The 130352-nt window shown below is 35.4% G+C and overlaps 9 protein-coding genes and 1 pseudogene across 17 annotated transcripts; 6 read left to right on the plus strand and 4 right to left on the minus strand.

Moving 5' to 3' along the window:
• The window catches only part of LOC127240930 (putative late blight resistance protein homolog R1B-16), a 2709-nt pseudogene extending 1743 nt beyond the window's left edge, over window positions 1–966 (plus strand).
• Window positions 967–3624: 2658 nt separating this feature from the next.
• Window positions 3625–7189, minus strand: LOC127241010 (replication protein A 70 kDa DNA-binding subunit B). Its single transcript, XM_051259883.1, has 12 exons — window positions 6978–7189; window positions 6564–6710; window positions 6249–6464; window positions 5809–5986; window positions 5451–5721; window positions 5255–5357; window positions 5058–5182; window positions 4891–4969; window positions 4662–4806; window positions 4390–4550; window positions 4172–4292; window positions 3625–4073 (listed from the first exon to the last, which is right to left on the minus strand). Exons 1-12 carry the CDS (start codon window positions 7103–7105, stop codon window positions 3870–3872), a joined length of 1878 nt encoding a protein of 625 aa, XP_051115840.1. The 5' UTR covers window positions 7106–7189; the 3' UTR covers window positions 3625–3869.
• A 1291-nt stretch (window positions 7190–8480) lies between these two features.
• LOC127241117 (60S ribosomal protein L44-like) lies at window positions 8481–11184 on the minus strand. The gene is made up of 4 exons (XM_051260020.1): window positions 11064–11184; window positions 10317–10496; window positions 8946–9020; window positions 8481–8838 (listed from the first exon to the last, which is right to left on the minus strand). The coding sequence occupies exons 1-4, from the start codon at window positions 11178–11180 to the stop codon at window positions 8779–8781; spliced, it is 432 nt and encodes a 143-aa protein (XP_051115977.1). The 5' UTR covers window positions 11181–11184; the 3' UTR covers window positions 8481–8778.
• A 2359-nt stretch (window positions 11185–13543) lies between these two features.
• On the plus strand, window positions 13544–16199 carry LOC127241107 (exocyst complex component EXO70E2-like). The gene is made up of 2 exons (XM_051260007.1): window positions 13544–13844; window positions 14177–16199. Exon 2 carries the CDS (start codon window positions 14197–14199, stop codon window positions 16018–16020), a length of 1824 nt encoding a protein of 607 aa, XP_051115964.1. The 5' UTR covers window positions 13544–13844; window positions 14177–14196; the 3' UTR covers window positions 16021–16199.
• Window positions 16200–19642: 3443 nt separating this feature from the next.
• LOC127240866 (uncharacterized) lies at window positions 19643–34604 on the minus strand. Of its 7 annotated transcripts, none has more exons than XR_007836402.1 (10): window positions 34406–34604; window positions 32413–33388; window positions 30581–30775; window positions 27361–28096; window positions 24936–27270; window positions 24529–24709; window positions 23522–23603; window positions 21195–21618; window positions 21017–21100; window positions 19643–20139 (listed from the first exon to the last, which is right to left on the minus strand). XR_007836402.1 is itself a non-coding variant. In XM_051259714.1 (6 exons), the coding sequence occupies exons 2-6, from the start codon at window positions 33305–33307 to the stop codon at window positions 24680–24682; spliced, it is 4191 nt and encodes a 1396-aa protein (XP_051115671.1). In that variant the 5' UTR covers window positions 33308–33388; window positions 34406–34604; the 3' UTR covers window positions 24419–24679. The 7 variants fall into 7 exon arrangements, 1 of the variants encoding a protein (XP_051115671.1); XR_007836398.1 differs by having other exon boundaries at window positions 19646–20139; window positions 21178–21618; XR_007836400.1 differs by lacking the exon at window positions 19643–20139 and adding an exon at window positions 23163–23321 and having other exon boundaries at window positions 20714–21100; window positions 21178–21618.
• Window positions 34605–35951: 1347 nt separating this feature from the next.
• LOC127241091 (pentatricopeptide repeat-containing protein PNM1, mitochondrial) lies at window positions 35952–37930 on the plus strand. Its single transcript, XM_051259979.1, has one exon. The coding sequence runs from the start codon at window positions 36027–36029 to the stop codon at window positions 37659–37661; it is 1635 nt and encodes a 544-aa protein (XP_051115936.1). The 5' UTR covers window positions 35952–36026; the 3' UTR covers window positions 37662–37930.
• A 3193-nt stretch (window positions 37931–41123) lies between these two features.
• LOC127241118 (putative late blight resistance protein homolog R1B-17) lies at window positions 41124–45439 on the plus strand. Of its 3 annotated transcripts, none has more exons than XM_051260022.1 (3): window positions 41124–44018; window positions 44344–44395; window positions 45155–45439. In XM_051260022.1, the coding sequence occupies exons 1-2, from the start codon at window positions 41314–41316 to the stop codon at window positions 44363–44365; spliced, it is 2727 nt and encodes a 908-aa protein (XP_051115979.1). In that variant the 5' UTR covers window positions 41124–41313; the 3' UTR covers window positions 44366–44395; window positions 45155–45439. The 3 variants fall into 3 exon arrangements, with proteins under 3 accessions (XP_051115979.1, XP_051115980.1, XP_051115978.1); XM_051260023.1 differs by having other exon boundaries at window positions 45254–45439; XM_051260021.1 differs by lacking the exon at window positions 45155–45439 and having other exon boundaries at window positions 44344–44591.
• A 3937-nt stretch (window positions 45440–49376) lies between these two features.
• LOC127241103 (UDP-arabinopyranose mutase 3) lies at window positions 49377–52723 on the plus strand. The gene is made up of 4 exons (XM_051260000.1): window positions 49377–49810; window positions 50683–50933; window positions 51024–51192; window positions 52162–52723. The coding sequence occupies exons 1-4, from the start codon at window positions 49490–49492 to the stop codon at window positions 52504–52506; spliced, it is 1086 nt and encodes a 361-aa protein (XP_051115957.1). The 5' UTR covers window positions 49377–49489; the 3' UTR covers window positions 52507–52723.
• Window positions 52724–54792: 2069 nt separating this feature from the next.
• Window positions 54793–75422, minus strand: LOC127241080 (uncharacterized). Its single transcript, XM_051259970.1, has 27 exons — window positions 75154–75422; window positions 73293–74030; window positions 73010–73121; window positions 72815–72912; window positions 64911–65066; window positions 64511–64579; window positions 64243–64365; window positions 64017–64166; window positions 63761–63892; window positions 63599–63678; window positions 63371–63465; window positions 63191–63258; window positions 62821–62922; window positions 62646–62719; window positions 61886–61993; window positions 61690–61765; window positions 59879–60015; window positions 59542–59701; window positions 59247–59426; window positions 58375–58491; window positions 57587–57742; window positions 56793–56960; window positions 56556–56668; window positions 56263–56386; window positions 55424–55519; window positions 55282–55344; window positions 54793–55196 (listed from the first exon to the last, which is right to left on the minus strand). Exons 1-27 carry the CDS (start codon window positions 75316–75318, stop codon window positions 55149–55151), a joined length of 3708 nt encoding a protein of 1235 aa, XP_051115927.1. The 5' UTR covers window positions 75319–75422; the 3' UTR covers window positions 54793–55148.
• A 20150-nt stretch (window positions 75423–95572) lies between these two features.
• On the plus strand, window positions 95573–96199 carry LOC127240997 (nuclear transcription factor Y subunit B-8-like). Its single transcript, XM_051259873.1, has one exon. The coding sequence runs from the start codon at window positions 95573–95575 to the stop codon at window positions 96197–96199; it is 627 nt and encodes a 208-aa protein (XP_051115830.1).
• The last annotated feature ends 34153 nt before the right edge of the window (window positions 96200–130352 follow it).

Genomic DNA, 130352 nt, shown 5'->3' on the forward strand with positions numbered 1-130352 from the left:
AGAGTCTTATGCTACCAAAGAAAATTTCTTTGGAACCTACAAACTATAGTCATAAGTGGACGGGGTACAACATTTACTCTACCATCTATGTTTTGGACGATGACCCAACTTAGGCATATAAATATTAGTGGGAATATTGTTTTACCTGAGCCACCTCCAAAATCCCAATCTTGTTGTACTTTGGAAAACTTACAAAGTCTATTCCATGTGAAAGATTTTAGGTGTAGTGAAGAGATTTACAATAGGATTCCAAATGTAAAGAAACTTAAAATAGTCTATTTTTCACAAGATGTGGAGGAGGGGTCATACTATAGCCTTAGCAATCTTGTCCATTTGTGTAGGCTTGAGTCACTTGATCTTTCTGGAACGATGGTTTCCATTAAAGACATTTCTTTCCCACATTCTCTGAGAAAGTTGAAAATAGATAACTCTAATATTCGGTGGAGTGAGATAGTGAGCATTGGTTCATTACCCAATTTGGAAATTCTTGTAATTGGAGAGGATGGTGTTCAAGGGCTTGAGTGGAATGTAACTGAAGGGGAATTTGTTCGACTGAAAAGATTGGATGTTATTTATGTTAATTTGAAGTATTGGAAAACAGAGGAAGGTAGCTTTCCAAGCCTTGAGGAACTCAAGCTTTGGGGTATCGAATTAGAAGAATTACCTGACCCTCTCGACTTTGCTGACATTCCCAAGCTTAGATTGATCTACCTTATGGACTGTGGTGAGTCGATTGAAAGTTGGGCAAAGCAGATTAAAGAAGAACGTGAGGAATTAGGATACGGATCCATTCAATTAAGCTTTGATTGATACTAGTGTCGTTGCATTCAATTATAATTTCATTATTATTATCATGTAAGAATAGTTGGCAGGTTTGTTAATTTGATATTGGAATGATGATTGTACTTTTTCAATTTTAATCATGTATGTATGGTATTTATTCTAAATATTTTTGTTTTACTTTTACTGCACCCTTTACAACATATAGAAGAATTAAGAAAAATAAAAATAGAATCCGACCTAATGTGTGGGGATTGAACAATATATATAAGTACAACTACTTAAATGAATCGATATAGAAGGAACAATATATTGGGAGCCAAAAATAAAAGAAAGAATCAACTAGGAAAAAAATTGATGAATTATATTAGAATTTTTATTTGAATAATAATTTAGATGTAATTTTTATGGAATTAGAATATACATATTTTCAAAGAAATTTATAAAAATTAAATAATAAATAAATAAACTAATTGTAGAAGGTCAATTTTCAGGTATCTCTCATCGTCTACAAAGGAGGGGAATAAAAATTACGAATAAAAAATAGTATATTTTTAAAATTTCTAGTATTAGACTCCACAGACAAAAGTATATTAACTGTGTGTTTAGTACAGAGAATAGAATTGATTATTTTTTTTGATAAAATAGATAATTATGTTTAGAAAATATAAAAATACATATATTTTTTGAAAAAAACTAAATCGATCACTAAAAATGATAAATTGGATATGAAAAATATTATTGTATTTTTTAGTTATATTTTTAATTATTAATTTAGATCCGATATTTTATGCTATTTGAATAATATAAAAATCATAAAAATTAAATACTAGTATAGAAAATAATAAAATAAACACAAATTAAATCATAAAAAATCAATCAAAAAGATAAAAATAAATGAATACAACATACACTTTCTGAATTTCCCCGTGTGCAAGAGATAAATGAAACTAGATAATGACATCTGAATTCTATATTTCAACCAAACAAAAAAAAGATAATATTTTAATTTTTTATTCTCATTTCTATGTACTAGGACTCCTACTAACTTAATAAATAATGTTATACACTCTCACGTTTTAAAATTTATAATCTATAATTTTTAATTTTTAAAATTTTAATTAAACTATTTAGTTATTTTAACCTTAATCTATAATTATTATTATTATATTATAATTATTTTTACTAATATATTTTTTAATTTCTTACTAAACATAACTTAGACAATTTACATGGGACGAGATAGTATTTTTATTACTGTTTTCTTAAACTCGATCTTATGTTTTTCAAAATATATATATATAGATATTTTTGAAGCTTTTTTTTTTTGAATATGTCTTTATCTATTATATTTTTTAAAAAATAAATTATTGAATTGTATTATTATAAAGATGTTGAATTATCGAAGTATTATTTAGAAAAGATGAATTTTTTAAAAAGTAAATATAATATTTTGTGACATAAATAATACTACTCCCTCTGTTTCGGAACTAAGTATATATTTGTTTTTTGCACGTAGTTTTAGAAATATTAGTATTATATTGGGATATAGTAGAAATAAAGTAGAAGACTAAATATAAAGGTAATTGCATTGGTCTAATATATTTGTAAATTGATACTTTGTTATGAACAGATTAAAATGGAAAAATGGATATGAGAACGAAAGAGTATAATTTTATGAATTATTGTTATGATTGAATAGTAAATAATATAATTTTTTGGATAATAATATTTTCTCTATCCACTCAAAATCTTTTATTCTCTATAAATATTATTAAAAAAATACATATATTAACATACCATATATAATATATACATTTCATTCACTTACCAAAAAGTCAACAATTTTTTTTAAAAAAAATAATTTTGTATTATTAATACAATATGTTATATCCAATTTACGAAAATAATAATAATAATAATAATAATAAAAGGAAAAAAAAAGAAAAAATTGTGAGGATAGCAACCATACACACCCTTGCCAAGTTGCCATCCCTAATTTCTATTATAATTATACTAGGCAATTATAACAATAATTTCACGCCCACAACTATTAAATATATTTAAACTTTAATAACCTATTCATAATTTGTTTCTATTTTTCTTTTTTTTAAAATATGATTATACATTTTAAATTTTAACTGAAACTATTAACTGGAAAATCATCGGAAAATACTATAAAAAAAGAGTAAAGAGAAGAAGAGAGAACTCTTCTTGTTGGTTTATCAAATGGAGGGGTGGAAAGGGCTTTTTAATGGCATTTCCAATGGCTTACCTGCATGTATATACTTAACCACACTATTAATAACCACCGTACTATTTATATGCATTTCAATTCATCGAATAATTAATTTTGAAAATTATGAATTTAATTTAAAATTAAATTCGATCGATTAATTGATTAACCGATTTTTCAACACTGAGAGGCTGAAATAATCATATCACAGTTCGGAGCAACGGGAATGGCTCTCTCGGATTTCTGAGTGTCCGGCAATGAACATATGTAGCTTTGACTCACGCGAGGTTGTTTGTTGTCGTCAATGTTGTCTCAAATTGTTCGATCGATCACAGGACTAATGTTGTATATGTTTCTGCAGATACAGTCTCTGGCTTTTGGACAACGAGGCGAATCTATGAAACAGCCGTTCGATTTGGGAAAACTAGCTGCGGTTACTAAAAGTCGAGGATGCTATTACAATGCGTGCGAGGATAAAAACTTGTCCCCGGCAATCAGGAATGCCTTGATCGAGCTTGGACAGCTGCGATCTTCGCTTAATACAGATAGTGTACTCTTCAAAGCTTCTGTATGAAAAGTACATTGTCTCAATTCTAAGGATGGCAAAATAATATCGCGCTTGATCGATTGACACATCGTTGTAGTGTAAAAACATTCCATGTAGCGAAAGGTACATATATAATCGAACAAATTATCTACAAACGTTGTCGAAAGGTGCATTCGGTAATAACACAATGCTTTGATGTAGGATCGCAAATGTAACTTTTGAGAGAAATTACCGAGAGATCACCAAAAGATACGGAAAAATTGTGGTTCAAAAGCATAACAAGGATGGATTAAAAACTCTACCTATTTAATGAGACACAATCTTGATTTTGTTGGAAATTTGTTCGAGCAAATACTTAGATTCAGCTGCATAATCTACTGCTGCAACACTTCTAACAGTTATCCTCTGCCTCTTCTCGTTATTGTATTCGTGCGGCGTAACGCTTACCCGCAAAAGCTGAGCTCTCCACATCGCTTCTTTCAGCTTCATTTGGTAAGAACTCTCGCCGTCCTGCGAGTAAAAAAAGAAGTTTGTGAGCATTGATGGCCATCGACGAAAATGACCAAAAAATGAAACTCGTATTAGATTGTTTGTATATTGGATATGACCTGAGATCTTAGCTCGTTGAGCTCGTCTGCTGTGCATCCGATGATCTTCTCGGCTTGTTCGTTGAAGACAGAGAAGTACGCCTCGCCAGTTGCATCCGAGACTTTAACAACCATTATGTACCTGTAAATGGAGGAATTGAAAAACCAATTTGGTTAGCTTTATTTGTTTAATTTGATGTATATATATAAAGTCGGGGATTGTATGGAAATTTACAGACCTGAGGTTGCAATCTTGCTCGTTCTTCTGGCACCCTTCGCACCAATAGCCGGCATCAACAGCTTCAGTCACCTTCTTGTTGCAGGTCTTGCAGGCTCGGTACCACATCGCTTGATCGGATTTAATGTAGCTAACATACGCCTTGATGTTGAAAAACACCGGCTGAAAATGCAAAAAAAAGCGTCGTCGTAGAAAACAATCAAAGTGAGCCATCCAAAGTAAAAATGCGCCCGCAATTTCCACATTCGAGTCGATAAATATAACAGATTATACCTTGTCTTCTCCCAAAGATGGATTGCTGGTGATATCAGCTAGATTGACTCTGTCGGAGTACATAGATCGAGCTCCACCATTTGTCGAAGGGCTTAATCCGGAGCCAACAGCGTCCAAGGAAATGTTCTTACCTTCGGAGTCGTACCTGTGGTTCGATTATAACAGTAAGGATTTAATGACTGCAGAAATGGCACAGGAATGATTTATGTTCTGGGGAAATTGTTCTTACCAAGCTCTTAACTTCTTCGCCTCTTGTATGTCCGGGTTGACGGCAACAACGCTTTTACTAATCGTGGATAACGACACACCTGAATCGAGCATGTGCAAATCATTCAGCTGCCATCAATGGAAAAATCTGATCTCATTTCTTGTGGAGTAACACTTTAATTTCCTCACCTTGAAAGTCACCGACTTTAAGTGATTTGATCGCAACCACAGGGGATTTATCTGCAATGTCGAGCAGTTCTTGGCCTACGCCTGCGGCGAGGTCGTTCCACAGGGAAACCACAACAGTTTTCTTCCTGAAAATCGACAATAGCAAAAGGGTTGTTACAATGCAAACAACATAAATGATGAAAAATTTGTGAACGTACGTCTCATCAGTAATGGTAATGTCGCGCTTTGGGATAGTCTCGTTGTCGCTTTTCCTTCTAATGCTCATTGTAGGAGACACGGTCACAACTACGCCGACAACATCTGTAATAGCAAAGCATAAACATTGGCTTCGGAAAACAATACATCGACACTAGTTAAGAACATTTTTAATATACATAACGACGAATTTCTTACCAACAAGCTCCCTTCGGTTGACGAAAGGACCAAGTTCATCAATCGGGACAAACTTGAACTTCGTTTGTGGAATAAAAGTCGCCTCATTGCTGGCTTCCTCAACTTCAGAATTCTCATTTAACGTCATTTCGTAGTCATTCTGCACCGTTTTAAACTGCTTGTTCGCCACTTTCAGAGTCCCCTTCGATATGTAATAGACCTTTCCAGTCTGAAACTTGTCAAAGAATTTCCTCGCAGCCTCGTTGAACATTGTAGCCTGAATTTGTGTGCCCTAAACAACATTGCCGAAACAAAGTAATCAGAACATAAGATGTTAAAATGCTAGCAGCGTCTCACAAGAAATTAGATTTTCACTCACTTCTTCGTCCGTCAACTCTACATTGAACACACAGCCTTCACCTCTAGCATTCCTGTAAGTCCTCATATTACCTTTCCCTGTCACCCGAACCTTTATCGTCCAGTTTCCAAGGTAAGGGTTTAAAGAAACCAGTGGCTGAATCCTCCGAGTCATTGCCATTCGAGCAGCAGGAGCCAAACTATAATCAAACATACGCAAGAACCAACAAATCCCATAAATCAACATGTTCTAATGATCCAAATCCACTAATGTACACAAGATCAAGAACAATTCATATTTCTTATATGACCACAATTTTATCCTCCTCCTAGAATGGATCTTTTGGTTGTTTTTTTTTTTTAAGTTTTTACAAACTCTTTCACATGTTGATACTCAAAATTTTCGCAAGTCGCCATTATCAAGACTAGAATGAAGAAAAAGGTTAGAGTATAGAAGATTACTTTCTTTGTTGCTCATGAACTATTTGTGCAGCAGATTTGGCAACAAACTCTTGCTTTGGCTTCAGCACAATCGCTGGAACGCTCTTTAAATCTCCATCAATATCGATTTCCTGCTTTGGCTTCAATTCATCCCTAATTTCCTCAGGTTTCACCTCAGCTTTGTACTCTGCCTCCAATGGCGGACACACAGCCTCACACTTTGACACAATCAGGAACCTGTAACAAATCAGGTGCGTTTCGATCATTTCAATATATATATATATATGTGTATATATGTATGTATGCAACAAATTTATGTGCAATTCAAGAGCTTACTTCTCATTCTTCGTTGGTATATCGTTGAGAGTATAATCGAGAATACGAATGAGCCCCAAATTCTGAATGGCGCCGGAGATCACTTCAGATGACAAGGCAGATTGCAACAGAGCCTTCACCTTCATCTTCCCGTCGTTAGCCACGAACCTGAAAAAAAAAATTCCAAAAACTAATAACGAATCTGGAAAATCCAGAGCAAAATTGCCTCCAGCTAACGAAATCGATTTACACTAAAAATCATCCAAAAATTTCATCAATCGTTTCAGATCCAACGAATAAACGAATCTTAGCAACAATCGCTCTCAAGCCACCAGTAACAAACACAAACACAAACACAAATGCAGAACCAAAATCAAAGTCTCGTAAACCGAATCTTATATCAATAAGAAATAATCTAATCGAACCATAACTTACATGTATTTGGAGCCGGCGAGCTTGAGATCGAGGACTTGCACGACGATATCCGGCAGACCAGAAGAAGAGCCGGGGCATGGATTTGCAAAAATAGCGGAAATCGCATCTTCGGTAACTGCTCCGGCCATTTGTGGAAGCGAAAACACAAAACCTGGATCCAGAAACTGCAGAGAGATTGATGAAGGCACTTGAATGGGTGAATCGGGAGCTCGTTGTGTACTTCAAGAATGGCTGGGGAAGATTGATTCCGCGGTAAATATTGGAACTGCTTGCAGAATTTACGCGGGAATTTTCAGTTCGATTTTCAAGATAAATGTTTGGCGCCGGGGCTTTTTTTTTTTTTTTCTAGTGGCGCCAAATATTTTCATAATTACATATCGACCCCTTAGGTTAAGAAAATTGTAAGCTACAAGTTTTTTGGGTTTCGTTAAGTGCATCGAGTCAATTTATATTTTTTACGTTACGGTTGTAAATTGATTAAATAAATTTATTTGATTTGAAATTTTATTATTTAATATAGGCGTTGGATTCACTTTGAATATATATTAAATACAAATATTTGCTTTTAATACTTAATTTAATATCTGTAAATATATAGTAATAAAATATATTTATATATATATGGTAATTTAAAATATAGTGTATACTTATATTTTTCCAAATAATTAGATCCATGTATTTTTTTTTATCAACTTATCTTAATATTATTTTGAAGATTTTTAATACAAATTTCCGAAACTAATCAAATATAACAAAAACAATTTAGATTTTGAATATGAATGACAATGATTCGAGTGCGAGTCATGTATCAAATTTTATGTATTTTATTAAAAATATTATAATTAAATAATATTAAAGAAAACAAACTTAAAAATATATATATAATTATATTTTTAAAATTATTATTTTTTCTTATATATAAATGAAATATTATTGATATATTAATCAAGTATGGGTCCGGTACATGACTCATATATATGATTTGATATTCAAATAATTGATCCGACCTTAAATATATAATTCAGTCTCGACTTGTCTCTAATTTTGAATTGAAAATCTAATAATATTGTTAAAATTATAAATATTTAATCGAATATTTGAAAATTATTTTCATTCAAATAATTTTTTTAACACATCATTGTAGTAAGCTTCTTTTTTTTTTAAATACTACATTCATTATTTGTCCGTTCAAAAACAATAGTTTCATTTTTCATAAATAACCATTTCAACATAAAACTATTTCTACTTTTTCATTATTATTATACAATTACCTCTTTATTATATTAAGTAGGTAATACAATTACTAAATTAGAAAATTATAACTTTATTTTTGAACAGACATGAATGAAAAATAATAACATTTTCTTTAACCAAATTTTTCCAAATGGAGTCAGTATTTTTTCAAAAAAATTACACTTTTTTTTTTCACAAAATATCCCATTAATCATTATTTTAATATCAAACTCAAACTAATTTTTCTCAAACTCAACGAAAGAAACAGTCTTAACAAGTAAGAAATTTCAAGTAGGTCGGGTCATATAACAGCTCTAGCAAGTCGCCATAAATTTACTCAAAATTGCAACTACTATATCAGGCTCGGGTTCAGCGCAACCGAAAACAGCCCGATCGACTGCTTGAACTCACAGCTGACGACAAAATGAAGCAAAACTAAATAAAATTGAAGTCGATAATCATCTAAATATTGAGCTAAAACAGCAAAGGAAACAGAAGGTTCAGATAAATCCCAACAATAACAATAACAGTAGTAGGAGCGCTTCCAATTCCAAAACACGACACAGATTTAGAAAAGGGAAGTTCCTTTGCCCTTCTTGTCGCCACCGATCTCAAAATGCTTGCACCTCTGCAAACCAATAGTAAAACAGCCATTTTGATCCATGTAGTCGAGACGGGATGAGTTGAATTGATTTTGCAATGTAAAAGGGGAAAAAGGGATGACGAAACACCAACCTTGATTGGGTGCTGCGAAACATGCTTGCAAGCCTGGCATTGCAGCCTTAGCACGATCTTCTTTGTGGTCTTGGCCTAGATGTTGAAATAGAGCTTTATAGAATTTATGTAAAACAAGTGACTAGAAGTCTAGATTGTTAACATGTAGAAAATTTTTATGTAATAATAAAATAGGATAAAAATAATAACAAACACATATAGGGGTATGCTGCTGTAGAAAAACGATGATCGGGTTTGGGTCCAAACAAGAACACTATAAAGCAAGTAAAAAACTTTAGTGAAAGGACAAAATAGGATCTCCAACTTAAACCATCATTTTAAACACCTAAAATTTATACAATACAATATGTGCAACCATTATTTTCTACTGTCTCCGTCCGTCAAATTTATACCTACTTTATAGTTAAGTGTGTCGGTCAAATTTGAGCTTGTAACATAAATAGCAACCATTTTTCTATCCATTTAAATTTCAACCCTACTTTAACCACATAATAACAATTTCATCACTCTCTTTACATCAGAAGTTATCAATTAAAAACATTCCCTATTGAATTTCCCAGAGTACCCCTAGACAATTTTTACTTTTACATTAATGGTGTGTTTGCTTGGATGATTTGTTTTCTTTTCTTCTATTCACAAACATTTTCCGCTTAAAAATATCAAATCAAATACTAATTTTTTATTTTTTATATTACATTAAAAATGAAATTTTCATTCCAAACATCACATCAATTCATAGTTATATCACATCAAAAAATAACTATTTAAATTCAAAATTTTACTATTCAAATCAAAACACCCCTAAAGAAAAACACCCTAAATTACTATCACTTCTTAGTCTCCATGGCTGGCCAAACAAATTACATTTTTGCCAAACAAAAGGAGTGCTAGGAATTTATATCCAGAAACACCAAAAACATCCAAAAATACAATTAAACAAACCACAATACCTTCACTTTCTCACGTATATATAAATAATTCAAGAAGTAATCAATAATAGCTCCATTGAACTCAGCCACTTATAAACTAATCCAGACTTTAGAAGAACCTATACACTCTAAAACAAATCATTGCTTATGCATCTAGTCGGTCTTTAATACACATTATTTTAAAACAAATATGTTGATAGATATTACTTAAATCAACCAAAAATCAAACAAGCATACACACTATTTCATTCCCACAATACACTCAGGTAAAGCAAGCAAGACCGGTATTTTACCTTCTTGTGAAACACAGGTATTTTAAATCAAATGTGTTTTAAGGATATTATTGTTACTACTTAAATCAACCAAACACACACACACATAGTATTTCATATTTTCATTGCAACAATACATTCATATAACGCAAACAAGACTGGTGTTTTACCTTCTTGTGAAACACGGGTTTGGTCTGGCCACCATATCCCGACTGCTTGCGATCATAACGACGCTTCCCCTGGGCAGCCAAGCTGTCCTTTCCCTTCTTATATTGGGTGACTTTGTGTAAGGTGTGCTTTTTGCACTCCTTAGATTTGCAGTATGTCTTCTTTGTCTTCGGAACGTTCACCTACAAATATTAAAGCAGTATAAATATATCAAAATCAATCATCACAAAATTGGGAATTATCACACACATCATTCATCTCAACAAATATTTAATATTCCTTTATCAGTATCATCAATAAGCAAACTAATGCATTAACTATTCCAAAAGTTCGAAAAACATTAACGGCTTATAAATTAAACACTCCAATCGGCAAATCATCATATCCAGTAAACCTGATTCATCATCATCCACTCGAGCATAAAAATTCCTAAATTCAAGATGAGCTCCAATCGCTCATAAAAGCTGATAAATCAACAACTTCGGTCAATGAACGCGTTTGAAAGCGATTTTCCTTATCCTCCGAAAATCATCGCTACCACGACACATTCATGCCAACATTCTCCAACACTTGTATAACCAATTTATCGGAAGCCGGCATACAAACACTAATCAGTCCAACTAAATTCCACCGATCCGATTCATTAATCCAGTCCAGATGAATAAACACATAATCTACCAATTCATACAGAATAAACGCACAAAAATGAGCAAATACTGAATTCGAATGCAAATCAAACGAGCCATTACCATGGTCGACGGCGGATAGGAGCACTTGATCTGCGATTCTGAGTTTTCCTTCCAAAACCCTAATTTGCGACGCTGTGCAGATTTATAGGATAAATATTGCTTAATGGGCCTCCACATTTGTTTAAGCCCAACCCTAATTTGCCCTATATTTGTTTTCTATTAATTTTTTATTTAGATAAGAATTTTAATAGTATAATATATAAAATAAAATAATATTAATCCAAAAATAAATATACACGTGTAAAATGACCAACACTATTAATAATATTATTTAGGATTGATGTATTTGTGTATATATTTTCCTTGTCTCTAATAATACGTCGCAATTACTATATATACGAAAATCTAAAAAGAGAATAATTAAAAATAATTAATTATAATATAATAAAAATAAATTAAAATTAAGATAATTTATTAATATAATAAAAATTTAAATATATAAATTATAAAATTTAAAATATAATTAAAATACAAAACAAACAGAAATATAAAATATAATACTTCCTCCGTCCACGTCTTACTTTTCTATTTGAGATGTCTAACAACTATTGTCCTATTTCCTTTTTTTTTAAACACAAATTTTACATTTTTATTCTTCGTTCATTTATTATTTTTAATATATATCATTCAATTAAGGGTAAATTTGTCAATTCATAATAAAAAGACAATCACCTAAAAAACCGTGCAAATATATTTTAGGACAATAGAAATTGGACGGATGAGTATAATGTGTGAGATTTATGAAATTATTGTCCTATGTAAGAGGAACAAACAAATTTTTCTTACTTAGCTCATTTTCAACCCATCAATTTCGTTTATACAATTTTAATTCCAGAGTATTTTTAGTCAACTCACAACTTTATTTTTTATTTCAATATTCTTCAAATATTCTATTTTATATACTATTATTTTAAACTATTTTTTTATATTTATAATTAATATTATATCTTTTAAAAAAATATAAAAAATAAAGAATTAATAAGCAAATCAAACATTTGAATACTAATTCATATTTTTTTTTAACGATTTTGTATTTGTTTCGATTTTTCATTGATCACAATGGTTCAGACATACTTTCTTTTAAAGAAAACAATGCACTCCCTTCATTTATGAAAATGATGTAGATATGTCCGGACACAAAAATTATGAAATCATATTTTTTTCGTTTGAATCATATGTAATATTTTCCTCCGTTATTCAAATTTATGTTCATTTTCCTTTTTAGATTGTCATTGAAAAATATTCTCATTATTTTTTTAAGTAAAAATTATTACATTTTTGTATATTTTTTTACTAAAAAGAAAAAAATAACAATTATTACTTATTTTTATTAAAACCGTGTCCGATCAAATAAACACACATTTGCATGACGGAAAAGACTACTAAAAATAATACAAAGTATGTAATAATATATAAAGATATACTATTTGATAAGATGAACAAGTATTTTATATTCCCATCTATGAGATATATACTCATTTGAGTGGAACCAAGTATTTTAATAAATATAATATTTTATTAGTTCATTATAATATAAATTAAAAATATTTTGAAAAATAAATGACATAATGAAATGATTTTTTTATATATAAAATAAATCCGTATATATTTATAAATAAATATAATATTAAAAATACATGAGACAAATCTAAGGATGAAAATGGTCCGGGAATATTCAATATTCGACTCCAATCCGACTTATTTATTTGGAGTTGAGTTTAATTATTATGGTATGAAATCCGGGGCTGGGTTGGATATAGTGTGCTCCAAAGATAGACTCTGTCTGAACCCAAATATGATTAATATATATTAATAATATAAATTATATTAAAAAAATATTTTTAGTTTAATTTTTAATTTTTAATTTTTATAATATTTTGAACAAAATACATAAATTTTAAAATATATATATCGGTCGGAGTTCGGATGTAATTTTCAGTTAAATTTAAGAATAGTAAAAAACAATCAGGTCTATCAAATCTTGTCAAATATTGTTCGAATTGGTTACGGATATGATCTGATCCGGATATAATCAGATCTAATTCACGTCTTAAATCAACAATGAGTATTCGGATCGGATCTCGGATTCCACTAAAATCAACAATGAGTATTCAGATTAGGTCTCGGATCCGGCTGGACGCGACCCGACCATCCCTAAGTCCATTTCCAACTCATCAACCATATTTATCCAATTTTAATTTTAAATATGCAGTTGTTAAGGTAATCTTACTTCAACTATAATTCTATTTTTCACTATTATTCTTCAAATATTCAATTTTTTTTCTATTATTTCAAATAATTTTTTATTTTTATAATTTAAAAAATATATATATTTTTAAATCCAGATAAATAAAGAACAAAATTTAAAAGTTAAAATTAAATTTTTAATTTTATTTTTTTGTTAAAAAAAAAAAAACTGATCATTGTGCAACACCAAAATTGATCGTTAATAACGCTTAAAAATGGCGGGCGACAGCATCGATGACTCTGGGTTGGAGATGGGGAGAGACAATCAAACAAGCTACCAAAGGAAGAAGAAGGATTCAAAAATCAGTTCAAGGAATGGGGTCATATTATTATCACAGTGAACGTACAGTGTTCCACAGCCATCGCTGTCTGTGTCTCAATCTTCTACTGTCACTTTCCTTGTCCCCGCTCTGCTTCTCCTCATTTGACGAACCCTTCTTCCATGAAACCGCGTTTCTTCGTCTTCTTCAACGCACGCCCCCAGACTTTATTTGCTCTAATTCCACTTCCGTACATTACTGCACTGCCCTCCAGGTTAATTTCATTTCAATTCTTATCATCGGATCACCCACAAATTATTTTTCATACTGCAGTTCCAGTTTTCGTTGCTTTTCATATCGTCTCTTCATCTGTGGTCTTAATTCGATTTTCAAATTTGCATCTCGTTTTGCGGATGAGGAGTCTGTTTTGTTGCTTGATTTGAGATGAAGAGGGTTCAGTGAGGAATTCTAGGGTTTTGAGAAATCAATTCATTTTTCCCCCAAATTATTTCGTGATTACGAGTTTGTAAGAAGAGGGATATAATTAGGGCTGTTTGATTTGATTTGATTTGATTTGTTTGTCGCGACGATTTTTGGAACCAACAGTGGCCGCCGGCGCCGGCGCCATGGACGGCGAGGAGCACGTGATCGCCGCCGCGTACCATCTTCTCATGGCGGTCGAAGCCACCAACAACTTCTCCGACGACGTACGGAAGCTCGTGTCGGATTTGAACACTCGTCTCTCGCAACTGGTGAACCTCAGCGCCGCCGAGGTTCGGAATCTCCGGGAGATCGAATCTCGGATCGCCGCCGCCCAGGAGACAATCCTGGCCGTCCATTCCGCCCATCCCAGGATCTGGGAATCCTACCCCCTCACCGCCTCTCAGTACCTCCACGCCGTTGATGAGATCGGACGGTCAATATCGATCCTCGAAACGACGCCGTTGAGCAGAGGCAGCCGCAGCAAGGAGCTCTTCGACGGCGCTCAGACAGTCCTCCAGGCTGCAATGGCGCGGCTGCAGGACGAGGTTGTCCACATCCTCGTAGAGAACAAGCGTTGCTTCGGCCACGGCGGCGGCGGAGTGCCGCCGCGCGCCGAATCCTTTATCTCAAACGACGACAACGAGAGCAGCAGCACCGACGCCGATGAAGACGCGAACGTAACTTTGATCCATCCCGACGTCGTGCCGAAGATCAAATCGATCGCCGACACGATGTTCCGGTCGGGCTACGGCCGCGAGTTCTGCCGAGTGTTCACGTCGTTTTGGCAGGAGACGTTATCCGAGTATCTAACGGCGCTCAACGTCGAGCAAGTTAGCGTCGAGGACGTTGTCCGAATGGAGTGGAAGCGTCTCAATGTGAGGATTAAGTTATGGCGCACCGCGATCAAGAAGATCGTGGCCGTCTATCTCGTCAGCACGAAACACCTCTTCGATCAGATCCTAGCTGAACACAAACACGAGCACGAGTACCATAGCAATGCAAGTTTAAGCGCTTTGACAGAGGCGTCAAAGGCTCCATTTCGGAGCTTATTGAATTTCGGCGAGGCCGTCGTCGTCGGGCCCCACCGGCCAGAACACCTCTTTTGCTTGCTCGACATGTATGAGGCGTTGGCGACGGTTGCGCCGGATGTCGACGCGTTATTTCCCGAAGATACGGGATCGTTCTCGAGAGTCGAATTCCACGAGCTTTTGATCAAGCTCAGAGACGCTGCCTTCGTCGTTTTCGAGGATTTCGGGAACCACATAGCGTCACCGTTGTTGCCGAAGCCTTACAAGAACGGCGGGATTCATCCCCTAACGAAGTACGTTATGAACTACATAATACACATCGGCGAATACGACGAAATCCTTAACTCCCTCCTCCGACCTCCGAATTCCGAGGGCTTATCGAACGATTTCGGGGCTCGTCTCCGATCGTTCGTGTCGACCCTCGAGTCGAATTTACACAAAAAAAGCAACTCCTACAAAGAGGGTCCTTTGAAGCATATCTTCTTGATGAACAACATACACTACATAGTTCACAAGATCAAGAACTCGAAAACTCACCCGTATTTCGGCGATGTATTTATCAGACAACGCACAGTGGCGTACCGTCAACACGCGAAGTTGTACAAACAACAAACTTGGTGTTCGATCGTTGATCTGTTCTCGGAGGCCAATAAAGTCGGGAAGGCAATGCTAAAGCAACGGTGCCTCGCATTCGCAGCGGCGTTCGAAGACGTATACAAGAATCAAACGAGATGGTGTGTCCCCGACGGGGAACTTCGCAATGAGCTTACGATCTTGGTATCGAAGGATCTTATCCTCGGATATCGCAACTTTGTTAAGGTTGTCAACGATACCATTGGTGAAAAACATGTCAAATTTTCCGAGAATGACGTGGCTATGTACATCTTGGATTTGTTCGAGGGTACGCCGAAGTCGATAAACCATCCGCGAAAGAAGTGATCGATCGTCGTCGACTATAGGTTGCTTTCTCGTAGTTTTTAAGGGTCGCTTTGTTAGCTTTTTTAACGTTTTTAAGATTTGTTACCCCAGTTCAATATCATAGTAAAAAATGTAACAAAAACATTCTAACATATGTGTATATGTAATTTTACTTAATCGAAATTCTTTACATGTACAAATTTCTTTTATAATTTGATTTTAATTTTTGTAATAGAATGTATTAATTTTTTTTTTATAAAATATGATATTTAAATTTTGTTAATAAAAATAATATTAATACCTAACTTTGGTTGCAGTTAATAGTGTTATAATATTACTTATCTATTAGTAAATATATTCTAAAATATCAAATCAAATATGTATTATATTGTATAATATTTAATTTTATATTCAAATCAATATATATTTATATTATATCAGACAATTATTTTAATTTAAAATTTATTATTTAAAATTCATAATCATAATATACAGAGAGAGAATAACATTTTGTAAAAAAATAAAAAATAAATATTTAAAGTAATTTTTATTTATTGAAAAAAAATTATTAGATAAATTTTTTCAGTATTATTTGTTTGGGACTTAAGTTTGAATTTTGAATTATTTTTTTAAAAATAAATTGTATTGAAATAATTATTTGATTTAATATAAATAAATATTGATATCATAATTTGAATGTAAAATTAATTTTTATTATAATATAAAAAAATTTAAAAAACAAATATTTAAATTAATGTGTTTGTAAGAATAAATGTTTTATGAATAATAGACCATTCTAATTAAAATCCTCCAAACTAACCAACTTGGGAAGAACACACTTTATAAATTTGGTTGTGATTTCAAACTAAAATAACAAAGTTTGCTCTCCATCGTTCTAATAAAAATATACTCCGTGTCATTTAAATTTATTTGTTTATTTTTGTTATCATTCAAACTTATTTTCGTTTCGTTTTTTAGTAAAAAATATTATATTTTTACTTTTTCATTATCAAAAAATAAATAAATTCTATTTTTACTCAATTTTGCTAAAATTCGTGTCCGGTCAAATAAGCATAATTTTACATGACGGATGAAGTATAATTTTTTCCTTAGTAAAACATCATGTCAAAATAATATTTAAATAAAATTTTTAATCAATTTCAAATTACAACTAAACAAAACACCCCCAATTTTTTTTTTTTTTTTTTTTTTTTATAATATACTATAATGTTCAAATTCATTATTTAAACCAAATACTAACACACACAAAGTGTGCGTTTGTTTGGGGGTTTGGATTTTTATTTGGGATTTGAATAATAAAAATTTTGAATTTGAATAGTTGTATGATGTGATATAAATAGGCGTTGATGTAATATTTTGAACGTAATATAATATAAAAAATAAAAAATAGGTGTTTGAATTGATGTTTTTGGGAGAAAAAAATTGGATGAATAGTGGATTTAAAATCCAATCCCCAAACAAACACACCCAAAGTAAACATATATATTTAAATAAAAAAAAGAATGATTTTAAAGCATGAATGTATTCACCACTTACACTTATTATTAAAAATAAAATAATATAACCCCGACGCCTCAGGTCACCTGCCATACATGGTTCACCTATTGTGATTTTTCTGTTGGGCCTGGTTTACAAAGTATTAGGTTCGTCCGGGAGTTTACCCAGTGCGCACTTTCGGGTAGCGACTGCGGGTTTCCACGTCATAAAAAAATAAAAAATAATCTAAAAGCAGAAATTGCATTAGTTAAAGTGGAAATGGTGGTGAAGAGTAGAAGCAAGAAATAGTCCATAGTCCAAAGCACGACTTGTTAGTTAGTCAATAATTATTTGGACATCTCATTGTCATACAAAGCCCCACTTTGAAAAACCATTTATTGCTATGAATTACGGTCTCCGTCCCATGTAATTTCAGTGTGTTATTTTATATATGGAAATTTAAATAAAATATAATTAGTAAATAATTTAAAAATATATTAATAAAAATAATTATAAATTAAAATAAATAACTAAATAGTTTAATTAAGATTAAAAAAATTATAAACTATAAAATTTAAAATGAGATTAAAATGTATAATTATATTTTCAAAAGATGTAAGGACAAGTTATCGTGGCACGACAAATTATGTGGAACAGAAGGGAGTATTTATTTAATTACTCAAGACTTTAATTTCATTTTTAAAAAAAATTATCAAGACTGTATTATACTTTCTCTGTCCGCCTCGGAGGGTCGCATTTATCCACTGTACTTAACATTAAAATTATCCTTATATTTGTATAATGTTTTTTACAAATATCATTATATTAATATTATAAGACACTAATATAGAAGTATTTTTGTAATTTTTCTTAATTTTGTACTATGTTTTGATATAATAATTAATATTTAAATATAACATATGAGACTTTTAAAGCTGGAAAGAGATAGTATTATTTTACCATTTATTTTTTTAAAAAGAAATTTGTAATGCATGATTTTCACGTTTCCAAGGTAATATACATTATTCCTAATGCACACATAAATTATGAATCATACAGTTCTGTTTTGTTTTTTCTTTTCTTGATTTTTAATTTTTTTACTAAAAAATATTGTATTTTATTTTCGATTGTTTCTAATAATACTTACTTCATCTAAAAAATGAAATTAAAAAGAACAAAATATGCAAAAATAACGTACCACATATCTAACACCAATTTTCATTCCGAATATAAAAAAGTAGAAATTAATTTACACAATATTTTAAAATACTTTTAAAAAAATAAATCAAAATAGACTATTATAATTTTTTATAAAATTAATTTATATTGATTATATATATAAATATACTATTATTTATAGAATAACATTCATATTAAATGTAATTTATTGAATTATAGGGTTGTTTAGTTTTAATTTGAGATTAAATTTTTTATCTTAATTTTAATTTAATTAGTATTTTCACATGATATTTTATGTAAAAAAATTATTAAAAAAAAATGAATTGAATATTAATATTATTTTTTCTTGAAAAAAACGTCATAGTTTTTAAACTATTCAACTCGAAAACATAAAGGTATTTACTTGCAAAAGTCAGCATTTGATTTTGATACATATAAATATTTCAATAATAGTTTATACTCTTTCCGTCCCATATAACTTGTCCTAAATATGATTATCCATTTTAATCACATTTTAAGTTTTAACTTTCATAATTTTTTTAATCTTAATTAAACTATTTACTTATTTTAATATTAATCTATAATTACTTTTACTAAATAACAATTATTTCACTAATACATTTCTTATATTGTTGTCCTTTCTGTCCGTTCTATATTCCATGTTATTTTCATTTTTTGAAAAATAATTACACACTTTAATCTTATTTTAAACTTTTTAATTTATTTTTTTTTTAATTTTAATTAAATTAATTAATTATTTTAATTTATAATTATTGAGACGGAAGGAGTAGTAAACTAGTACTCTACTGAGTATTTCTTTTCACAAAATATTTAAAACATTAATGTGATAGCATTCTTCTTCAAAACCAAGGATTTTTTTTTTTTTTTTTTTTTTTTTTTTTTTTTTTTTAACCCAAAAATCCAGTTATTCATCCAATTTCAAATAAAAATATACTCCCTTCGTCCAGCTAAAAAGTATACATATTTCTATTTTGGGACGTCCAATTACAAAGTAAACATTTCATTAAATACCTTACTTTTTTTCACAAATACCCCTACTTTATATCACATCATTACTTTTACACCAAAAGGCAAGGGCAAAAATGTCATTACACTACTTTTAACTACCCACTATAATTAAAATACTATTATTTCTTAAACACCGCGCCAAAAATAATTGTATACTTTTTTTTGTGGACGGAGGGAGTATTTGTTTCTCTCAACATAATATCTAAATATTATCAAACATAAATGCATATAATACACAAATGTATTATCATCTATCTAATAGTACCATTTGACGTGCTCAAGTTAAATGGCAAATTCATCACTTACAACAATAACATATCCTTCAGAAAATGCAGTCCACTGTTCTTCTTCTTTGCACCTTTACGAACCATTCTTCTGCTTGGGTTGCTCCCTCTTCAAGATCCAGGGTAGTTGCATTTCACCGCTTTTCGATTACTTCAACAACCATTTGAGCAACAACTAAGACCGATAGTGTGATGTGGCCTCATAATCGTAAAATTATGAGTTCAAACTTTTAGCGCCTCTAGATCTTGTCTACCACACATGATTCGTCTAATATGACTTATCTTATCAGACCTAGTTTTCAAACTATAGTAATTTATCTTGTCGAATCTAGTTTGCAAACTATTAAGTTCGGCCGAAGATTTACCTAGAGTGTACTCGTGAATGCCAAATTAATATTATATACCAACATTACATGGTAATACTACTCAAATCAAAATAAAATAAAATAAAATAAAAATTCAATTTCAAATCAAAACAGAACAAACCCTGCATATTTCTCCAACTACATATATATGTATATTTCTGAATTTTGATACTATTCATTTTGATATGTCCTATAACAATATCAATTTTTTTTTCTGATATTTGTACTATCTACCTAACAATAAAAATACCTTTAAAATTTATCATATATTACACAAATACCATTATCTTTATATCATATTATACTTATTTTTATCATTTTCTCGTACTTACATATCAATATCATATTAATATTAAAAAATTGAAGTGCAAAAAGTAACCGGATACTTTAAGGAACGGAGGGAGTATATTTTTATATCACAAAACATCACAGTACGATTTCCAAAATTTTTCAAAACTACAAAATCTATATCTAAATGTCATTTAAGAGAGCTTTACCAGGAAGCATGAAAGAACTACCCTATAGAAGTAATGCTCGAACCTACTTTATATACATGATTGAAGAACCGTTCAACTCAGCACAACTGATTAAGAAATGTTACGGAACTTTGCCTTATCACCTAATATAGGATCTCACAAAACAGAAATTATTAGATGATCTTACCTACAGGCTTCCTAACATTTGTAGTCATCACATGAAACTCTTCCATCTTGGCTCCGACATCACTTGATGAGAAATAAGCCAAACCTATGAAAAGAAGACAATGGCTTTAGAGTGGAACTTAATCATATATATACACATAATCATTAAGATATTACACGTACTTGAGAGGAACTCATACTCTCCAAAAAGTCTCGAATGACCAGATGCAACAATTTCCCACCAATGAGCTCTCTTGATGTTACAGCTTCTACTCAATGTATCATGTCAGCCAAACTATTCTGCTATCCCACCAGGACTTGAGCATACTGATGAACTTGTTTGAGCATGGTATTGGTACCTTGTACCATGGGGTTGATATGTGTAGTAATTACCAAGTCTTACTGAAATGCTATATAGGAGCACCGGAGAAGAGTGTCTAAAAAGCTTTTCTCAGTTACGAGAAGATAGAGCAAAGCCTTGAACTTCTCCAATAGTACGAATGGCTATCTGTGGAGCATGGAAAAGCAGGACATATCGAAGAGACATTTACTTTTATCCAGCCAGATAAAAGTGTATGAAGTCCATCCAGTGTCCAGCAGACGGCAAATAAATCTTGTGATGCACTGCTTATCACAAAGGTAAAAAAAATGAAGTAAATAAAATTGTAAGCCGCACTAGTTAAATAAACTTACTGAAAAGAAATTACATAGTCCTGGAAATATGAATCCTGAAGACAATCTAGTAACGAACATGCATATATTTGTGATACTGCTGATGAATCAAATCAATTTATGAAGTCTTGAACTCAATTAAATCAAATTTATTAAAGGATGCAGAGGGATAGCATATTATTGTGAGATGATCACTATCTAAAAATTTTATAAAGCACATTATATATATGCTACAGATGAAATTGATTTCATTGTGTAATAAATTAATTTCTATCTTCTATTTAATATGGGGATAACAAATATGCATATATTAGTGATACTACTGATGAATCAAATCAATTCACGGATAAATCTTGAACTCAAACAAATCAAATTTATTAAGGCTACAGAGCATAATAATTAATCTCAGATAGTGGAGAACACCACCCAACCCAAAAAACACTGTATAACAGGATAGCATATTGCAAGATGATCGCTATCTAAATATTTTATAAAGCACAACATATATATATATATATATATGCTACAGAGCACAATAATTAACCTCAGATAGTGGAGAACAACACCCAACCCAACAAAGATGGTATAACAGGATCGCATATTGCAAGATGATCGCTATCTAAAAATTTTATAAAGAATTGCAATCATTAGTGTCCGAGAAATACTTTGAATCAACTACATAATCAACTCAAATAAAACACTACAAAAAGACTTAGATTGAACAAAAGGTACAATCATCGGTAGTTCACATATGATTTTGCATAATACTCTAGCTACTTGAGCAGATAGATAATCAAATTTAGCATAGCAGTGGAGAGCAGGCAATGACCATTTCAAGTTGGAGGGCAAAATAAGAGAAGAAAGACAAAAGGCTGCAGAGATTCATATAAGGTTTTATGGAACAAAAAATAAGAAGAAACTGAATGAAGACAGAGAGCGTTGTTTAAGCTGCAGGAAGATGAAAAAACGAGCACAGTTAAGAATGACTGAGAGACATTTGTTTAGGCTGTTGGAAAATGAGTAGAGAGAAGAAAAACAAAAATAACAGAAGAATACAGAAGCAATCACACAAAAGGATGGTTAAATAATTTTAATTTATAGAATAAAACTACCACTTAACCTCTAGACAAGGTAAAAGTTGGAGCAGGAATTGGGAGATGCTTCAGTGCACAGGGGGAACATCGGACTCATAAATAAAAAAACCAACATAGTATTATATGATTTGGTTAAATAACCGGATAAAATATTCCAATACAATGCAGCAAGCATAATAAATTCCATAGAATATCATAATCGTGGAAGTATGTACTCCCTCCGTCCCACCTCACTTACCATTTAGGATTATCCCACCTAAATAGCTCATTTCCATTTATAGTCTATGTGGTCCCTACCAAATTATCAATTTACCTTTACTCTTACCTCTATTTACCACAATACCATCACACACTATACAAAAAGCCAAGGGTATTATAAACATTAAATAAGAAAACAGATACCTTACAATAGTGGCTCGCTACAGATGCATATACAAAAGCAACATATTTCCCAACGCTTGTACATTTGAACAGTATGGGTCAATTCAACCTTTTCTCATGCAACTTAATAGAGGATGGTGAAAATATTCCTTTCCCGAAAAGGAACATTTTGTAGCTGTCCTCTATTAAGAGGATTAATACAGTAATGCACCATAAAGGCTCTCATGTCGTTATTAAAAAAAAAAAAGGTGTACTCAATACAAGGTGCTTACTCATACTTCAAACTAAAAATTTCAAACCGCAAAAGTCAGCAACACTAAGGAAAAAATAAATAAAGGCATTTTAAGAAAAATGGTTAAATTCAAATGTCAAGAGCATACCTCTGAGAGCTCAAACTAACAAGTTTTGATTTTCTTCTCCCGACTTTAACAAGTGTTAGCCACGTGTCATCTCCGGAAGTAACTGTCAATATAAAACATAAATGCTCAAATAAAATAAAGCAAATAACAAGCATAGATCAATATCCATATTAACTGATTTCAAAAAGATATGCACAATCCCAAAGCACTCAAATTACAAACGGTCAATAGTCATTTAATGAGACAATTTTCAAACAATTGTTTCCTGTTTTGCATATGGAGAGCAACACGCAATAGATTACATGTCCCAAAACACGAATCTAATTGATGATGCATGCATAGCATCTGGTCGTATATATTCAGTCATAAGCCCAAAAATTCAGAGTATTGGATAAGATGGACCGGTAAAGACGTTTAATCTTGGTGGGGAAAATAAATAAAAAATAAAAGTTAACATGCCAAATACAAAACAACCCCGATATGCAGACTCCCACCAAGGTGCCAACACAGGCAGTATTCCAATAAAAGATAAAAACTGAGAAAAAAAAAAGACAGCTATTTATTAAAAAACACAATAAAAGAGAATCCAGATTGGGAAAGAAAATTGTCAAAAACTTATAATCCTAGCCATAAAGATTTGGCATTTACAAGCCTTAAAATAAAAAAAAAAAAAAAGAGAAAAAAGAAAACAAAACGGCGAGATGCCAATTTATCATTTCTACATTCAAATGATGAGTAGTGAGTCTTGGTGAAAGGCACAAAAACCTTAAAACTTATGAGTTATGGCTTTTATAAAGATTTGGCATTTCTCATGTTTTTTTCTTGGCATTAAAATAACTAAACTGAACAATTAAACACAATTTATGCACTGGTATAGAACAGGGGGCAGTGGAAGTGAAATGTAATTAGTTGATAATATATCATCCAAACAAGCGAAGCAAAACTTAATATATCCAAAAAGAAAAGTGATACATATGAGGTTAACTGAAAACAAATGGGACCTAGCTCAACAGGAAAGCATTACGTACAAGTTTTGCAACTCCCTCTACTTTGCTAAATTTACATAGATGTATCACCAGTGCAAAGCTTCTCGGTAGGCATCACTCAAAGACAAAACACTTGGAAACTTAAGAGCATCAAAGTCAAGGCTGACAGCAGATCCGTCACCTAAATTGGGTTTCACACCTTGACATACTTATCAACATACCCCTGCATTCAGAGTATTAAGTGAATTATATCGCATGAAGAGCAAAGAATTCAAGTGATTAGGATTAAAAATAATAATAATAAAATAAAATAAGCAAAACATTACATGCATAGATACACTGATATTTTATGCAGCAATATTTCTAGAAAAGTGTTCAATTATATTCTATGTAACTGCAAACAGATAGATGGGCCCAAATATCAAAATTTAATTATTAATATGCATTACCATAACTAGCTTGGTTAACTTTCCCCGTGAAGAATCAATGTAGTGATTTATTCTTGTCTGGGATCTAGGTATGCGGTGACTCTTCATTGCTCCCGAAACTTTATCAACAGTTTTTTTGACAATGGTTTTAAATGCTTCCTTGCTCATATTACCCTGGCGCCATGATGGCTTTAGCACCTCTTTCACAAAAGCAGCAATGGAAATCTTAAACAGTTTCATAGATTTCTCATGGCTCTTTTTCTTTTTACCAGATTTCTTAACCTGATCCATCTCAATTTCTCCAGCATTCATATCAGGTGCCTCATTCGGATAACAAGGACTTCCACTCAACACTGCACCTACCCCAGCATCAGCTGTCTCACCAAACTCTTCATTTTCAACAGAATCACTAAGAGAGACAGCTAATCCTTTTTCCTGATTGATGGCCTCAGTGTTTAACATCCTTCCAGATCCACCAAGTTTAAGCACATCATCAGAATCGCCAACAATTTCGCGATTTAGTTGATCAACTCTAGTAAAGGAATTTGAAGCTGGGTCGATGCTATCAAAGAGAGGATCATACTGATTGCCACCAAGCCTTGGTATTACATTTACAGCTGGCAACCCACAATTTGATGACACCATATTGGTGCTTCCAATCTTGTGCCCATCACCAGAAGCTGAAGCCAACACAAATGAGGCGCCATATCCAACATGTTTGTTTAAATCATTTTCCTGGGTCAAAGCATTAGAACCAAGTTTAAAGCCCAGTGGTTGACTGAAAGTGGGCGCATATGGACTGAAATTGTTTGAAGTTCGGGATCCAACAATCTCATGCACATAACTAGGTAGAGTGTTCTGAGGAAAGCCTGGGGTTACATTTGATAAGGAAGAACTTGTGTTCCCAGTTTCAGTCAACTGTGCAGTGATAGTAGTACCAACAGAATATTGTGGACCATGAGAAACCTGCTGGATGTAAGGTCGACTACCGTCTGACAGAGGATTTCCAACACCAGAACCCTGCATTCCCCTCAGCAGAGACTGAATTGGCAAGGAAAAATGTGATTGAGCCTCAGAAAATGATCGAGAATGATTCCGCTCCTGAACTTCATACCCTGTCAAGCATTCTTCTCCTCTTACATGAGAAGCACCCAAACGACTACTTAGAGCTGACTCAAAAATATTGCTGATATGTGGCCTCTGACCAGGCTCCCCCATTGTAGAGTACAACTGAAACTGACCAGTCAAAGATCGGTTAGGATATTCAATTGGCAGACTTTCCTTGTAGGCATTAGAAGATAAACCCTCATGTGAAGGCAGCAGCAAGTGTTGCATATGCTGTGAAGGTAGAGTGTATTCTTGAGCATTTAAATTAGTAGATATACGACTCTGAGATGGAGGTGGTGGTAGAACAAATGAGCTTGACAAAGAGTTTGAGAGTCCAGGAAAAGGCATATTCTGGTAACTCACAGGGGCTTGATAAGGTGAATAATTTGCTGGAGCTGAATGATACTGGGATACTGAGGGCATCTTGTTATAATCTTGCATTGCTGACTGAGTGAAAGGCAGAGTCACCACCTGAGAGACTGAAGGTAAAGGAAGGCCTGACTGGGATAGATGAGTAGCACCTGAAGGGAGCAGCTCCTCCAAAGGCCGAGAAGGAACCTCTTGAGAGAAATAGGGCTTTGAAACAGGATTTCCAAGTGAACTCACAGCAGGAGGGGCCTCCTTTACATCGAGCTGATCAGCAGGAACACTGGCTGGTGCGGTTAATGGTGCTTCCATGACAGGAGTATTAGAGAATAAAGCATCGGTACTTCGTTGGTCTGGCTGATTAATGATTTGATGGATCTTATCAGGTCCCTCAGGTTCTGGAGTCAAAGAATCTTCTTTCCTTGAGGTTACATTATGAGCAGAATTGCGTGAAAGGTTGCTGCCTAAAACATCAGAAGCTAGAAGGGAAGAATCTTTTTCATCTTTTTCAAGTGTGTGGGTAGAAGAATCAACTGGCAGATCATCTGAATCATTTACTTCTTTCAGATCAAATGTTTCTAGAGGAAGTCTGGTACCCATATGTTTTTCTCTTTCAGGGATAGCATTACTCTCTTCACGATAGTCAGGATTCCGTAATTCATGTGGCTTATCCCGATACTGTTTTCCTCTACTGTATCTCTTTTTCTCACTCTTCTCAGGATCATGGTGTGAATAACGGCAAGTAGTTCCACGGTAACATTTGCCTCGGAGAAAGGCAAAGCATACAGGAGGCTGACCCCGTTCCTGTCTCGGTTTATCACCTGTGGACTCAATGCCACGCTGCACAATAGGAGACCTACTCCTACTTCTCATTGGAGACCAACTGAAAGAAGTAAATAATGTCAGATCTCACCATCCAAAATTAAACAGGAACAGAATACCACGAAATATTAAACAGATGTCTGATCCAAACCTGCGAGATCGACCACGCCTCTCTTTCCTCCACGGACTTCTTCTCCTCCGCCGGCCACGAGGAGATGGACTTCTACTTTGACTTCTACTCCTTTTTCTAGCTCTTCTTCCTTGCTTCCGTGCATAACGTGGTGAATCACTTGTGTCACTGTCACTAACACCTTCTCTAATCAACCTACCAAACTCATCTACATTCAATTTAGTAACATCACTCTTGATATCTGACGGGCACATTTTGGCATCCTCACAACCAATATCAGTGTCATAATGTCTTGAAGAATCTTTATGTTGATCACACTCAAATTCTTGGCGTCTACTACTTCTGCCAGAAATTTCCTTGACTTCCCGTGTCCCTATAGATATGCTATCTGCTTCCATCATGCTTGGTGATTCATTCACAGAATTCACAAGTATATTTTTACTGGCCTCTGAGACACTCTGCCTGTGGAGCTCTGAACCAAATTTACACACCTTCCCAGTATCAAGATTCGTATGTCCATCCTTGTTGGATTGAGAACTACCATCACCAGGAACATTTGCACCCTCATTTTCAGAACTATCATCAGAAGCATAGTCCTGTAAAAGACTGAATGGATCGGTGCCTTCATTTACCGGACCAGAAAGATTACTATTACCAATTGCTTCAGTAACTATAGGTACAGATGGTGTGTTGAAATTTTCATGTTGGAAAGATAAGTCATCCAGGCGCTGTTCAGCTTGTTCATTTCTTTCCTTTCCTGATTCATCAGCCATAAGACATGCCAGAGTACCAAGTGTGTCAAAAGTCAAAACTTAATAAAATTTAATGAATTAAACAAAGGTGCATAAGGAAACAACTACTCATGAGGTGACTAGTTACAATATAGATAAGAGTGAGCAGCTAATGCATCAGTATACCAACTAGAAAATAATAGTACATAGTAACTAGTAAGCATTAAGACAATGATTGTTAGCATGCTGACGCATTTAAGTCCAATAAATCAATTTCTAGTATACAACAAGTTTACAGGACCTTCAAAATCCAGTAAGAAACTTTTCTCCTGCACAAAAACCTATGCCTCCCTCTTCTTTCAAATGGTCAAACATTAGCACAGCAATACTTGGAAATCCTAAGATATCACATACTTGAATGTAGTTGACTCAAAGATAACTAAACCTTAACTAATGCTTTGAACTTTGATTAAACTGATATGAGTATTTTAATTACATGCATTACATACTCCATGACTTTATTTAATGATTTTTTATCCTGATACTTAAAATGCCTTCTAAACAGAAGTTGCAAAATTATACGTTCATAGTCACCTTACCAGAAGCAGTAGCTCATAAATTATTTCAGCCAGCTTAAGCAAATACCATCCGTGTTTCATTCAATAAGGGGAAATAAACTTGTATATAACCATTACAGATTCCATGACTTTTTTTAATGATTTTTACCCGAAGCTTAAAATATCTTCTACACAAATTATACACTCATAATCATCTTACCAGAAGCAGTAGCTCATAAATTATTTCAACCAGTTTAAGCAAACACCATCCAAGTTTCTTTCAGTAAGAGAAATAAACTTGTAATTGCAACCATTACAGACTCCATGACTTTATTTAATGATTTTTATCCTGACGCTAAAATATCTTCTAAACAAAAGTTGCAAAATTATACATTCATAACCATCTTACAAGAAGCAGCAACTCATAAAGCATTTTAACCAGTGTAAGAAAACACCATCCAAATTTCATTCAATAAAGGGAAATAAACTTGTAGGTCATTGCATAAATAATTAAAATTTTAAAAGTTCAGTATATAGAAGAATGCAGAAATTTCACAGCTCTGGCTATCTCACTGGAGGGATTAAACACCCATCACTTCCTATGAATATAAACAGTAGCACTAAGTTCATCAACATATTAAAATGTTACTTAGACACCTATGAACCGCTTGGTTGGAGGATTTGGGAAATATAGAAGGGAATAAACCTTTGTGCTTGGACTAAGCCTATTGGAATGAACTTTTCAAACTCAAAAAAAAAAAAAAAAATATGGGACTTTCTTTCAAAGTGGATAGAGAGGGATTAAAATGATTTCAATTTCCAATACCTGTATGTAAATTAAGATTCCAACCTGTGAACTACGCAGCACTCTAAATTTATATCACAAAATTCTCTTCTATTATTATAAAAATAAAAGATTCAAAGTTCTCCAATGCCAGTCCAAGTTTTAATATCATGATTGGCTTAATACAACAAGTATATGGCATAATAATTAGCAGTTATAGCATGATGTTCCACATGAATGTCCACTAACTCTAAGAATTGTTACTTATAACATTATGAAGTTGTCAGTACCAGGGAAAATAATCAGTTCTGTTTTCTATAAATAATATATAAGACTTCAAAAGGCTTAATGTTCCCCAGACTTCTAGATAATCAGAGGTCACTTTTCTATATTCACCATAGTTCCTGTAAATTTAATTTACCTCAACCCTGCCTTCCCTCCCCCCGCTATCAATAAATTATCATGATACTGGGGACTCCAATGGGCTAATGCATGGATTGTCCCCACTTGCTTGCTGCATGGGTTGCTGTGTTAATGCAAAGAAAAACAGGTCAAGAAAGCTTTTCAATAAAATTGTCTATGTTGCCATCCTGTGCATTGGTTTTAATTACACTTCTATGTTGTCGTTGTGGTTGTACCTTTTGCAACATGAAATTAGGTTCTACACTTAAATAATTTTTGAAAATTTGTCAAATCTATCAAATATGTAACAGTAGCTACACCTCAACTAAAAAAACCAGGTGTTTGTTATCGTGATTCCAAACCTGTTTCCGCACTATTCACATATTCTTTCCCCTAAAAAAATATCACAATCAACAACCTACTTTCGTTCAAACATCAAATCGAACACCATTTATCATTCAAAATTTTCCTATTCTGAAAATAACCCAAAACACCAAAATACTTCTATACACAACTAAAAAAACCCCAGGATAGTCACGGTTAGAACTTCAGACAACCCTATATCTAGAACAGTCATCCCTAAACAACTGAATTTTTTACTCATTAGCAGAACTCATAGAAGCAGGCCTTCCAATAGACAGTGAGAAAATGTGGCAGACGCGCAGCAGTGCAAGTTTCATGACAATTTAAAGAAAGACCTTGTATAAAAAATTAATATCACCAATCAACATCTAGCTTCCAGGCTACATTGAATTATTGTTTTATACCTCCATTTGGATCCTGGGATCCTTCAGGCAAAGCAGAACCATCAAGAGCAACTTCAGGAAGCAATTGTGTTCCAACATCCAGCACGTCCTGCAGGTGCTCCTTCCCGTGATGATCTTGAGATGTTGAAATGCGCTCATCATTTGAGTTATTCAATAACGAATCATTCCTCTCCACATCAGGGAGAGTAATATCATCTGGAGGCACCAAACAATAGAATTAGCAAAAATTCCATTTATGCTCTTTACATAATACCTAGATCTATAAGCACAATGTTTAAACAGAATTATCAAGATCTCTGCAAAAATCTGATGACTCGTACAGCAGGAAGCTGTATGCTCTCCATATGAAGTGGGATAATCCCCGATCATATGAAGGAAACATATGTATATTCTCATATAATAAAACCACATATAAAAGAAAAGGTGTTGTGAAGGTAAATTACATTTTCCATGTTTATCCTTTAGGCTGATCTGAATTTTAAATACAAGAAAGATGACTTTTGTAAGGAATGATGCTACCAGGAACTTTCACATAGATTCAAAAGCATTTCGTACTGGAAATTGTTTTACAATTGCAATTGCTAAGAAATAAACTAAAGAGTTTTTCCCACATTGTTATATGACTCTCAAAGACTCAAAGGGTGTGTTCTTTTATCCAACTTCAACAAATTTCTACTATTCATACATTTTTTCCCTCCCAAAAACATCAAATCAAACAACTATTTTTTATTTTCTATGTTATATTAAAATTCAATTTTACATTCAAAACATCATATTAATAGTTCAATACGTATGTATATCACATCATACAACTACTCCAATTTAAAAAATTTACTATTCAAATCCTAGGTCAAAATCCAAATCCCCAAACAAATACACCCACAACATCTGGTTGACCATATTTGCCTTACCAGCATGTTCCACCAGAGAAAAAATTAAAAACGGCAGTAATTTCATGGCTAACAAAATTAGATATGCAGCTTTTGAATTTGAATACAAAAAAAAATAGGTAGATCAGACCAAGAAATGATGTTAAGCCAGTCAAGCATTAAAAAATAAAATTAATATTATTATTATAAAAAAAATAAAATAAAAATATCTCCTACGCAGATGAAACATCATATCCAAATTCACGCAGAAATATAAGTATAAAATCAAGAACATACATTTGGCTTGACAATAAACCCACTTGAAGAATCATAGATTAAGCATTTATCCCTGGGGTCAGCTATATGGTTCACATGCCTCCATTGTATACACTTACAGAACATACTAAAAGGTAACAAAATAAACCATTATATAAGATAAAGCACAACAATATGATATAATGATTTCATGTCCACTACTACATCAGAAAGATAACAGGTCCAAAAATATCAGTAGGTTGAAGAAACATAAAATTTTCAGGGTAAAAGTTATAAATCAAACATAATATAAAACACAAATATATGAAACCTAGCCAACCAAAATGCAGAACAAAGTGAAAAGCTTATCCAGTCTAAACATAGCTCCTAATTCCCAAGAAAATCAATAGCTCCTCAGAATTGAGGAAATTGTAGTAAGGTGAGTGCACAACAGCATAAGTAGATATGGTTAGCTAAAAGAAAAAGAATAAAAAGGCATAACCATTATTTAGAGAGAGAGAGGAAAAGTACTTGTTCCCGTTCATATTCTAATAAACTTTACTGCACTAGAATGATTTCTTATTCCAAAATCTCAAGCAATGCTGTTTAAAGAAAATGAAGCATTTGACCAACACAAAGTAAAAATATAATAAACCTCTTCCACATTGTGTATAAAAAGCAGGTATCTGACAGAACTCTAAGACTAACCTTCCATGTCCATATCAGAGTCACCAGGTGAATGAGTGGCAATAGCATCCTCAAACTCTACCTTAGGGTCAATTTTTTCAGTATGCGGAAGTACGTCTTCAGCTTGATGCAAGCTTCCATCTTTCACAGACTTTCCGGGAGATGTGTGTTCCGATATAGAATCATTTCCATCTTGTATCCTCCCCTGGCTTCCTTCATTATTTGACAAAATATCTGATGGGGGTGAAGATGGAGGAAGTGGTGGAACTATAGGTGGGGAAGAAGAAGGCAGAGGTGGAGGAGGTGGTGGTGGTGGAAGGGGAAGTGTCCCCATTGATTGTGGAAAGGAATGTTGTCTCACTGGAGGGACAGGGGGACCATAAGGATCAGGTCTTAAAAACCCAGGAATGCTCGGTGGCTGTGGGGGCGGTGGACCATGAAATGAGGGTTGAAAAGAACGGCCTCTCTCCATAGTATGCTCTTGCGAAGATGCCAGTGGATAAGCACTTGGAGCAGGAAGAGGTGCCGCAGGAGGAAATTGATGAGCATTTTGATTCCACGGCTGACGTTGTTGCTCGGAAGCAGGATAGGGACAAGACATTTGGGCGCCTGCATTGCCCTGAGGAGGTTGAGGATAAGTTACATAGGATTGGTTAGAACTCATTCCACTTGTTACAGCTGGGACCGGTGGGCCCTGTTGAGGAACACTGGGTACAGTATTCGGATATGCCACAATGCCGGGTCTAAAATGAAAATAAGGATGCCCTTGTGGAATGGCATGTGGTGGGGGAGGAAGTGGACCGTGATGAGGGACAGGCGGAGGACGAGGTACGGCAACAGGGTGGTGCTGAAATGCAGGCTGTGGAGCATAAGGAGCCTGCCCAGCTTGAGTTGTGTAATTCCCTTGACCATGCATCTTAAAACCAAGCTAAAATAATAATCGACAGAACTAGGCTCACAGCATCCTCCACAAGTTTCCCCACTGTTAAATTATCCTCTGCAACAAAAAAGACGTAAAAGGTCAAATGATTCGTGCTGACAGAAAATAGAAGCAATACATAATAGAAGTAGCCCGTGTTTTCAATACAGTTGCTAATAGCAAATTCAAACTATGACCATAGCAACAGCAAAGGTTCAATCTTGAGCAGAGAGTCATGTAAATATTAAAGATCAAACCCTAATTTTTTTTTGCAAAACAAACAGCCTTCCAGCATCTTAGCAAGCATTTTGATTATTCCCACAACAAAAATGCACCCTAATAGACATTAAAAAAGAAGTAAATCCATTTAAAATAAATCTAAAACCACACAACTCTTCTCCATTAAATAAATAAATTCAAGCTCATATTCATCCACGCGGGCGCGCGCTGTCCGCCACGATCGGGGCGACGGCGTTCCGCGGGCATGTCGACTGCCCGGGCTTCGGCCGCCGCCTCAATCCGCGCTGGTCCGCGCCCCGAGCCGATAGGCGGACCGGCTCTCGCCGTTCCGCATCCGGCCGGGGCGCATCGCCGGCCCCCATCCGCTTCCCTCCCGACAATTTCAAGCACTCTTTGACTCTCTTTTCAAAGTCCTTTTCATCTTTCCCTCGCGGTACTTGTTCGCTATCGGTCTCTCGCCCGTATTTAGCCTTGGACGGAATTTACCGCCCGAAAATTCAAAGAAATGATTGGATAATTGGGTTCTATAAACCCTTCTCGGAAGAAACCACAGCGAAAAATGCCATTGCCAAAAAGTGACAAGGTAGCATTTCCATTTATTCATTAAAACTGACGTTCCTTTTGAAGCCAAGATGAATCTTCTTTGATACCTAATATAATGCATCAGAAACAAACTCCCAACAACTAACACCTCCAACAAAACATTAACATCTCGCACAAACTCATAAAACACAAATCGGCAGGCTCGCTTTTATCCCTTTCAAGCCTTCGTAGCACCACTCCCTCCCAAAGGACACAATATTTGCAAATAAATCAAACAACAAACCGAGAGTTCATAAATTAAATTGAAAATACATGAAGATGTAGTCGGCTAAACAAACTGCAATCCAGACGCGAAAATGTAGTGGCCGGAAACGACGCGATGGGGCGTCCGCAAGGCAGACGAGGAAGAGTAATCGGTGAGAGAAACCCTAACGCAGGAAGGAAGCTGATAGGTGTACGCCGTTCCACAAGTGATTCTGATTCGATGAGAAAGGAAGAAAGTTTGCCAGATTTTTTTATTATTATTAGTATTATTTTCTTAATGGGTTAATTATATTTATGTATTTATATATATATATATAGTGCTTTAGTATTTTAAAAATATATAAATATTCAATGTAATATTTAAAATTAAATACTAATTCTTTATATAATATAATATAAGAATAGTAAATATAATTATTATTTTTATTTGAGGCATAAAAAATATACTACTAATATTTAATATTTTATTTCTATATATTTTTATTTATATATATTTACATTTTTATTTTTTTTTACTATGTAAATTTTATCATTTTTATGGATGTATTTGTTTAGAATTTATTTGTATAGTGTTTTGATTTGTATTATATTTTCAATGTAAGATATATGGAATTGCATCCGATAATATAAAAAAAAAATATTAATATTTTATATTGATAATTGACTTTTGTAATAAAATAATTATATATATTAAGAATAGCATTGAAAAAAATTTGACAAACAAATTAGGAGTGTTTTTGTTTGATGTATATTTTTATACAAAGTATAAAATATAATCTTGATTTTTTTTTTTTTTTGTAAAAATATATATATACTGTAACTCATGTCAATAAAATATTATTTAAATGAACAAAGTTATTTTACTTTGGGACGTGTATATTTGGATTTGAATTTTAAATTACAATTTAAATAATTAAAATATTTGAATTAAAATAATGGTATGATTATAATTCTTTAAACACGCACCCTTAAGCGATTCTTCCAATGTGATACTATTATTTATATTCATACGATATATATATATATAATATTCATTTGCTCATAAGAAAAATTAAAAAAATTAACAATTAATATTTTTGAACATTAAAAATCTATTTTGAATATATATTTAATCAAATACTATATACTCCCTCTATCTAGAACTATAGTTTTAGGTTGTGCACGGAATTGGTAAAAAGTATGAATAAAAGATTTTTTTTTTTAATGTAAAAAATAGTGACAAATGTGTAATAAAAATAAAAATAAAACTATTCTTTTGAGGTGGAAAAAAAAGACATAGAGAATATCATAATATAAGATTTGTTCATTTAGGCTTCAGTGAAACAATTTTCTATAAATATTATTAAAAAACAATAATATATATATATTAATCCAATATATAATAGATAATTTTATCTATAAAAAAAATAATAATTTAATATAAAATATTATTTAAAAAAATATATGAGAAATTGTAATTGCTCTAAACTAAAATGTAACATTGTTTTTTTTTAAAAAAAAAAGCAAAAAAAAAACAAAAACAAACACAAACACGATATCTGTTTTTTCGACCAATAAAAAATTAATAGTAGTATTTTCGTTAAACCTCTTCTAGAAGGTAAAACCTCTCCATTCTTCCCTTCCTCCGCCGATCGGCACACCACACAGACAACAACACACTCTGCTGAAAATGCCAAAGCCAACAATCCCTCTTTCATCTTTGCACCTGCGCAAATTCCACCTCTTCCGTTGCTTCTCCGCGCTCCCCAATTCGCACGCCCGCCATTTCCTCACCCTTCAGCCGCTTCCGCTGCCGCCGCCGGGGCCGCGATTCCAGCCTCCAAAAATTTTCCCCCACTCCAGCTCCTTTCAATTTCAGCGCTTTTTTATTAGGGATTTTTCTTCCGAGGCCGATGGCGCTTCCTCGAGTTCTGTCGCTGAAAGCGAGAAGGAGTCAGGGGAAGAATCCATGGCGGAATTGCTTTCCAGCGAGCTTCTGAAAGATCTCGTTGCAGAGCCTCTCCCGTTGCCTAAGAGGCTCGATCTTTCTTTCTCTCACATAACTGTAAGCTCTGATTTAATCCTCGATACGCTTAATATTTCCCCCGATGCGGGGCGTGTAGCTCTTGATTTCCTTAATTGGGTTAAGTCTCGGCCTGGTTTTGAGCCAAGTGATGAAGTTTATTCACATTTTGTCGATTATTTTGGGAGAAGAAAGGATTTCAAGGCTGCTCATGAGGTTATTGTGGATGGAAAAGGAGTAGTAGGGATTAAGTGTCTTGAGGCTTTAGTTGATAGGTTGGTTAGAGCAGGTAGGCCTACACAAGCTGTGTCGTTATTCGATTCGATGGGGAAAGAGTATGGATTTGCAAGGAACATGGATTCACTGAAGCTGATAGTATTGCGTCTTTGCGAATTCGGGTTTGCGAGTTATGCTGAAAAGATGGTCAAGAGTTTGGCTAATGAGTTCTTTCCAGATGAGTATATATGTGATGCATTGATCATGGGGTGGTGTGTTGATGAGAAATTAGACGAGGCGAAGAGATTGGTGGAGGAAATGAGACGGGGAGGGTTTGAGATTGGTACGAATGCGTACAATGCGATTTTAGACTGTGTTTGTAGGTTGTGTCGAAAGAAGGATCCTTTCAGGCTTCAAGGGGAGGCTGAGGATGTTTTGATTGAGATGGAAAGGAATGGCGTGCCGCGGGATGTGGATACGTTTAATGTGCTGATTACCAATTTGTGCAAGATTAGGAAAACTGGGGATGCGATGAATCTGTTTAACAGGATGGGGGAATGGGGTTGTTACCCTGATGAAACTACTTTTGTTGTTCTAATTAAAAGTTTGTATCAGGCTGGACGGATTGGCGAAGGTGATGAAATGATCGATAGAATGAAGTCGGCAGGATATGGGGATGCTTTGGATAAGAAGGCTTATTATGAATTTATGAAGATACTGTGTGGGATCGAAAGAGTAGACCATGCACTGAGTGTTTTTGAAAAGATGAAGGACGATGGCTGTGAACCGGGCATTAAGACGTATGATTTGTTGATGGGAAAGCTGTGCGCTTACAGGCGTTTGAATAAGGCGAATGCACTTTACAAGGAAGCTGAGAGTAGTGGAATACCAGTCGAGCCTAAGTCTTACATGGTCGATCCAAGAATTGTGAAGAAGAAGAAGGAGGCTGCTGCTGCAGCTGCTTTGAAGAAGGAGAAGAAAAGAGAGACATTGCCTGAGAAGATGGCCCGTAAAAGAAGACGCCTTAAGAAGATTAGGTTAAGTTTCGTGAGGAAGCCAAAGCGGACAATGCGCCGTGCTCTTTAATTTATTCAGGGTTTGATTGTATTTCAGTCACATTTAAAGTTTGTGATGGTTAGTCGTTTCAGGTAATTTTTCTATCATCATTTTTCTGATTCAGCTTTATTTTTTTGACACATTTACCTTGTTATTGGACTTAAAAAAAAAAAAAATCTTTTTCTGATTAGTAAGTTGTGTTTGAATTTCAATCCTGTTTCGCCACAATGTTTATGAATGTTCCTATGCTAATATCAGCTATTTTTGGGACATTTCTTGCCCATCTCTACCGAAGTGTTTGCTTATTTTGAACATTCAAAGATATCCGCTTGTCTTTGTATTCATGTTCATGACTTCAGATATGAACCCATGAGATCATTTACGGCATCCATAATGTGAACCCGCACCAATGGAAACCTGCTCTTGAGCGCACTGTATATTGCATACATACTCGATTTCCAACTGATTTGTACTGCTCTGTATAGATTAACTGTTTTTTGTTGAGTTTTTCTCTGGAGGTGAAGGCTGGTTAGTGTGTCCAATATCGGGATGTGGATGCAAATGCTAGGCAATTTTACTTGGTACTCAATTGCTTAATGATTGTTACTATTAGTTTGTGGGCTTGGTTAGGGTGCTGAACTGAATTAATTGGCATTGTGTGACAACACATAACATATAGGCGATCCGCATATGGCTTGAATAAATATAGTGTTTGCTTATTTTGAACATTCAAAGATATCCGCTTGTCTTTGTATTCATGTTCATGACTTCAGATATGAACCCATGAGATCATTTACGGCATCCATAATGTGAACCCGCACCAATGGAAACCTGCTCTTGAGCGCACTGTATATTGCATACATACTCGATTTCCAACTGATTTGTACTGCTCTGTATAGATTAACTGTTTTTTGTTGAGTTTTTCTCTGGAGGTGAAGGCTGGTTAGTGTGTCCAATATCGGGATGTGGATGCAAATGCTAGGCAATTTTACTTGGTACTCAATTGCTTAATGATTGTTACTATTAGTTTGTGGGCTTGGTTAGGGTGCTGAACTGAATTAATTGGCATTGTGTGACAACACATAACATATAGGCGATCCGCATATGGCTTGAATAAATATAGTGTTGGGTTGATTCTTAGAATGTGCTGTCAGTTTAGATTGTAAAAGTGTGTTGCTTTTATATACATTATGTGTTGACTTAAATTATAATATGTGTTGTATGCACTATTTTTACGCCCTGTCAATTGATATGTTGCATTTGTATTGTTGTTCTGTCTATTTATACTTCATGTGATGTTGGATTATATTTCATGTGTTGTCGGCACCATACAGGAACAACATCTATTAAACAACATCTATTAGTATGTTCATTCGCCTTGTAGTATTGAGGTCTTATTATCTACGTCAACAATCTGTAAAACTTTGACAGGTCAGATAGGTACTAGGATCAATTGGTTCAACATAAGCCTGACCTCCTTTATCTTTGGCATGCGAACCAGGTTCGATCTAATCTTATCCAAACCCGCCAATGCTAAATAGGAATAATTTCTCTGCACTAGTTTCTATTGAGTTCCTGTAGTCATGTCTGAAATTACTGAGCCTAATTAGCTATTGCAGGCCAAAGTTATGTATTGCTGCATATATAGGTTGTTGCCTTTGAAAAAGAAATAGCATATTCTTAACTTAATTTCAGATGCATTGAGATTATAGGGTGGGTTTGGATGTAGGTTTGGAGGTGGAATAGTAAAGATTTGAATTAGATAAGTGTTCGATACGATGCCTTGAGAAGGCAAAAAGTGATGAATAGTGTGGGAGTCTCTCAATCCTACATCTAAACACGCCATTTCAACGGCAACATATGTGGTATTGCTCCAAAAATGCCCTTGAGTTAGGGATCGATGTAGGCGACATTCATGTCACACGGCATTTTGGTTTCCCCTGTATCATTGCAAGGTACGCTTACTATATCTACATTTTTTCTCAGTCTCATATTGTTCCCATCCAAAAACTCTGCCTTAGATAACAGGACCGATGAACAGACAGATCAGCCCATTCAGAATCATCTCGACCCTGGCCTTCATTTGGTCTAGGTCTTTAGCCTATACCCTTATCTGATGGCCCAACCAGAACCTACCGATCACAACAAGGCTCAACAATGGCCAAGTCTAGTACAGTTCTGGCTCAATGAAGTCTAACCCTCTCTCGGCTCGTCCACAAATTAGTCGAGCCTTCTTACCCAGCTCCCCAACAAGGTATCCGAGGAGGCCTGATAGCCAAAAAAACCAGCCTGATGCAATGCTACCTGTATGACTCCAAGAAGTTCACTATGAACCATCCGGTCAATCTTTCTCCTTTAATTTTTGTTGTGTTATTTGTCGCTTTCTTAGTCATGTAGTCGTTAATTGCAATGAATACTTTTGTTATTTCGGCATTAATTTAGACCAGTTTTGTTTTTCCACATTCTTAATTACCATTTTAGCCGATCATATCGCATGCTGGCTTGCATCATGTTGTCTGGGAGTCCACACTTTTCACTCTCCCAACAGATAGATACTTAAGAGAGAATAATTCTAGGCCACATATATAATATCCTTTTATTGCTGTTGATTCTTATTTCTATAAGAAATTATTTTTCATGATTTTCCCTTTTATTTAGGGAATGCAGTTTGTGGCCATTAAGAAGTGATCCGAGTTTTCAATCTAAAATCAACAGGTGATAGGGGAAGTTACCTTTCACCCTTATAAACCAAGGAAGTTTCCACATCATATCCAATGTGGGACAATATTCAACACTATCCCTTCGGGATGATAATCTCGAAAATTCATACAAGATTAATACCCAATATGAACACTATAGCTCTGATACCAATGACAGTATTGTCTAAAAGCTTGAATTGTTAGGGAAACATAATAATTAATTATTTATTTGCAAACGAAAGTTTCCAACACGGTCCCTCAGGTGCAAGTGGAGGTATGCAAAATTTACACGTGCATATGCAGCAAATAAGGACGGTATGATTTAAACTCGAAACCTAATATAGACTCTGATACCATATTAAGAAAGGACCCGATGGTTTTAGATTGGAAGCTCAGATTCATTCATGACCGTGGCAACGAGCTGGAAGGTATAGAAGAAGAAGAAGAAAGCCCTCTCTTGCTATTTATGTTTCATTTGAAGGGCCTTTATCTTTACTTTATAAAGTTTCTTCACATGTGGTTGTGTTTGTTTATCGCGTGGATTTTGAGTTTTGAATAGTAAAAATTTTGAATTGGAATAATGATACGGTGTAATATAAATAGATGTTGATATGATATTTTAACGTAAAATTAATATTTAGTATAATATAAAAAATAAAAATAGATATTTGATTTGATATTTACTGGAGAAAAAAATTTGATAAATAGTAATTTTGAGGGAAAATACCCCAAACAAACATACCTGTAGGGTCCCATTGTTCATCCAATTATATGACCAGGTGCATATTCATATGCATATACACACTAGCTCACTTGTTTATTACAACTTGGGCATTTGAATACGACAGAAATCTTGACCTACATTTTTGTTCCATTTTTCACGCTAATCCATGTTCTTATGCTAATTCAGTGCAAGAAATTCATTGACTCACTAGATCTGTACACAGCAGCTGAAGATCGAAGAAACACATTTGACTTGAGGTATGGCAGCTTATGCAGCTCTAGTTTCTCTTACCAACACTATTGCTATGGAGCAGATTCCACGGCCTCTCATATCCCACCAGATCTCCATTGATGGAGGGCTGATTGAAGCTCTGCAAGAAAGGGTTGATTTCTTGGTGCAATTTCTTGAAGAAGGCTGGAAAGGATCGAAGGGTTTGGAGGATTGGATTGCAGCTGCAGCACATGGTGCAGAAGATGCCATTGAATCATCTGTTGTGGGTAAATTTCTTGCTTACACAAGTCAAACAGAGGAGGAAGGCTCGATTCTATTACGCGAAGCACTGGAAAAAGCAATAGAAGATTTCGATTGTATCAAGGACGAGGCGATGGAGATTAAAGAGAAGAGTGAGATCAAAGATGTGCATGGATCAAGTTCAACATTTGTTGGCTCATCTCAAGGAGGGAATAACACAATTGTTGGATTCGAGCATGAAAAAATTCGAATCATGGAAGAGCTTACATCGAGGAGCCGGCCTAGCCGTGTAGCCGTGCCAATAGTAGGCATGGGCGGGATAGGTAAAACCACGCTTGCTCGAAATGTTTTTGACGATAAGCTTATCGTGCAATATTTTGATATTCGTGCTTGGATTACGGTGTCTCAAGAATACAATCTAAGAGAGATTCTTATGGGAGTTCTCTATAGCGACGGGCCGGGAAATACTACAAGTAAGAGTTTTCAAGAATTCACTAATGAGATGAATAAGAAGAGCGAAGAGACTTTACAAGAGTTAGCACACCAAAGATTGTCGGGGAGGCGATACTTGATTGTAATGGATGACGTTTGGGATGCCGATGTTTGGTATAAGATAAAGAGGTTTTTTCCGGACAATGGCAATGGGAGTCGAGTGGTAGTAACTACTAGGCTCTCGGATGTGGCTAATGAAGTCGGAACTAGTAGCCATAAGATGAACTTCCTCGGAGAGGATAGTAGTTGGGATTTACTCCGAGATCGAGTATTTGGACAAGGAAGTTGTCCTACCGAATTAGAAAGTATTGGCAAGACGATTGCGAAAAGTTGTAGAGGGCTTCCTTTGGCAATTGTAGTCATCGGGGGACTTCTTGCAAAGTCGGAGATGACATTGGAGTATTGGGAGCACGTCGCCGAAGATGTTAGCTCGGCTATATCTTTAGAAAGCGACGAGGAAAATTATTTGGATGTGTTGTATTTGAGTTACGATCGTTTACCTGCTCATTTGAAGCCGTGCTTTTTGTATATGGGCGTGTTTCAAGAAGATCAAGAGATTCGTGTCGCCGAGCTCACAAAACTATGGGTTTCCGAAGGATTTCTAAAGCCAACGGAAGGCAAGATCATGGAAGATATTGCAGCAGAGTATTTCGAAGATCTATTCGAAAGAAATCTCGTTTTAGTTAGCAAGCGAGGTTCGAGGGGGAAGATCAAATCTTTCCATATCCATGATTCATTGAGAGATCTTTGCCTGAGAGAAGCTAAGAAGGAGGAGTTCTTTTGCATCATGAAAACCGACGAACTTGAGCTTGTCGAAGAAGACATGAGTATTCAGCGACGGATTGTTGTAAACAAAGGCGAATTTTTCTACCAATTCGAAGAGTATGAGTTGTTACGATCAGCATCGTGTGCTCGTTCGTTGCTGTGCAATGCTGAAGATATCTTGCCCCGACCTGAGTTCCCGTTGCTTAGGATACTGACCGTTATCGACAAGTATGCTTTCAAGCCTAACGAGGATGCTGATAAGTATCCCGTCGAAGACATTTTTCGACTCGCTAACTCACGGTATCTCGCTTTTAAACCTTGCTGGAGTCGCAACATGTCGAGTACTTTCTCCGTGAGTTACTTGAGGAATGTGCAGACGATAGTCGTGAGCGGGGCGTGGACTTTCTACGCGCCGTCGGAGATATGGAGATTGCCTCTGCTTAGGCACATCAGGTTCAAGTCAATTCATCTCCCTGACCCAAGTTTTATGGATAATAGAGCTGTTTTAGAACACTTGCAGACATTAATGAATGTCGAAAACTTCATTTGCTCCGACGAGATTGTTCGAAAGGTTCGAAACATCCGAAAGCTAAAGATTCGATACAATGACATATCGAGGGGGCGATGTAAGGATTGGTCAAGTTACCGCGCCAACAACCTCGTCCATTTGGAGAACCTCGAATCATTGTCTCTACATTTCCCGCGATACAATCCACGAGTTAAGCGCGATTCGGTGCTAAACCATCTCGCCTTCCCCCAATCGCTCGTCAAGTTAACTTTGGACGGCTGCGGACTTCGTTGGGAAGACATGTCGATAATTGGCTCGTTGCCTAATCTTGAAGTGCTCAAACTTGAAGTGAACTCGTTCGAAGGAAATGAATGGAATCCGGTCGAGGGTGAATTTCTTCGCCTGAAATTCTTGATGATCAATGGCTGTGACGAACTTAAGCAATGGAATGCAGATTACACTCACTTCCCTCGCCTCGAGCAACTTGTTTTACGATTCGTATGTTTGGATGAGATACCATTGGAGATCGGAGAGATAGCATCGCTTCGATTGATCCAATTGGAAGGTTGTAGCGAATCTTCGGTCTTCTCTGCCAAGAACTTACTCGATGAACAAGAGAGCCTCGGAAATTATAGTCTTCGAATTAATGTTATAGTCTTAGTTCGCGCGATGGAGCACGGGACGAAGGTGGAGAGCTCGGCGAGCGAAAATTTCCATGTACAAATAAGGTAAGAAAGCTTCTATGGTTTTTGTCTTTCTTTTTACTCGAGCTTCAACGTTTAACTCGAAAACTTAGTCTTAACTTAACGGCGTACGTTTCTTTTATCCGGCGCGCACATATATATATATATGTGAATTACAGGGTATGCTTCTTTTGATTGGTTTGAAAAAAAATTAATTTGAGTTTGATATTAAAATAATGTATGATAAGATATTTTGTAAGAAAAAAATATAATTTTTTCGAGAAATGCAAAATCTAAATAGTAAAAACGTGGATTTTTGGGTAAAAGGCTTTGTGCTAACTAAGGATGCTGTTTCTACTACTTTTTTCAGCCAAGATTTGAGGTGCTTCTAAAGTATATCGATGGTTGCAACTCCTCTTAAGGTAAAGTTTAAAACTTTTTTATTTCGATGCCTTTTAGGTGAAAAAACTTGTGGAGTTTGATGTTTTAAATTTAAAACAAATTCTTAGATATTATAATTTGTTTTAGAAAAAATAATAGATTGATCAGAATGTATATACACATATGATGATGAACTGACAATACATGATAATAGTTTACACAATATATTTTACGGACCGATCCATGTAGGGGCTTGGGGTCCTCTCATTTTTATTTTTTTTAGTGTAATTTTTAAAAAACTTTTATCTAATTATTAGTATTTGTCCTCCTATAAATTCATGATTAACACTCTATATTATTGTTTTAATTTATCATAATATATAATATTTTTATTTATAAATATATTATATAAAAAATAAAATATTTTATTCTAAATATTAGTAGTCCTATATCATTTTTTTCCGCTCTCTTTTTTTTTTTTCTTTCTTTATCACCTCATTATAGTATCATCGGGAATTGAAAAAAGCTACGGTGAGACAGTGACATCAAATTGGTAGAAATAAATCAACAAGAAAATTCTTATTGGTTTTTTGCATATATAAAAAGCCTAATGATTGGTTCAAATAAAAAATACATAGTTTATTTCATGATTTGAAATAATTTAAAATCGAGAATAAATGGTAAAAAAAAATGAAACTAACAGGCCGGACAATTTTACCCCCTGAGCCTTATAGTTAGTTCCGTCGCTGATTATGTGCAACCCATTGAGAATAGAATTTCTTTACTTGACACTTGATTAGGGCTTGTAAAGGATCCATTGCTTGGGTTACTATCGGTTTGATACGGATGCTCGCATAATTTGATCGCTAAACTAAGTCAGATTTATGATAATGATATAGTACATCAGCGATGCGTATTGGCTACACACTCCAGCAAAGCTTTCGCTTATGAAAGAGTATTGTTCACGAACATCGCTACCGTGTGGCTCTCTACACACAACATAGCTTATTGTAATAACACTATTATTAATAATCATTCAAAGTAAATACATCGTGGTAGATTTGAGCAACTTTCGTTCCCTTTCTTTTGTTTGGCTTTGGAGGGCCTTAGTTAATTAATATTTCCCGCCAATATGTTTAGTTTTGTTAATCAAAGATCTTAAATTATACTTTCTCCGTAAAATAGACAATTAAAGTTCTATAAAAAATTAAAATATTCTTAGATTATAAAAAAACTCATATTTAATGAGAAATATATGTTCAAAGAGATATTTGGCGACATTCTACAAATATTGCATGTCCGGTGCATCTTTTGCAAACATAAAAATAAAATATACTCCATCCATCCGGCTATAAGAGTCTCATTTATTTTTTGCGTCATTATATTTAACATTAAGTATATCTTTATATTTATATAATTTTTTTTCACAAATATCATTATAATAGTATTACAAGACACTAATAGAAATAGAAATATTTTTGTTATTTTTCTTAGTTTGTACTACATTTTTCATATAATAATTAATATTCAAATATCATCGCACAAAAAATAAATGAGACCTTTAGAACGGAACGATGGTAGTAGTATAATAAAACTCTATGTGATATTTTTATGTAGAATATTGACATTTTATATATATAAAAAAAAAAGTTATGAGAATAGAAAATAAAACAAGAATGTAGGATGCTATTTTTAGCATTACCATATTACTAGAAATGTATAATTAATTAATTATGGGTATATTAGTAATTAACTAACTTAATTAGGAATCTTGATAGAGCAAGATGCCAAATGCCTACATTGACATAGGGCACCCCACTTTGATATCCCCACCCTTATTGCTTTCTACTAAAATATCACAACCATTTCTTGTCTTTATATTTTACATTTAAATAAAAATTGAATATAATACTCTCCAATCTAGAATCGATTTATCCGTTCTATCATTTAGATTCATCCAAAATTTATTTATTTATTTTATTTTAGTAATTGTGATTTTCATAAATATTAAAAAAGATATTTCCATCTTATGTATTACTATAATAATGTTATCACTATAATTTAATTACATTATATAATATTCATAGGATAAACTTGTATATTCATTTTCCTATCGTATTTATATACATATAATCAGTATGTTCATTCAGCGATTTTATGTAAATTGGTTATTATTATTATTATTTTTTTAGATAAATTGGTTTTTTGTGTGTGTGGTATCGAAAACTGTGTTGGTAATATAAAAAAAATATTTTGTGTTGAATGATTGACTTTTTATGAGTGAATAATGTATATATTATATCAAGTATATTTGTATTTTTTAATAATATTTATAAAAAATTGTTCGATTGAGAAAGACTGAGTGAACAAACTGAATATACTCTCCCAATCTCACGTATTAATATTTACCATTTATTTCATTCTCACAAAGTATTACAAATTTTAATCATATTTAAAAATTTCGAATTTAAAAATTTTAAATTTTTAACTATAAGAATTACTTATCTTAACCTTAATTTATAATTATTTTTTTACTAATACATTTTAATTATTTACTAAACATACCTCTTCTAAATTCTCGTGTATACAGTAACTCTAATATTATTATATCAGAGACGGAGGGAGTACTAATATTCTAATAACCAACAAATAAATATGTTTATCCCGGACAAATAGAGTATTACATGAAATAAAATAACTATTTTATAGAAAATATCATAGGTCGTGTTTATTTGTGCGATTTTCACGAGATTTTAATGTACGATTTTGATTATAAAAGTCTATTGCCTATCCTTCATGCATCCGCTACGGCAATGTAGGTATATAATATAACTCTTAAAATAATTATAAATAAATTAAAGAGTAAATAATTAGATTTTCAAGTTATTAAAACATATAAATAAACTCTCGATGAAGTTTTATTAGTTAGGAGTAGGTTATAAAACTTGAAGCATTTTAAAAATAAAAAGAATAAGGGCAAAAGAAAAATTAAATTTAAATCCGAGACTAATAATAGAAAGTATCATAGATATGGAGACCCAAATTATTTAATAAATCAATGACCGCATCATTATAAAAAAAAAAAAAAACCCAACAATGTGAGCAAACGACTACATGTATAAAGAATAATGTTGTAGTCTCGTCCCGTAAGGGATGATCTGGTGGTGTAAGGGTTGGACTTGTGACCGTGAGGTCATGAGTTCAATAGAACTTTCGAAAAGAAATGTGCACATTATTGACAAGAGTAGTCTATTTAATTCATTTAACTTATATTCAACCTCGAATAGCCTAGCACTGATCCAACTCCGGAAGTATTACAATGTAATAGATGTTTTATATACTAACAAAGAGTCCATTGGCATTTCATAGCATGGCCATTTGACGGAAATTGTTTTGTCTGCAACCTTTATGCTCAACATGCATCTGACATGTGAAACAAGAAGTGTGTTATTATATTATATAAGCAAGAGGTTTATAAAGCTTTCATCTACCTTTCTTTGCTTGTTTGAATGCTTGAACACTTAAATTAAATCTAAAATTGAATATTTAAAATATCTTAACATCCCTTCAATTGAATATCTAAAATATCTTAACATCCCTTCAAACTCAAGTGATATAATATAAACTAATTTGAGTTTGCAAAGAGAGATCGAAGATGGCGTAACCACAATCATCCGTCATGCCAGAAGTAGAAGCAGTGCCCTAAACTAAATTAGAGTCGGAAATAGACTCTCAACGGAGTAAAAAATGAGACTCTAACTGGAGTTGTAAATAACGAGACTCTCACTGAAGTCGAAAACAATGAGACTCTCACCGAAGTCTGAAACAAGGAACTCTCACCAGAGTAAAAAATACGGAACACTCAATCGGAGTTGGGAAATACAGAACTTTCACTGGAGCCAAAAAAACAACAAGATTCTAACCTAGTATCAAAATCTATTTTTTTCATAGAGTAAAAAAACAACTTATTGACCCATGTTTCTCCGTGTACATTCAACCTGGAATGTAGTTGGTATCAAGAAGTCTTGCAATTTTGAGATCATGTCCATAATTACAAGTTTGGTTGCAAATTTATCTATGAAAGTTTTCTGCGATCTGTCCGCTATATGTGTGTCTGCGATATGCATGTTTGCGTTAATATGTTGTCTGTGATATGTGTGCTGTTTGCAATCTTTCTGCTATGTGTTCTATGTCATTTTTCTATTGTTTGCAATCTGTCTACGCATATGTGATCTATCTGCGATTGACGCTAATTTCATTCAGAGTCATGTCTGCGTATTTGTCTATGATCAACCCTGACTTCTGGTCAGAGTTCTGTTTGCTTATTTATATGCAATTTATCTACTCTGATATCAATCAAAGTCATGTCTGCGTTTGATATCGATTTCGCTTAGACAAACTCAAGTTAGTTTCTAAGACACTACTTGAGTTTCAAGAGAGATATAGAAATATTTTAGATTTAAATTTTGTCTACATTAGTTTGATTGGTTTTGCTAGGTTTAGATTTTTATTTGTTCTTTTTTAAAGGGTAGATGAATGATGATTGTGATTTTAGTCTTATCGAGTATGTTTCATGGTATCTGATAGCTACAGTACCTAAAATATCGTGTTCCTAATAATAAAAACTCATGTTTGCCAATATAAGAAAAGTATTACAATTTTAATATTTATTTAAATCAGATTAAATAATTATTCAAATTCAATTATTTTATTTTATTCTTTTCATTCCTTTTAAAAGACCTACCCCATTTTCTTATTCCATTTTTTAAAAAGTATATCAAATAAAAGACTTACCCCATTTTATTCATTCCATTAACTAAAAAACCTCCACCAATTACTCATTTTATTCATTAGGTTTAAGAAAATCTACTTATCAAATAATAAAACCTTTCCAAATCTAAACCTAAATTAAAAATTAATCCTAAATTTGAAACAGAAAAAGTATTCTCTATAAAACCCTATCAAATCATAAAAAATAAATAAATATAATATCAAGAATAGGTAAATATAATAAATACTCTCTCACAGTCTCATCTCATCCATCCGCTTCGGTAAACCAAAACCTCTACAAATTCTCACTCTATTCTTCCAATCTTCCCTCAGATTTCTCGATATTCAACTCGATTTCATCGCAAATGGCCGCCTCGAGATCCCCGGCGCCGATCCTCGCCGACGAACTCGACATTGTGATCCCCACCATCCGAAATCTCGATTTTTTGGAGATGTGGAGGCCCTTCTTCCAGCCCTACCACCTGATCATTGTCCAGGATGGCGATCCGTCGAAGACAATCAAGGTTCCTGAGGGTTTTGACTATGAGCTCTACAACAGGAACGATATTAACAGGATACTCGGCCCCAAGGCCAACTGCATTTCCTTCAAGGACTCCGCTTGCCGCTGCTTTGGTTATATGGTTTCTAAGAAGAAGTATATTTTCACCATTGATGATGATTGCTTTGTAAGTTTGTATCAAATCTCGTTTTCTGGTTTTGAAAATTGTGATAGATTTGTTTGGAGTGATCTATCTGTTCATGTTGAGTCAGAGAATTAGGGTTTTGGAATTGAAATTTTGTTTTCAGAATTGGGGGGTTTTGGAAGGGATTTTTCTTTTTTTTGTAAAGCCTAAGTATTGATTTAGTCTTTGGATTGTTACATTCTTCAGAAAAATTGGCCACACTTTTCCTCATTGCTTAGTTTGACATTCATTAGATTATTGTTGATGCTTGATGAATTCAGATCTGATTTTTTTGTTGATTAGATCTAAATGTTTTGAACAAATAAATCAAAAAAATCTTTAACCTTTGAAAAGTTGAAGTCTTTAAAGCTTTTTTCTGGGGAAAAAAGGTTGCAAATTGCAATCATATCACTAAGAATTTTGATTTGAATCATTTGAAAAGCTTATAAGTCTTCACTTTATCTATAAAGTTAAGATATTTGTCTATTCACTGCTTATTGTGATTTAAAATTATTCGATAATGTAGCCTATAAATTATTTATGTTGTTTTAAAGTTTCTGTTCGTTTGGGCTTGGGATTATTTCCAGTCACAGATCATCTTTTGGTTCTTTACATGTCAGAGTAAGTTATATTCAGCTGAAAATTTGTCGATTAATGGCTAATCGTGACGGCCGAAATCTACTTTGTTTTGAAAATCATAATGGATCTAGTTTTTTTCTGCAAGAAGCAGCTCTGTTAAAAAGAGAATTGCAGAATTTACCTTACAAGGATTTTTGCTACCAAAGATGCTGTTAATAGTGTCTGATTGGAGGTTTTCGGGTCATTGGCTGATTTGGTTGTTTTGAAGGTTTACCGATGCATTTATTGTTTTGCAGGTTGCCAAGGATCCATCTGGAAAGGATATTAATGCGCTTGAGCAGCACATCAAGAACCTTCTGAGCCCATCGACTCCCTACTTTTTCAACACCCTTTACGATCCCTACCGTGATGGTACTGACTTCGTCCGCGGGTACCCGTTCAGTCTCCGCGAAGGTGTTCCTACTGCCGTGTCTCATGGTCTTTGGCTCAACATCCCTGACTACGATGCCCCCACTCAGCTGGTCAAGCCCCTCGAGCGAAACACAAGGCATAAATAAATAAATAGATAAACCCTTTATCTTGACTTATATACACCGCCATTTGGTTTGTGATGCTGATCGTTTATTTATGTTTTAAGGTATGTCGATGCTGTTTTGTCTATTCCGAAGGGCACCCTATTCCCCATGTGTGGTATGAATCTGGCCTTCAACCGGGAACTGATTGGCCCAGCAATGTACTTTGGACTGATGGGGGATGGCCAACCTATTGGACGGTACGATGACATGTGGGCCGGATGGTGCATGAAGGTAGTGATTTTGATTACTTTAGCCGTGCAATTATTGATGGATTTAAAATCTAAGTAGATATAAAATTATGCATTTCTATTCTAGTTTTAGTATTTGGAAGAATCCAATTTTTGTCTCACAAATGGCATTTTTTTTTTTTTATCATTTTATTCATTAAGTAAAGTACAGCCGTAAATGGTCCCGGTCCCGTATCTTTTAATTGTTGTTGATTGGTCCGAATTCTGCATGTGTCACTTGTCTTTCGTTGTACTCTTATTGTGTGATTGTCAACTGCCGAATTATGATGAGTTAGATACAAGATTATTTCAGGATAGTGTTCGCATGCTGCCAAAATTGTAGTTTTACCTTTATAATTTGAGTGTGTTTCGTGTTTATAGTTTTTTTTGTTGTGAGACATGAAAGATAGTAAAAGTATTATAGAAAATAATGTTTTGTGTGTTTTTATTGGCTTTAAACTTTAATTGTTATGTGTGTATATATTGTATATTACTCCAACCGTCATCTAAGTTTATGCCTACTTTTTTTTTATTGTCATAAAAAAATATTTTCATTTTTTTTCTAAGTAAAAAATACCACATTTTTTTTTATTTTTTCTTTACTATAAAAGGAAATTTTTTTTATTTTTACCCATTTTACTTATAAACTTGTGCACGGTCAAACGGGCATAAGTTTCGATGGTGGAGAGAGTATATATTATATTTTTTAGGTACTATTTTTAGGGAATCATATTCAAACACACTTTGAGTGTGTTTGTTTAATATTTATAGCTTTAGACCTTTTTTCTGTAAGGTATGAAGAATTGCGAAAATGTTGTAGAGAATTGTGTTTTCTCGGTTCTTGTCGACTTCTATTATTATGTGTACATATTGTACTTTTCAGATAATATTTTGGGGGAATTGAGTCACTCTAAAACACTAAAAGAACACACTCTTTCTATTTGACGGATCATGATTCTTTTTTCAACCTTAGGTCATCTGCGACCATTTGGGATTTGGCGTGAAGACGGGGTTGCCCTACATTTGGCACAGCAAGGCGAGCAATCCATTCGTGAACCTTAAGAAAGAATACAAAGGCATCTACTGGCAAGAAGAGCTGATTCCATTCTTCCAATCCGCGACTCTTCCAAAAGACTGCACTACAGTTCAGAAATGCTACATTGAGCTCGCCAAGCAAGTCAAGGCCAAGCTCGGTAAAGTGGACGACTATTTTAACAAGCTTGCGGATGCCATGGTCACATGGATCGAAGCTTGGGATGAACTCAACCCGGCCGGACCTGGAGCTTCCTCAGCAGTCTCCAATGGCGCCGCGAAGTAGAAAGATTATGGTTTGTGAGTTAATAATTTATTTGGCTGGATTTCTTGGAAGCATGGTAATTATTTTTCAACAGCTTTATGTTGCAACTGCGAAAGGGATTTTGATTTTCGGATGAGAGATTATTTAAGACTAGGATGGTTACCTTGTATTTTTATTACATTTATCGGTGTATTTTATATAATTTATTATTATTATTAAGATAGGCTGTTTTTCTTTAGCTCCTTTCACCCTCTTATTATTTTGAAAATGGTATTGCGGGTAAATTTTATTCCGTTGATTTGCCATCATATTTTGCTGGTGCTGCAATGTCATAGAAATCTTTTTATTTATTCTTTTTTTTTAAATTTAAAATTGACTCAAATCATAAAAAAAAAAAAATTACAAATTTTATTAACAAAAGTTGTAAAATAAAAAGTTAAATGGAAACAAAATTATTATAAACAAATTGTACTAATGACAATAATTATAGGCGGGGAGGGACTGAGAGAGTATTTTATTTATTTATTTTTTATTGTTTATAATGAATATTAATTTGTGAGAGAAAAATTTTATTGAAAAAAAATTAACTAAAATTTATTAGTCAATATTGTAAGAAACTGAATTCCTTTTTGATAAAAAAATTCCAATTTAAAAACTTGACTGCTAAATTATACTCCTTCGTCCCGGTTAGTCTAATTCAAATTTAAAAAAAAAAAAAAAACTTAAAATGAGACTAAAATATATAATTCATTTTCAAAAGAAAAGTGACAGAATAAGTGAGACAAATGTAGTAATTTTTTTTACAATTTGGTCCAATTTTGACTAAAATAAACATTTTGTTTTTAAATAAAAAGATTAAAATTTTTAAGTGTAGCTAATGTGACATCGATGTGATGTTAATATTTCAGCCATATCAATGTCACGTCGGTAATACATGATGACAAATCTGACATCAAATGATTATTTTAGCTAAATTTTTTTAATTGCATAACTGTTTTCAAATAAGATATATTTAGAATTTTAAAATGATAAAAGAGATCAATTCTAGACTTAAAATAATTTACTTTATATTATTATTATTATTATTATTATTATTATGTTTTGGTAACGTAGAATCTACAACTTCTTGCTTTGTGAGTAAAATTTTAGGTGAACCTAATAGTATACAAACTATAAAAATATAAGAATGATTTGTCTTTTAATTTGAATGATTTTATAAATTGTATTTAAGAGAGGATAAAACTAAGAGTAATTATGGGTAAAAGATTTGGCATGAACTATTTTATTTTATTTTTCAATTTTTTAATTATTAAAAGTCAGGAAATTGATGTGACTATTTCATCATGGATATAAATGTTTGAACTTTGAAGAGAAGCTGTATCGTACAATAAATAATTAAAATAAATTATGTTGTAATTTTGTTTTAAGGATTTTGTTTTGTTTTGTTTTGATTTGAGTTTGATTTAATATTTGGTTTAGATAATATTTTGGAATAATACATTTTTTAATCTCGACTTACTTGGTTTAACTAATTTTGGTATGTTTTGATGTATTTTAAAATGTGAAAAAATAAAATTTAAATATAACAAAAAATATGTTCATCAAATAGTCCTGATATTCATCCATATCAATCTCATTTAGTATATATATATATATATATGATATTTCGGTTAAATTTTTATCAAAGAACATAATTCCGATTAACGATCCATCACAAATCGAACTCATATGCCTGAGTTGCAAAATGTTCCGATATAAAATTAAAACGGTCATGCAAGTTAAGTTACTCGAAAGCTCAACTCATTAAAATTTGAAAAAATTCTGAAAAATTATAAAGTCGAATAAGGCTTAACTTAAGAAAGGCTCCATAAGTTAATAAATCAATATAGGACATATACATCACCACCTAGGGGCGGGTCCTTAATAGATAAAGGGCTCACATCCACCTAAGGGTTAGATCGTAGATATAAAACTCAAGCTCGATAAAAGAAATTTTAACTAACTCAAACCTTTTTAGTAATTATGCGAGCTTGAACTATGGCTCGATAAGTGTTGAGTTAAAACAAAACAAAATACTCCTCCCGTCTCATAAGTATAGTCTTAATTGGGTTGGACACGAGATTTAAGGAATAATGATAAAAAGTACGGATAAAAGATTTTTTTGCCCTTGTGAGTATATTAGTGTAAAAGATAGTGATAATTGTGTAATAAAAATGAAAAAGTAGGGTTAATTTTATGGTGATAGGGTTATTTATGGAAATAAGACTATTATTTTGAGACGGACAAAAATGGTAAATAACACTATTATATTAGAACGGATGGAGTACTTGATTCAATTTGGCTCGAATAAACGGGCTATCTTGTTTGCGTTACTGCTAATTTGATTCAGCACATTCAATAGCTTAGAGGCTACCATAATTCAACTTCTATAGTTATTACTTGTTTTTTAAAATACTCTCGAAATGTTATTCTAAATATCGGTACTCCATGCATCATCTACAATAGCATAATGTTTCTCCTAAATTTTCTTCAATCATTCAGACTAATTATTTCTATGAATTCTTCCAAGTTTTCACTGACCTTTTCTTGACTAATGCAGACAATAGCTTCACTCACATTACACCCTTCGGGTACCATCTGAAAACGCCGGTTCAAGCGGTAGGCTACTCGGCATTTTTGTTCAATTGGGATTCCTCTGCGTCTAGAATACCCTGTGCAGAAGAAACAACAGTTAAGTGCCAGTTGGATAGCAGCTATTCCATGTATGAATTCTCGAGCAAAAGTTTTGGGACGGACCTTAATAATCATTACGGCAGCATCCTTGTGTAAAACTTCATTGTATTCATTACAGGCAAGATTCTGGAACATCGTAACACAATTCATTCGGTCAAGCTGAATTAAGTGATGAAACAAAAATCTAGTATATTTTGAAGCTTACTTGTACGCAATTTGGGCAACCGGTATCTCCTGAGCAGTAACAAGAAGAAAGCAAATCGAAAGCAGCTGTTAAAAGCTCCACGAATCGAGGTTGAAGCTGGAAAGGATTTATAATATTTAGAAAACAAAAAGCTGTGAATGCAACTGATGAATCGCTTAACAATAATAATACCGAACAAAAGTTTTTTAAAAGTAATTGGATGATAAACAAAACAAAAGTTGCATTCTTCATTATATAACTAGTCGGATTGTAAAACCCTTTCAATTCCTCAAATTCCGATTCTCCATCCAATCCACTCAAAAGATTCCGATGAATCCATGGTGGATTGAAGCAGGAGGACTGGTCACCACATCGAGGGAGAAATGCCTACACCTTCTCTCTTTACTTTCACCACATAAATGCATACTGGTGTTCAGCCAGTAGCTGTTCACAATTCTCAGCATGGCGACCACCATGGAAGAATGTTGGGATACAGAATAAGCTTACTCTTAGGGGATGAAGTTATTCATTTTGATGATTATATATATATTTTTAATAACGTGAGAATTCATATCCACTACTTGTCGAGTGCTCATGGGGTAAACCCTCATGTTGAATTGCAAACCACGCCATCCAGGTAAGCTACACTAAGCAAAACCTATGTGACAAGCTCAATTAATAAGGCGTCACCAGGCACCATACCACACTAAATTGGCCACCTCTTACAGGCCGAGTTGACAATAACATAGATTATTAGCCTTATAATAAATTCCAACAGACAAATAATTGAAAACCGAAAGAAGTTAAAAAAAAAAAAAGAAAGCATAGGAATGAATAATATACAACATGTCATAATTTACCTTTAATGAAATTCCCGTGCCTCCGGGATGAGGATCATAAAGTAGAACTCTCTCAGGAACATATCGGTCATCATGAGGATTTGCACACTCTGAAGCTAAGTCAGATTGGTTGCATATAACAAATCTACAAAAAATTACACACGAGGAAGACAAACATCAGATGTGCTATAAGATTACACTGAACAGAAAACATCTCAAGTTACCAGTTATTCAGCAAACGACAAACTAAGTTTCTTAAATTGGAAAGCAACTCGACAATTCTAATTCAAATGATGCAAATGCTGAGAGCTCACAGAGGAACGACATTAAGAAGAGCATGTCCAGCAGCATGTAAGCCCCCACGAAAGGAATACTGTAAATTCTCAACAGCTGTCTTTACTGATTGTGGGACCCGAATCCAAACAGCCTATTATCAAGAATATGCGTAAGTGGAAAAAAGAGAAGAGAAAGACGAGGATTGCACTGAACTATAGTAAAAGAGAAACTTCAATACGAGATGCACTATACAGTTGATCTTTGCTATTTTGTACCTGTGATTCGTAAGAGTAATCAGGTAGGGAAAGTTCAACACTGTCGAAAACCTGGCTGGTTTTCTTCCATATACGGCGGAAGCCAAACCATGTGGTTGTTACTTTGCAGGTATTTGCTTGGGCACTTGTTCTTGAACATTGTTTGCCAGCAATTCTTGCTGGATAAGCCTGTATTTTAGACAGACAAACAATTAGTTCAAAGAGTAGGGTAAAAAATATAAGGACATGTCCTATAAATAAGCTTATGATTGAATTTTAATAATTCGGAGAATTTTTTATTTCAACTGAAAACATTTACATAAAATTCAAGTGTTACATCCAAAATGGGGAAGGAAAGGAAAATACAGCTGACATACAAGTAGTGGAGGTTAAGAATGGAATTAAAATCAAAAGCCAATATGTATGTGTGTGTATATATATATATTATATATAACTTGTGAGGAAACAAGTGAAGCTCATGTAAACCACAACTTCAATTTGACTCTTCAATGCATCTTGAAAAACAAAATGTGTGAAATTTTTCAATTTCGATCATGAAAGCCAACTTGAATCTTCTATTTATCTTCTTCCATAAATATTTTCACACTAAGTATAATCAGACTCTGAAACATGCTTAAAAGATTGCTACGAATCCTGCTCTTCGAATCCAGAAAGTGTTTTTCGCATGGAACCCTAAAATGACAATATATGTTAACAATGGGGTGAAGTAATATGTTGAAAACTGTTAATCAACTTACGTAAGGTGCAAAAATGAACACTTAAAAACAGAGAGGAGCTTTGAAACTGTTACATACAATATTGCCGCCGATTACATGGATATCTGTGTAATCACGAGTTTTTGTATAATAGTTCAGATCAGCTTGCTGGCACCAAGCAATTTTACTTGACAAATCTAAGTTCTTTACAAGATATGTTTTGGCTTGATTCATATAAACTGCACCTTCATAAACCTGCAACATATACAAGCATCAGAATGTACACACTCCTAAAAGATCTGTCAAATGTCAATGCCAGGTCAGGACAGAAAATTTATCAAAATACCAACAAAGTCTCCTAAAGTGGTATATTTTTGCAGAAGAGATAACCATCTTCTAAAGAACATTTGCAATATTGCATGGAACAAAATGTATGTAATATAATTAAAACCTACATAACAATGTGAACTTTTAAACCTTGTTTATTCACCTCAATATTGGGGTATTATTTGAACTGCTTATTTCAAATGAACTTTTGAATGAGTAAATACAAAAAGCACATGACATAAGATATAAAGATATAAATGAAATCTCTGCACATCTCAAGTTCATTTTATGTTCCTATTCTAGATATCCCAACATATGGCTTCATCTTCTTGTTCGAAGATCTTTTAAATCACTCAGATGATTAACAAAACAGAGAAGATCCTAGCATTTTGACGAAATATATACTTATACATATCTGGTTACTAATTCATGCATTTCCTCAGATATGGATACTGATGCTCATGCTGATAAATAGATGATGTATTTTTACATCTAAAAGGGCAAGGTAAAAATATCCTACCATGATGACAAAGGTTGGCAGATTACTGCATTGTTCTCACCTGAAAGAAAGCTTTGCTTTCCTCAATTTCTTCAAGGACTTCATTCTTTGTCATTTCAATTACTTTATACCGCTCAGTTTCAATCGCTCTAACATTGACAACACCTGCTGGAGATTTCTGAAAATGCAAACAAATTTCGATTGAGGCTTGGAAAGTAACCTAGAATCTCAACACAAAAATGCATTTCTACGTATAAATATGGGCGGGCTAGTAAGATTCAAAATGGGATAAGTATATTATAAGAGTTGACAAGGCTCTTGATGTGACTACATTATATGAGTTGACTAGGCTCTTGATGTAACTATATTATAAGAGTCGACAAGGCTTTTGATGTAACACAAAAAACTAGAATATGACGAAGATCAACATCCATGCTCAATATAGGCAGAGATCCATAAAGCTTTGGAATTATGAATTTCGAATACACACATAGGAAATACCTCATGCCCAATGTAGGCAGAGATCCATAAAGCTTTGGAAGTATGAATCTAGAATACACACATAGGAAATACCTCATGCCCAATGTAGGCAGAGATCCATAAAGCTTTGGAAGTATGAATCTAGAATACACACATAGGAAATACCTCATGCCCAATGTAGGCAGAGATCCATAAAGCTTTGGAAGTATGAATCTAGAATACACACATAGGAAATACCTCATGCCCAATGTGGGCAGAGATCCATAAAGCTTTGGAAGTATGAATCTAGAATACACACATAGGAAATACCTCATGCCCAATGTGGGCAGAGATCCATAAAGCTTTGGAAGTATGAATCTAGAATACACACATAGGAAATACCTCATGCCCAATGTAGGCAGAGATCCATAAAGCTTTAGAAGCATGAATCTAGAATATACACATACGAAATACCTCATGCCCAATGTAGGTCCATATTCTGGAAGCACAATCACGAGAGATGTCAGTGCTCAAGCAACCTTTGTTTTTAAGTATTGTAATAGCACCTTCTAAGCCAGGCCCAAAATACTTTTCATCGTGAAGCAAACTTAATGGGTGCTCAAGAGCTGCGCATGACAAGTGCTGCTGAAGCACCTACAAGGGAAAGCATTTCGAGGATGAAACAGTGGCCAGAAACTAAAATCATATCCTTTAACCTTGATTCTGATATGAATGAAACAAGCATGTCTTTGGGCATATGTATATAAACCTGGTCATTAGTTGGATCAACATGGCAACACTCAATTGAGCCCCTAAAAAGTTTATGAGGAAATTTCATAAAGTACTGATCTAAAGGCCCTTCAAATGCAACATAAATAGCAAGCGAGGGCTTTTCTCTTCTTCCAGATCTCCCAGCTTGTTGCCACAAACTGCATCAATAAAATGGAAGGAGAACATGAAAATCAATTTTGTATAGAATCAACAACAATAAAGGATACATTAAAAGGAACAAAAAAATAAAAAAAAAATAAAAAAGGAAAAGAGAAAAGAGGAAGCAGAAGAAGTTACATATGGAACTGAAAAAGATGCAGATACACTGCAAATACCTTGCAATGCTACCAGGGAACCCGAGATGCAGTGTGACATCAATGTCACCTACATCGATCCCTAATTCAAGGGCATTTGTTGCCGCAATACCGCATATGTTGCCATTGAAAAAATCACTCTCGATTCTTCTCCTGTCCTGTTCCCACCAGAAATATAAAGTTAACAATCTAAGATACTATGGTGGGCTAAATTGAAAATCCTAATGTATCACCGTCACTCAGAAAAATTAACACACCACTTGCATACACACACTACCAAGGAAATACTATTAGTCTCACCATGTGTCTGAACCTCGCTTGCAGATTTAGTAAGGTAATGGCTTAAACAAATGGAATAGCCAGTGCAATATAGAATCTTCCTTACATATGAGAGAGCACGAAATGTGAAGTTTCATTATAATTGAATAAATTTATTAGACAAATGCAAGATACTATAATATGCACACAAAATTGTAATTTTTGGAATTATTGGAAAAATAGATCCTGCCAACAATGAACATTCATATTTGCAAAAACTAATAATACTATCGTAGCATAAAATTTTTCCTACTTGCTTGATGGTTCTCACTCCTCCAACCAAATATAAATTAAAAGTTAAAGGCACATCCTCATGTATATTTTCCAAAACGTGCAGAGATGCATTTAAACTGAAAGTGACATCTGCCTAGATCCCGCTAGAGCATTTTGGATTGGAAAGTGATGTAATGTCAATACATCTGAAATTAACTAAAGAAGATACTATATCTTTTTCAAAGGAAACAACCTACATTTGAACTTATCCCAATTGAAGTACAGCCATATATGCAGCACGTAACTTTTGTCTACTGCAAGACAGATGGACAGGCTATAGCTTCGAAGGTGTGTTCTTTTTGTGTTTCAAGTGTTTTGGTATTTGTGTTTTTATGTGAAATAGTTTTTCGATGCAATGTTTTGTATGGAAAACGGGTATATTTTTATTGAGAACAGTATGATTGCATAGTAGATAAAGAAAAAAAAATATTAAAAGATAACAGAGCCTTAGGTTTAACAATTTTGGACACAACTCCTAAAAACTCAATACAAACTTAGTGCAGAGAAATGATTCAGATTTAGCCTTGGTGGATACGGGTTAAGTTCGGGTTGAACCTGGTTGACATGCCAAAGAAACAGGTCAGGCTTATGCTAAACCTAATTGATCTGTATAACCCCTGCCTAAATTATACATTTATATCTTGTTCTGATAAGAACAAAACAAAAAGCTATAAACTTTTAAAGATAGAACACGATGAAGTATACAATAAGACTTCAATACTACAGTACCCTTCACCTCCAGAGAAAACTCAAGGAAAAAAGTGAATTCATACAGAGCAGTATGAATCGGTTGGAAATCAAGTATGGATGCAATATATGAACCGAGAAACAAGGGCATAAAATCTGATAACGGGAGCTCAAGAGAAGATATTCCAGCAGTACAGGTTAACATTATAGATGCTCTTACTTGTGTTCATATCTATAGTCCTAAACATTAATGTGCGGAACAAGTGTATATCTTTGGTGTTCAGAATGAAAAAATATTCTGGTAAAGACAGACAACAAAACTCTCAACAATAGCTGATATTAGCAAGAGAGACAACTTATGGTTTGTTGACAGAGTGCTGACAAGTGTAGAAACCCAAGAAATCAAAAAGTCAATTTAGTATTAGTTATATGTACTTATCCATAAACATGAGATGTCTGGGCTATAATAGAGTCAAGTAATAAAAATAAAACAGTAACTGAGACCTTATACATAAGTTGAACACCTTAAATCCATGAAAAATTATAAGACTAACCTCAGCAATATAACCTCCACGGTAAGAATATACTTTGTTCATCAGATGAGGTGCTGATTCATGAAGAATTTCACGCCTTTTTACAATCAAATGCATTAAGGGTTATTATTTCCATAAATTCAAGATAGAGTAGGACAATAATTTGATTATGTGTTACCAATAAGAAAACAATAATTTCAGAAATGAGGTTACATACGTGTAGCTGAGAACGAGTTCACAAAGTTTGCGTGTTTTGCAGAATGCGATGCACCTTAACCCATGCTGAACTATTTCAGCAAAGAGGCTTGAAACCTCTAAAATAGGGCTGCAAAAGGATAAAGATCATATCAGCGACATCAAAATATATTCTTCAAACATGAGCGTGTAAACATATGGATTTGTTAATTCTAATGCATTTAAACATCCCACCAAGCATCGAGCCTATCATTTAAACTTAAAGAAATTATATCAGCAAGCATGATTGATATTTTGAACCACATCTGATGCTTTATTATGCACTATGATATCTAGATAGGTCTGATTCAAATTGACCTCAATAGCTTGATTTTCAAAAAATATTATTTTGATGAACTCAGTTATTTAACAAGGTGATCATGCCTTTGGTACATTTTGGATGCAAGAAATAGGGTTTACTATTCACATTATTGTAATTAAATATATTTATTCTTTATCTTTTACTGATCTTTACTAACTCTAAGGTGTACCAAAGGCAACATTGTCTCTCGTCTCATAAGTTTCTCAGTTCAAAAGGCAATTCACTCCCGTCATTAAGGTCATGCCCTACAGCATGAGATATATTGATGAGAAGGTGGACCCTTGTTGCACAAGGACATTAAAATCAACAAAAAACATGGAATTGGAAAGTGCTATAGAATTTTGCAATCAAATTTGTCTACGAACAGTTTAAATATAAGGAGTCTACATTGTCCAGGACCATACAAATGATACATGCTCACCTTGATCGACCTGGAACCACACTTTTAGTAACATTCTTTTTTGACTTATTGCTCGTCTTTACTCTCTTCCAAACCTTGAAGATGGAATCATTGAAATAATGCATGAAGGTGCTAAGTATTGGTTCTATCTAATTTGAATAGAATGGAATTTGAGAGACAATAAGCAGAATCTCACATTTTTCAGGCACAAAGGAGGATTCCAGAGCATAAAATGCTTCAAACCAGAAGGGCTGCCATCATGGTTTATTAATCCAACTGTCGATAGATTTGCCAGCTCCTGTTATCAGTGGTGAGAACAAATCAAGGTATAATGCTGCTATTGTGTAATCAAGTAGTGAATAGATTGTTCGTACGTATTGAGAAAAAAAAATAAAATCTTTCAGATTAACACGGGTGTTCCATTGGTTGTTAGCTCAATTGTTTTAACATCTATGCTAAGATGGTAAAAGACCCAGGGAAACCATTTACATGCAATGCCATAAACTATGGAACTCAAAGTTCATGCTAAATATGTCCTTAGATACTATAAGAAAATAATGACACACCATAGCATGCTCCTGGGGGTTTGAAGAAGTTGCAGTGCTGAATATAAATGAAGGCTCACTGCTGTAAACTGGATATGAAGTCAGTAGCGAATAGTAAGATATCATACCCCCATTTTAGGCAAAAAATGCACGACAAAAAGAAATCACCTGCCAGTAGAACTAAGAACTAAAGGAACATACCATGAGAACAGATTCGTCGAAGCCTTCTAAATATTAGAGAAGCATGACAACCAAAGGTTCCCTTGTAAGTATGAGCTTCATCAATGACAATAAACCTGTCTCAAAAAACATAAAACATAAGTGATAACAAACTGAATGGAATACTAGATTTCCTACTGAGAAAGAGGAAACTGAAGAAGACTAAGAAATTCAATATGATGTGAGAGAGATATGCAACAAGAAAATTACTTGACATTGGCCAATATTCGTCTAAATTGTCCATGAAATGGCAAGATTGAGATGTGTAGCATGTCTGGATTCGTAATAAGCTGCACAAGTTGGGGAAAAAATAATTAACACAAAAAATAACTGCCCTCTTAGAGCAACTATGTTTTCAAAGAATTATCATACCAGACGTGCATTATCACGTAACCATAGTCGATCTTCCTGAGAAGTGTCTCCATCATATATCCCAACATTTAAGCTATCATCAAGCCCGTGGCTGAGAGTCAACAAAGCACGGTACTGATCTTGAGCCAACGCCTGGAAGTAAGATGAGGCAATTAAGGAGTCTATAACTAGAACCAAAGAAAATTTCAGTGCCACTGGCATAATCTAATTGAAACAAATACAAGTCTTAAAAACATGTGGATATGGGGCAGCAAACCTTTGTGGGGAACAGATAGAGAGCACAAGCTAATGGATCATGTGATAGTACTTCTAAAACCGGAATATTGTAACAAAGTGATTTTCCACTGGATGTCATGGTTGCCACAATTACATTTTTCTCAGCAAGAGAGGCTTGAATTGATTCAGCCTGTACATTGTAAGCACATGCAGGAAAATGAGATGGATTGGCATGGATGCAAATCACGGTTAAATACAATTTTTACCTGGTGACTGTACAATCTAGTAATTCCTGCACGATTAAGTGCACATTTCATTTTTGCAGAAAGATGGCAAGGAATCTCCACATACTTAGCATTGCGAGCATTGATCTTTTCAATATGTACGACCTACACCAAACATATCTTTAGCAAAGTTAGTACATTAGAGATTACACAAGAATGCCATACAGGTGAGACTTCAAGTTTATCATCAATGGAGCCAAAACAAGAAAGGGGTGAATTGATATGAGATATTAGCTGCAAACTAAAAGACCTGTCCTTGAGATCCTATGCCATTTCGCAGATGCTCCACCATTTCGTCAACATTCAATGTCTTTGTATCCTGCTTATTAGTGACTAACAATGTCAGCATGTAAGTGATAGCTATAATGTAAAAACGCAAGCAACAAAAAATGAGTGGAACACATCAACACCAGTCTAGAACCTTAATTAATATAGTTAAATCCCATTTCCAACAGATTTCACTGCTTAAACAACTGTCATAACATGATGACTGTTATACGTAAATTTTCCATTACGCTTACCACAGCTTTTTCTATATTGTTCCAGACAATCGCACAATTATTTAACAGTGTTTTGTATATATATACATTTGATAATGTAAAATTATGATGTTTAGCAACAACAAGACCAACAATCAATTCATGACTTACATGACACTGTACAGGTGGTTGGGAGCTTGAAGTAGCAGAATATCTTTTCCTCTCTTGTTTCATGTCAGCTTTGGCCATAGGAGCATCAACAGTCTTGAGAGAAACAAGAAGATTTTCTAAAGAAAAAGACTCTAAAACCCCTGTTCCATTTTTTAACTGCATAATAACCCAAAATATTCTTGTAACTAGCATATACAGATAGAAACCATGACGTGAGATTGTCATTTCTTTGTTAGCAACTCAAAATTCAGGTATCATTACTTCCTCAGCCCCAACTTGAATTAAGAACAAAAAGATTGAAGGTAACATATCCACACAGCAACCAAATACTTGGAAATCAAAACAAGGGATAAATAGATGATCATCCAATTGAATTTCTTCCAGGTGATCTTTCTTCCACCCTTCTTTGTTTGGCTTTAAGGAAAGGTTCGATGAACCTATACAGCCAAGGTTCTCTAAAATGTTTGCTCAAATTGAGGATTGCCTATTTCCCAGTAAACACAGCTCATTCACTGCACGATCAGGAATTGGATACACTTCCTTCTGGTGATGCACTATAATTAGTCAAATCACAATACAATCAAAGCCATGAATGTTGAGCTTTGTATAGGACAGATAAAATAAAACTCTTTCAAAAAAACTCAATAGACTTTCAAAGAATGCCTAACCAGTTTAATTAAAACTGTTGCCAAACAATTTTCAATAGTTACAGGGTCTTAACTTTTGAAAGGTTTGCAATTTAAGCCACATTTCAAACAAGTGCCCTGTGCATTTGTAGTTTTATAAGTCAGTTAAGTAATACATTGCCCTCCAAGAACCAAAAATTAGAGTCTACACAAAGCTTCTAAGTAAAATCACTCTACCAATGATTGTGAAGGGAAATACGATTCTAATTATTTCTTAATTGTACAAGTCTACAATATATATACAAATGAATACATAAAATACCTAAAAAGCCCCTACACTATTCTAAATACCAAAAAGGCCTACATACAATATATTCAATACTACCTTCAAATTGGAGAATACAAATCATATGATTCAAGTTTGTCGCACAAAAATTTGATTAAGGGGCCTTTAAGGTATTTGGTGATTATATCTGCAAGTTGATCATTTGTAGCAACATGATGGGTAGTGTTACATTTTGAGAGAAATTTCTAAGATTTGTATTAATAATAAAATTAAGATCTATTTATAGTCCTTATACAAAAGGATACAATTAATAATAACCTAATCTAGTAGATATATTTAAATGAAATATATTTTTCTTTTAGTAAAAATGCTCCAACATTCATAAAGCTTACCTAGGGTCGGGAATGGTGGATGAAGACGGAAATTGGCGGGAATGGCAAACCAATAGAGAGAAAAGGGAGAAAAAATTGCAGGAACAGAAAGCAGTTAGGGTTGTATTAATAAGATTTAAATGGGGAAAATAATGGGTTGGGTCAAATAAAAGTAATTCTAGGTCAAAGTCACTTGAACGCACTATTTGGTGTCACCTTGGCTTCATGTATTTGCCAAAGTGATACCTGGACACCGGCCTCGCCAAACAGCAAGGTGACTTTTCCTGGCGGTGATGGTGCACCGCGAGGACGCCAAGGTGTCAAGCAACACCGTGACAACCATGGTACTTAGTATTAAAGATGCTTTAAACCAATCCAATGAATGCTTGCTATCAACTTGCAAGTATTGCGATTAATTTTAAGGTTACACAATGTAGGAATTATTTCTACATAGGGATTATAAGGTCCTACGGTTGTTTAAACAATTTGTTATGGTTTAGTATTATATATCAATTAATACTTTGATACCGAAAAATCTTTAATCCCAAAAAATCAGTCTGGCTACTGTTGTTCCATAATTAGAAGAAATAAGAATGAGTTTCATAAGGGATGGCCCGGTAGTGTGGTGGTGGACTCGTGACCGTGAGGTCATGGGTTCAAATCCCGACGCCTTCAGATCTTTTGTGACTTGCATTGTTGGGCCTAGTTTGCAAGCTATTAAGTTTGGCCAGAAATTTGCCCGGATGCGAGTTTTCACATTATCCAAAAAAAAAAAAAAAAAACAGAAAAACGAATGGGAAATTGGAACTGTGGTGGCTGACCTGAAGAGATTCTATTTTATTTTTCCTTTTGATTGTTATTATTTTGTCTGAGTTATTTAGAAATTTATTGATTTTGTTGGGTCACATATTGTATTGGGATCCCTTGATGATAGTAGAAATATTTCGGTCTCTACTCGTGGATGTAGGATTTATTCCGAAACACATAAATTATGTCTCTTTAATTTTCTTCCTAAAACATCTTCAATACTAAGCACTTAGCCTCAGGTGAAATTATGTGACAACCGATAATGAGATTCACTTGAATCCAATCTTCTCCAAAGTCATATATAGAAAGTTCAAATCCTTCGGCAATTGAGATCCATTCTTTAATGGTAGTTCCTTTTCAATCTTGAGTGATACAATATACTAAAAACAAAAACAATATTAATAATAAAATAGGTTTACAACATTCTCACAGTTGATGTATGTTCAGCATATTCAAAAGAGTATATAAGCATGTAAGTACTGCTAAATAACTGAATAGTTACACTCTTGTTATCTTAGAAGGAAGGTCGAAAATATCCTCCCAAAATAAGAAAAAAAATGCCATAACACTTAGCTAATAATGGAAAACTACCAAAACTTGTACAAAAAAGAAATGTGCTGAAACATTTGGTCAAATGTGGACCTGATTAGGATTAAACCAACAAACTCCATTTCGAATAGTCCTTATTCGACATATTTTCAGATAAAATGAAATCTGGTGTCGATATGCTTGCTTCGGTCATGAAACACAGGGTTTTTCAATAGGGTAATGGAAAATTTGTTGTCGACGAACAACTTCACTGGCTTGAGTTCATTCTTGTTTTGTCAATTCCCCCGGTAGACTCAGCCACAACATTTGGCATGGTGCTGTAGTTGTTTCCATGAACTTAGCTTCGCACAATGATAAGACTACTGTCTTATACTTCTATGAGTTCCATATCACAGAGAATTGTTGACATTGAACGTCATGCCTTCAATTTTTTTTCTTGTATCTATGTCTCCTACTATACGAGTACCCAATGATGGCTTTCTCAACTCTTTCTTTATTGTAGATAAGTACAAGTTGACTTGTACGCTTGAGATATCTCAAAACTTGCTTCACAGTCCTATAGTACATGGTAGTACGTCTTTTTATGAACCTACTTGCAATGCCAGTTGTGTGCGATAGATTTTGATAAGTGTGCAGCAAGTACTTTAAGCATCCAACCACTCATCGGAATTTAGTTGGATTCAAAGGCTCTCTGTGAGGGTCTTTGTGTAGCTGCGCCTTTGGCTCCGTTAATATTCAGTTGTGTTCCACTCGGACATACCGAAGTGCATTTTTTTATGTAGCTAATTAAGGGTGATCTAACTTTCCTCTTGCGCCACTTTTATCCTAAGGTAGAATGTGAGTAGTCCAAGATCGCTCATCTCGAATATGGACTTCATCTACATCGTAAACAAGTCAATCTACTTCAAACTTTCTCCTATGACAATTAGATCATTGACATATATAATGATAATGATACTTGATTGTCCTTCCCTTTTGGTATACACAATTTGTTCTTGTGCACATTTTGCACATTTTGTGAAGCCAAGTTGTCTAAGGTTCTTCTAGCTATACATTTCCTGTTTATAGTGCTTGTTGAACGAGAAGCTTTGGTTGACAAAAAATGGCTAAGCACATGCAACATGAAGCCTTGTTGACTTGCCACCTAGAGATATACCTATAGGATTGAAGTGGGTATATAAGATAAAGAGAAACTCCAACGGCAAAGTGGTTAAGCAAAGGCAAGACTCATTGCGAAGGGATATGTCCAACAATAGGAGGTGGATTTTGAAGAAGTGTTTGAACCAGTGGCCATTTATAAGGTATGCGTTATCCTTACCATTTCTGCCAATCATGGATGGAAAGTATATACCCCGACGTGAAGTCAACATTCCTGAACGGAAAGCTTGAATAAAATGTGTATGTGACACAACCAGAGGGTTCCTTGTGACATAATAAAGAGCATCAAGTGTACAAGCTGCACAAGCATTATACGGACTTTGACAAGCACCACAAACCTGGAACGTACGGCTGGACAGAACCTTGAGACAACTTAGCTGTACAAAATGTGCACAAGAATATACTGTATATACTGATCAACTATTATTTCGGTGTATATGTCGATGATTTGATTTTCACAAGGAAATATGTCCGAATTCGAGATAAGTGGTTTTGGACTACTCATATAGAAATAGTGCAAGAAGTTCATATCAATCTCAAGCAATCAACATACACAAAGAAAGTGTTAGACTCAGCATGGCAGAGTGCAACGGGGCCAAGATACTCATGGAGCCAAAGGCTCAGCTATACAAAGACCCCGACAGAGAGACAGTGGTTCCAACTTAATACTGACAAATGGTTAGATGCTTAAGTTACTTGCTTCACACCCTCGATCTCGCCATCTATTGTCAGTTCAAATCTTTGACAACATTGTTCAAGATCTATCATACGTACTTAGCATTGCAAGTAGGTTCATGGAAATACCTACTACCAAGCACTACCAAGCTGTGAAGCGAACTCTGAAATATCTAAAGTGTACAAATTACCTTGGGACTTATCTACAAGAAAGAAAGAGCCGAGGAATCGAAGGCATGACATTCTATGTCAACAATTTCCTTGGCATAAACTCACAGAATCAGAAGATCGTAGCCTTATCATTGTGCGAGCCAAGTTCATGGCACAATCGTGACACCATGCCAAGTGTTGTGGCAAACAAGTCTATTGGGAGAACCGAAAAGATAAGAACTCAAGCCAGTGAAGCTTTCTGTCGACAACAAATTTGTCATTGCTCTAATGAAGAATCCGGTGTTTTATGGCCGAAGCAAGCACATCGACTTCAAATTTTATTTCATCCGAGAATGTGTCGAACAAAGACAAATCAAAGTAGAGTTCATTCATGCAGAGGAGCAATGAGCCGATGCACTAACAAAGTGTTTGCTAGGAATACAACTAGCAATGAAAGGACATTTGATGGCTGTACGTGACCTTGGACTGCACCAGGATTAAAGGGGAGTTTGTTTCATTCCGACTAAGTCCACATTTGACCAAATATTTCTGCACATTTCTTTTTTGCACAAGTTTTGGTAGTTTCGGTTTTCTATTATTAGCTAAGTTTTGTTGTATTTTTTTTGTTAGTCTAGCTTATCCATCCACTCCAACACTATAAATATTTGTGCTGGCTTAGTTTATTAATCATTAGTTCAGTTGCTGAATAATACACAACAATGTTTTGTCTTCTGATTCACTTTGCGTCTAATCTGCATTGTCCTCTAACAAAGAATTGTTAGTTTGGTTAGGTTTTAATCTAAACCCCACATGACCACCAATCTCTCTCCTCCGTCCCTTCACTTTATTACTCATATTCTCTCCATAATAATTGCTCTCCACACCACCTTCCATCTTTGATTCTTAATGGTTTCCTATATCTCCACGTGTTTTAGGATAACTTTGCTTGTGCATAATCATACTCCTAACCTTGACAAGTTGTCACTTTGAGCGGTCAAATATGTTTTCCTTGGCATACACAAAAAAGAGTTAGGTGCTACAATCCTACTACTAGGCATCTATACACATTTGCTGATGTCACATCTTTTGGAGATAAATCTTTATTTTCTAGTGTTTCTCTAGTCACTTGAGTCCACTTTCTCTCTTTACTCTCATGTATGTTACTCCTTCCCTTTTAATTAAAATGTATGCACGTCGTAGGGATCTCTTGCCATTTGTTTCTAATAGTTCATCCACTTCACCTATCTCTAAATCTACAAGTCCTGTAGCAATGGGTCATGTCGAAACTAAGCTCTCTGATCCTATTTCCCCCGGAAAAAGTACTCGGTCATGCATTTCTCGTCCTATTAGTGATTTTGGTTCATTTGATCACCTTGCTCCGAGTCTTCATTGTTCTGTTGTATCACTTCCATCCGTGCATATTCCCATATCTTATTATGAGGTCTTTCCAAGCTGCAATGGATGAAGAAATGTCTACTCTTCTTTCTCGTGGTACTTGGGACTTGTGCCCCTCTTACAAACATGGATGATGTTGGCTGTCGTTAAGTATTTACCTTTAAGTATTGGTCTGATGGTGGCATTGATCATTATAAAGCTCGATTGGTGGCTAAAGGTTACACTCAAACCTATAGCGTAGATTATTTTGAGACATGTTCCCTAGTAGAATGTTTGATTCTGCCCACATTCTATTTTGTTTGGCTGCAAATAATGGCCGGAAAATGTGCCAGTTGGATTTAAAGAATGTCTTTCTACGGTGATCTTAAAAAAATTATTCATGGAGCAACCTCCCGGGTACGTTGTTCAAGGAGAGCAGAAGCATATGGTTTTTAGGCTTCAAAAAGCAATTGTATGGTCTAAAACAAAGTCCTTGGGTGTGGTTTGATCAGTTTAGCCAAGTGATGAGCACATGTAGGTTCAATCAATGCAAATCAAATCATTAAGTATGTGAGACATCGAATGAGTGGCATTACTGTTCTTGTTGCATATGAAGATGACATACTTATATAAGGAGATGACTTAAGCAGTGTTAGAAAGTGTGAAAAATTGTCTTCAAAGCCACTTTGTCACAAAAGACATAAGCATCCTAGAGATATTTTGGGAATTGAAATAGGTCATGGAAAATATGGGATTTTATTATCCCAACGCAAGTACACCCTAGATTTTCTTAGTGATACAGGGCTACTTGGTGTTAACTAGTTGACATACCGAGAATGGGTCTAACTTATGGGATAACTCACGTAACGATTTTCAAAAAGATAAATTAAAATATAGAAGACTTGTTAGGAAGCTAATCTACTTCACCATTACTAGGCTGACATTTCCTATCCCATTGGAGTACTAAGCTATTTATGGCGAGACCTCGCAGAGCTTATTGGAAAGTTGCTTTTCAAATATTGAGGTACATAAAAGGGCACTTCGCAAAGGTCTGTTGTTTTAGAGCAATGGACGTTTGAGCGTAGAAGCTTACTCTGATGCTGATTATGCTGGAATAAGAATGACCGGAAATCTACTACTGGTTATTGCACTTATTTGGTAGGAAAGCTTTGTGATATGGAGAAGCAAGAAACAATCATTGCTAGCTCGATCTAGTGATGGGGCAGAGTATAGAGTAATGTCTTATACTATCAGTTAAATGATATGGTTTTTGAAATCTTCTAGGAAAGCTAGGGTTTGACTAGCATGAACCTTTTACAATGCGTTGTGTCAATAGAGCTGGAATCCACATTACAAGTGATCTACTCTTTCATGAACGAACAAAATATATAGAAGTTGACTTTCACTTTGTTCGTGAGGCAGTCTTGAGTGAACAAGTTATCACTCTGTTTACTCTTTCTATGAAGTGGTTCTTGTCCTCACTAAAGCACTAAATGTCAAACAATTCCAAGAGTTATGTAGCAAGCTGAGAATGCATGATTTTTACTCTCTAGGTTGAGGGGAGTGTCAGTATGTATTCTAGTATTAAATATTTTAGTATTAAATAGAATAAATGTATCTTAAAATAAAATATTTGATTCATTGTAAGTACTGTACTCAATTCATTGTAAATTAAATATAGAAAGTAAATCTTTTTTTTCCTCTCTTTGACAAAACCAATTTAGCATGAATGGAAGCCATTATACCAAGAGCAAAACAAGGTTTATTGACTCATTAACAAAAAATTCTCATAACAGTCTTACGGAAGGAATTATATAGAGAAGGGAATTAATTCCATTTATCAAAAATACCCATTATCACTGACCATGGAACAAAAAGAGAAAAAGAAAAAAATCAGCACAAATGTACCATTAATGACCTTATTGCCTCTGACAGGACAGCTTTGAAGGAAGAATCCCTTTTCTTCACTGACTTCATTACCTGAGACCTATGTGGCCGCTTAACAGCTTCCAAGAAAATCCAAAATGTAGAAGATAAATTGATGGACAAGGATAAAAGAAAAACATTGGGAAGTTAAACTGAACATGCGTTGAGGGAAAGTACCCATTATTGGGTCATCTTCATGTTGATTGCATTTCTCTGCTGATTCTTTGATTATAACAAGGGAGTTGACATCATGTAATTTTGTTTCCTCTGTGTAAACAATCCGCACTATCTGAAATAAATAAGAACACAGTACACACGTGCTTAGAATAGGATTTTCCATATTACAACCTCTTAAAAATAATCATTTATCTCACAAAAGAATGAAAACAGCTTTAGAAACTAATGGAGTTTGGTACTGAAATGTAAAAGACGAGTAACATGGAAGAAGGAATATAACAACCTGAGGACAAAGTTGAGAGAGAAGCTCTAAGTTAACAGTGCTACGTTGAAAGCCAACTTTATGCAGTTGCTCAAGTGGTCCTTTTAGTGCATCAGCCGTAATCTTCTTCTGGCACATCTGAAGGCATGCTGAGTAAACATTTATAAAAGAGAAGGCCATGATTATGCCCTTCAACCACAGCGGACAAAGGCACATAGTAGCTGCAGAAGGAGCTAACTCACTGCTCAATGTATCACTAGCTTCCCTCAGCAAACAATAACCTGTTGCTAGATTACTTAAACAACATGAAGACTCCATAAGCTTCAAAACCTTTTCAAATTTCTGTTCATCAAACGTATTATCAAGATATGACTGTAAAATGCCAAATAAAACATCATCTGAACATCCCAAGTCCTGGCCATCATTCAACACTTTCTTCCCTTTCGTCTTCCTTGAAGAGATTCTCCTACCATGGTCTTTCTCATTTTCAGAATTAACAGACTTCAAGTCATCCACAGGTGGATTTTCATGGGTAGATATTTCTTGAAAAGATGAGAGATCTTGCATCAAATCAGACCAAGATGACCGAGCTAATTCACTCTCTTTCTCATCGAGTTTTGGATCTTCTGAGGATGTTCTGGATATATCAACTTGATGCCTCTGCTCCTTACCCTTTTTAACAAATGGGATAATAACTAAGAAATCTCCATCTTCAATCAAATAGTCACCAATCTTACCATGCGGCCCCAATTTTACTCCCTGTGACCAAAAATTGTCAACAATACAACAAACCCTCATATTTAAAAATACCTATACAAGCACAAGCACAATCTGGCCACAAATATATTACTGTTAACCTCAGGCTCATTTTAATCCACGAATAAGAACTTCAAATATATTAATTTATAATTTACTTGTACTTCGCCTTTTTAATGCAATGTTCTTTCCTTAGTTCTTTCTATTATTTTATATTCCTTTCAATTGTGGAGTTTTATTTCTACAAGGGATAATTTGATTGTAATTGATACAAATTCAAAATTTTATGCAGCAAAAGTTTGACACTCTTTGGAAACCAAAACCAACCATCAATTATTGGAGTTAAAGAATTCTGACAACAAAGACAAGACATGATAGCCAATTTCAGTATTTAATTGAGAGTATTCTACGGTCAATATAAATTTACAGCCAAACGATGGCTCCTTCAAGATCAATGGTCATATGCAACAGTCATCACATTGACAAAATACAACCACGATTATTTATTCTACAGACATTGTTCAAGAATCACTGCAAGCATTAGTGACACCTTATTCATATCAAATAGCATATTACAACCTTAAAATTTCCGATGTCTAGTATGGCGCCATTTTGTAGCTCTGGCCAAAAGATGGCTTATTTCAAGCCAACTAATGGTCATGTGCAACCATCGTCTTCCAGTTGAGGACCCAAAATATTCCACCTATACTAATAACCAAAAGAATGCAAACACCTGGAGCTATTCCCATGAGAATGTACATTGGTCGGTGCAAATGGTGTAGTCAAGACTAGGACTAACAAAGAGGGCATAAGGCCTCTGTTAACCTTCAAAAGAAACAAAAACAAACAGATGCTGTTCAAACTAGTACATATTTTTTTTCTTTTTCACCAAAGGTTAGTAAGTGTTCCAAAGAGACTCCTTAACGTTTCAAACAAGAAGAAATTCAAATGTATTAATTTCTCATTCCCTCAATTCCTCATTCTTAGCCTTTAATATGTTCTTCATTTCAGCAGTTAAGCCGATGGAAAAATCCAAATTTTGTATAGGGCAACGATTACAAAAGAACATCCCATAAAGATTCATCTCATTCAAACATAGAATCCCAAACATTAATTTCAAAATTACCCTGAGAAAAAGGTGAAAATTGGGGGAAGAATTAGCCGGATGGAAGCGTTGCTTGAGCAGGAGCTTGAGATCTTCGATGGTCTTGTTCGATTCAATGGACACACGGATTGAATCGCCCATCAAGCTACGGACTTCGATTTCCTTCACATTCCCTCGGCCGCCCATCTCTCCGGCGTACAGAAACTCCCTTCTTCCGCCGCCACCTCCCACTTCTGTTCTCCCACTTTGTATTTGGCGGGGTGGGCGGTTCTGATGAAAGTCACGTGCTTAGTGCCATCGCACGTGGTGCTCCTTGTATCACATTTAAGCACTGCGTACGTATTTGACGTTTCGATTATAATACTATTTGTTTAGTTTTTCGAATCATATTTTTTATTAATATTTTTTTTTGATAAAATATAATTAATAAATAATTAAAAAATATATTAGTAAAAATAATTATAAATTAAAATTAAAATAATTAAATAGTTTAATTAAAATTATAAAATTATAAAAATGAGATTAAAGTGTATAATTATATTTTAAAAAATAAAATGATAAATTATGTGAAATTAACGAAAATAAAAAATAGGAACAAATTATGTGAAACAAATAAAGTATATATTATGGCAGTTTCAAAACAATATGATATTTGGGATAGATACAAAAATTAAAAAATAATATATTATATTAATAGTCGATATAAAAATATTTTTGAAAAATCAAAATTCCCCTAAAGTAATTATTGTAAAAAAAGTGAACATAATTTTGTAAAATGATGGAAGGTTGATTACTTAAAAAAAATTATTATTATTTTTAAAGAGACAAGAATAATAAAATGAAATTATTATTTTTTATAAAAATAATAATTATTTTTTTTTTATAAATGATGCTCCAGCGCCACGTGGCCAATTTCGAAATGTGTAGGAAACTTTTAATTTTTAATTTTTTTTAATCATAATATTTTATATTTGGAATCGATTTTTTTATTTTGTGGCATCGGAAATTGGCCAAGCTACACACAGGCTCCGATTTTCATTGTGTCATGTGTAGTTAGTTAGGCAGATAAAACTAACAATTTGTTTGAATATATAATTATTGTTATGTATGAAATTTAGAATTAGGTTAAAAAGCCCAAGGTAAAAGAAAAATGGGTCTGACATTAGAGTTGGTTGAACTGGCTCAAGGAAAATAGGTTTATTTCTAAGGAAAGTCCTCAGGACGGAAAGACCTCAGGTCGGAAGGTCTTCAGGTCGGTAGGTCCTCAAGACGGAAAACCCTCAGGATGGAAGGTCTTCAGGTCGGTAGGTCCTCAAGACGGAAAGACCTCAGGTCGGAAGGTTTTCAGATCGGGAGGCCCTCAAGACGGAAAGTCCCCAGGACGGAAAGACCTCAGGTCGGAAGGTCTTCAGGTCGGGAGGTCCTCAAGACGGAAAGTCCTCAGGACGGAAAGACTTCAGGTCGGAAGGTCTTCAGGTCGGTAGGTCCTCAAGACGGAAAGTCATCAGGACGGGAAGTCCGCAGGTCGGGAGGCCCTCAGGTCGGGAACTCTGTGGCGGGACCAACAAGTCGGATGGTTTGTTAGTCGGGATGACTGTAGCTAATCCAAATAAGTCAGAAGGTTTGCAAGTCGGGAGGATTGGCAGTCGGACCAATGCGGTTGTAGATTGGCAGTCGGACCAAAAGGGCGGAAGGTCTGTGGTCGGCTCAAAGAGTGAAATATAGGGATAATTTTGGGTCTGCTGAGGACACGTGTCAGCAGGAGAAGGATTGGAAGACAGTTGGGAAGGAGACGTTGTAACCGTTCGGGCGACGGTTTTCAGTACAGTTTTCTTCAGAGAATATTTAAGGATTTGGATCATCATTTGGCAAGGCATCTTCAATCAACTTCAACAAAGCAAAGTCAGATTTGGGGATCACCACTTTAAATTTCAGTCTTTTATTTTCCAGTTTATTTTCTGTACCATACAGTGTTTAGAGATTCCTAATCTCAGGCACTAATTAATCAAGTTTAAGGATATTTTCTATATCTTTGAATTTTACTTTATTTTTGTTGAAAAATTACATCAACAAATTGGCGACCACAGTGGGAGCAAGACAAAATTGCTCATTCCAATTCCGGCGATAATTTCATACGTCTAAGATCCGGCCGAATCATCGGAAGGGTCCATATGGCAGGTTCACAACCACAATCATCTTCGGCACCGGCGGGAGAATCCGTTCCACCATCTATTGTGCCAAATGCCGGGGAAAATCCACAACCACCAACTGATTGGAGGTCTTATGTTCAACATATGAACAACCAGCAAACTTTGGTTATGCAGAACATGTTGCGTGAGCAACAGAATCTGATGCAGAACATGTTAGATCAAGCACTGTCAAGGGTTAGTCTTCAACCCACTCAAACTCCACCAGGAGTATCACCGTCCAGACTACAGACAAATTTCGCAGGGCCATCATTCGTGGATAATACATTCCCAAGTGCCACAAATCCCAACCGAATGGATGGGGGAAAATCTCCTCTGACTTTTCCCAACACTGTTCCACTGGGACCAAGGGTTACCAATCCGCAGCCGAACAATACAAGGGAGGACAGGCCTGAAGGATATATACATGATCCTATTCATATTCCTGTGCAGGATCCGTTCCATGTTCCTGATCATCAACGCTTTCATGTAGATCCTGATGAGATTGCACATATATTAAGGGATCAGTATGGGCTAACTCCTCAGATGGCTAACCGTCCTGCATATCAGAGACCTTTCCCAGAAAGGATCGTTAATGAACACCCCCTCCCAAGGAATTATCGACCACCCGATTTTCATGCATTCTCAGGGGAGGACGGATCTTCCACCATAGAACATGTTGGTCGGTTCACAGCACAATTGGGAGAAGTTGGTAATAACCCTTTTTATAAGTTGCAACTGTTTGGTCTATCTCTTACTAGAACAGCGTTTTCGTGGTTCGCAAGTTTACCTCCTGGGCAAATTCAGACGTGGGAAGGACTGGAGATGGCATTTCATGCCAGATTCTTCAATCCTTTACCAACTGTTTCTTTAACTGATTTACTAGAATTGAGACAGTATCCAAAAGAATCTGCTTCACAGTTTATAGAAAGGGTGCGATTGATGAAGGGGCGATGTCCTACAGTAATCAGTGAGAAAGAGATGACCAATTTAGTGGTCCGGAATATGCATACTCGCTTAAGAAAGGCACTCACTGCCCTGGATGTTGAGGATTTGGCAAGTCTTGCATCCAAGGCAGGACGTTTAGAGTCTTTGTTCAGAGAGGAAGATCAGCATAACAGGCGTAATAGAGGCCAACATATGGCGAGTATGGGAACAGAAACATGTGACTTTGATTTTAATCAGTCAGAAGAGATGGCAGCCGAAATCCTTTCTGGAAAACCTTATGTATGCCCTAAATTGAAGCCAGTACCAGGATCTGAAGGAAAGGAGCAACCGACGTTTGATAGTTCGAAAGCTGATGAAATCTTTGATATCCTACTGACTGATGGGCAGATCCGTATTCCAAAGGGGCAAAGACTGGCCACTAAAGAAGAAATCCAAGGGAGACCATATTGCAAGTGGCATAATTCTTTCACACATAATACAAGTCAGTGTACTCATTTCAGGAAGGAAATTCAAAAAGCCATCAAGACAGGTCGGCTCAAATACATCACTCTAGGTGTAGACCAGCAACCGTTTCCGAAAGTAACAACGGCAATGGTTGACATCCAACCAAGTTCGGAAACAAGGAAAAATTCGGCCAATAGTGGACAAACAGGGGAACGAACTCAGGCAAGCCCCGGAACAAAAAAGGGAAGTCAGCCAAACAGTGGCCGACTGGAAGAACGATTCAAAGTTTGTGAAAAGCCAGTCGCTGAAAAATGGGACCATCCAGACGGTTCTTTTAATGTGGAGGTGAAAGAAAAGGTTTTAGTGCGTGACCACCCGACCAGAAAAACAGGGTCAGTCGGGAACAATTGGGCTCGAAATAAAAAGCCTTTACCAGTTGATATAGATCCTCGTTTCCCAGGTATGAATCGTACACAGATTCGCAATGCCAAACGCAGGTATGCTGCAAAGTATGGGAAACGAGTTTCTTCAGCAAAACAACTAACCGACGAACAAAAAGCAGCCGACCACTTGGCAGGAGATCGGTCCATTAGAGTCTTTACAAAACAACTAACCGACGAGCAAAACGCAGCCGACTGCTTGGCAGGAGATCAGTCTATTCGGGTCTTTACAGAACAAACAACCAACGAGCAGGGAGCAGCCATGCAATCTCCAAAAAGTCGGTCCAGTCGGGTCTGTTCAAGAAAGCAAACGAACGACGGATTAGACGCTTCAGACTATACCAAAGGAAGTTCGTCGGGACAGGGGAAAGGTAAAGGAATATCAGATGAAATAATCAGAGGTTTTAGATGCCAACATTGTGAACGGATCAACATCAATCCATCTCTTGAAGAATTCCGTATAGAATCTTTGACGGTTCAATCTCGGAATAAGACAAAGGAAGAAGTTGTAACTACAGAGGAAAATTTGAGATCTGTTAAATCTCGTCTGGGACCACGAATCCCTTGTCGAATGACAGAGATTAATCAGATGAGAGATGAACCGATGTGGGCGAGTCTGGTAGATGATACTATGGACGAACCTTTATGGGCATTCTTGGCAGATGATGAATTAGAGGAAACAGAGTGGGCAAAGACTTCAGATTCCGAGCCTCAGTCGGAAACACCTTCGATAGTGTTTCCTCCTATTCCAGAGGGTGCGATCTCCCATTTGAAACCTCTGTATGTTAATGCTCATGTTTGCGGGAAACCAATCACAAAGGTTTTTGTGGATAATGGAGCAGTCTTTAATGTTATGCCATTGAAGACTCTCAAGAAGCTAGGGAAAGGAATTCATGATTTGTCTCCTGTGGAATTCGAAATGACAAGCTTTACAGGGCAGCCGACCAAGCCTGAAGGTATGATGGTTGCCACAATTGAAGTCGGACCAAAGAAGATCTCCACTGTTTTCTTTATTGTGGACGCAGATACTACATACTCTCTCTTGCTGGGAAGAGACTGGATTCATGCCTCTCAATGTGTGCCATCAACCCTGCACCAACAATTAATGTTCTGGGAAGGAAATCAGGTCTTCAAAATGGAAGCAAATGACAACCCATTCGATGTATCAGAACAAGTTGAAGAGTCAGTGTTTTATTCCAGTCATTTGGCTCCGATGTCTCAGTTGTATATGGCCAGGGAATACCCAAACAAGGGTTATAAAGTCACTGGCCAGAACTCGATGTTCTATTAAAAGAACACCTTTATTGTATGGCTCATGATAAAGCCACACCCATTCCCGTATAATTTGTTTGTTATGGATGATACAAGTTTAGAAGTATGTAGTTCTCTTATTAATAAGTTCTATTTAAAGCAGTTATTACATAAAGCAGAAAATAGTAAAGAGATTCTTGATGTTCACCTCCAAGAAGATGAACAATTTCGTTGGCCTGATTTATTAGAAAAAACAGAACCAACAGCTTCATCACAGGACCCATTATTGGAGTTTAATTTAGGAACCGAATTGGTTCCAAAAGTGATCAGGTTAAGTGGTTATTTGTCTAAAGAGCAACAAACAATGATGCTCGAAGTTATTAGAAACAACATTGATTGTTTAGCATGGGATTATTCAGAGATGCCTGGTTTGACAAGAAGTCTTATAGAGCATCGATTGCCTATCAAGGAAGGTTGCAAACCGTACAAACAACCTCCAAGGCGAATGAGCCCGGATCTGATGCCTCAAATCAAGGAAGAAATCCAAAAACTTCTCAAAGTGGGTTTCATTCAGCCTTGCCGTTATGCGGAGTGGCTGGCTAACATTGTGCCAGTGGTCAAGAAAAATGGTAAGATAAGGATATGCATCGATTTCAGGGATTTGAATCTAGCTACCCCTAAGGACGAATATGTGATGCCTATGGCCGACATGTTGATAGATGCAGCAGCAGGGCATAAAGTCCTTAGTTTGATGGATGGTTATGTAGGTTATAACCAAATTTTTCTGGCAGAAGAAGACATTCCTAAGACAGCATTCAGATGCCCAGGGGCTTTAGGTATTTATGAATGGACAGTCATGCCATTCGGGTTAAAGAATGCAGGGGCAACTTACCAAAGAGCCATGAATTCAATCTTTCATGATTTAATTGGCAAATCTATGGAAATTTATATTGATGATGTTATTGTTAAATCCTCCAGTTTTGACGAACATTTGAGAAATCTTGAAGAGGCATTCGAAAGAATGAAGAAGTACAAGTTGAAGATGAATCCAACCAAGTGTGCTTTTGGAATATCAGCCGGGAGCTTTTTAGGATTTTTAGTTCATGAGAGAGGAATTGAAATCGATGCCAATAAGGCTAAAGCCATTCTTGATAGTCGGCCACCCAAGACGGTTAAAGAAATCCAAAGTCTTTTGGGTAAGGTGAACTATTTGAGGCGTTTCATTTCTAATGTTGCTGGCAAGGTCAGACCCATTACTAAATTGTTGAAAGCTGGAAAAAATGCCTTTGAATGGGGTCCCGATCAACAGACGGCTTTAGATGCTATCAAGCAGGCATTGGTTCACCCTCCAGTCTTGATGCCTCCTAAACAAGGTCGGCCGCTCAAACTTTATTTGGCAAATACATATGAAGTGGTTAGCTGTTTATTGGCACAGGATGGTGATGACGGGAAGGAAAGGGCAATCTACTATCTCAGTAAAACCCTTACAGGGCCAGAACTGAATTACACTATGCCAGAAAAAATGTGTTATTCATTGGTTTTCGCTTGCACTAAACTCGAGCATTATTTGCTGCCCAGAAGAATTGAGGTCATATCAAAGGTGGATCTCATCAAATTGATTTTACAGAGACCTACTATGAAGGGTAGACTCATGAAGTGGGCCATTAAATTGACTCCTTTTGATCTTCAACATTCCCCTTTGAGGTCAATCAAGGGACAAGCAGTAGCCGACTTCTTAGCAGAATTCTCACAAGTCGGGTATTCTCTTTGTGATAGTGTCCGACCACTTAGTTGTTCATCATATTTGAATAATTTACAGGTCGGATGTGTACCTTATATAAGTACCAGAACATGGTTGATGTTCTTTGATGGTTCTACCTCTGGAAACAAATCAGGGGCAGGGGTCTTTTTGCAAGGACCTGACGGTCAGAAGATCAACTTACAACTGCGATTGGAAGCCATGACCCATAATTCGGCAGAATATGAAGCTTTAATTTTGGGTTTGGAGGCTTTAATAGTCAGGAAGGTCCAGTCTGTAATCATAAGGGGGGATTCTCAATTAGTAATCAACCAGGTAAACAATCAATATGTTTGCAATTACCCTCATCTTCGCAGATACAGGGATATTGTGGGTCGGTTACTGACAAAAATCTCAGAAGTAATAATTGAGTTCATTCCGAGGAAAGAAAACCAACGTGCTGATGAGTTGGCTCAAAGGGCCTGTAAAGGAATTCTGGAGGATATGTGGTCGGAGGTCAAGTCGGGCATAGAAGGAAAGACAGACCCAATATGTGATCGAATGGATATAGAGACTGTCGGACAGGAGCCCGACTGCGAAGTTATGGTCGGGCAGGAGACTTTCGGACATGAGCCCGACTGCGAAGTTATGGTCGGGCAGGAGACTGTCGGACAGGAGCCCGACTGCGAAGTTACTGTCGGACAGGAGCCCGACTCGAAGTTACTGTCGGACAGGAGCCCGACTGCGAAGTTACTGTCGGACAGGAGCCCGACTGCGTAGTTACTGTCGGACAGGAGCCCGACGGCGTAGTTACAGTCGGACACAAAGATACCAGTGAAACAGTGACCGATTGGAGAACAGAACTTATCATGTATTTACAGAATCCAGGTGCGAGTGTTTCAGTTGCGACACGATTGAAGGCTTTGCGTTTTCAGTTGATAAATGGAATTTTGTACAAGAGATCATTTGAAGGTTTACTTTTGAAATGTTTGGGGTCTAAAGAAGCTCTAGAGGTAATGACAGAAGTACATGGTGGAATATGTGGAGCTCATCGGGCAGGTCTGAATATGAGATGGGCCATTCATCGTTTGGGTTTTTTCTGGCCAAAGATTTTTGAAGATTGTATACAATTTGCCAAAGGCTGCCAGGAATGTCAGAGACATGGAAATTTAAACCATTTGCCAGTGACCGAATTGCAATCTTTGGTAAAACCATGGCCTTTTAAATCATGGGCTATGGATATCATTGGTAAGATACATCCTGCTTCATCGAAACACCATTGTTTCATATTGGTCGCGACTGACTACTTTACCAAATGGGTAGAAGCAGTTGCTTTGAAAAATGTGGATCAGAAAGAAGTGATAGACTTCGTTTTGAACCAAATTATTTACAGATATGGTATTCCTTAGTCTATAACAACCGACCAGGGCCTGGTTTTCACAGGAGAAAAGTTCTCTAGTTTCTTGGCAGAATTCGGTGTCCGATTACACCATTCGTCACCTTATTATCCCCAAGCCAATGGACAAGCGGAAGCAGCAAATAAGATCATTATTGGGATTATAAAGAAGATGGTCGAAGGGAACCCAAGAAAGTGGCATTTGTTATTGTCTCAGGCTTTATGGGCACACAGGAATACCAGAAATACGGCCACAGGGTTCTCACCGTATCAACTCACTTTTGGCCAAGATGCTGTTTTACCAGCCGAAATCCGAGTATCGTCTGGCCGAACAGAATTTACTGATGGTGATTTTACAAAAGGATACCAACAGCTTATGTTGCAACAGTTGGAAGATTTGGATGTTAACCGACTCCGTGCAATAGGTCAAAGTGTGAAACAGAAGGAAATCAGAGCAAGGAATTACGGGAAGAAAGTTTTTTACAGGACATTCCAAAAGGGAGACCTAGTCTGGAAGACCATTCTTCCTACATATAAGAAAACTGACCAATTGGGAAAGTGGTCACCGAATTGGGAGGGACCATACATTATACAAAAAGATATTGGGAATGGCGCTTTCATTATTGTAAATCATGAAGGTAAGAGAGTACATGATTGTATTAATGCTAAATATCTGAAGAGGTATTATCCTGCCTTTTCAGATAACAAAACTGCCTGAAGCAAAATATTATTCAGGACCCATTTGTGGGGTTCGAACCTATTTAAAGGTTCATTTTTGTTAGTCATCATGTATTTGTGAGAAATTTTCTGCCTCTGAATCAGAATTTTCATCCCAGTGAGTGGATATTAGTTCTGGTTCTTCTTCAATAAGATCTTCCAAATCTGGTCGGTACCTCTCCCATTGGCTTTGCATTTCGTCTAAATCTTGATTGGTACGTGCTTGCATGTCTGTTATGGCTTGATATTCACGGTCAACAATGGTACGCAATCTTGAAAAGACTTTTCGTTGATTGGAAAATATATTATCCCAACCAAGTTCTGGAAGTATGGTTGCTGCGTGATTTTCAATCATTTCCATGTGATGATGGAGGTCAGGAATGCGACCAAGGATGTCACGAAGAGGTTCATACCCCTCAATGATTTTTTCCATTAGGCGGATGACGCGATGAATGGTTCTTCTACCTCGTTGGGAGAATCGGAATTTGAAGTCTAGTTGCTTGAGTATATGTAACAAGTCTTCTGCATGGCCTTCAATAGGGTGATTACCTACAAAGAAGGGTTGAAGAACACCTTCCCAGTTGCTTGATGGAACATGAGGTCGGTCATTCGCCATGTTTGTTAACACTTCAAGTGTTTTGGTTTTCAAAATATGCCTTGGAATGTGTTTCTTAGAATGTGAGAAACAGTGTTCTTTTAAGGAAGGAGTTTGTTTCGGTTCCTACAAAGTTGGAAGTTGAAAGGTGATCCTTGTTTTGGGAGAAGAAGGAACAATATATTACTAAGTCAAATGTTGTTATAGAAGGGGAAATAATGACGTACCTACAAAGCCAAAAAAGAATAAAGGCAGTATGCTCCCGGTCGGTCACGGGGGTCCCTGGAGCCCCTTGCTGGTCGGTTGCGAACTTTGTCCAGCCCCATTCCTTCACGCCTTGTAAAGACCACCCTGGATGGTCTTCTGGTGGCTCCTGCCCATCTAGGGCTCCCATCACAGGGTCTTCACCCACGACTGGGAGATGCGCGATCATCGCCACATCCATGAGAGTCGGACCAAAGGGGCCCGACGGTAGAAGAAAAGTCCCATTTTCCGCATTCCAGAAGGCAGACATGGCTAGGAGCACCTTCTCGTGCAGATTGATCGGCATGGTGGACAATAGTATTGCTTGGTCGATTTTTTGAGATCGCCATTGGGTCTGGAAGTGTTCCGCTACCCGTCGATACCAAGAGCGGTAAGGATCTTTTGGGTCTGTGAGATGGGTTTTGATGCTGTCTCGAATGCGAACTGCTTGGTAGTTAGGGTTGTTGATAGCCAAGGGATTTCGGGATTCCAGAACTTCCCTCATCCGGTTTGAGTCTTCAGGAGTCGTGCAGTATGGGCGGATCGTCGGAGTTAGTACTTTCGAGGCTGAAAACGGGCCCTCTGGGAGGGTTCCGTCGAAGGGAAGGGCAGGAATGTATCGATTCGCCATGGTTAGAGTGGTTGAATTGTGATTCACAAAGGATCGTATTGCAGAGAAGGAAGTTAATCAGGAGTGTTGCAGTAACTGGTGCAGTTGCTAAGGAAATTTTTCAGAGGATGGTGGTTTATGAACTTCCAAACATCGATTGATAAATGGCGTTTGAAAGTCCCTCAGCGGCGGGCAAGTTGTTATGTATGAAATTTAGAATTAGGTTAAAAAGCCCAAGGTAAAAGAAAAATGGGCCTGACATTAGAGTTGGTTGAACTGGCTCAAGGAAAATAGGTTTATTTCTAAGGAAAGTCCTCAGGACGGAAAGACCTCAGGTCGGAAGGTCTTCAGGTCGGTAGGTCCTCAAGACGGAAAACCCTCAGGATGGAAGGTCTTCAGGTCGGTAGATCCTCAAGACGGAAAGACCTCAGGTCGGAAGGTTTTCAGGTCGGGAGGCCCTCAAGACGGAAAGTCCCCAGGACGGAAAGACCTCAGGTCGGAAGGTCTTCAGGTCGGGAGGTCCTCAAGACGGAAAGTCCTCAGGACGGAAAGACTTCAGGTCGGAAGGTCTTCAGGTCGGTAGGTCCTCAAGACGGAAAGTCATCAGGACGGGAAGTCCGCAGGTCGGGAGGCCCTCAGGTCGGGAACTCTGTGGCGGGACCAACAAGTCGGATGGTTTGTTAGTCGGGATGACTGTAGCTAATCCAAATAAGTCAGATGGTTTGCAAGTCGGGAGGATTGGCAGTCGGACCAATGCGGTTGTAGATTGGCAGTCGGGCCAAAAGGGCGGAAGGTCTGTGGTCGGCTCAAAGAGTGAAATATAGGGATAATTTTGGGTCTGCTGAGGACACGTGTCAGCAGGAGAAGGATTGGAAGACAGTTGGGAAGGAGACGTTGTAACCGTTCGGGCGACGGTTTTCAGTACAGTTTTCTTCAGAGAATATTTAAGGATTTGGATCATCATTTGGCAAGGCATCTTCAATCAACTTCAACAAAGCAAAGTCAGATTTGGGGATCACCACTTTAAATTTCAGTCTTTTATTTTCCAGTTTATTTTCTGTACCATACAGTGGTTAGAGATTCCTAATCTCAGGCACTAATTAATCAAGTTTAAGGATATTTTCTATATCTTTGAATTTTACTTTATTTTTGTTGAAAAATTACATCAACAATTATATTTTCAAAAAAAAAAAATTATTCCCTCCGTCCCGGATATTTTGTCCTCGTTACCGTCACTGTAGAATATAAGTACTTAATTGCCAAGAATAATTAAGTACTTAATTATAATAATTTCTACCAAACCTGGGCCAAGATTAATTAAACACATGTAGTTCAAACCCATTGGATCAGCCCAACATCTGGACATGCAGGCCTATTAAATAAGGCCTTTTATTTGTCGTAAAAGATTAATATAGAAAAGTCTTAACGGTTGTTTGGTGTTTGGATTTTGAGTTGAGATTTAAATTATAAAAATTTTGAATTAAAATAGTTGTATGATGTGATATAAATAGATGTTGATGTGATGTTTTAAATGTAAAATTAATTTTTAGTATAATATAAAAAATGAAAAATAAGTGTTTGATTGATGTTTTTGTGAAGAAAAAATTTGATGAATAGTGGAATTTAAAACGATTCAAAACTTATTTGGTGTGATATTTTTTAAACATGTATTTTAATTTTTTTTGTTCTTAAATAAAATTATTGACCAGAGTGTAGTAATTTGTATTCTATGGTAGTATATTTTATAATTGAAAATAATAATATTAGACAATAGTTTTTTTTTTAGGAAAATTAAAGCAAAAAATACCAAAATCATTCTCTTTTAATTTATTTGATTTTTTTTTCTGATGCAATCTTTAAATTTTTTTTAAAAATATATGTATAATTATTAATTCACTTTAAAATATCACAAATTAAAATAAAAAAAGAAAAAAATTACCAAATGAGTACACTTAACATAGTATACATAAAGGACGAGTTAGTTCAGAAATACGAGTTATGCAAGAACATACCCTTAACATAATGGCTAATACGAAGAATAGTAAAATAGTGAATAGTGCAGGGTGTAGTCCTGAATTGATCAATAAGATAAGATGAACGACATAAGAAATATTAAAATATGTGTCACTTAAATAAATTAAACTTTTGATAAGTTATTGTATAAAGAATGACATCTAAGAGTATATGATGACAATTAACATTAAATAGATGTGGGAGCTATCTTGTACTCAATCAGGCCAACACAAGATAGGATATTAGAAACGCACTTGGCCTGATATATATATCTACTAAAAGTGTAAAAAATCTCAAGATCAAGGAAGTACAATAATTTTCCACGACCCTTAATACCAAAATGTCGGTGGAGGTTGGCATGTAAAGAAAAAATACTGAACTAAAAAGCGCTACGAAATGAAAATGAAATAGAACTCATACTTCATGAGACTAATAATCACTACAGAAGATCATATCATCTATATAAATGAGTAAAAAAATGATCCTAAAAGCACTATGTCAAATAAATAGAGTTGAGTCATGCAGACAAAAAATGAAATGTATGTAAAAAAGTACATAATTGAATTTGAAAAACAAAGCATGGGACTAATAATCATTAATGAAGATCATTTCATCTATATGAATGAGTAAAACAATGATCATAAAAGCACTCTATTCATATGAGTAAAACAATGATTATAAAAGCACTCTCTCAAATAAATAGAGTTGAGTCATGCATACTAAAAATGAAACGTAAGTAAAAAAATACATAACTGAATTTGAAAAACCAAGCATGGGGTGTTTGTTTTAGAACATATAAGGTACGATATAACTTAGAAAACTAGAATGTGCAAATCATAGAGTGCAATGTTATTTAAACATCTCTCGATAGATCACTTTGTAGAAAACAATTTTTGACAACCAGCTATAAAATGGGCCACAACCAAACAACCACAATGACGATTAAGCAATAGAGACATAGTTTTGTGTCAAGAACAAATGTTTTCTTACAATCAATCCTATTGAGCGTTAACACTCTACTGAGTCTATTGAGCGTTACAAAAATCACTTGGTTGCAAATAATATGATCACTTGGTTGCAAATAATGAATATTATTTGCAACCAAGTGATCTTTGTAACGCTCAATACTCAATAGAGTGTTTTGATCAACCTATTTACAACCAATAGATATCTTACCATGACACAAATAAATTAGGTTTTATATCTGAATTTTTTCTAAAACCTACAACTCTTCAGACATGTTTTGTTGTCACAGTACTTCAACATTCACTTTACAAAATAACCTAGGCTTATGAAAGGATACTATGCCATAGTAACAATGATTGTCATGAAGATAGGCACACAATATGATCATTGAGTGATGAAGGTCACAAAGGATTACACAAATTCATGCACCAAAACAATTTTACTATTTGAGGAAAAAAGTGAAAAAGAATAAAAAAAAATACCTCAAATTAGAACAATATTTGGAATTATAGAGCATATTTGGTGGCGAAGATAGTATCTTAGAGTAAGTCAAATCAATATAAGGAAAAAAGGGGGAAAAAAAAGAAAGATTAGATAATAGGAAAAAAAAAAAAAGTGAACGTGGAACAAACACAAGATGAAATCTAAACAGAGGAAAAAATATGGTATTATATCAAAAGGTAATATGACGAGGAACACATAATCGTTTAGAGATCGGATCCAAAAAATTGGCAAATTTTATATTCTACCCTATAACTGAAAAAAAAATAAAAAAATACACACACACATGTAAGAATGATGTTTCAATTTAAAATTCTCATGTGGAGGAATGAGGATAATACTGACATAATTGAAGAAAAATAAATAAACTAGACTTTAATTAACTATCTCATTGAATACATGTTCAAAGGAGCTAACATCATGAAGGACAGAAGACAGAAGATGATTGATAGTTCAAACAATAATGATAGAGATGCATATCTAAATTATGACAATATTCCGACTATTATTTTAAAAATACTAGACCCTTCCACTTTAATCAGAGAGAAAATGTAGCAATGTAGAATCATTATACTAAAGAGTATTGTTGGTATGCAGGGTCATATGAAACAATTAAATCGAGTGTGAACCATTTGAACATAAATGTACATGTATAATAATTCTAAATGATGTCTCAAATAACATCCATATAAATTGTGAACAATCATCTATGAATATGATAAAAATAATGATACTATGTATAAGAGGGACATGTGAAAAACCTTAAACATCATAGTGAATTGGAGAAAATGGTTTACTTGCGATCTATTTTCTTCTTAAAAAAGATAAGACAATATATTTTTTAAGTGATTATGTAATAATTAAATGACTGAAAATAAGTCTTAACCCAAATAAACTATTACTAACTGGATACTAAATTTTATATATCACCAAATCTAAGATCCGCTGAATACTAAAGATAGTAGCAATAAAGAGACAAAAAAAAAAGAAAAGTACGAAGATATTGAACCTTAAATAAGTGACCCATCTTGCGACCTATTTTAAATGTCTGAACCTATATGTAGATTTTGAACCTACATACTAGAAGACTATAAAGTAATAGTAAAACCCTATTCAAATAATTGACCAATTGATATAATGTTTATGGTCAATTGGCATACATAATAAGTGTTAAAAGAAATAATTGATGATAATATATATTCTAAAAATGTGATATACATGTAAGTGCTATTTGTCAAGTGTATATGAGTCAATAAAGACACAAGAGATGCAATAGATAAAAGACCAAGAGAAAATATCATATAATTGCAACAACATAAATAAAAATATCAATTAGGGTTACCCGAAATGACCGACATAGCATAAGAAGAATTAGAAGTTATAACCTATTTCAGGAGAGACTCGATGTCTAAGTGTTATTGGATTAGAGCACTAGCCGTGTAAGAGGAGTCATAGTGATAAGTCTTTTGTGCATTTTGAGAAGCAATATAAAAGGGTTTTGAACATTTTGGGGAGATAATTTATGTAGGCCGAGATGGATGGATAGGATAATGCTGAATAATGTGACCTTAACGTATTGCATCCATAATTTATTGAGAAGCATTCAAACATATGTTGAATACTTGAAGAGGCAATCAAAGGTCATATAAGTAAATTTGATCAAACTGAAACAAAATTGACAAATAGATTAAAAATATTCTCAGATTGTTTCCGCAAAAATAATCTGGCGATCTAACATTTTATGCGTGAATAGTAACAACACTACAAAAAAATATCATTTTTGTAACAAAGTTTTTTTTGTCTCTAAATTCCCTTTTTCCGTTACTAAAGGCATTAGAGACGGAATTAGAGAGGGAATTGCATTAATCACACACTTCAGAAACGAAATTCCATTACTAATATATTATTTTTTTGTAGTGCAATAACAATGAAAGGTTTGATTGAGAGTGTGGCTCACATGTGCCATCTCTAAAGATGAAATTCAATGATCAATATTGTCTTAAAGTCAAGAATACATTGGTCGTACCAGTGTGATGAGATGCATCAGGAAATTAATGAATGGACATGATACATTGGGTTCAATATTTTTCTAGTGTGACTTTGATGTCAAGTTAGATTCAAGTAAAAGATTTGTTATTTAATGTAAAATAATAAAATTATAGGTCGGTCTATATGCATTATACAAATTATATACTACATTTGTCTAATTTGAATGTATATATTTACTTTTGAACTAAATTTAAAAAAATAATAATATTTTAATTGTAGTCGATAGTTAAAAATAGTGTAATGATAATTTTACTATTTTTTTTTTTGGAGTAAACGTATAATTATATGATAATAAAATAGAATATTTGTAGAAAAATGTGAAATATTTTTGAAATAGTTACTTTGTAATTGAACAATAAAAATATAAATATTTATACTTTGTGAGTGGACGGAAGAAGTATATAAATAATACTTCCTCCGTCCCGGCTACGGTGTCCCATTTACTATATATACAAGAATTTAGAGGGTATAATTAGCAAATAATTAAGAATGCATTAGTGAAAATAATTATCTTATAATAAAAATAATTTTAGATTAAGATTAAGATAACTAATTAGTTTAATTAAAATTAAAAAAATTATAAATTAAAAATTTAAAATGAGATTAAAATGTATAATTATTTTCTAGAAAAAAAAGTGACAGAATAAGTGGGACATACGAAAATGAAAAAATGAACACGGTAAGTGAGATGAAGGAGTAATAATTTAATTAAAAAAAAAAACATATACCAATATGTATGTTTTGAAAGTATCTTGAAATTTTGACTTGATTTCATAATATAAAAAAAATTAAATAAAAAGTAATAAAATATATGATATAATATAAATAATTATTCAGTATGATATTTTAAATAAAAATACTTTTTAATTTAATATTCTCAATAAAAATAAATATTTAATATCATACTTATTATTGTTATTTTAAAAGAAACCTATACAATATATATTAAAAAATCTAACTAAACATGTATCACTAAAAAGCTAATCATAATGGTTGGATTTAATCCACCAAATTGACCCAATTTTTTACCTTAATATTTTAATTAATTCATTAAAATATTTTTCAAAAATATTTTTTTATATGATGTGGTAACCCGCAGCCGCCGCTAGGCCCGACAGACAAGTCACACTAGGCGAACCATGTGTGGCACACATGATTCCATAGTCACACGTCCAATCCTTACATCACGAGGCCATCTCTTCCGGGACGAAAATTTAATTATATATTAATTTGATAAATTAAATAATTATAATCTTTCGTAACATTAGGTATATATGATGGTCAATATTGGAAACAAGATTAACATTATATATATATAGATATGCACAAAATTATAAAACAACAATACAAATCCAGATTATAGATTTGATATTTAATTTAAAAACTCAGCACTAGTAAAATTTGTTTTCTTAATATATATATATATTTTTTAATTTTAGATTTTATATATGCGTTACGTCAACATGTATTTTTATATAAAATATCACAATCAATTACAATTATTTTACCTAAAAATTATAAAAAAATTATAACACATGAGTCATATTATCTAATTACATTTAAAATTTCAAAATTCATGTAATTAAACAATAGGTGAAATTGCTAAAACTATTATATATATAATTAACACTCGATCAAATCCATAAATATTTTAGGGTAAATTATATAACACATCCTTATGTTTTACTAAAAATGCACAAAATACCATATGTTTTATTTATTGCGTGAAACCCTTTGTGTTAATTGAAAGTTTGCATTAAACACTCTCCTTGTTCAAAATTGATATTTGATTTGAAATAAAGACCTAAATTACATAAATTTTATACAAATAAAAAACGTAAATATCTTAAATAATTTTTTTTGAATAAAATAAATAAATAAATAATTGATCAATCATTTATTTTTATAATTTTTATAAAAATCATACAACAATTTGTCTCCAAAAATTATAAAATGAAGGATTAATAAATTATTTATTTATTTATTTAATGTAAAAGCTCTTTTTATTTGTATAAAACTTGCGTAATTTAGGTATTTATTTAGAACTAAATATCAGTTTTGGACAAGAAGAGTGTTTCGTGCAAATTTTTACATTAACAAAAGGGGGATTTCACGCAATAAATAAAACACAAAATTTTTTGTGAATATTTACTAAAATACATGGGGATGTTATATAATTTACCCAATATTTTATACAATTAACAATATAATTTCATAAAATATTGATATACACCACTTATTAAAACATCAATATTGACAAGGTATATGATATATCTTGTCAACGAGATAAATAAAAGACAAAAGTAACAATGAGGTGTACAAAATATTTTTTGCAATTTTCCCTATAAACTACTATTCAAATTCAAAATTTTGATGATTTAAAATTCAAATCAAAATCGAAATTCGGAAAAAAGACAATAATATGTAAGCCATATTAATTATTTTTTTTCCATTTTCCATTTATTATTTTAAATTTTTTAAAATTGATACCTATTTTAGTTGTCCTAATTAAGTCTCCTCTATCCTAATGTTTAATTGGTAATAAATACATTTGGATTCTATTTTTAATATCAGCTCTATAAATAATTTGGTGAATAATTAATAAAAGCAATAAATTTAAAATAAAGAAATGGGTAGGTAGTAAATAAAAAAATAAATTAAAATAATAATAATAATAATAATAATAATAAGTATCCAAATATTAATAATTATAGACTAAATATTTTTGATAAAAAAAATATGAAATTCTTATTTATATATTAAATTTCTACTGGATAAAGATTTTGTACATTTTAAAATATGAAATTAACTTGTATATGATATGTAAAAGTTTCATATTTATATATTTAAATAAAAGTAATAAGTAATACATACCTTTTACAGATTTAATAATAATAATAAAAAATATGATTATTTTAATCTTGCAATTAAATAAAAATATTTTAATTATTTGTAACAAGATCTCATATTAGTTTTGAAAAAAATTGCAAAAACCTTTAATTATGAGTATTTGAAATTTTGATTTACTTAAAAAATGCTAAAATTCTTATTATCACTTTATAATACTTACATTAACGCATATTAATTATTAAGAGAAAATATTAAAAAATAATTATTATACTAATTTATTAATTATTTATATAAAATCTTATTAGTTTTAAAATAATTCCTTGATTTTTTTAATAAATAAATATATATTTTATTTTTTATAAAGTTTCAAAAAGTAAATATTCCGGGCACAGACGACTATTTGTCTTAGATATTTATAAAATTCAAAATTTATTACAATTTGCCATGAAATGCCGCCTTTTTTGCTTTTCCTTTTTGGGCCGCGTCTACGGCCTTATTTGCCTATAAATTTGATTTCGTCGAAGTGAAGTTTCGCTACACATCGCATGAAAATATAGCGGTATCGATCTTAATCTGCTCTTTTTTTTTTTTTTTTGCAAGGAAAGACGTCTCAGAGATTTTAAGCGTGCTCTTGGAAGATGGAGGCTAGAGGATTCTTGAATCTAAAGAGAAAATACGCAAAACCATCATCTAGATCTGGTAAATAAATTATTTATTTTTACATTCTTTAATTTTCGCTACGGATGTAAATTAAAAATGAAGATTGAAATGCTAGATTAGTTAGGCTAATCGAAGTAACTTTAGCCTAAATACATATCTATATATAAATAAGATTTGTTTAGTTAAATCCTTTCATCTAAATAACTCTTCGTAGTTTTTTCAATTATGTCTTTAATGAAGTTGTGATTGTTAGAATCGATTATCTATTGATGTGATTGTAGTTCATAAATAATGTGTATGTTTGAGGGAAGTGTTTGAAGGCGATGTTTTTAAAAGAAGAAAAAAATAGCAGATTAAAAAACATATGTGAACAAACTCTATATAAATCTTATTTTTTACTTTCTTTTTAAAAATCCCTTCTACGATAGCTAAATTTAGATCTAAGATTTATGAGTTAAAAACCATTGAATTTTTAGGATCTAAGTTTGTTTACTTTGAAATAAGTGTATTCACTTTGTGTTTTTAGATAGGTATTTTTTATATTAAACATAGAAAAATGTATTGATAATATAAAGAATAATATTTGTGTTGAATGGTTGATTTTTCCGTATATAGATAGAATATATATTATATATTATGTGAGTATGTGTACATACTATATCATTTGATAATATTAATCAAGAAGCGTGTTCAAAAATTTTTGTTGAGTGAATGCAAAATGTTTAATATTTGTATTCCATTTGAAGTAAATTCAATTTTTTTTTACTTTCATGTCGATTTTATTTCGTGTAGGCATAGTTCTAGGGGGGCGCGGGATTTACTTGAATCGGGAGATGCCACGATCCCCGCCAACAAACAGTGTAGCGAGGATCGACATCAACCAGGTTCCGCCAAGGCGTGACCCCGACCAAATCATGCCCATCGCCAATGTTTCGCGCATTATGCGTCGTGCCCTCCCTGAACATGCTAAGATCACGGACGATGCTAAAGAGGTTTTCCAAGAGTGTGTTACAGAGTTTGTTAGTTTTGTGACATCCGAAGCTAATAGAAAATGCAACCAAGAGTACCGTAAAACGGTGACTTCTCAGGACATACTTGTGGCCATGGAATCATTGGGGTTTGACAAATATGTCGAACCCCTCACAACCTACATGGGTAAGTACCGCGCTTTTGAAAACTCAGGGACCAATTCCGCTAGCAATGCGCAAAATCTCGGGCATGAAGCAAACAATGATCATGAACAACACATTGTTCATCAAGCTCCACCACTACCCCCTCCGTCGCCGCCACCAGAAGCCACCCTAACACAACCGTGGAATTTTGCTCGATTGGGAATTGTGCCGCCGCCGCGGCCATCACCACCACCGCCGCCTAAGCTATTTAATTCGGATGGCTTGCCTAGGAGTTTCCTTGAGCTACTTCAAGGGCCATGGACAACTGAATATGATGAATACTATTGAAGAAGTCACATTTTTGTGACAAGAATTAAACAAGTTTCGATGGCTTGCCCTTGAACTCGAACTTTGATTTAAATTTGTGTTTTATTGCATGAGAAACTTAGGTTTTTTATTTGAATTATCTTCATGAACATTTGCTTTATCGACTTTTATAATAAGTGTTCTTTCATTATCTCCATTTTCCTATAATTTATTTTTATTCTTATTTCTTTGAGTTTGATTCATGTTGCTTGCATATTTGAGGAAATCTTAGTGATAATTTTAGTGTTATCAAATTATTTTAGGTAATTATAATTTATTTAAAGGTTGGAGGGATTCATGCTTATCGAGTTACAATAAGTGTTAGGTGGTGTGGAGTATGCTAGGAATAGTATGTCTTGTAGGGGACAATGATAGAATTTTAGATAGTTATTCTAATTATATTGAGCATGTTGTCCAAATATGACACTTCTACCTTATGTGTTTCCATGAGTATAAAAATATGTCCAAGATAGGACATGGAAAAACACAATTTTTAGTAAGAAAAATGAGTTATATCGAAGTTAGGAAAAATGAAATATACATGGATGTAAGAAATCAACTGGAATTGTATGTTTAAATATTTTATAGGAAACCAAGAACTACCATATATATATATATATAGATACAGTAAGTGCCCTTTCGTTTCAATCGAAATGTTGCAACGCACACATATGGTTCGCCTAGTGTGACTTGTTTTGTCGGGCCTAGTTTGCAGGGTATTAGGTTCGGCCGGGAGTTTACCCAGTGCGCACTTTCGGGTAGCGACTGCGAGTTTCCACGTCATAAAAAAAAAAATGTTGCAACGCATGATTGGAATTTCAATTTCAAATTTGAATTTCAAACTCAAACTTTAATTTTGAATGTAGATTTGTATCTTTACACTTTTAAGTTCAAGTTTTGAATCTAAAGTTTAATAGACACACTCATTCAGAAATACCTTTTCTAGAATCAATACCCCCTTTTGGATGTAGGTACATGAATCTACATTTCATCATGTAATACATTTCTACAAGTGGTGAGCCTTTATCATTGTATCCATCATTTGTTTCATTATATACAATGTAAGTGTTGGGACTGGGCCAACTCAACACTAGTATGATATTGTCCTCTTTGTGCTGAGCCCGCACGAATTTGTTTTTGGATATTTTCCAAAAGGCCTCATACTAGTAGAGTTTACTTGGGACTTATAAGGTGTGGAATTTTCTTCACAATTTCCGATGTGGGACTTGGGTTTGCACCCCAACAATCCTCCCCTCAAACCAAGGACCAACCAATGGCCTTCCCTGCCCACCTTGTACCGCCTATCACAAAGGGACCCACTGTCCATCTCAATCAGGACCGACCCAACACCGCCAGGAGACTTTCGACACAAGGCTCATCCGTAGGTCACGAGGACGAGTCCACCACCACAACCAATGCTCGATGCCACCCAGTCCACTTCACCATCTAACCGGACTCTGATACCACTGTTGGGACTGGGCCAACTCAACACTAGTATGATATTGTCCGCTTTGGGCTGAGCCCGCACGGATTTGTTTTTGGATATTCTCCAAAAGGCCTCATACTAGCGGAGTTTACTTGGGACTTATAAGATATGAAATTTTCTTTACAACTTCCGATGTGAGACTTGAGTTTGCACCCCAACAGTAAGAAACAAAGATGATGCTAGATTTATCGAGCGCACACTTCACACATCCTCATCCTTGTGTTCACTTAGTAGTTTTAGTGTCCCTTAGTTTTAAAGAAATCCAATTGCCATAAAATTACTAGCGTTTCTTCAATATTTTAGCGTAATCTTCAGTTTATCAAAGTAAAACAACTATACACAATAAATCCATGCATAAAAAAATATATCTTAAAGATTTAATTCTAGCTTAACACCCCACACTTTCAAATATTCGAGAATCATTGTTGTGGGTACATTGAAAGCAAATTTAACCTCTCTTGAAGCTGAAAAATTTCATGCTCGTATAGGTAACTCTCTTATTTTTGCTCCTATAATTACTTGAATACTTTCTTATGTGTTTGCTAATAATGAACATTTGATTTACTAGTGAATCAACTTAATATTCCAACAACATATGCAATAATATCTAGAGTTTAACTCAACTTTCCTACTTAATTTTTCATTGGTTGCCTCCAACTCTCGTCTTCAATTATCTTAGGGCATGGGGTGTTAAGAACATACCCAACCTTCATAGTAGTAAGAATAAAATGCATTTTTTTGACAATTCCGGAAATCAACCCCTTCAAACTTGGATAGCTTTCAAAATCTCACTCGCTATGATCATCACGTACATATTTTATTTATTTTTTAGGGGCCAATGTCTTTTAAGGTACCATGATAGTGTTGGAAATAATCATGCTGTCAATTTACTTGATCTATATTTGACCAAGTTTGTTAAGTGTATTTTCTTCTAAAGTCTACTTATATTTTTAGATATTTCAGTTCCGGTTCTTTCGTTTCTTTATGTTTATCCAAATAACTTTGAAAGTCTATAAATAATGTGCTCTCAACTATTCATCGTAATTCAACAAGTTTACTAATACAAACAAAACTTATTTATTTGTTTGGTCTCCTTTCGTCTAGTCTTAATAACAATCACCACATTGTCCTTTTTCTCTTCTCCCTTTTACCCTATATCTCACAATACTAAACTCACCCTAACTATAGATATAACCAAATTCAACCACATGACACTACACCATCACATTTATTTCACAATTTTCTTTCTACCTCTAGATTTATCTATATATATTTTTTTATATATATATATATACATTTTTTTCGATTGGATAAGGTGGGATCTTCATGGCTTGTTCTTGTTGCTTGCTTATCGTTTATCATTGATGTGGGAGGTCAAATCTAACAATTGGTATTAGAGTCTGGTGTAGGTTGGTGTAATCGGTCCATGTCCAAAAACCCTAAGTTCAATACAATGTCGATTGTTCCATAAGATGCGTGGGTGAGAGATAACATCAGGGTGTCGTTTGTCTATTCTAGTTAACATCGAAAAATTATTTGAGTTGGTCGATCAAGGTCGAGGCGATCATGGAAGCCCAAGGAGTTTGAGACCCTATTGCACAAGCAAAAGGGAGAGCGATAGATGTGAAAAGGATCAAGACAATGAGGGCAGCGCACTCCATTTCAAAATGCTCTCGTATGACCTACTACTTCAAGTTGCAACAAAGAAGATTGTAAGGAAGGTTTGCGACAGCTTGAAAACGAGGTTCGTTGGAGCGGATCGTGTCAAAATGGCACATCCACAGACACTGAGAAGTGAGTTCAAGGGAATGTATATGGGGGGAGAAATCCTGGAAGAATAAGCTAGAAAGCTAAGTGGGATGGCCGCAAAATATTCCAACCTCGAGGTGACGCTGAATGATGCGACACGGGTAAAGAAGTTATTTGATACTTTACCTAGTGAGTATTAACTCGTTATTGCAGGAATGGAGCAATTATGTAACCTTGGGAGTATGCCGTTCTAGGAAGCGACTAGGCGCTTAAAGATATTTGAGGAACGTACACAAATGTGGAAACCCATTGGTCTTGGAGATAGTTAGTTACTCCTCATTGAAGCGCAATGGAAGGAGTGAAAAAGAAAATGAAGGAGTTCCTTTGATGATCGAAAAACTTGCGACCATGATAGAGATAACAATAAGGAAGGTGTAAAATATGGAGACGATGGAAGTGGCCGAAACAAAAACCATATAAACTGTTTCAAATGTGAAAAATGGGACATTATGCATCCGAATGCAAGAGTAAACTGCATGAGGCAGAAACCAACCTAACTCTTTTGGAGCAAGAGATCAACTTGCTTCAGATGGATAATGAAGAGCATACCTTTTTATTTTTCGGAAAAGAGACGAAGATTGTTTGAAGCTACATCAGGATTATAGAGGATACTGTTGGAACTAATCCTGCGGTTAGTTTACTTGGTCTATTTGACAAAGTTTTTAAAACAAGTTTACTATTTTCTAAAAAGTTTAGTTAGAGTCGTGTTATATTTTTAGACATTTCGGTTCCAATTCTTTTGTTTCTTTATATTTATCGAGGTAGCTTTGGAGGTCTATAAATATTGTACTTTTCTCCCTATCTCTTACAATACTACACACCCTAACTATATTTTAGGGGTGACAAAAATAATCACAGCTCAAAAGCACGGTCCGAGCACGACACAAAAAACCGTGCTTAGGCCTCAAAAAATAGGCTCAAAAATTTTCAAGTCATGTCTAGCCCGGCACGCTAATGAACCGGGCCGTGCCTGGGCTCACGAAGGTTGGACCATGTCTAGCCCAGCGCGGTATTAAAATTAATATTTAAATTTTAAGAAATCTATATATATATATTGATTTTTGAAACAAAGACAGAAATTAAAACATGACTTGTTGGTAAAATTCTTGGCTTGTATATATTTGGTTGAGTTATTCAAACTTAAAAAATAAACAAAATTATTTTTTTTAAAGAAAGCGGGCCCGGCCTGACTTGAAATCGGGCCATACTAGCCCAATACAGTTTGAAATCGGGTCGGGCCGGCCCAAATTGCCACTCCTATATCCAGCCCACCCTTGCCCCTTAGAGGTCCTCTACTGCTCCTGGCGATTTATAAAATATTTCATTCGTCTCAGTTAAATTGTAATGCCCCGATTTCGGAATGTATAAAATAATATTATTATAGCAAATAAATATTTGACAATAGTAATGGAATCAAGAAACTAATATTTTGGGATAAATTATATTCCAATTTTGTATATTAGTTATAATTAAATAGACTGTTAAATGGATAAATATCGATAAAATTAAATATAAATATAAAATATAAAATATATAATAATATAATAATAATAAAGGTAATGATGATGAAGATAATATTTATAATAATAATAATAATAATAACGCTAATAATAATAATATAATATAATATAATATAATGTATATAATATATATATATAATAATAATATAATTATATATATAAAACAAGCAAACTTACCTGCGAAGCGAAGGAAGGCAGAGGAAGAAACGTGAAAGAGAAAAAGAAAAAAAGAAAGAAAAAGATTTAGCCGTCCGATTCCAATTCCGACTTGGGTATGGTATTCCTTGCTATTCGTAGAGTCCGATTATAAATTTTAATACGAATTTTGATATTGGAGTATTAAATTAGAAATTCTTCAAAAATTCAAAATTGGCTATTTAGCTATTTAATCGATGAATTTCTTTAGCTAATAGCCTATTCGTAGCGCCGACATTATATTTTGAGAATTTCGTACCAATCCAAGTCGAATAAAAAACGGCAGTATATCGCACCTGCCTGCTTGTTCATACCTTTGCGTATTTTTATTTAATAATCGGGCAATATAAATATTATGAGGTAGAAGGATTTTATAGCTAGAATATCATATTCTACTAAATATAAAAGTTTGGAGCCCGACGAGTTAATTATAGAAATTAGCTTTTGAATAAGCAGGTAGCTCCTGAGAATAAGCATAAAGCTCATCTGATTTGAGTAAATAATGGGACAGGTGTACGTTGGAGGAGATTTGGGTGAAGTTATAAAATCCAGAAAGTATCGGTAGGAGGTAAGCAGTAGGGAATTAAATCTAATTTTAAGAAATTAGGTATTTATGTTGCATGTGATTCTGATTCTGATATTGATATGATATTATGTGGAATCATTTGGTCAGTGCATCTATATATGTATATATGTGTGTGTATATGCATGGGTGAAACTTCGTTTTACGATATTTGATATACGTATTTGATCGTGTTGGTGAATTTATAAAAAGGAGGATAGGTGGGCCGTCTCACCAGCCCTTTTCATTAAATTCACTTATTGACATGCTGCACACATTGCACGATTTATCGGATATGTTTTATGGATCTATCGTTTGGTCGCCGTGTGCGGTAGTGCTAGGCGAGGGCATCATCTGGGGTTAGGATATTCGACCCCGATGTACCGTAACACTTTGGCGATAGTGGACGATAGTAGTCGGATAACTGGGTGACTTAGTCGCACGGTCATTCAGGGATTAGACCCATTGCAGTTGAGACGTATTTGGTCTAATCATTCGGGTTCGGTGTTGTTCCACTCATTGGAGTAGCTACTAGTGAGGTCTACCGGTAGTTTAGGATCAGATGCCAAACTCCAAACGCGATCCCGTTAGGGCGTGCGAGGAGGAGTAGAGTTTCCGGGTTTCCTTCGGGTGATTCCAGGTTGCACGGATTCTACTACGTTACACGGGGTAGGGCTAGACAGGAGGGCCCTATCTTCGCTATCACAGACTATGGGGTGTCTTGTGGTTAATGGCGACAACGTTCGACTATCCATGTATTGATTGCGGGAGTCGTATGGTGGGTATATGGGAGTGACCGGGTGACCGTTATATTATTATGGGTTTACCAGGTCCTTCCTTGAGCCGAGGATTTTCCGGCTATTTATTGATGATAGTCTAGTGAGCTGTTATTATGGAGCCGAGGTTATTCCGGCTGCTCACTTTGACATATGTATATGGGTATATGTGCATGAGTTGTCGATTTTGACATTATTGTTACATTATTTCAGTATGGGCATGGCATGGCATTTATTTTGCAAATGACGGAAATTAAACTCTATTTTCGAGCATGACATGGCATATTTTATGTTAGTTCTTAAAATGGATTTAATTCTAGACTGCTTTTAAGAAAAATATTTGATTCAGGTACGCATGGCACCTCCGGGACAGGGGACGTCTCGGGAGATAGAAAGACGGGCTGAATGAGTGAACTGCATCTGATGTATTATATGTAAATTCTAACTAGAAAAACCTCCCGTTTTAGGAGTATGTTTTTGTAAATATTTATAAACTTGTTTTTTTGGGAATAATAAAATGCTTATATAATTAATTTTAGCCTTAACACTGTGTTGTGGGGCCCGAAGTAGGAGGTGACGACCTCATGATGCAGTGTGGCGGTAGCATTTCCAGTATGAGCCAACTGGGGGTGTTACAAGTTGGTATCAGAGCCTAGGTTTGATAGATTTTGGCTCTTTGAATTAAAAGGGTTTTGAAAATAATAATGATATTGAATTGGTTTGGTGAGGTTTGGGTTTTGCGGGTGCATTCATGTTAATGTGATCTATCTTTTATTGTTATGCTTGGTTTAGCTGTGTGCTGAATTGATATTGAATCAGGAAAAATTGGGGGCAGTATGTCGAATTCTCGATGTGGTGGTGTACGTAGGGCTATTCAAGGCCCAGAGTTTGATCCTTCGTCTGATGAGTCACAGTATCCTGTGCCAGCGCATGTACCAACAGAGGCACCTAGTCAGGATTTCTTTCGGCAGTTTATGGCCGCGATGATGCCTCAACAGAGGAGTTTCATTGATATTATGTGGAATCATTTGGTCAGTGCATCTATATATGTATATATGTGTGTGTATATGCATGGGTGAAACTTCGTTTTACGATATTTGATATACGTATTTGATCGTGTTGGTGAATTTATAAAAAGGAGGATAGGTGGGCCGTCTCACCAGCCCTTTTCATTAAATTCACTTATTGACATGCTGCACACATTGCACGATTTATCGGATATGTTTTATGGATCTATCGTTTGGTCGCCGTGTGCGGTAGTGCTAGGCGAGGGCATCATCTGGGGTTAGGATATTCGACCCCGATGTACCGTAACACTTTGGCGATAGTGGACGATAGTAGTCGGATAACTGGGTGACTTAGTCGCACGGTCATTCAGGGATTAGACCCATTGCAGTTGAGACGTATTTGGTCTAATCATTCGGGTTCGGTGTTGTTCCACTCATTGGAGTAGCTACTAGTGAGGTCTACCGGTAGTTTAGGATCAGATGCCAAACTCCAAACGCGATCCCGTTAGGGCGTGCGAGGAGGAGTAGAGTTTCCGGGTTTCCTTCGGGTGATTCCAGGTTGCACGGATTCTACTACGTTACACGGGGTAGGGCTAGACAGGAGGGCCCTATCTTCGCTATCACAGACTATGGGGTGTCTTGTGGTTAATGGCGACAACGTTCGACTATCCATGTATTGATTGCGGGAGTCGTATGGTGGGTATATGGGAGTGACCGGGTGACCGTTATATTATTATGGGTTTACCAGGTCCTTCCTTGAGCCGAGGATTTTCCGGCTATTTATTGATGATAGTCTAGTGAGCTGTTATTATGGAGCCGAGGTTATTCCGGCTGCTCACTTTGACATATGTATATGGGTATATGTGCATGAGTTGTCGATTTTGACATTATTGTTACATTATTTCAGTATGGGCATGGCATGGCATTTATTTTGCAAATGACGGAAATTAAACTCTATTTTCGAGCATGACATGGCATATTTTATGTTAGTTCTTAAAATGGATTTAATTCTAGACTGCTTTTAAGAAAAATATTTGATTCAGGTACGCATGGCACCTCCGGGACAGGGGACGTCTCGGGAGATAGAAAGACGGGCTGAATGAGTGAACTGCATCTGATGTATTATATGTAAATTCTAACTAGAAAAACCTCCCGTTTTAGGAGTATGTTTTTGTAAATATTTATAAACTTGTTTTTTTGGGAATAATAAAATGCTTATATAATTAATTTTAGCCTTAACACTGTGTTGTGGGGCCCGAAGTAGGAGGTGACGACCTCATGATGCAGTGTGGCGGTAGCATTTCCAGTATGAGCCAACTGGGGGTGTTACAAGTTGGTATCAGAGCCTAGGTTTGATAGATTTTGGCTCTTTGAATTAAAAGGGTTTTGAAAATAATAATGATATTGAATTGGTTTGGTGAGGTTTGGGTTTTGCGGGTGCATTCATGTTAATGTGATCTATCTTTTATTGTTATGCTTGGTTTAGCTGTGTGCTGAATTGATATTGAATCAGGAAAAATTGGGGGCAGTATGTCGAATTCTCGATGTGGTGGTGTACGTAGGGCTATTCAAGGCCCAGAGTTTGATCCTTCGTCTGATGAGTCACAGTATCCTGTGCCAGCGCATGTACCAACAGAGGCACCTAGTCAGGATTTCTTTCGGCAGTTTATGGCCGCGATGATGCCTCAACAGAGGAGTTTCATTGATATTATGTGGAATCATTTGGTCAGTGCATCTATATATGTATATATGTGTGTGTATATGCATGGGTGAAACTTCGTTTTACGATATTTGATATACGTATTTGATCGTGTTGGTGAATTTATAAAAAGGAGGATAGGTGGGCCGTCTCACCAGCCCTTTTCATTAAATTCACTTATTGACATGCTGCACACATTGCACGATTTATCGGATATGTTTTATGGATCTATCGTTTGGTCGCCGTGTGCGGTAGTGCTAGGCGAGGGCATCATCTGGGGTTAGGATATTCGACCCCGATGTACCGTAACACTTTGGCGATAGTGGACGATAGTAGTCGGATAACTGGGTGACTTAGTCGCACGGTCATTCAGGGATTAGACCCATTGCAGTTGAGACGTATTTGGTCTAATCATTCGGGTTCGGTGTTGTTCCACTCATTGGAGTAGCTACTAGTGAGGTCTACCGGTAGTTTAGGATCAGATGCCAAACTCCAAACGCGATCCCGTTAGGGCGTGCGAGGAGGAGTAGAGTTTCCGGGTTTCCTTCGGGTGATTCCAGGTTGCACGGATTCTACTACGTTACACGGGGTAGGGCTAGACAGGAGGGCCCTATCTTCGCTATCACAGACTATGGGGTGTCTTGTGGTTAATGGCGACAACGTTCGACTATCCATGTATTGATTGCGGGAGTCGTATGGTGGGTATATGGGAGTGACCGGGTGACCGTTATATTATTATGGGTTTACCAGGTCCTTCCTTGAGCCGAGGATTTTCCGGCTATTTATTGATGATAGTCTAGTGAGCTGTTATTATGGAGCCGAGGTTATTCCGGCTGCTCACTTTGACATATGTATATGGGTATATGTGCATGAGTTGTCGATTTTGACATTATTGTTACATTATTTCAGTATGGGCATGGCATGGCATTTATTTTGCAAATGACGGAAATTAAACTCTATTTTCGAGCATGACATGGCATATTTTATGTTAGTTCTTAAAATGGATTTAATTCTAGACTGCTTTTAAGAAAAATATTTGATTCAGGTACGCATGGCACCTCCGGGACAGGGGACGTCTCGGGAGATAGAAAGACGGGCTGAATGAGTGAACTGCATCTGATGTATTATATGTAAATTCTAACTAGAAAAACCTCCCGTTTTAGGAGTATGTTTTTGTAAATATTTATAAACTTGTTTTTTTGGGAATAATAAAATGCTTATATAATTAATTTTAGCCTTAACACTGTGTTGTGGGGCCCGAAGTAGGAGGTGACGACCTCATGATGCAGTGTGGCGGTAGCATTTCCAGTATGAGCCAACTGGGGGTGTTACAAGTTGGTATCAGAGCCTAGGTTTGATAGATTTTGGCTCTTTGAATTAAAAGGGTTTTGAAAATAATAATGATATTGAATTGGTTTGGTGAGGTTTGGGTTTTGCGGGTGCATTCATGTTAATGCGATCTATCTTTTATTGTTATGCTTGGTTTAGCTGTGTGCTGAATTGATATTGAATCAGGAAAAATTGGGGGCAGTATGTCGAATTCTCGATGTGGTGGTGTACGTAGGGCTATTCAAGGCCCAGAGTTTGATCCTTCGTCTGATGAGTCACAGTATCCTGTGCCAGCGCATGTACCAACAGAGGCACCTAGTCAGGATTTCTTTCGGCAGTTTATGGCCGCGATGATGCCTCAACAGAGGAGTTTCATTGATATTATGTGGAATCATTTGGTCAGTGCATCTATATATGTATATATGTGTGTGTATATGCATGGGTGAAACTTCGTTTTACGATATTTGATATACGTATTTGATCGTGTTGGTGAATTTATAAAAAGGAGGATAGGTGGGCCGTCTCACCAGCCCTTTTCATTAAATTCACTTATTGACATGCTGCACACATTGCACGATTTATCGGATATGTTTTATGGATCTATCGTTTGGTCGCCGTGTGCGGTAGTGCTAGGCGAGGGCATCATCTGGGGTTAGGATATTCGACCCCGATGTACCGTAACACTTTGGCGATAGTGGACGATAGTAGTCGGATAACTGGGTGACTTAGTCGCACGGTCATTCAGGGATTAGACCCATTGCAGTTGAGACGTATTTGGTCTAATCATTCGGGTTCGGTGTTGTTCCACTCATTGGAGTAGCTACTAGTGAGGTCTACCGGTAGTTTAGGATCAGATGCCAAACTCCAAACGCGATCCCGTTAGGGCGTGCGAGGAGGAGTAGAGTTTCCGGGTTTCCTTCGGGTGATTCCAGGTTGCACGGATTCTACTACGTTACACGGGGTAGGGCTAGACAGGAGGGCCCTATCTTCGCTATCACAGACTATGGGGTGTCTTGTGGTTAATGGCGACAACGTTCGACTATCCATGTATTGATTGCGGGAGTCGTATGGTGGGTATATGGGAGTGACCGGGTGACCGTTATATTATTATGGGTTTACCAGGTCCTTCCTTGAGCCGAGGATTTTCCGGCTATTTATTGATGATAGTCTAGTGAGCTGTTATTATGGAGCCGAGGTTATTCCGGCTGCTCACTTTGACATATGTATATGGGTATATGTGCATGAGTTGTCGATTTTGACATTATTGTTACATTATTTCAGTATGGGCATGGCATGGCATTTATTTTGCAAATGACGGAAATTAAACTCTATTTTCGAGCATGACATGGCATATTTTATGTTAGTTCTTAAAATGGATTTAATTCTAGACTGCTTTTAAGAAAAATATTTGATTCAGGTACGCATGGCACCTCCGGGACAGGGGACGTCTCGGGAGATAGAAAGACGGGCTGAATGAGTGAACTGCATCTGATGTATTATATGTAAATTCTAACTAGAAAAACCTCCCGTTTTAGGAGTATGTTTTTGTAAATATTTATAAACTTGTTTTTTTGGGAATAATAAAATGCTTATATAATTAATTTTAGCCTTAACACTGTGTTGTGGGGCCCGAAGTAGGAGGTGACGACCTCATGATGCAGTGTGGCGGTAGCATTTCCAGTATGAGCCAACTGGGGGTGTTACAAGTTGGTATCAGAGCCTAGGTTTGATAGATTTTGGCTCTTTGAATTAAAAGGGTTTTGAAAATAATAATGATATTGAATTGGTTTGGTGAGGTTTGGGTTTTGCGGGTGCATTCATGTTAATGTGATCTATCTTTTATTGTTATGCTTGGTTTAGCTGTGTGCTGAATTGATATTGAATCAGGAAAAATTGGGGGCAGTATGTCGAATTCTCGATGTGGTGGTGTACGTAGGGCTATTCAAGGCCCAGAGTTTGATCCTTCGTCTGATGAGTCACAGTATCCTGTGCCAGCGCATGTACCAACAGAGGCACCTAGTCAGGATTTCTTTCGGCAGTTTATGGCCGCGATGATGCCTCAACAGAGGAGTTTCATTGATGCTGTGATGCGGCATAACCCACCAACATATTCTGGTTCAGTGGAGCCAGGAGTCCTTGAGTTTTGGGTTGAAAAGATGGAAAAGATATTTCGTGTTGTTCAGGTTCCGCCAGATCAACGAGTTAATATTGGAGCCTATTTCTTGGAAGGCCGAGCAAATCGGTGGTGGTTAGGTGAAGAAGCTGCAGGTGTAGACCAAGTGGATATGACTTGGGATGAATTTAAAGCAAAGTTAAAGGCTAGGTTTATACCGTCGCATATTCGAAAGGCGAAGAAGCAAGAATTGCTGGACTTAAAGCAGGGCTCGATGTCAGTTGAGGATTATTTTGTGAAGTTTAATGAGTTGGAGATGTATGTTCCTGACTACTTTTCCTGTGAGCGAGACAGAATTGACCATTTTGTAGACGGGTTGCAACACAGAATTCAAGAAGCTTTAGCGGTGTTGGATATCAGTTCATTGTATGAGGCTTACGAGCGTGCTGCCCGATTTTATCAGAAGCAGGAAGTCAGACAAAAGGAGAGTGAGAAGGAAATAGGTTATCAACATCAGGGTCGAGATAAGGGAAAAGCTAAAGTGGAGGATGAGCCCAAGGGTAAAAAGAAATGGTGGCAAATGTTCAGGTCTGGGCCATCGTATAAGGGGATTTCGATTAATGAACCGAGTCAGGAGAGGTCTCAGCAATCGGGGGCTGTTTGTCGGCTTTGTGGAACAAGCCACCCAGGTACTCGTTGTGATAAAGTTCCATTGACATGTTTTAAATGTGGTGGTAGTGGTCACATTGCCAGGTTATGTCCAAGTGTGGTAACTGCAAGGGAGTTTCCAGAACCGAGGTTTAGGCCATGGCAGCCGCCGTCTTCGCAGTCACAAGGGAGAGGATTAGGATCATCTTGGCGAGGGGGACGAAGTCAGTCACGTTCGTCATCTAGGCAGCCAGGCAGAGGACCTGACCAGCGTGGACGAATAAATGTTCTTACCCAAGCAGAAGCTGATTATCATCCAAGTGAGGTTTTAACGGGTAGATTTCTGGTTTGCAGTTTTCCTGCTCTTGTGTTATTCGATTCGGGTGCAACGTTCTCGTTCATATCTAAGCGTCTAGTTAGACGATTGGGTCTGAATTCATCAGTAGAAGTGGTAGTGGAAGTTTTACTTCCATCAGGAGAAGTGCTGGAATGCCGAGAGCTTTATATGCAGATTCCGGTTAGTATTGAAGGGGTTGATTTTGTTACTAACTTGTTGGGCATCAAGCTATCCGAGTTCGATGTAATATTGGGGATGGATTGGTTAGTGGCATATCAAGCTCAATTTGATTGTCGAAAAAGATCAATTTCGCTGGTTGGAGCGATGGGCGAACAGGTGAATTATGCAGGATCTGCCAGACAACCTTCTATGAAGGTAATTTCATCCCTATCATTTCAATCATTTATTCGTAAGGGGTTTCCAGTATATCTGTGTGAGGTAAGAGATTTGACGCAAGGGGAGCAGCGATTGCAAGATATTCCTGTAGTCCGAAATTTTCCTGATGTATTTCCTGATGACATTCCGGGTATGCCACCAGCTCGTGAGGTGGATTTTACTATTGATATTGTGCCGGGTGCTGAGCCAGTATCAAGGGCTCCATACCGGATGGCACCTTTAGAACTAGCTGAACTTAAATTGCAACTACAGGAATTGCTAGATAAGGGTTACATTCGGCCTAGTACATCGCCTTGGGGAGCTCCAGTTTTATTTGTGAAAAAGAAGGATGGAAGTTTGAGGTTATGTATTGACTACCGTGGACTGAACAAAGTCACGGTGAAGAACAAATATCCTCTTCCGAGGATTGATGATCTATTTGATCAACTGAGAGGTGCAACTATATTCTCAAAGATTGACTTGAGATCTGGATATCATCAGCTAAGGATTGCAGAGCATGACATTCCGAAGACAGCTTTTCGGACTAGATACGGGCATTATGAATTCACGGTTATGTCCTTTGGGTTGACTAACGCCCCGGCTGCGTTTATGGAGTTGATGAATAGAATTTTTCAACCATACCTCGATCAGTTTGTGGTGGTATTTATTGACGATATCTTGGTCTATTCCCCAGATAAAAAGACGCATGCAAAACATTTGCATGTGATATTAAACATATTGCGTGCAAGAAAGTTATATGCCAAGTTATCCAAATGCGAGTTTTGGTTGAAGGAGGTTGCTTTCTTGGGGCATGTTGTTTCTGGAAAAGGTATCTCAGTAGATCCTTCTAAAGTGGCGGCAATCTTGGATTGGCCAAGACCTACCAATCAATCAGAAGTAAGAAGCTTTTTGGGTTTGGCAGGATATTATCGGCGATTCGTTCTTGATTTTTCGAAGATTGCAAAACCATTAACTAATTTGCTGAAAAAGGATGCAAAGATTAACTGGGATCACGAGTGTGAGTCATCCTTTTTAGAATTGAAACATCGATTAACTTCAGCGCCAATTTTGGCTTTACCAGTGGAAGGTGAGGAGTTTGAAGTGTATAGTGATGCTTCGAAGCAGGGATTGGGATGTGTCTTAATGCAGAATCAAAGAGTTATTGCTTATGCATCACGACAACTAAAACCTCACGAAGAGAATTATCCGACACACGACTTGGAAATGGCAGCAGTGGTGTTTGCTTTGAAGATTTGGAGACACTATCTTTATGGAGCCCATTGCAGAATATTTACTGACCATCAAAGTTTGAAATATATCTTCACCCAAAAAGAATTGAATTTAAGACAAAGAAGATGGTTAGAATTGGTGAAGGATTATGATCTTGAAATTGTGTATCATGAAGGCAAAGCAAATGTTGTAGCCGATGCCTTAAGTCGAAAACCAAGGCATAACTTGGGCTTCATGTCGGTTGCTGATGAACTGTGCCAAGATTTAGCGCGGATGGAAATTGAGGTACTTGGACGGGGTATGACTCGGGGATATTTGCAAATGATACAAGTTGAGCCTGAAATTTATGATCGCATTAGAGCGGCTCAAATGGAAGATAATAAAATGGTTGAGCTTGCAGTGAAAGTTCAGTACGGTCAGACTCAAAATTTTAATATTGCTCCAGATGGGAGTCTGCGATTTCACGGGAGGTGGTGTATCCCAAAGGATCGAAATGATTTGAAAGAGCAGATTATGAGTGAGGCTCATAATACACCATACTCAGTGCATCCGGGGGGAAATAAAATGTATCATGACCTACGTCAACATTTTTGGTGGAAGGGCATGAAGAAGGATGTAGCCAAATTTGTTGCACGATGTTTAAATTGTCAAAAGGTAAAAGCAGAACATCATAGACCAATGGGGTTGCTACAACCTTTAGAAGTTCCACTCTGGAAATGGGATTCTATCGCAATGGATTTTGTAACAGGACTTCCAAGGTCAAAGTCGGGAACAGATGCAATTTGGGTAATTATAGACAGATTGACCAAGTCAGCAGTGTTCATTCCAGTACGTATGACTTGGAGTATGCAGAAATTGGCCAAATTATATGTTCATTATGTGGTTAAACGACACGGTATTCCTGAGGTGATCATATCAGATCGTGATCCACGTTTTCAATCTCGATTTTGGCAAAAATTGCAGGAAGCCTTTGGTACTCAGTTGCATATGAGTACTGCATTCCATCCTATGACTGATGGTCAATCAGAAAGAACTATCCGTATTCTGGAAGATATGCTAAGAGCTTGTGCTATGGAATTTCAAGGGAGTTGGGAAGACCACTTGGATTTAGTGGAATTTTCATATAATAATAGCCATCAAGCAAGTATCGGAATGGCTCATTTTGAAGCTCTTTATGGTCGAAAATGCAGAACTCCTTTGAGTTGGGACGATATGAGTGATCGACTGATACTGGGTCCGGAAATGATTGAGGAATCGAAAAATAAGATTCGAATTATCAGAGAAAAGATGAAGGCAGCTCAAGATCGTCAAAAGAGTTATGCCGATAAAGCCCGACGTGAGGGTCAATTTCAAAGTGGAGATTTTGTCTTATTGAAAGTATCCCCAATGAAAGGTATTAGAAGGTTTGGGATTAAAGGAAAATTGAGTCCGCGTTATGTTGGACCTTATGAAATTGTCGATCGAGTTGGTGATTGGGCCTATCGGTTGGCACTTCCAAATTCTATGGAGCGTATCCATAATGTGTTTCATATCTCAGCTTCGTAGGTATGTTGCAGATCCTTCTCATATTTTATCTCCAGATGAGATAGAGCTGAATGAAGATCTTTCGTATGAAGAAAAGCCTCTGTGGATCATGGACACAAAGGTTCGAACCATGAGGAATCGAGATATTCGTATGGTGAAAGTAATGTGGTCCAGACATGGAGCGGAAGAGGCCACGTGGGAAGTAGAACAAGAAATGTTCAAAGCATACCCACAATTGTTTAATTAAGTTGCCTTGTTATGTGTTTGAGTTTAGATTTCGGGGACGAAATCTTTTTAAGGGGGAGTGGATTGTAATGCCCCGATTTCGGAATGTATAAAATAATATTATTATAGCAAATAAATATTTGACAATAGTAATGGAATCAAGAAACTAATATTTTGGGATAAATTATATTTCAATTTTGTATATTAGTTATAATTAAATAGACTGTTAAATGGATAAATATCGATAAAATTAAATATAAATATAAAATATAAAATATATAATAATATAATAATAATAAAGGTAATGATGATGAAGATAATATTTATAATAATAATAATAATAATAACGCTAATAATAATAATATAATATAATATAATATAATGTATATAATATATATAATAATAATATAATTATATATATAAAACAAGCAAACTTACCTGCGAAGCGAAGGAAGGCAGAGGAAGAAACGTGAAGGAGAAAAAGAAAAAAAGAAAGAAAAAGATTTAGCCGTCCGATTCCAATTCCGACTTGGGTATGGTATTCCTTGCTATTCGTAGAGTCCGATTATAAATTTTAATACGAATTTTGATATTGGAGTATTAAATTAGAAATTCTTCAAAAATTCAAAATTGGCTATTTAGCTATTTAATCGATGAATTTCTTTAGCTAATAGCCTATTCGTAGCGCCGACATTATATTTTGAGAATTTCGTACCAATCCAAGTCGAATAAAAAACGGCAGTATATCGCACCTGCCTGCTTGTTCATACATTTGCGTATTTTTATTTAATAATCGGGCAATATAAATATTATGAGGTAGAAGGATTTTATAGCTAGAATATCATATTCTACTAAATATAAAAGTTTGGAGCCCGACGAGTTAATTATAGAAATTAGCTTTTGAATAAGCAGGTAGCTCCTGAGAATAAGCATAAAGCTCATCTGATTTGAGTAAATAATGGGACAGGTGTACGTTGGAGGAGATTTGGGTGAAGTTATAAAATCCAGAAAGTATCGGTAGGAGGTAAGCAGTAGGGAATTAAATCTAATTTTAAGAAATTAGGTATTTATGTTGCATGTGATTCTGATTCTGATATTGATATGATATTATGTGGAATCATTTGGTCAGTGCATCTATATATGTATATATGTGTGTGTATATGCATGGGTGAAACTTCGTTTTACGATATTTGATATACGTATTTGATCGTGTTGGTGAATTTATAAAAAGGAGGATAGGTGGGCCGTCTCACCAGCCCTTTTCATTAAATTCACTTATTGACATGCTGCACACATTGCACGATTTATCGGATATGTTTTATGGATCTATCGTTTGGTCGCCGTGTGCGGTAGTGCTAGGCGAGGGCATCATCTGGGGTTAGGATATTCGACCCCGATGTACCGTAACACTTTGGCGATAGTGGACGATAGTAGTCGGATAACTGGGTGACTTAGTCGCACGGTCATTCAGGGATTAGACCCATTGCAGTTGAGACGTATTTGGTCTAATCATTCGGGTTCGGTGTTGTTCCACTCATTGGAGTAGCTACTAGTGAGGTCTACCGGTAGTTTAGGATCAGATGCCAAACTCCAAACGCGATCCCGTTAGGGCGTGCGAGGAGGAGTAGAGTTTCCGGGTTTCCTTCGGGTGATTCCAGGTTGCACGGATTCTACTACGTTACACGGGGTAGGGCTAGACAGGAGGGCCCTATCTTCGCTATCACAGACTATGGGGTGTCTTGTGGTTAATGGCGACAACGTTCGACTATCCATGTATTGATTGCGGGAGTCGTATGGTGGGTATATGGGAGTGACCGGGTGACCGTTATATTATTATGGGTTTACCAGGTCCTTCCTTGAGCCGAGGATTTTCCGGCTATTTATTGATGATAGTCTAGTGAGCTGTTATTATGGAGCCGAGGTTATTCCGGCTGCTCACTTTGACATATGTATATGGGTATATGTGCATGAGTTGTCGATTTTGACATTATTGTTACATTATTTCAGTATGGGCATGGCATGGCATTTATTTTGCAAATGACGGAAATTAAACTCTATTTTCGAGCATGACATGGCATATTTTATGTTAGTTCTTAAAATGGATTTAATTCTAGACTGCTTTTAAGAAAAATATTTGATTCAGGTACGCATGGCACCTCCGGGACAGGGGACGTCTCGGGAGATAGAAAGACGGGCTGAATGAGTGAACTGCATCTGATGTATTATATGTAAATTCTAACTAGAAAAACCTCCCGTTTTAGGAGTATGTTTTTGTAAATATTTATAAACTTGTTTTTTTGGGAATAATAAAATGCTTATATAATTAATTTTAGCCTTAACACTGTGTTGTGGGGCCCGAAGTAGGAGGTGACGACCTCATGATGCAGTGTGGCGGTAGCATTTCCAGTATGAGCCAACTGGGGGTGTTACATAAATTGTCGTTTACATTCAAATTTTTTAGGTATTGTATAGTTAGTAAGTAATTAAGAAATATATTATTAAAGATAATTATAAATTAAGATTAAAATGATTAATTAACATAAAAAATTATAAATTATGAATTTTAAAATATGATTAAAGTGTATAATTATATTTTTTAAAAAAAAAATGACAAATTACGTGCTAACGTAAAAAAAAAAAATGGACAAATTAAATATATAATTTAATAGTCAAAGGCTTATTGACTTTCATTTGCTTGATGTGCTTTTTCGGAATGCTGAAAAGATATTACTACTAAGCTAGTATAGTTTTATTGAAATCTTTTTTTTATTTATTGTTCTACTAAAAAATGATCAAAATATCATTTTTTGTTCTACCATTAAAGTTTGCATAATACAAACATGGCCGTGTTAGACAACATGGAAGATTGAAGAGGTTTCTCTTGGTGAATGTGTTCGGACATCGGAGGAAATTCTCGTAGCAAGGATCGTCGGAAGAAGTGATGGCGAAGGCAACAGACAGAAGGAGGAGGGGGACATCGGAGGAAATTCTCGTAGCAAGGATCGTCGGAAGAAGTGATGGCGAAGGCAACAGACAGAAGGAGGAGGGAAGTGATAGTGGTAATAAGTGAAGGTTTGTTGCGGTAGTAATGAGAAAATGTTAAGATATAAACATGGTTGTATTTGAACACATGTCATTATTTGACCAGGTCATTGTTTGAATATAAGGGTGTTTTACATAACAAGGTCAAGTTGTATCTAAATCAACGCCAGTTCAACTTACGTTGATGAATATTTTTTTTGAATAGTTTACTTTTGATAAATTTTTTTGAGTGAGACAAAAATAAAAAATTGGGATTTTGGGACTACTTTTGATTTTTGCTCTTTTATTTATATATTATTATTACTTTTTTTTTTATATGCGTTGATATTCTGGCCGGAACGATTTAGGTTTAATTCATTGTACGAATTGAACTTCAGGAATCCTATAAACACTATAAAACTCATACAGAAAACTTAATTAGCAGATAACGATATATATTAAGCAAACTCAATATATAAAAAAGATAAATAGATAATCGATCAGGTAGGCTCAAATTCACAGCCACTCCCTTCACCACCCAAGTCATCCAATGTTGCCGACTTCACACAGGATCGATTGTTGGTACGCAAAGTCAATCATCCGTCGAGGCAGAACGATACACAGGGACAAAACCATAAAAAGGGATTGTGGCAAGAACTCAACAATCGTATCATCCAAAGTACCCAATCACAAGTTTCTCTCTATTTATTAGATCTCGTAACACACCGAGGAACCTTATATTTATAGGTGTGAAGATATTGGATAAACTACTCCAATTTAGGGGAAACCAAACTTACCTAATGCAGAGGCGAACATGTAGGAACAACTAAGTTTGAATTTAGGCCAAAGAAGAGAAGAAATCATCCGACGACTTCGGAACTGATTCAGAAAAGTGGGAGGAATAAGTTCGACTTATTTGGGTCAAATTTGTTTAGAAAATCTGATTTTATCAGTTATATTAAAACAAATAAGGTTTTGGTCGGTTCGGGTTAGAAATGGGTAGGGCAGAAAACATACCAACAAAACCCCTAATTCGATTTTCGATCAGATTGTCAAATTCAAATCTATTGAAAAATTCAAAAGTTTTTGAAAAAATCAATCTGAATAAAATTGAAATAACCAAAATTTAAATTTAAAAATCTGAACCAAATAAAAAATTCAAAATAATCTAAACTTCTAAAATTATTATAATTTTTTTCAATTTTTAATTTAATTTTATATTTTAATAATTATTTTATAATATTAAATATATATATAATAAATAAAAATAAGTATATTAAAATATAATTATAATTTTGAGTTTTTATTTTTTTTAAAATATAAAATACATTTGATAATAAAATATATTAAAATATTATATTTTAAATTTCAAATTAGTTCGAATTTTTAGTATACCAATCGTAACTGATTCGAAAATCTGAAATTTATAAAATATTTAATCAAAATCAATTCAAAAATTCAAATCAATTTTTAAATTTCGATTTGATTTCGAATTTTTTAATTTGAGATATTTTGCTCACTCTTATTATCAACTCCATAAAAATAATAGCATAAATATAAATTTTAATTGCAAAATATGATTGAATATGTTCTTATAACGGGTATTCGAAATATTATCTATTTACTACTCATTCCATCTGACTATTTTTATTTTTTATTTGTCCCAAAAAAATATTCCCTTTCTATTTATGTCTAATATTACCTACACATGTCAAATATTTTCTACACATATCTTAATTATAAAATTCAATCTTATATTACACTTATTTATAAAAGTACTACAACTGTTTACATACTTAATCTATCAATTTTCTTCACTTTATTATCTTATTTATATACTTTTCAAAATACATTTCATTTGTATAACTATCAAACTTCTTTGTTAGGGTGCAAACTCAAGTTTCATTGAAAGTGGTGAAGAAAATTATACACCTTATAAGTCTCAATAAACTCCACTAGTATGCGGACTCAGCCCAAAGCGGACAATATCATAATATTGTTGACTTGATAGAACATTTATAATATAAATAAATATTTGATATAATATTTTAAATTTAAAAGGTATTTTTTATATATTATATAAAAAATTGGATGTTTGAATTCATAATTTTGAAAGAAAAAAAGAGAGGTAAGTTGTCAAATACCATTTAATCACATATTATAATATATTTTGTTTAGCATTGATGAAAGAGAGAAGAATGAATAGAAGAGATTGTGTCCCTTTAGTTAAAAAAATAATAATGCTTTTTAATTATTTTTAAAATATAAAATAATTCAAAAATATATCGAAAAATAATTTACAATTTCGTTTCTTTTTTTTTTCAAATTTTCTTTTTTCTGAAAATCTGTCTATTTTTTTAAATTTGATTCGTAAAATTAGTCATTCTGTTTAATTAATTATAATTTTGAATTTTTAATTTTATCACTTTAAATAATTGATCTGCGACAAGTTGTTCTGCACGTTGAACTTGCTCAAGATCATATCTATTTTCAATCGGATTTGGTGTTTGGTCTCTGGATGTTTTTACTGGTTTTCGATTTAGCCAATCTTGATTTTCACGATGTAATTTCGCAACAAATTTTTGTATGTTAATGAGAAATCTACTCATTTGTAATTCAATCTTGATTAGTGGTTGAAAAAGGGCGAGGCAAGGAAGCTCATGAAATTCCATGAAATTCATTTTGGTAAAAAAAATAAAAAAATAGAAGGGTGAAATTTAAAATGATGAGATTTAAAAAAGAGGTTCAAAATTCTATAAATAAGTAATTTTTTTTTTATAACTGGGTACCCCTATTATTTTTACATCTCATTTCTGGAATATTAATTTCTACTTTTATATCATTTTATAAAAAAAAGTAATATTATATTTATATAAAATAAAAATTAAATAATTTTAAACTTAATTATTATTTGAATTATATTTTTAATTAAATTCATATTATTTTTTATGGTACAATATTTTTTTAAATTCATTATTTAAAATTATTATTATTATAAATTTTATTTGAATTATAAAATTGCAAGGATGACAATGAGTCGAATTCAGTTATTCGTCCTGAATATATATTTATATTGTTAGATCCGATACTCAAATTGGATCCAATTATACCGGATTTAACCGAAATTATACCCGGTAAAATTGGATGGATCCGAAAAATATATATTTTTTTTTATAATTCTTAAATTTTAATTTAAAATTGCACAGGTACTGGACTAACATTTATTAAAATTTATGTATTTTATTAAAAAATATTATAATAAAATAATGAATAAGTTAAACTCAAAAAATATTTTTAATATAATTATATTTTTAAAAAATTATTTTTATATGTATAATTGATATATTATTATTATATTACTTTGAACATGACAGGAGGACAATTATCTCATTTAGAATATAAAAAATCTAAATCATTCCACCAGACGTAAGAAATATAAATCTCACATACGATATTGAGGCATGATATTGAATATTAAATTTTCGAAAGAACACAGTTAAAGCATCTATAAAAAAAAAATTTCGACCCAAAATATTTTCATTAAAACTTTGCTGCTTACAAGCATTCTCCGTTAGTACTTCTTCCATGATATTCATTTTTCGACATATTTTTCATGAGTTCGATTCACATTTCTTATATTGTCGACAAAAGATTTAATAAGCATCGATCAAAGTTCATCCAAAATGTTACGATTAATGAAATAAACTTTATTTTCATTAAATCACAATTAGGGTACAATGTTATATTTATACAAGAGATATATTAGGTAGGATATATATATAAATATATACAATATATATAGAATATATATCAACATCCCCTCAAACTCAAGGTGAAACGGTGGAACCCAACTTGAGTTTGCTCAAAAAAGACTGAAAACGGCCGGGAAGGTGAGGTTTGGTGAATCCGTCGGCCATCTGATCAGCAGAGGAAATGGGAGACAAGGAGATGCTTCCATGAGCAACGTGATGACGTACAAGGTGACAGTCGATTTCAATGTGCTTCGTACGCTCGTGGAAGACATCATTCGTCGAAATCTTCATGGTGCTCTGACTGTCGCAATGGATAATAGTGGCAGAGGGCTGAGGCACTTCGAGATCAGCCAGCGAAGCCATAGAAGCTCGGCAGTGGTATCGGCAAGGGCTCTATATTCGGACTCTGCGCTGGACCGGGAGACAACTGTCTGTTTCTTGCTGCGCCACGAAATAAGCAAGTCGCCAAGGAAGAAGCAAAACCCGGTGGTCGAGCGGCGATCAGAGGGATCTCCCGCCCAATCAGCGTCAGAATACCCGGTCAAAACTAAGGAAGAACGAGCGGAATAATGAAGCCCATGAAGAAGAGTACCTTTGACGTACCGGAGAATCCGTAGGACAGCAGAATGATGAGTCGTCCGAGGAGCAGACATAAACTGACTGACGATATGGACCGCATAAGCAAAATCCGGTCGAGTGACAGTCAGGTAGATGAGACTTCCCACCAGCTGACGATACAAGGTCGGATCATCAAGGGGAACGCCATCCATCGGAGTAAGACGACAATCAGAATCAAGAGGTGTAGGAGCAGTCTTGGAGTCAGTGAGACCAGCACTAGATAGGAGGTTGGAGGCATACTTGGCTTGAGAGAGATAATATCCGTCGGAGGTTTCGGAGATCTCAAGTCCTAGGAAGTACCAAAGAGGCCCTAAACTCTTCATCTCAAAGTGGAGGTGTAGATGAGCCTGCAACTCAGAGATACCTGATGCATCATCTCCCGTAATGATCATGTCATCCACATAAAGCAATAAAACAGTAATTCCAGCTGACCCACGTCGAAGGAAGAGAGCCGAATCATGATCGCTAGAGGTAAAGCCAAGCTGGAGTAGAGCAGAGCTAAATTTCGAAAACCAAGCTCGAGGTGCCTGTTTCAAACCATATAGGGCACGGCGAAGTTTGCATACCTTGGAAGAGGTAGGAAAACCAGGAGGAGGAGACATGTAGATGTCCTCGGATAAATCACCATGCAAGAACGCATTCTTGACATCAAGCTGATGCAGGGGCCACCGACGAGCGGCAGCGATGGCGATAAGACAACGGACAGAGGTAAGATGAGCAACCGGGGCAAATGTCTCCTCATAGTCGATACCATACTGCTGGGCGTAGCCTTTGGCTACCAAACGCGCCTTGTAGCGCTCGATGGATCCATCAGAGTGAGTTTTGATTCTGAATACCCACTTGCAACCAATAGGTTTCTTGCAAGAGGGAAGATCAACCATATCCCACGTATGAGTTTTCTCCAAAGCCTGCAACTCCTCAAACATAGCCTGCCGCCACAACGGATCCGCATACGCCTCACGAAAGGACCTGGGCTCATGATGGGACAAGGTGGCGGAGAAACAGTGATAATCAAGTAAGTGAGTAGGAAGGTGACTAACCCGAGTGGAACGACGAGGGCCAGGATTAGGGGCTGAGATCGAAGTCGTGTCGGGCTCTGGTGATGATGATGTATCGGAGTCGAGAGTAGGAGTAGGCTCGGGGATCAGCGTTGGTTCAAGAGGCGCAACCAAGACAGCGTCAGGGACGGGAGACAGAGCCGTGTCACCGGAGGGGAATAGAGGTGGAGAGGACAAGGCAAAGAACGGAGACGAACGATCAAAGGGGACTCGAAAGTGGGACAAGGAAGAGAATTTTGTATCCTCCCAAAATGTGACATGACGAGAAATACGTAGCCTATTGGAAATGGGATCCCAACAACGATAACCCTTATGCTCTAACCCGTATCCCAGGAAGCAACACAGACGCGCGCGAGGTTCTAACTTAGTGCGCTCATGAGGAGGGAGGAGGACAAAATTGACACAACCGAAAGGGCGGAGAAGACTATAATCAGGGGTACGATTAAATAGTTTTTCAAAGGGACTGATATTACCCAGGATAGAGGAAGGGACACGATTTATAGTGTGGACAGCGGTAAGTGCGGCTTCCCCCTAAAAGCGATCCGGACAAGAGGCAGATAAGAGAAGGGTGCGGACTGTATCGAGGATATGTCGGTGTTTACGTTCGGCACGACCATTTTGTGGAGAGGTGTATGGGCAGGAGCATTGGACAACAGTACCTTGATCAGATAAGAAACGAAGAAATGATGAATCAGTATACTCAAGAGCATTTTCTGTGCGGAGAGTTTTTATGGTAGAGGAAAATTGGGTATGTATCATTTTAGCAATGGTTATATAAATAGATGGAAGTTCAGAACGATGCCTCAGAAAGTAAATCCACGTAAAGCGAGAATAGTCATCAATAAAAATCACAAAATAACGAGAACCATTCATAGACACAGCGGGCGAAGGTCCCCAAATATCTGAGTGAACTAAGGAAAACGGTGTATCCGCAATGGAAGTACTATGAGGAAATGACAAGGCAGGTTGTTTTCCCAACGAACAATCCACACAATGAAAAGACTCAAACTTGACAGAACCTAAACTACCCTGACTAATCAAAGACCTGACTTTATTGGAGGACGCATGACTGAGACGATGATGCCACTGAAGGCATGATGGTGTAGAGGTGGTGGCAGCCGAGATAGAGGGATGAGGGACCTGGAGTGACGTAAGTTCAAATAAGCAGGCCGTCTTCCGGCCCTTCCCAAGAGTCCGCCCGGTTTGCGCGTCCTGAACCTGCACACCAGTAGAAGAAAAAATCACTGTTAGACCTTGATCAACTAATTGACCAACGGAGATTAGATTTACGGTTAATTGAGGGATACAGTATGTGTCGGGGAGGGATAAGGATGAGGTGGATGTATGTCCGGTATGGGTGATGCGCATATGGGTACCATTTGCAGTAAGGATAGGAGGTAAGGATGGTGCGGTGGATGTGGAGGTCATAAGGCGTATATCAGAGGTCATATGATTACTGCAAGCAGAATCAAAATACCAAGGAGAGTTACCTGATGTGGTAGACATGGCGGTATTGGAAGATAGTACCTGTTTAAGAAGAGCTTCCAGGTCCTGAATCGTGGGAGGCGCAAGCGTGGCAGAGGCTGTGACAAAGGAGGTACCAGACTGAGGTCCACGAGAATGCCGAGGTTTGTAGTTACTACTGCCAGAGCGAGACGGCCTAGTGGGGCAGTACTGTATGGTATGACCTAAAACATGACAGTAGTGACACTCCACCTTTGGGCAGTGACCGAAGTCATGATTAGAAGACTGACATCTTTTGCAGCGATGAGAACGATTATGAGTAGGAGTTCGGGCGGTGACCGCAAGAGCAGAATCAAGCTGAGGAGCCTTAGCTAGGTGGAGACGAGTCTCCTCAAACAAAATCTTCTGAATAGCTGCATCCAAGGTGGGAAGTGGATGCCGATGTAACAAAGAGGCACGAACTGCCTCATACTCTGGACGCAAAGCCATCAAGACCTGAATGAGGCGAAGATGATCAGAACTGATCTCTGCTTGATCTAACCGATGCCAAAGGGGTTGCACTTGGGCAAGGAAGTCGTTGATAGATTGTCCTGGTTCCTGTTTTAAATCATGGAGAGTGCTCCATAACTGATAATAGTGTGCCAAACCAGTAGCACGGAAGCGGACTGCCAAGAAATCCCACGCTGCCTTTGTAGTATCAAATTGAGCAAGCTGAACATGGATCGCTGGAGTGGAAGTATTGCGCAACCAAGTGAGAATTTGATCGTTCTTAATATCCCAATCCTCCAATTTTTCAATATAGGATTCAACAACTGTGGCGGTAGGCGTAACTTCTCCTATAGAAACCGGAGTAATGGGAGCAACTATATCTCCCGTAACAATTCGCTACAATTTCCGACCTATCAAACAACTTTTCATCGATTGTGCCCACAAACTGTAATTATCTCCGGACAGAACAACATTGATCGGAATATGGACATCCATCTTTTCCATAGAAATTCAAGAGGAGACAATATCTCAAACTTCAACCTGAAAGCCGAAACGACAGAAACACAAGAAAACCGAATCGAACCCGAAACTCGAAAAGTCAACCGGATGCAAAAAACTACTCAAACAGAAGAAGTGAAGATACCATTACGGAGGAAATCAAATTCCGAACACGACGGTGAAAAGATCGCCGCCAACGGCCGCCGCACACGCCGGCGAGGCATCCTGCCGGAAAACGCGTCAGGCGCGTGTGAGGCTCATGCCCCGCCGTTCGCCGAACTGTTCCGGTGTCCGGCCGGTCTCGTGGCGGCGAAGACGATGGTGGTGGCGGTGACGGTCGAAGGTGGTCGGAAATATGCTATCTGAAATGCGTGGGTTGTTTCGATTTGGTCGGAAAAAGGCATTGCTCCGATACCATGTTACGATTAATGGAATAAACTTTATTTTCGTTAAATCACAATTAGGGTACAATGTTATATTTATACGAGAGATATATTAAGTAGGATATATATATATAAATATATAGAATATATATCAACACAAAACATACGACAAATTCTTCGAGCGAGCTAGTCATCAAAATCGTAGCAAGTAACCTTCGTGTTGCTCGTCCAAATCTTCGGGAGGACCAAACTCCTACATCAAAATTTTGTAGATAAATTTTTCAATGAAGTACCTTTCGCTACATTTGGACCGGCACCGTAACACTTTACTCGCGGCGTAGCATCCTACCATGTTGTTGAGTTCTTCCTTGAGGGTCGAAATCTTGGACTTCGGCAAAACATCGAGGATTTTGATCACTTGAGTTTCCATCGACATCTCGCGGAGAATGTCTAAGGTCCATACCAATTTAAGTGCTCCCTCGACGTCGCAATATTCCAATAATGAATCGGAAGCACTATTCGAGTCTTGCGGGCGCCATCCGTTTGCTAGCTTTACTGCTAAAGATCCGACATTTTTGCGAACACCTATATCGTCAATTCTTCCAATCGACTCATGGAATTTAGAGTCGACACAAACCTACATGGAATGTTTCACAATACAGTGGTGGTGAATTGAGCAAGCGCAATATTGTTTCGTCGACATTAAAATCGAGACAATGTACCTTCCATATGCAAGATTTGAAAAGGATACTATCTGTGTTAAACGATGATCGCAGCTGTCCGAGCTCGATCAAGGCATTCCCAATAGCCATGGACAAGTTTTTATCCTCGCACGCATCATAAAAACATCCTCGATTTTTAGCATCCGCAGCGAGTTTCCCCCAAATCGAACGGCTGTTACGCAGAGTCGCCGCGTTGCCCAAAATCCAGAGACAGTATCTGCAGAAACTTACACAATATTAGGCCTGTGATCGATCGAACAATTTGAAACAACATCAATGACAACAAACTACCATCTGTGCTATACATTGTTTCAAGCGATTTCTGAATCTCCAAAACTTGAGCTTTGTAAGGAGAAATACAGCCAACACGAAGTTTCTTGTTCAATTTCATACAACCTATGCAGAAAACACGGTAAGCCGCATTAACAACTTCATCCGAAAGCCTAAACCAAGAAGGCGTATGATGAAAAAACACACCTTTGTATAGCTGTGAGACTATTTCCACAATAACATGAACTTCAACGATGTTTTTTGTGCTTCGACCATTCTCCGACAACTCCTTTCCATCGCCTACATTAATGAACGAATACGGACCAAAGAGGTCCCCCTCGAGAAAATACTTGTTGTACGATTTCTCCAAGACATTTTTTCCATCCTCGATCTGTTTCTCGTAGAACTCTTGGTCGGGGAAAATGCTTATCTTCGGATGCATTCGATACTGAACATTGAGGAGATGCTTTTGATGTCCTAATGTAACAAGCTGTTGGAACAAACTTCTTCCGAATCCCGCATCTTCACAAATCTATCGAAAAAATATCGAAGAGTTACAAAAATAGGAAGCAAGATTTTTTTTTTCGACAAATAAGTGTCGAATTTGAACCTTGCTCGCAACCATTGCAGGGAGTTGCTTCTCGTCCCCGACAAGTATAGCGCGGCGAAGCCCAGGAAGCTGCAACGGGGTACACGATTCGCACTCTTTAAGCTGCGCAGCTTTGTCGATTATTACCAGCTCTAGTGGCTGTTTCATTCCTTCGGTGTGTAGTGTCGCCGAGCTTGAAACAGTGCAGAATATTAAACATGCATTTTCTAGACAAAAGTTTCGAATTTTGAAAGATTCATTATCTGTTGAAAACTCGAGTATTTCCAAAAGCTTCTTGAGTCGCAAAAGACAGTCGAGCCTAACTTTGCACAAACTTCTCGTCGGACCAAGTAGAGCACGCTTCAGCAGCTGCCCTTCATCTGTTTTCTTCTCGGCATAATCGTTGATTTCTTTTCCAAGCTCATGGAACTTGTCAACAACTCTAACAATCTGTGCTAGCTTATCCTTAGGGAGACACTTTGTCGGCAAATGAGTGTACAATGCTTCAAAATGGCGCGCTAATTTGCATCGCTTGTCGCTAACTTGGTTCGAGATAAACTCCTCAAAAGATAAAAGATTGTCGTCACTATCACTTTGATCACTATCGTCTTCATTCACCGCTCTCTGTTGTTTAACATAAATTCTATATCGGTGTTCAGAATCTTCAAGTAGGCCAATGATCTCATTCGCAACGCCTCTCCATCCGAACAGCGGAGCCAAACATCGACTCAAAACTGAGATCCTATGATCGAGAAAAACTTCTTTAAGCTCCTCATGTTCGTCAATCTTCATCCTTTTCCCATTTCCAAACAACACCACATCCCCTAATCCATATTTACCGTGCTCCAATTCACGGCTTATACATCCAAACAATCGCTTTGCGACTCCAACGACAGCAACATTAGTCGGCGCACAAATTAGTGTTCGATGCTTCTTCCTAAACAGCGCAGAAGCTAACGCAGCTATTGTTTGCGTCTTCCCTGTTCCTGGAGGACCCCAAATCAGCTTCACAGAGTTACGATGACAGCATTTTGTTAAATCAATGCAATTCGTGATAACGAGCTTTTGGGACTTGTCGAGCTCAAGAACAGCCTTGTCGACGACTTCACCTGCCCCTAACAGATTAAGCCTCTCGATATTCTTACACAAACATTCGCGACAATCCTCTTCCATCTGCACAACATAAGGAGATTTATGCGGTCAATTTCGAACAACATAAAATTTGCAAATCAAGATCAAACATAATTTTATCAATGAAAACAAAAACTTTAATCAAACACAAACTAGGACACAAGAACCAAAAAAACCAACGATAAACAGCACCAATTTAGACCATAATAAAGCTGCACACTAAAGCATTTCGACATACCATAGAATTATAACACACAACACCGAATTTACGATGTCCTTATTCCCTCCTTCGCCGGGATGCAAAGCATTCCATATCCGAATATGCTTCGTCAAGTTTGTAAGACATACAGCAAAGAGCTTGTTCCCCATCCCGGGGAATTCCGGCTTCTCAAAATCTATCATCTTCGAAGACAAAACAAGAATCTTGTCATCGCCATTAGAGGAACTTTGAACCAATGCAACAGTATACTGTCTTTTCGGTCGATTTAGATCATCGACACGCTTCGGCACGACGTCTGTGAATGCAATAAGGTCCCCGGCACAGGTTCATAAGCCGATCTCTTCTCCGTGGCTTTAATCCTTATAAAGTAGGATAAATTCTTAGGCAACTGAAAGTCTTTACTTTTTTCGACGTCGGATAATTCACACCACGACAGAGATTGGACAGAGGTAATGTTGGATCGAAGATCACAGTGTGTTTCTGCAATAAGTGGATTCACAAAGAAATCCAAGTACTCGCGCCATGTCGAAAACTTGTCGGGGATTTTCTTGACCTGGTACAAACAAAATGCTACCAACAATTACAAACTGACTTTCGATTGAAATTCATCAGAATGTTTTGAAAAATTTAATTCGAAGTGCAGAAATGCAGAAGATCTTGATTTATTCGAACCTTGTTCCTGTAAAGATCTTTGGACAATACTTCCGATATGGACCAGGAAAAGACAGTATGGATAAGACCAGGAGCTGTGTTCCCTTTCTTGATCTCCTTCTCGAACAAGCTGTCCATGGCTTCTTCTTCTTCTTCTTCTTCCTTTATCAAATTCAAGAATTCACACTCAATTAGCAATCTATATATATATCTATATATGTTTATATGCGTGGTTTTGTATTGCAGGTGGAAAGGGAAGAGTCGTTTGATGTTAATTAAGAAGAAAAAGGGTTTTTAGCTGTTCAAGGAATTCGCTCAACAAATTAAATAAAGAATGATCGAATGACAGGCTCCTCGAGAAGCTAAAAGGGCTGCTGCTGCTACATACATACATACATACATACATTCTTTCTGCATTTGAAATCATTTAGATCCTTCCATTTGAGGGGGCGAAACTCCTGGGAAAAATTCATGTTCTACTCGTTTGTTAAACTAATGATTTCATAGGTTTTTTGTGCTTTTATTTTTAAATTTTATAATTAATAAATACTCCTTGTTTTATTACAAATACGATTATTTTTATTATACTTATATTCCATACAAATACTTCATCTGTCTTATCAAAATTTTACATTAGATAGATCATACCGTATTTAAGTTAAGAATATTTAATTATTTATTAATAAATTATTATATTATTTTATTATTTTTTATATAATTAATAATATTTATAATTTTAAAGTAAATTTAATATATATAATTAATCTAGTTTTTAAGGGCTCCGTTGGATTAATCTAGCCCACATGACCAAGTACTAGTCTGATTGAGTTTTATACCTGTATCGAACAATTTAGGGGTGTACACGGTTCGATTATTTTCAAATATGCAGGTATTTGATATCCGAATCGAACCGAACAAATTTTCGAAATTACAAACCGTATTTGAATAAAAAATTTCAGTTAATCAAAAATTTTGCAGTATTTACAAATTATTCGAACCGAACCAAAATTAAGAAAAAATATATTAAAAATAATTAAAATCTAATTAAATAAAAATATTTTCAAATATTTCAAATATCCAAAACGACACCGATCTGAAATCGAACTGAATATAATTATTAATATAAATTTTAAAATATAATAATATTAATATATTATGTTCGGTTAACCGAACTGAAAAAATATAAAAAATCGAAACTGAACCGAACCGAACAAATATCAAATATATAGTATTTGTATTTGGACTGAATTTGCTCGGTCAACCGAAAATTCGGTTCGATTCAACGGTTTGGTTCGATTTTTTTATCCACCTCTACGGAACATATTATAATTCAATATACCAAATTGTCCATACGGGATGGGTATATATACTATTTCATGTCGAAATGTCAAAAATAAAATAAAATAAAATTTTGAGTGGGTCTAATATTATGTATTATGTTATAATTTAATTTATATTTGCTATATAGATTTTAAATAAGTACATTTTACTAAAAATAAAAACTTGTATGAAATACCTCAACCGATTATCATTTTGCCAAAAGAAAAGCTTTTTGTTGTTTAAATGGATCATTTTTTTAGGCACAAATTGGATGAAAGTTGTTCTTGCTCCTTTTGGTTTCAACACCATCTTCGGGTGTTTATCAGATTCGCCAATTCCAAATCCGACTATGATGCGGGTGCAAATGAAGTATATATCGAAATGGGACGCATGAATACAAATATAACGGAGAGTGGAGGTCAGTCTTCGATTTTACAGTGACAAAAAGGCCAACTACGGTCTTCAGGCCAAAAAAGACGAATGAATAACAATTTTTGAGAATGATACGATTAGACTGAAAGATTAATTAATTTACCAAACACCTAAATTAGTTTTTTGAAACGATGTTCAATAAGTTAAAAAAGCTATTCAATAAGTTGTTTCCCAAATACCCTCTAAGAAAACAGTTAGTAATAATAATTATAAATTAAAATTAAAATAACTAAATAGTTTAATTAAAATTAAAAAAATTATAAATTATAAATTTTAAAATGTGAGAGTGTATAACATTATTTATTAAGTTAGTAGGAGTGCTAGTACATATAAATGAGAATAAAAAATTAAAATATTATCTTTTTTTTTGTTTGGTTGAAATATAGAATTCAGATGTCATTATCTAGTTTCATTTATCTCTTGCACGCTGGGAAATTGAGAAAGTGTATGTTGTATTTATTTATTTTTATCTTTTTCATTGATTTTTTATGATTTAATTTGTGTTTATTTTATTATTTTCTATACTAGTATTTAATTTTTATGATTTTTATATTATTCAAATCGCATAAAATATCGGATCTAAATTAATAATTAAAAATATAACTAAAAAATACAATAATATTTTTCATATCCAATTTATCATTTTTAGTGATCGATTTAGTTTTTTTCAAAAAATATATGT

This window comes from Andrographis paniculata, unplaced genomic scaffold (assembly GCF_009805555.1).
Source record: "Andrographis paniculata isolate CXL003 unplaced genomic scaffold, ASM980555v1 Contig80END, whole genome shotgun sequence".
Classification (NCBI taxonomy): Eukaryota; Viridiplantae; Streptophyta; class Magnoliopsida; order Lamiales; family Acanthaceae; genus Andrographis; species Andrographis paniculata.

Excerpts from the sequence above, each read along its gene's own strand:
- LOC127241010 (XM_051259883.1), bottom strand. The coding sequence starts at position 7,105 with ATGGCCGGAGCAGTTACCGAAGATGCGATTTCCGCTATTTTTGCAAAT. Across the intron at positions 5,987-6,248 it reads GTTCATGAGCAACAAAGAAA|TTTGGCTCCTGCTGCTCGAA; the intron begins GTAATCTTCTAT and ends GTTTGATTATAG. Across the intron at positions 4,551-4,661 it reads CATCTTTGGGAGAAGACAAG|CCGGTGTTTTTCAACATCAA; the intron begins GTATAATCTGTT and ends TTGCATTTTCAG.
- LOC127241118 (XM_051260022.1), top strand. The coding sequence starts at position 41,314 with ATGGCAGCTTATGCAGCTCTAGTTTCTCTTACCAACACTATTGCTATG. Across the intron at positions 44,019-44,343 it reads AATTTCCATGTACAAATAAG|CCAAGATTTGAGGTGCTTCT; the intron begins GTAAGAAAGCTT and ends TACTTTTTTCAG.
- LOC127241117 (XM_051260020.1), bottom strand. The coding sequence starts at position 11,180 with ATGTGGAGGCCCATTAAGCAATATTTATCCTATAAATCTGCACAGCGT. Across the intron at positions 10,497-11,063 it reads CCTATCCGCCGTCGACCATG|GTGAACGTTCCGAAGACAAA; the intron begins GTAATGGCTCGT and ends TAATATTTGTAG. Across the intron at positions 9,021-10,316 it reads AACCCGTGTTTCACAAGAAG|GCCAAGACCACAAAGAAGAT; the intron begins GTAAAACACCAG and ends TTCAACATCTAG.
- LOC127240997 (XM_051259873.1), top strand. The coding sequence starts at position 95,573 with ATGCCACGATCCCCGCCAACAAACAGTGTAGCGAGGATCGACATCAAC.
- LOC127241103 (XM_051260000.1), top strand. The coding sequence starts at position 49,490 with ATGGCCGCCTCGAGATCCCCGGCGCCGATCCTCGCCGACGAACTCGAC. Across the intron at positions 50,934-51,023 it reads CCCCTCGAGCGAAACACAAG|GTATGTCGATGCTGTTTTGT; the intron begins GCATAAATAAAT and ends TTATGTTTTAAG. Across the intron at positions 51,193-52,161 it reads GGGCCGGATGGTGCATGAAG|GTCATCTGCGACCATTTGGG; the intron begins GTAGTGATTTTG and ends TTTCAACCTTAG.
- LOC127241080 (XM_051259970.1), bottom strand. The coding sequence starts at position 75,318 with ATGGGCGGCCGAGGGAATGTGAAGGAAATCGAAGTCCGTAGCTTGATG. Across the intron at positions 74,031-75,153 it reads ATTTTCACCTTTTTCTCAGG|GGAGTAAAATTGGGGCCGCA; the intron begins GTAATTTTGAAA and ends TTTTGGTCACAG. Across the intron at positions 55,345-55,423 it reads GTTGCCCAAATTGCGTACAA|AATCTTGCCTGTAATGAATA; the intron begins GTAAGCTTCAAA and ends ACGATGTTCCAG.
- LOC127241107 (XM_051260007.1), top strand. The coding sequence starts at position 14,197 with ATGGACGGCGAGGAGCACGTGATCGCCGCCGCGTACCATCTTCTCATG.
- LOC127240866 (XM_051259714.1), bottom strand. The coding sequence starts at position 33,307 with ATGCATGGTCAAGGGAATTACACAACTCAAGCTGGGCAGGCTCCTTAT. Across the intron at positions 30,776-32,412 it reads CTCTGATATGGACATGGAAG|ATGATATTACTCTCCCTGAT; the intron begins GTTAGTCTTAGA and ends TGGTGCCTCCAG. Across the intron at positions 24,710-24,935 it reads AGTTAACCAAGCTAGTTATG|GGGTATGTTGATAAGTATGT; the intron begins GTAATGCATATT and ends CTCTGAATGCAG.
- LOC127241091 (XM_051259979.1), top strand. The coding sequence starts at position 36,027 with ATGCCAAAGCCAACAATCCCTCTTTCATCTTTGCACCTGCGCAAATTC.